This window comes from Miniopterus natalensis, chromosome 8 (genome assembly GCF_054644295.1).
Source record: "Miniopterus natalensis isolate mMinNat1 chromosome 8, mMinNat1.hap1, whole genome shotgun sequence".
NCBI classification, from domain to species: domain Eukaryota; kingdom Metazoa; phylum Chordata; class Mammalia; order Chiroptera; family Miniopteridae; genus Miniopterus; species Miniopterus natalensis.
Window position 1 is genome coordinate 39,592,490 of NC_142088.1, and position 144,179 is coordinate 39,736,668.

Sequence of the window (144,179 nt, forward strand, 5' to 3'; positions counted from 1 at the left end):
TATAGGATTATAGATATTCCTTTCCCATTTACCTTACCATCATATTACTAAAGATCTATTTACAGCAATTCCTTATACCCAGCACATCATGCCCCGCTACCAAGAAAAAAATTACAAGATATACTAAAGGGCAAAAAATCACAGGTGGAAGAGATGGAGCAAGCCTCAAAACCAGACTCAGATATGGCAGGGATGTTGGAATGATCAGACCATGAATTAAAAACAACTATCATTAATATGCTAAGGGCTTTACTGGTTAAAATAGACAGCATTCAAGAACAGATGGGCAATATAAACAGAGAGATGGAAACTCTAAGAAAGAGCCAAAAAGAAATGCTAGCGATAAGACTGTAACAGAAATGAAGAAAGCCTTTGATGGACTTATTAGTACAAAAGACACAGATAAAAAAACATCTCTGAGCTTGAGGATATCCCAATATAAACCTCCCAAACTGAAAAGTCAAGAGAAAAAAAGACTGATAAAAACAGAACAGAATATCCAAGAATGGTGGAACAATTATAATATGTAACATATACATAATGGGAATGCCAGAAGGAGAAGAAAGAAAAAATGAACAGGAGAAATATTTGAAATAATGACTAGGAATTTCTCCAAATTAATGTAAGACACCAAACTGCAGATCCAGGAAGCTCAGAAAACACCAAGCAGGGTCTGACCCAGGCAGTCTGGCTTTGGAGTCTGTGCATATATCTGCCACTTCAGGGCCAAGATTGGGAGGAGTCAGATTCAGGAAAGAGATGTGAGCACAGAAATCAGTGAACTCCAGGTTGGCTTTAGTGGCACACTTGCTCTCTCAAATCTGGCCACAAAATCTCCAGATTTCCCTCTTACTCCATCAATTTGCTAACTTCAGCATATTGGTTCATTGTCTCCTCTAACAGGTATCTTCCCCAATCAGATCAGCTTGTCCAATGATAACTCTGACAACTGACTGCATGCTGTATTCACTTTTCTGCTACCATGAACCTTCCTCATCCTCAAGGCACACAAAGACAGAACTTGTGTCCCCTCCCCCCAAATCAAGCATCTTTATTTTTATAAATAAAGCCTTATCGAGTACTGACTATGTGCAGGGCAGTAAGGTAAATGCTAGGGACCAAAAATAGGGGTTTTTAATCTAGATGGGAAGATATACACTAAGGGCAATTATGCTTTTATAGTATGGCATTAATTTAGTTTGTGAATAATCTGGTTTGTTGGTGTTCCTATGAAAATATGTGTGGTAGGCTGAATGGTGGCCTCTACAATCCATGCCCTAAACCACAGAACCTATTAACATGTATCTTACATGACAAAAGGGGCTGGGAAAAAGTACACAAAGCAAATGTGACTAAGTGAAGACCCAATCTAATCATATGAGTCTTTAAAAGTGGAGGATCTTTCCAAACTGTGGTCAGAGGGAGATGAAACATTGCTGGTTCTGAATATGGTAGAAGGGAGTCACAAGCCAAGGAATGTGGGTAACCTCTAGAACCTGGAAAAGGCAAGGGCACAGGTTCTTCCCTAGATCCTCCAGAAGGAACCAGCCTGCTGATGCCTTGACTTTAAGCAAGTAAAGATTTTGGACTTCTGATCTCCAGAACTGTAAGATAGTAAGTCTGTGTTGTTTTAAGCCACTAAGTGTATGATAATGTGTTATAGCAATAATAGGAAACTAATACAACATGCATATTATGGTGTAGGACGCAAATAGTGCAGGACCCAAAACGCCTACCAAGGGTTCACTGATTCTGAATTGTACATAAAAGGTTATGGTAAGGCCAGGTTCCTCTCAGGAGGAACATCACCCAGGGAGTCTCAGTGAATGCCTGTCTACCAGAGTTGGGAAAGTGCTGGGGGGGCAGAAGGTCTACTCATGTTAAGCCTCACTTTGGTCATGGGTACATGCTGGTTCCTGGCATAGGGAGAGCTACTAAGGATATCCCTCATGGTGCCACTCCTAAGTGATCTAGTTTGCATGCCCAGGATAGAGCTGTAAACTCTAAGTGACTTTGGAATACCTTGTGAGGCTTATAGAGAAACTAACTCAGGGGTGGGTGGAGTTGTGGTAATAGCTCACCTGGGACTGTAAAGAAAATGGAAGAGAGCTTCAGGTCTATAATTCTTGAAGCTAGGCTGCTGCAGGGACTTTGGTGACAGATAAGATCTATATGTGGCCTGAGAGCTCCCCAGGCACAAACCCTGCTTCCATTTTAGAATGCTAACCAATGGGGGCATTATATCGCACAGATGAGAGTCCATAGGCAATGATTGTAGGAGAAAAGGGGATTTGTGGGGCATCTAAGATGGCAAGGCCTCAGATTTTGGGGTTATCTAGGGTGGAAAGAATTTATAAGTGGCAGAAATGAAAGAATGCCAGGCTGTGCCTTTTTACTGAGAAGGCAGACTTGCAGGAAAGAACGGAAAGTAATGAGAAAGGAAAGGGCCAGCCAAGGCAGCTAAACTGACCTTACCAGTTCTGACTCACATCCGGAGGCCCATCCTATCCAAGACTAATCTACAGTGACAGCAGTAACCTTATAGTAGACAGCAGGGAAAGCTATTACCGGTGAGGGCCAGAATCATCCCTTGAGCCCACTCAACTATCAGATTTACTTGGTGGGAGGAAAATAGGTCTTTCCACAAAGGGTGGAGCTATTCATGAAGCCCAGGATAGCCTAACAGAAATCATACCTTTGAAAATAGATTATTTTATGTTGACAGAAATACATCCTTTGCTGGGACGATGGTCAATTGGACCATTTGAGCATATGGAGAGCATCCTTAAGGTTTGGCTTTGCAAGTGCAAGTAATTGCACCCTACCAGTTAACAGCTGGAAAGTTATGGCTGGGAACTTATTCTCATCAGCTTGAGGTGGTATTAGGATCCTACATGGAGGCCCTATGATTCTGATTAGACAGACTAGAGTGCACAAGTGAGCCAAGTCAACACACATAGGCAAAGCTGAGTGTCAGACTCAAACCTCAAGACAGGCAGAAGACAGTAGATAATAGACATTCATAAAGCAGTACAGCTGGAGCCCAGTTCCGTAGTTGAGCCAAGGACCTAAGGAAGTAGGTAGGTATGGGAGGCCAGAGCAGGGGTTCAGAGATGGGACACCTAGGAATTTTATCAAAAGATTACTTTCTTTGAGGTGGTTGGTTTTTTATTAGACTTGACATGGAGCTGTAAAATGACTTTTATTCAAGGGCATCTTAAAGGTCCTGCTAGACATTTGACAAACATATGATAAGTATCTCTCTCCTAGACATTTGACAGGCATGCGCTAAGCATACCAACAGCATGATTACCAGTCATTAGTCCACAAGTCCTGCACTTGCTCACTCTTTCCAAGGCTTAAGGCCTTACTGCTTCAGTATCTCTAGGGGAAATATACATTCACTTTAAGATAATTTATATTTCCATTAGCTGATACTGCTCTGCTATCTTCTTTGACATTTCATAGATTTTTACCTCTTCATATAGTCTTATTTTACTTTATTCTGCATTGAGAATTTTTTATTTAGACTTGGTAGCAGGAGCTACAGAAGTATTCTCCGTGTTGGACAGGAACTTTCTACACTTTGAATCTAGAGTGGGGCTCTAATAACATACAAGAATTTGAAAAATGGTGCAAAGAATAACAATGTTAAAAGACATTTAACTTTTAGAAAAAAGTATGGGTGAATATCATTATGACCTTGATGCAGAAGATGATTTTTTTTAAAAGACACCAAATGCATAAACTATAAAGGAAAAGATTAATAAAAAATCATTTCTTAGGAAATAATATCTCTGAAGAAAGAGGAACTTGATTGTTTCTCAAAAGCTGAAGCTTTAAGAGATGGTGAAATGAGTGCACTGGGGTTTGCTACATAATCCACAATACAGTAACTGTACTGGCTTAGTTGTTGAATGTGTAAGAAAATTACTTCATCCAGCTTCACCCATAACATGAACTTTCTGACTGTGATTTGATAATGGCACTAGAGTGAAGACATGGTATTCATATATATATGAAATAAATAGAGTGATCAGCTTTGTTTTAGTTTGGTTTTCTCCATAAAGGGAAAACCAAAAAGAAACAGGTTTCACATGAGGAAGGCTGTCCTGATAGGAAAACAGCTATTGAAATGGATTTCTGAAGGAAGTTGCCGGACTCAGTGTGCCCTTTTTCCTATAATGAGAAGACATTTCTCTCCACAGAACACCGAGACTCTAGAAAAATGAAAAAATGTTCTACCTTCCTCTAAGGCAATATTCCTGCCTGCCCTTGAAACAGATGTATAATTTCTGGTTTATTCCCTAGAGCAGCTCTTACCTGGGAATTTGCATTAAAATTATCTACAGAATCTGGGGGGGAAAAATACAATCCCAGTGATGTTGATTTAGTAATTCTGACTTGGACCCTGATGTCTGTATTTTTAAAAATTATATTCTCGCCCTAGCCTGTTTGGCTGAGTGCTTAGAGGGTCAGCCCGCAGAATGATGGGTCAAGGGTTCGATTCCAGTCAAGGGCACGTACCTTGGTTGCAGGCTCGATCCCAGGCCCCGGTCGGGGCATGTGCAGGAGGCAACCAATAGATGTGTCTCTCTCTCACATCGGTGTCTCTCTCTCTCTCTCCCCTCCCTTCCACTCTCTCTAAGAAATCAATGGAAAAATATCCTCGGATGGGGATTAACAAAATAATAATAATAATAATAATAATAATAATATTCTTCAAGAACAACCATGTCAAAACCTAGTGTCCAGGCCTCTTTCTGACTTGGTCTGACAAATGCTCTTGTACTTCCCAATTCTTAAGTTCTCTTTCGTGTTTCAACTTTTTGGAATGGTTCAGGGAAAGCTTGCATGGAAGTTAGGGTAACAGGAAAGTCTAAATAACTTTTAGAATTTTAGGAGCATTTAAATATTTGTGGAATTAATTATTGGGACACTATTTATCATATTTAGTCTATGTCACAACCAATGATGATTCCTCCATGATTTACTCTGTTTCAGCCTTTGTCAGTCACAAAAATCAATCTGATTTTTCTGCTGCCATATAGACTAGCATTCTGATACTTCCTGGTCAGTTATATTTGTTATTTGAAGACGCAGACTAAAAAAAGAGCAGGTGTTTCCATTTTAAGTGATTCTTTAAATATAGAAACTTCACAAACTTGTTTAGCTGGCATTCCAAGAATTAGTAGGTCAACAAATATTTATGAAGTGACTACTATGTGCCAAGCACTGTTCCAGGTACTAAAGATACTATGGAAATTGATATAGTGCCTGCCCCTTCAAGGAGGGAAGGAGATTGGAACTTCTGAAATATATCCTCTACTGGAAGAATGCTTCTGAGGTCTGTGGTTGATTGTTATGCAGAGGATGTAATAGCTTATTTTGAGCTAGCTATTTACTCAAAAGTTCCACCCATGTGTTGTTGTTTTTCCACCCGTGTTTTAACTAGAATCAGCTAAAATCTTACTCCAAAGTCAAAATTAAATCTGGGGCTTTCTCCACTTCCTCTTTATAGTTTACAAAGTTGGCTAGTTTTACAGTTTCTCTTCTTAGAGATTGTTCAAATTACAAAATTCTCCACATTTAGAAGATTCTTTGTTTAAAGATTTCCTATTACATAAACTTGTGTCTGAACACATTTTTAAGTAAACAAACTAGTAGCAAAAATGGGAGTATTTTGTTTGTTTTTCGTGTTCCTGTTGTCTACATTTAAAAAAAAAAAAAATGTGGCCAAAATGAAACCACAAGTAGTAAGAAGCTATATCCATCCTGAAACAAACTGGATGGGCCACCAAAGTCATCATGCTTCTATTCTGTTGTTTCTGCAAGCTATCTTATCAAAGTCATTGATTTAACTTTCAGTTTCATAATCTAATTCTGGCTTCATTGTTTTTCTGCTTAACATCTTCATTTTTTCACTTTAAATAATTTTTTCTTTTTTTTAAAAATATATCTTTATTGATTTCAGAGAGAGGAAAGAAGAGGGAGAGAGAGAGATAGAAATATCAATGATGAGAGAGTCATTGATCGAGCCCACAACCCGGGCATGTGCCCTGACCAGGAATCGAACCCTGATCGCCTGGATCCTAGGTCCACGCTCAACCGCTGAGCCACGCCCGGCCGGGCTAAATAATTTTATTTTTCAATTACACTTGACATACAATATTATATTAGTTTCAGGTGTATAACTCAGTGGCTAAACATTATATAACTTGCTAAGTGATCATCCCAATAAATCTAGTACCATCTGACAATAGTTATTACAATATTGTTGACTATATTCCCTATGCTGTACTTTATATCAAAATAATCATTCTGTAACTACCAATTTGTACTTCTTAATCCCCTCACCTTTTTCAGCCAGTTCCCCAACTCCTCCTCCCACCTGGCAACTGTCAAAATGTTTTCTGTATCTATGAATCTGTTTTTGTTCTGTATGTTCATTTATTTTTTTTTTTTCGATTCCACATATAACTTCACATATGGCATTTGTTGTCCTCTGTCTGATTTTTTTCGCTCAGCACAATACCCTCTAGGTCCATCCATGGTGCTGAAGGTAACTAGATTTTATTCTTTTATAGCTGAGTCATATCCCATTGTATATATGCATTTCTTCTTTATCCACTCATCTATTGATGGACACTTAGGTTGCTTCCATGTTGGCTATTGTAAATAATGCAATTAACATATATGGATTATATGTCTTTTCCATTTAGTGTTTTGGGTTTCTTCAAATACCCAGAAGTGGTTTTGCTGGGTCCTTCTTTGCCTTTTGTTATATAGCCTTTATTATGAAGTCTGTTTTGTCTTGTATATATATTGCTATCCCAGCTTTTTTTGTTGTTGTTTCCATTTTCATAAAATATCTTTTTCCATCCCTTTACTTTCAGTCTGTGTGTGTCTTTCGATCTGAAGTGAGTCTCTTGTACAGAGCATGTTTTGTTACCCATTCATCATCTATATGTCTTTTGATAAGAGCATTTAATCTATTTGCATTTAAAGTAACTGTTGATAGACATGTATTTATTGCCATTTTATTATTCATACTTTTGCTCATTTTTTCTTCTTTTTCTTAAAGAAGATCCTTTAATATTTCTTGTAATACTGGTTTGGTGGTGATGAACTCCTTTAGACTTTTCTTATCTGGCAATCTCTTTTCTGTTCTGTGATTCTAAATGAAAGCTTTGCTGGGTAGACTGATCTTGGTTGTAGGTCCTTGCTTTTCATCACTTTGAATATTTCATGCCAATCCCTTCTGGCCTGCAAAGTTTCTGTTGAGAAATCAGCTGACAGTCTTATGGCAGCTCCCTTGCAGATAACTGCTTTTCTCTTGCTGCTTTTAAGATTCTCTCTTTGTCTTTAACCTTTGGCATTTTAATTATAATTCTGCTTAACTTCTTAAGTGCTGGCACAGACAAAAGCCTCTACCTATTTAACCACATCTGAGTCTTACCTGAGGTTAATAAGATCAGTAACAAGGTGATATGTTTAGGTTCTACTTTCCCTCATTGCTTTTGTAAGGAAAAAAATGTGTGTGTATATACATTTACATTTACATTTATTATAAAAATGTATAGATGAACATCCAGATGGAAGAGTTGCATAGGTCAAGATATGTGGGAAGGGGCACAGAGCTTCCATGCCCTCTGAAGAAGCACCACTCTCCCAGCACCTACACATGTTAACCAACCTGGAAGCTTCATAAGAATATTTTTTAAAATATATTTTTATTGATTTCAGAGAGAGAAAGGGAGAGGAAAAGAGAGAAAAAAACATCAGTGTGAGAGAGAAACATCCATCAGTTACCTCCCACACCCACCCCAACTGGGGATCGAACCCCCAACCTGGGTATATGCTCTGACCAGGAATCAAACCAACTACCTTTCAGTGCATGGGACAATGCTCAACCAACTGAGCCACACCAGCCAGGGCCATAAGAATATTTTAATAGCAAATTGAAAGGGGGTTGAGGGGAAACTGGTATATATTTACAAAAACACACATGTACATACATTGTATATATTAAATGAAAAGATAATTTCAGAGTTTTATCTTGACAGATAAGAAATTAACTTATTTAATTATAGCATTTAAAAATAACAAAAAGAAGCCACAATTTGGGAGAATATTTAAATAAGGCTATAAACCTGGGCCAAGTGAAAATTTGGAAAAAATAAGAAATCAAGTACTGTAAAAGAACTATACCACAGTTGTTTGTATCAAATAGCTCACATTGAATAGAAGTACACTTTAACATCCTGGACAGCTGGTAAACAATTATGTTTTATTGAATAATTCACAAACCATTTATGGAACACCTAATGTATATATCAGGAAACACACTACTTTAAGTGCTAGGAATACAAAGATGAACAAAAACAAGGCCTTAGTCTGTTACAGGTTCATATATTACACTATTACAGTGCTCTTAAATTGTTTTATTTTATGGGTAAATGTTGTATTCCTACCTGGTTTAATACCTGATAGTGGCTTTTAAATTTGTTTTAGAAAAATATTTACTATTAAGTATTGTTCACCATTTCTATATAGCTAAAATATACACTTTAAGACTTGTTTCAGACTTTTTCCTGATAAAATTAATACACATTTTTTGGTAGAAATTTTGAGAACTTTTCTACACAGAAAAAAAATCATGTGTATTTTTTCTACTCAGAGATAATTACTGTAGGCATTTTCTTTTAAAATTTTTTTCTATTAACTTGATTTCAAGTCACAGAACACCCAACTCAAACTTGTTTAAACAGCCCTGGCTGTTGTGACTCATTGGCTGAGCATCATCCTGTGCACCAAAAGGTTGCTGATTCGATTCCTGGTCAGGACACATGCCCAGGGTTGCAGGTTTGAATCCCAGGGGCTGTGGTCTCAATACCCAGTAAGGGGCATACAGGAGGAAGTTTTTCTCTCACTCCGTCCCCCTTCCAGTCTCTCTCTAAAATCAACAAAAACATATTTTTTTTAAAAAAACTTGTTTAAACAATAGTGAGAATTGATTGGCTCAATTAAACCTTAAAGTTACAGTTCCCAATTGTACAACTAGCAGGAATCAAATTAACAATGACATTTGAGTGCTTTCAATGGGAAGTAGATGGGCCATAATAAAATAATGATGATGATGATGATGATGATGATGATAATACCACCAGTAATGGCAAATCCATCTCATGATTAAACTGTAAAAACCAAAGAGGTGTATGGTGTGTCCTCACATTTTAAGTAAATGTTATGCTAGATGCAAAATACATAAAAGTGAGATGGCAAAATTTGGATCATGATAGCTTGCAGGTTAGAAATTATCTAGAGTGTTTTTTCTTAATGAAGGCCCATAAGTCCTGATTGCCTCTCACTTATCTACCTTTCCCTTTTAAGAAAAATTTGGCCTTGACTTCCATCCAAGGTTACAATCGTGCCCATTCCCAATGCTCCACCATTTCATCAAGACAAAGACTGACACTAAGACTTCCAAAGGATGAGCCTTCCTAGCAACATGGGACCACATTTGCCAACCAAGAAGTTGGTCATCAATGCATCTGAAGATGAACAAAAGGGGAAACTTGTGGAGAGTGGCTGAACCTGGAAGCTGGCTGGGACTCAGGCAGAAGCAAGACTGTGCCCTAAAGACCTTGTCCAGGGCAGAGGCAAAGCTGTGCCTGGATACAGGTTCCTCCTGTCCATTGTGTAGGCTGACATGCTGGCTTGAGCAAAGCTATGCTTGCATGTAACACATCTTGCCAAAGGCTAGGATATGTAATCAGCCAAACGGTCAGGTGCCAGCTTCCGTGTATAGTGGGTGCAGTGTATACCAACAGAAAACTCCCAAGAAGTTCTGGGCTCAGCAAAACAGTATGTTCTGAGAAAGCTTGCCAAGGGATTGTTTTTGACCTTTTCAGCCATCCGCAGCTTCCTTGAAGAAATGTTACCTTGATGTATATTATAAAGATGCTGACCTTGCTTGGGGTCACTGTCTCTCCATCTGAGGGCAGTGTCCCACCTGACCCCAGCTTTAACTGTCTTATATATTTCTGTGTATTTCTTAATCTCCCGTCGCTCCCTCTCAGGATCCCCCACTTCCCTGCGCAGGTCGTGGCAGAAACTGTGCACATGGAAAAGGGACCACACTAAACCTAACAAGCTCAGGCAAGGCCTGCATGGCAGGCCTTACAAACTCAGAGACTAAAAGTAACCACATAGGATAGTCAGAACATAAAAATTCCAAACTAAAATCAAGTCATGGTGTTAGTCAAGTCCTAGGGCTGCAGCTTCCTTAACAAAAATCAATCTTGACCTTAACTGAGACTGTCTATTGTCTTTTGGCATCTAACACAACATATCTTTGAAATATCAGAGTAATCTCTTATTCCAGACCTCTCAAGGCACAACCATAGCACCATAACACAGAACCCTTCATTATTATCTTGTTTCTTACATACCATCTATATGTTGTAAATGTTAACTATCCTATACCCACCAATGTAAAAGAAGTCGGTGTCTCTCCAGTTGACTTTTTATCTAATCACAGATTCCCCTCCCCCTTTGCTTCCTGCCACCTCTTTAATCTACCACCAGTGGATTTCAGGTAACCCTCCTTAGTCTCTTCCTTTTATTCTAATGTATAAAATAAGTTGTAAAAAGCTCTGGAGCATTTTCTCAATCTGTTGAGATTTTGCTTCTCAGCAATTGTTGTCAGTTTGACTCATATAAACTCATAAAAGTTTTTTAAAAAATTGGCTCACATGAATGAGAAGTCCACAGGCAGACTGGATTCAGGTGAGGCTTGATTCTACAACTCAATTTGTCATCCAGGATCCATTTATTTCCTTCTCTCTGCCATGCCTTTCTAGGTGTCTGCATCATTCTAAGACTGGTTACTCTCATGGTCCCAGGATGGCGCCCAGCATCTTCCTCTTGCCCAAAAGGAAAGAGAATCTCAGCATTCTCAGCAAAAGTCCTAAGAGTCATTGTATCAAACTGCCTTAGAGCTTATGCCCACCCTGACTCAGTCTTTGAGTCCAAAGGGATGGAATGTACTGACTGGCTACCTAGGTTATATCACATCTGAAGGCAGAGTGAAGTCAACTTCTCTAAATGTATACGGTTTCCTAAAGAGAAATTGGTTCTGTTGGGAAGGGGATGGGAGTTTAAAGAAACTAAGTAACTTAAAGAAATTTGAAATTATATTAGACCTATTCAATTTAAGTATATATATGCTGCCAAAGCAAGCCTTAGACATAGTCAAATAAAAAATTTTAAATTAATCACTTTTACTACTTTATCTTCCTCTTATTTACTCATCTTTTATTAGACTTTATGAATGGCTTAGAGTTCCTACTTTTTCAAAGAAGGTTATCCTCAAATTTCAATAGAGAATACTTGATAGGTACTAAAAATTATGATATAGACCTATATTTATAGATAAAAGTTAATTATATATTAATGAAAAAATGTTGCTAAAAATCATGTCTATTTATGATGCTATTTTTCTTAGTCTATATATACACAGAAAAAATGATACATATAGTAAAACATTATCAGTAAGTGTTGATTTTCACTTTCTTCATTCCTCTCTGTATTATCTGAATATAGGGTGGAGCAAAATAGGTTTACAGTTGTATGTCAAACACAGAGTTTATTCTTGTATTATTATTTAACTTTTGTATTATTTTTCATACATTTATAAACCTACTTTTGCCCCTTCCTGTATTTTATAATTATTTATTACATTCACAATAGTTAAAAAAATTAGAAACTGAAACTGCAATTATGGTATTAGCCCTAGTTTAGTGATGTGGCCTAGCATAAATGACTCCATTTTGGGCCTGTGATTTTCTTTTTAATAATTGAGAACAAAGCTGAAATGAGAACCGGAGCAGGATGCATGACTTTTCTATAGTTTCCGTTTCTTACCATTTTTCTCTTGCCTAATTTTCAGATCCTTTTATGGTAGGCAGTTAGACAGACATGAGCACAGCAAGGATAGCAGGCCAGGTACAGAAGGTCACCAGGGCAGACAGCCCTGGGTGCCTATAAAAGGACAACTGTATTGTGGGAACTCGTCCCCAGGGTGACCTTCCCTTCCCTAGCATATCGCTGGTCATGTGGTTTGGACCCCCTGACCTTTCCTCCTTATAGGTAAGTCTAGGCCTCAGTTGTATTTCAGTTCCAAGCCCAGAAAAGCAGCAAAGCAAGACAGACAATGCCATGGCTGACCTCAGGACCAACTGCACTGAATAATGACCCCCTGACCTGGTGCTGGCCAAGCAATAGAGACCATAATCCTGAAAGAACACACCTGGAAACTGCTGAATATTCTATCGAAATCTTTCCCTGGGACCTTCCCTAAAAACTTCACCCTTAAAACCCTTAGGATGGAGGACCCAGTTGCTCTCCCTCCCCAGGAACACCCCTATGCCTTTCCCTTCCCTCTCCCCCTTACCCCAGGTGCTTTACCACTACCCTCCTCACTCCCAAGCTCCAAGGGCCCGTCTCTTGCCGCTATAACTTGTTCACTAGGCCTGTTTCTTCTACAAATTACTTCTTCTACCTCTGTGATTTTATAGATAAATGTTCTCTCATAGTTGGAGTCTTGGCTCTGGAATTCTTTCCTAGCCAGAACTCAAGTACTGAGGCTGCTGAACCCAGGTTTGGTCTGACCCCACCAGTCTAACACCTGGGGCCATTCCCGCTGCCCACGACACTTTAATCAACCCTTAGTTTACTGTGATTTGTCAAGTTATATTCTTGTATCTTTACACTAAAACCACCAAGATGATAGGAAGACACTGAAGTTGCGAGACAAGAAAGTTAAAAATGCAAAGCAAACTAGAGGCTTCACAAAGGACAGATGGAGGTAGGTATTAAGTGGGATCAGGTTATAAATATTTTTAAGTTTGAAATAATTTTAATTCCAGAAGACTAATTTAAATACAGGATTCCTTCTGATTTCAACACGGAGCTCTATACAGTAAGTCCTCACAACAGTCTAGATAGGTTCTTGGAAACTGCAAGGAGACATGTAACAAGAACAATTTCACCACAGACAAATTAATATAAGCAAGAGTTTAATTCTTAGCCTTTCATCAAGGCTATAACACACTACGTGAAAGAAAAGGCATTATTGAAGGACCTGCACTATATGGGGGCCCTTCATTTCAAGCAGCTCTGGAAATTTCCCACCCATACCACCAGTGTCCTCTTGGTAGGCCCAGGGGATATGCGTGTCGTTTCCCCCACAACATCAACACAAACAGTCAGGGCCTGGGAGCTTATTCTACATCAAGCACAGTGCTAAAGCTTCACGGACATTGCAGTCTCTGGTTTAGGAAAGTCAAGGTCACATTGCCTTCGGAATGTGGAAGGCGGGATTCTGACTCAGGTCTGACTCTTAAATCCTTGCGTTTAAACTCTGTGCTATAAACAGGACCAGGTTAACTAAGAGAGGAACTGGCGGACCGCACGAAGCTGGGGTTAAGCGGAAAGACCAAAGGCCAGTGCAGCCGAGTGTAGGAAAAAGGAGACTAGAATTACCGACTGCAGCCGCCATCTTGCAGGAGCCAACCAGCCCGCAGTCCCGCCGCCCGAGTCCCGAGCCTGGGCCTGGGCCTGGGCCGGGGGCGGGGCCTGGGCCGGGGGCGGGGCCGGGGCCGGGTTCCCAGCGCCCCGGCGTCCCGGCGGCGGGGGCGGGGCCTGAGGGCGGGCGCGGAGGCTGTGCGGCTGGGAGGCTCGGGGCGCGGGGCGGGGCCTGAGGCGGGGCGGGGCCTGAGGCGGGGCGGGGCCTGAGGGCGGGCCCGGAGGCTGTGCGGCTGGGAGGCTCGGGGCGCCGGGCGGGGCCTGAGAGCGGGGCCGGGCCCCGGGGCGGGCGCTGGGCGGAGCTGACCCCGCCACGGCTTTTCTCTGTATCTCACTTTCGTGGAACGTGACTGAGCTCCTGCAGTTGGCAGCTGGCAGCTGGCCGCTCTCTGCGAGAGGCGCCGTGGGTGGGAGATGACGGTGATTTCCTCTCTGCTTGGCCCACTGCGAGCATCGACTCCCTTCTTCTCGCGGCCCCGGGGCTGCAGACGTAGCAGGTGAGATGCGCCCCCGCTGCCCCCGCCCCCCGGACCTGAGTAGGTGGGCAGCGCCCAGCCCTTGGCTCCTAGGCCCGCAGCCCACCGCCTGCGCCTGCCCGCCTCTGCCCCGCAGTGCCCACCCTTAGGACGTGTAGGGCCACCCGGGAAGGCTTTGGTAGGGGAGGGGGCGGTTTGCTTGTCCCCTCCGGAGACAGAATTGCCATTCCCTAGTTTGAGGAGCACTTCATTCCACTCTGTCATTCTCAGGCTCTTCCCTTTATCCCAAGGGTGCCCCCAGTATCTGCCCTCCTGAGAGCTTCTGCCCATGTACTTGGAGAGTTGCCCCCAATTTTCCCCCTTACCCCTTTTTAGAGCATGTCAGGCACTATGAGGTTGTGACTCGCATGCCCCGGGGAAGCTGAAGGACCAACTTTTTATCCCAGCCACAGACCCAAGCTGCCTTTCCACTTCCACTGCTGCCTGCCTAGGCACTGGGTGGTAGCTGTGCTCTGGGCGGCCTATATGGTTAGCGACACCCCACACCCTTCTCTCCGAGGGCCAAAGTCTACCACCCCTGACGATAAGGGAAGAGCAGTGCTCAGTGCTCCCCGCGCTGGGTTTCTAGGGAGGACATTTGGTCCCCTACAAGTAGGTGGGAGTGGGTGGGTGGTGTGACTGTTGATGAAGAGTGCTTTCATAGTACCGCACTGTGTTACGCTTTTCCCATGGGTAAAGGATTTGGGGTGTTTGAGAAATAGACAGCCTAAGAGTTTAAAGTGTGCTCTTTGAAGTTAATCAGAACCCTCTTCTCCGTTTTTACTTAATAATATCAATGACAATTTTCAGTGGCTTTCTGATGTTATCTAAACAAAATATGAAGTATCCTGAAGTGGTTTGTATATAGCATTTGGTCACTCCCTGCCCCGGTGAGCGGTTAGTGTGTTCTTTTACTGACAGATCAGCTTGTTTGTTCGTAACAAGCTTTGTTTCAGTGAGATGAAAAGACTGGATGTAACTTTTTAAAAAACTTCCATTATTGCAGTTCCGGTTTATTTTAAAAGAATGTTTTAGAAAACATATTTTCCTCCCATGAGCCAGGGGTGGGGGAGGAGATTAAGATAAGATAAAGCCTTATAAGTCCTTTTTGGTTATTTTCACTTTCCCTAAACTAGTAGGTATTCCTTTTATAATGTTGAGGAACATTAAAAGAAACCTCATGGAGAGGGGCAAATTACTTTTCAGTTTTTCTCTTTAATTTTCAACTAACTGAAAGTTAAACCTGGGCATTACTACAACTATTTGACCATCACCTTGAGAAAAATGACGAGCTCTCCCTTCCCTACTAACAACTATTTAAGATCAAACTAAATTAAATTGAATTCCTTTTCATTGTTTGGTATAAATAAAAACAGATAAACTTATGACCCATCCTGTCCCTCTATTTTAGGTGAAAGATCTTCAATACCAAATATTGTTTGAAGAACTGGCATAGGACAATGAATTATATTTAATTTGTCATTCTTTTTATTATTAGGGCTAAAACTCCTAATAGCAATTGCTACCTTTTTTTTTTTAATTTATTATTGACACTATTACAGATGTCCTCCATTTTCCCCACCTTTGCCCACCTCCGTCCAGCCCCTGCACCCCCTTCCCTGGCCTTCACGCTATTGTCTGTGTCCATGGACTATGCATATATGTTCTTTGGCTAATCTCTTCACCTTCTTTCATTCAGCCCCCCTATCCCTCTTTCCTCTGACCTCTGACCTCTGACCTCTGTCAGTCTGTTCCATGTATCCATGCCTCTGGTTCTATTTTGTTCATCAGTTTATTTTGCTCATTAGATTCCGCATATAAGTGAGATCATATGGTATTTGTCTTTCTCTATCTGGCTTATTTCACTTATAATAATCTCCAGGTCCACCTATGCTGTCACAAAAGGTAAGAAGAGTTCCTTTTTTTTTTTTTATAGCTCCGTAGTATTCCATTGTGTAAATGTCCCACAGCTTTTGTATCCACTCCTCTACTGATGGACACTTGGGCTGTTTTCAAATATTTGCTATTGTAAATAACACTGCTATGAGCATAGGGGTGCATATATTCTTTCTGATTGGTGTTTCAGGAATCTTAAAATATATTCCCACAAGTGGGATCACTGGGTCAAAGCTACCATTTCTTGACATCCTACTTTGTGATAAACTACTGTGATAAGCTTAGTATAAAATTTCCAGTCACAATATTCTAAGGAGATTTTTACTCTTAATTTTATAGTTGAGGAAGGTAGGGGTCTGAGAGGCTAGGTAATTTGCCCAAAAAGTTGATAAGAGATAAGGCCCAAAATTGGGTTCAGGTCTTTTTGACTCTTTTCACTGAACAACCATTAGAGTAGTTAAAACTCGTGATTTAAAAAATATTGGAATACATTGGTAATGCGAATCTGGTACAAATAAGGGGTAATGAGCAGTATCAGTTATTAATACTCCAGGCAAAGAAATATGTATAGGGAACTTTGGAAAAAATAACAGAAGACTGGGCTAGTTTATCACCTTATTCTTTAGCACTGACTTTTAAGGGCTCTAAAAGTTCAACACCTTTGTTTGTTTGACAGCTCTTACTTCAACTATGGGTACCTGTACCAACCAGTAATTTTCCCAGGATATAATTTGACGCTTACTTACTAAACTTCAGGTATGTAAATATTGTAGATTTTGTGTATATTGACCACTCCTGTCTAATCCTAGTAGAAAAGTACTTGTTCTGATCTAGATTAAATGTAAGTTTTTAAATAGTTCCATTTATACCAGGGTAGCACAAAGAAAATTATCTCGCTCACACCCCTGAGTATCAATTGTTGCTGGTCTCTGGCCTGCCACCTGAGTCTTTTTAATGTGATCTGGACATTTGAGGACTAAGACTTAACCTGGGCATTGTAAGTTTCAGGAATGAGCTTTTTACTTTCTTCGTTATATAAGGTCACTTTAGATGATTAACTCAGAATAATTACTTATAAATTGGCAGTTGTTGCCATGTTAATTTCAAGTTACTAGTAAGAGCTGATGAGCTGCAGTTGTCTAAACTTCATGTTCATGTGTCCCTGGCAGCAAGAGGGGAGTCTAGTAAGTATTGTAATATTAACATAAAGAACTTTTCCTTGCTTTAGCATTTTCTGAACATCTTTAGAACATTTTGTAACACATATTGTGTTCTTTAACATTTTATGAACAGCTTTAGAACATTTTAGAACATTGTGTGGTCTTGGGCCTGTTGCTGTAGTGAAAAACTTAGAATACTTTATTATTCAAAAAAAAGAGAGAGAGAGATTTCTGTCCATAAACTAGATAGTTCCTAAAAGAGAACATTGATTCACTAAAAGGTGATATAAATATTCACATATGGAGCCTCCTGTGTGCCTGTGCACTGTTTAGGTGTTAGGGACACAACAGTAAGCAAAAACATGCACAGACTGTTTCTGTGGCACTTAAAGTCTAGTAAAGGAGATACACATAAAACAAATAGCCACTCCAATGCATAATATAATTACAAAATGAGAAAAGTGGCCTAAAGGTAAGGAACATGATTCTGAGAAAGACTCCTGGCCTGGCTGTGGGGTCAGAGAAGCCTTACCTTATAAAAGCGATCCTGCAAAGGGGAACATTTGTAATACTTTCAACAATAAAGATAAATTATTTAAATTTTAAAAAGTGATCCTGAACTATATAATGTGGAGGATGAGTAGGTGTTATTATGTAGGGAGTGGTGGGTGAGTAGAGAAGAAAACATTTTAGAGTTAACTGCATGTGCAAAGTCCGTGTAGCACAAAGGGAGTGGGACATTCAATAAGGACAATATGTATGGCTGGTGTAAAAGGAACTAAAAGTAAGTTGGTGGGATGCCATCATTTTTTGTTTCATTCTCTCTCTTAATATGCTTCCAAAATTATATTTAACTTTTGTTTAGGTTTGCCAATGTATCCTTTCAACTAGATTTTTCCTACTAATTGTCACACTGAATCTTTCTTCCTCCTTTCCAGAGATCTGGTTGGAGTTGGAGGGTGAAAGAAAATGAACTTTTTTCCTGATTTACCTGCCAAGAACTTAACCATTGCAGTCAATATGACCAAGAATTTGTCCTCAACAGTTATGCATGGATTTAATTCCACTGATGACCTACCTTCAATGTCAATAACAAGGCTTTTTCCAGCCTTACTAGAATGCTTTGGCATAGTCTTTTGTGGCTATATAGCAGGAAGGGCCAATGTCATAACATCAACACAGGCCAAAGGACTGGGAAATTTTGTCTCCAGATTTGCACTTCCAGCTTTATTATTCAAAAACATGGTTGTACTTAATTTTTCCAATGTGGATTGGTCTTTCCTATATAGCATCTTAATTGCCAAAGCTTCTGTATTTTTCACTGTATGTGTATTAACCTTATTAGTTGCCAATCCTGATAGTCGGTTTAGCAAAGCTGGACTTTTCCCTATTTTTGCTACACAAAGTAATGACTTTGCATTGGGATATCCTATAGGTAAGTTATTTTTTATTTTTCAAGTTTTTGAAAAATTCAAGTGTTTTACAGGGTACCAAAATTTAAGCCTTTAAATTTATCTAGGCATCTGTTAGTGATACTTACTCTTATGTCTCAAGAAATCTTTCATACTTTTTTTCTTAAATATGTCTTAAATTAGGATGAATTATATTTTTCCTTAACTTCAGAGTTTGAGGCTCCTTGAAAGGTATATCTAAAACAAATGGTTATGTCGAAATAAATTTTGTGATTTTTCTTTCTAATCGTATTGTTTTTCTTCTCAATAATCACATATGAAAGAAATTTAATTTCCAGAAGAGGTCAGATTCTGATTTAAATTATGTAAAAAATAGGCATATGTCTGTATAAAAAGTCATTATTAAATGTTAGCAGTGGACCCCTAGCTGGTGTTGCTCAGTGGTTAGAGCGTCAACCATGGACTGAAGGGTCCTGGGTTTGATTCCAGCCAGGGAGGCAACTAATCGATGTGTCTCTCTCATATCGATGTTTTTTTCTCTCTCTGTCTCTCTCTTTCCCTCCATCCCACTCTCTCTGAAAAGCGATAGAAAAAATATCTTCAGATGAAGATTAAAAAAATAAAAGTTAGCAGTGGAATTTTATGAGTGACTATTTTTCATCCCTTATTTTTCTTACCATACAGAATATATGTTACTTTACATTAAAGCTCATTTTTGAGTTTATTGTTCAAGATGTCAATGTACTTAAGTTGAAGTTAATTTCTTGTTTAAAAACAGAAATGGTGAGGGCTTTTTCACCTTTCCACCTCTTTAAGCAGCCTAATTTTATGTTTCTATGAGCATATGTTTTCCTGATGAAACAGTAAACATACCAGTTTGGGATGTTGAGACATCTTGAAACATCATTTTTCTCCAAAACATTCTGCCACTAAGAAAATATACATTTAGTAACTACTTGTTTATATTTTTATTTTTAATTTAAAGTTTATATTGTGCTTTGATCATGTCTCATAAAGTAAGGACCTGAATATTACAGACCTAGTCATTCATTTGTTCGTTCATTCATAGGGACTTGTTATGTACCAGTGACTGTGCTAGTTCCTGGGAATACGCCTATGAACAACATTCTTGTACATATTGAATTTTCATTTGAAATTAAAGTTAAAATAATATCAAGTAATATCAAGGGCCATAAAAATAAGTAAAGCAATATAGAGGGAAAAGAATGAGAAGGTGCTACTTGAGATAGGGGGTCAGTAAAGGCCTTTCTGATGATATATCCTCTGAGTAGAGACTGAAAAAAACTTAATAAAGTGGACAATTGAAATCTACCATTAACTTTCAGATTTCTTATCCAGTGGTGTTAACACCCTTTCCCTAGATTATCTTACCACTGGCACCGAAAGGATTTTGGTGGACTATACTTTTCTTCTTTCTCCTCCTTGGGCCCTCCTCCAGCTCTTTCATCAGAAACAGATATATACCTTAAAAATCAAATAACTGTAAGTAAAGCAGGAGGTTTTTGAGAGGAGAAACTAGGCTCTTAGATAACTGAGCTATAAATAGTCAGAAAATAGATAGGTTTTCCTTTAAGGTTATTGAATTCTAAAATTAAGAATGAGCCAAGCATTTAAATAAAGACTTTGGAAATAGCCCGGCCGGGCATGGCTCAGTGGTTGAGCATCGACCTAGGATCCAGGAGATCAGGGTTCGATTCCCGGTCAGGGCACATGCCGGCGTTGCCGGCTAGATCTCCAATGACTCTCTCATCATTCATGTTTCTCTCTCTCTCTCTCTCCTTCTCCTTTCCTCTCTCTGAAATCAATAAAGATATATTTTAAATAAATAAATAAAGACTTTGGAAATAAAAGCAAGGAGTTAATGTGTTTATCCATGTCTTCAGAGCTGCATTAATAATGTAAATTCATCAAGGTATTTATGGTATAAGGACCTAAGAAGTGGCTCAGTACCATAGTATTATTAAATATTGCTGTATCTTAATTTAGACATAAACTATTAAGTATATAGTTTCATGCTTTTATAGACTAGTAAGCCCATAACTAAATAGAACATTTGTAACTTTATAGTTTACAGAATTCTTTCTTATTTACTTTACCTCATTTGAGGTGGGGCAGATATTACTATCCTCATTTTTAAATAAGGAGACAGGTTTACAGAGATTTAATTGCCTTTTCCCAGGTTAGATAGCTTACAGGTGCCTGAGACCCAAGCCTAGGTCGTCTGGTTCCAAATCCTGGGCATTCTCTTATACCACACAGTTACATAACATGCCCATTTAATCTTCAAAAGACCCAACTAGCCCTTGTAATACATTCCTTTCACAGAGAATCAACATTTTATTATCTTTACATTAATCTAAAAATTTTTCATAAAATGAGTAGTAGTGGAAAAAGACCTATTAAATGAGTTTACCATTTTTCATATTGAGGCAGAATCTCCAACTAAAAAACATAGTCAGCCGTATTCATCACTGCTTTTCTTATTTCCCACATTAAATCAATGAATCTGGTAATAATCATGTTCCCAGCATGAACATGCTTATAGATTTTGAGTTGTTACATTTGTGTGTGTTTTAAATTTTTAAATCACAAATAATATGAGCTTTTGTAACATTAGATTATAGACAGTAACTGTACCAGAATCCAGTAGTATAGACAGAAGTGCTTTTTCATATACCTGTAGATTGGCGGGTGTGATAGAGCTGCTGGGCCAGGTATTGCTCCAGTGAGGTGATTTACTGTTGCTGTCCATGCCCATCTGCCTTCTGGCCTCGTTCAGTGTGAACAGAGAAGACTGTGTCTCTAGAGAGAAGACCCTTGCAGTTTGTTACATGGCCCTTCCCAGGAATTCCCACTCTCTTGTTCACAAATATCATAGCTTATAAGAAATGTCCTTTTGAAGACTGCATTTGTTTCACAACATCATTTTACAGGTGACTCAGAAGGCAGATAACGAATAAAGAAAAAGGACAGTCATGATTCCTTTTTCTCTGTACTGTGACAATTATAACAGTCTGTGAAACTACATTAAAATTATGTATCTATTTTCAAGTGACAGAAAACTACAGTGCCTTATTACAGGCTGAAAAAGAAACTGTTTTCTAAGAACAATTCTTTTTTCCCTTTTGATTTTAGAGGAAGGGAAAGAGACAGAGAGAGAGAGAGAAACATCAATGTGAGAGAGAAACATGGATCTGGAACCTGCAACCTAGGTTGCCCTGACCGGGAATCAAATCCACCACCTTTTGGTGTCCAGGACGATGCTCCAACAGAGCCCCACACCAGCCAGGGCTTAAAGAACACTTCTTTTCAAAAGTACTTAAAGCAATCTGAGTATGAGAAGAAACTAAGGTGAAATGCTGATTTCAGCACATCAGAATGATTCCCTGCGTAGGTCATTAAAAGATACTAATAGAGCATAGTTAAATCCTATAATTTACTCCTGAAACAATGCTGATAGCATAAGTGCCCTGACTAATCATAATTATGCCCTAGTGCTTGAGCTGTAAACAAAAGGAAATGAAGCATTTAACTATATGCCATTAAATAATAGAATGATCTTGTCTCGATCTTTGTTATTTGTTAGGGATTGAAAACCTGCCAGAATTAAAATAGGAGCCACAGTGGGTGGCTAATTTTGTCTCTTAGTTCTTCAAAGCTATATAATAATTCCTCATAGTGGGATTTTCCCCACCCCCCTAAGAGCCTTATTTCTAGGTATTGGTTAATTAGAACTTAATAGTTGATATAATGATTATAAATCTAATTTGTTAGTATGGGTCATTGCTTTCATATACATTTTTTTTCAGATTTGAAAAACCATCTTCAGATTGGTAACAAAAGAATAGCACTACCAATTTATAAAGACATAATTTTAAATAATTATGTAAACGAATGGCACAAATGAACTGAAATTTCCATGTTTAACCATAGTCTTCTAGTAACTTAACAAGTATTTATTTATTCCTGATTTTTTGATGTCCCACTAGACTATATATTTTTTGCTTTCAAATACCTGTTCAACTGACTTAAAATACCCCAATAATAACCTGCTTTATAAATATTCAGAATATGAAAAAAAAATTTGGATATAAAAACAAAATGGGTTAACGAACAACAATTAGATATAAATCACTGTGTGTTACAAAATACATTTTTACTCTGTCTGAAACTATGGATATTCATTGATGTATTAATTCCATTTAGCAACTATTTTCAGATTTGCTCAGTGCTGTGCTGGGGTCTAGGGGTTATAAAATGACGCCTCCAAGGAATTTAGTATTAATTGAGGTGGCACTAATATGAAACAAGTTACCAAAGCCATCCAGAGAAGAAGCTATCCATGATATAGGTTGACCACTTGGTGGAAGACGCAGTACCTCAGGCAGGCCTAAAACAGTAGGCAAGAGTTAGATAAGAAAGGAGAGATTTCCAGAAGTTGGGGATTGATGGTCAGTATGTAGAATTAGTTATGAACCTGGTATTTGTCTGGTGTAACTATGATGTTAAACTGGCTGATGGAGGCTTTGCACTAAGGAATAACTGAGTATTCCCAGAGAGGTGAGCTGGGTAAATAGGGGCCAGTTCTGGAGACTGGACTGTGAATGTCAAAAGAAAGGTTTTATAGCTGTTCTTGTAGGCAATGAGAGCTATGGGAAAATCTTAGTTTTTGAAAGTCAAGATTTAGATGATATTGTCAGCAGTGAGTAAAATGGATGAAGGGGGTGGCCAAGAAAAACTGAAAGGATATTGGTTGGAAACAAATTAAGTTTTGAAATTTTTGATCAGTGGTAGTAGTAGGAATCAAGAGGAGTATAAAATACAAAACCTGAAAAAGGAGAAATACTTGGTGATTGCCTTGCCATAAATAATAAAACCTGTTGTTCAAATTTGTATTGAGCTTTAAAGCAATCTGAAATCTATTATATGACGGTAACTAAATGCTAGTGTGCCAGGAAAGTAAATTCTGGGAAAAGGCATTAACTTAAAGGACTTTGTGGGCTGTAAATTGTCAGAGTTTATGCATTTTATCTTGGTCACTTGGGAAAACTCTTGTGCTCAGATTGAAAAAACAAGGCTTTTCCAAAAGATTTTTGTATTTTTAAAATTGAGTGGTGGGCAGGTATGGATGCCTTTCTTTTAGAGATACAATCTCTGATCAGAAAAAGTGTAGCTGCCTAGAAATCATTATCAAAAGTGCTGCTTTAAAAAAAAAAAAATCCTCACCCAAAGATGTATGTGTTTTAAAAATTGATTTGAGAGAGAGAGGTAGGGAGAGAGAAAAAGAGAGAAACATCATTGGTTGCCTCCCGTATGTACCTTGACTGGAATTGAACCCGCAACCTTTTGGTGTACCATGCAATGCTCCAACCAACTGAGCAAGGGAGAAAGTGCTGCTTTTTTTACTTAAAAGATAAAACCTTATGAAACGTGAAAGAAAACCACTAAGAGTTGTTGAGCTAGTATATCTGGTTTGGAAATAGGAAAGAATTTGTGAAATTTTATGTAATCAAATGTTTTGTTTAACCACTGCTTCATTTCAGAGATACTATAGACCTCTGTATGTGCTTAACTAAAAGGAAGGGAATTGAATCTTATAAGAGAGTGGTTTTTAGCTAATGAGAACAAGGTAAACTTCTACAGGTTATATAATCTAGTTTCACAACTTTAATGGAACTTGTGCATCACATTAATGGAACTTATGTGTCCTGAGTAAGCAAACAAATATATTTTCCTACCTGTGTCACTTTATCTTAATGTAAATTGAGAAAGCTAATCTTTTACATTTCTTCACATGATTGCCTTTCTCATTGTGAGTGATTGTGGCTGTTCTTTTATCTTTCTTAACCTCAAATCACTTATGCATAAGCCTTTATATATTAAGTTGAATAATATCAGAACTCATTGCCAAAAATGTGCTTAAAGACCAGTTTGCTTACTTCAAGGCTCTAAGCTGACGAACAAGCCATGACCAGGTCACCAGCCCTCACTTCCCTCAAGAAACTGCTAAAAGTCTGATCCAACTCAAGTACCCATTCTAAGGAAACTTAACTTATGTAGTGGTTAGGTTCTAAAGTCGTCATGTACAGTTGAACCCTTGAAAAACCCCTTCAATCACCTACAAAATATAGCACACATACTTTATGTAGATTGTACCATTTCTCCTAAGTCTAACACGGCCTGACTTCTTTCTCTAGCATTGTTGTTCTTCAGTGAATAGCAAGTGAAGTAATTTGTATTGGGGAACTTGCTTTATTGAAAAGAAAACAAGCTTTTGTATTCCTTAGAGAGGGTAGTTGAGTTTGTGTTAGTTAAATGTGCATTACATGGCTCCACTGTACTCCCCTCCCAAACACTGCTCATCCACGTTTCCATCCCGAACCCCTCAGCCTCTTCCCGGGTCCCCCCTACAGCCATGCATCCCGCCCATGCCCCTCACATGGGGGCTGCCCATTTTCTCGGCACGCTCCATGAGCAATGGCAGATGGGACCGGCGTCCTCATAGCCACCTTGTGCTGCTGCGAGATCATTACTATTTGCTCTTTCATGAAAACTGCCTCCTTGAGGTTCATGCTCAGCCTCATTGCTGTCATCTGCTGACCTCTTTCTAGTAATTCCTCCTCGTTGATTGAAGACGTGAATATCTGGGGCACTGTTACCTTCTCTGCTCCCAAGTTTTGCCATTGTCTTGTTTGACTTTAGCATCCATGTGACCTACCCATCACTTTCTCTGGCTTCTTAGTTCCTTAGTTCTCAGTGATGTTTTTCTCTACTCCATTTCTGCCGCCAACTAACATGGCCATCCTAGGCTCTCCTGGACCTACTCATCTGGGAAATATTAAATTCAGTAGATTAATCTCTGACTTACTTTGAACTCCTAAGCTTCCAGCTGCACTTAGATTTTGTAGGAAAGTCGAGTCTCTTTTCTGTCAATCGTCTCCCATCTTCACCTCCCCTGTATAGCTGGGACTCAGTCACTTCAATGTTCATTTTTGAGTTTGCTGTCTCCAACTTGCTCCTCAGTCCCCAGTACCCTGACTTCTGCCTCACTGCTCCAGTGAAACTTCTGTCTCAAGGGAGCCAACAGCCAGCCCCCTTGTTATTACTACTTAAACGTTTTGTTAAAATAATTTTACTTTGAATTATTTCTTTTAAGAATTCTACAATTCTTCATTTTATTGTGACTAGTCTAAGCCTCTACTAAGTAAAATTTAGTATTACTAAAAATAATTTGTAAAAGTTGATTATCATATTATAAGCTAAATATTATTTAACATAGTATATTTTTCTTTTTTCAGCTTTCCTACTAAAATGTTCTTTTAGTAAGCAAAAAACAAGGCTTATATGCTCCTCCTGCACTATTTAGATTTAATTTACAATATGGTGTAATTACACACAGAAAACATTCTATAAATAATCTGTTAACATGTTTCTGTGGTGATCATTTTATAATAGATTTTGATTCTTGTTTTGCAGTTGAAGCTTTGTATCAAACTACATACCCAGAATATCTCCAGTATATTTACTTAGTGGCACCAGTATCCCTTATGATGTTAAACCCTATAGGGTTCATTTTCTGTGAAATCCAGAAGTGGAAAGACAGTCAAAATGCTTCTCAAAGCAAAGCAAAAATTGTGGGACTTGGATTTCTGCGAGTATTACAGAACCCAATAGTATTTATGGTCTTCATTGGCATTGCCTTCAATTTTATTCTGGATCAAAAGGTGCCCGAATATATGGAAAACTTTCTTGATGGACTTGCAAATTCTTTTTCTGGATCAGCTCTATTTTATCTTGGTCTTACAATGGTAGGAAAAATAAAGAAACTGAAGAAGTCAGCATTTGTTGCACTAACTCTTCTCATCACAGCTAAACTGTAAGTTTCACTCATTTAATTTGGGACTTATATTTTGTGAAAGTCTTATTTAGCCAGTTCATTGGGATATGTCTGCAACTATTTTCTCCTTCAAATAGTCTGATAATGATAATCCCTCCTAACCAAATAATTGGGATTTAAAGGAAACTGTGACACTGGTGTATTGTGAAAAGTCATTTCCTTATTCCATGTAGGTTATCCTTTCCATTTTACTGCTAGAGGAAAAAGACTGTTGGTTTTTCTTCAGCTTTTATATAATTTTACTTGATGTCTCCTAATGTCCCAGTTCAATAATATATATATGTATTTTTTGTTGTTGTTCCTGTTGGTTGTTAATCCTCACCTGAGGATATTTTTTCCATTGATTTTCCCAGAGAGAGTGGAGGAGAGAGAGAAAGAGAAGCATGGATGTGGGAGAGACACATAGATTGGTTGCCTCCCACACGTGCCCCAACCAGGGCCGGGGATCGAACCTGCAACCCAGGCATGTGCCCTTGACCAGGAATTGAATCCACGACCCGTCAGTGCATGGGCCAACACTAACCACTGAAACACACTGAGCCAGGGCTCAATAATATTTTTTAAGGAATTTTGCAGGATTTCTGAGTTTTCTAAATTTGCTAAAATCCTAAAGTCAAAACAGCATCTTAGTCATGATAAAAACAATAATTTTTAATATAAACTTTTTATCTTGAATTTGGGGAAAATATTTTGTAATTCTGAGGGTGGTTGAAATTTCTAAATATAAGTAAGTCACTATGAGTGATTACCAATCATCTGATCCTAGCCTGTCAAATAAAAAGTTATCAGCCCCTTAGCTAATAGTTCTTCAGCTTACTTAGCTCCTTAGCCATGGAGTTATACTTCATGGTGCAGGTGACACTGATTTTACTGCAAGATTTTCCCAAGGTATTTGGGGCATTCTTAACTACTGAGTTCAGCTCTTGTATTGACAGTTAAATTTATGAGACCATTGCAATATAAAATAATATCCATATTTTCAAGATAATACAAACAAATATAAATTTTTAATATTATTTATGGTGGTATTATGCTCCTCAAAAATAAAGTATTAATTAGTATTGGCACAGTAATAAACATGAATGTAACAGTAATGGTATCATCAGCTTATAGGTAGAATTTAAATATTCTCATTTTTTAACGTCTTTTTTTTCTGGGTCTTTGATCCCTATTTAATATTTTCATCTATTTTTTTTAATTAAAGAAATACACCAAAGATTAGTTCTTTACTCCATTTTACTCAATCCTGGCGCATCTCTCTAGGTGCTGCTGTGACAATATCATCAACCTGGGTCTTGTTCTTTTTAAAGGAAAGCTCTATTAGCTCAGCGACTGTTGATAATGCTCTTTCTATGGAATTCTGAAGGATTTGTTTAATAATTGACTCTTAACCAGGTCTGGATATTACTAATTTTCTGCTCTATTTAAATTGTTTTCATTCCTTTACTAAACCTTCTTGTCTTTCCAAAGATGAAGAGCTAATTGTAATATACCTATTTTTCTACTGGTTTTGAGAACCTAATTGAGCAGCATTGGTATCATTACCTTAACAATTTGAACCCCTAGTCATAATAAAGATCAGCTTTGTTTTTCAAAAAGGGGTTTAGTAATTTTCTTTGAAAAAGTTTACTCAGATTGTCAATCTTTTTCTTTTAACATTTCAATGATCTAATAAAGGAAACTAAACAGCAGCTATTATTACAACTTTTATAAATTTTTTGCAAGACAATTATTGTAGAACGAAAAAGTCTGATTTTCTTCCTCCTAATTCCTGATGTTTGAAGTATTTTTAGAATATTGTTACACTTAAAATGGCTCTAAGTTGGATTCTTAAAATGTCCACAGGTAGGCATACAGAGCACCCATGCGTGCATGTATTCTGGGAAGAAGAATAGCCTAATGCCAAGTTTACTAGAGCAGTTTACCCTTGGGGGCCAGCATGCTTGGATGTGAAGTTATGATGCATTTCTTGTTTCTTCAGCCTGGTGCTGCCACTTCTGTGCAGAGAGATGGTGGAAGTCTTGGACAAGGGCGACAGTGCAGTAAACCATACAAGTTTATCAAATTATGCATTTTTGTATGGTGTCTTTCCTGTAGCACCAGGAGTGGCTATCTTTGCAACACAGTTCAACATGGAAGTAGAGATTGTATGTATATACTACTTTCTAAGTTTGATTGTTTGTGTGGTTAGTAGAAAATGAATTTTCAAAACACAGAAATCAGCATTTTTTTAATGAGAATTTGATATCTGTAAGTTACTTCACGGTATATAAGGAGGAATCATGTAACATCGTGTAAAAATAGTTATTTAATCTGGGGTCTTTATTCAGCCAGGACATTTTTCATTCACCTTTTTTAATTTCAAGTATTTTATTGCTGTACTTATACTTAAGTCCAAAGGTTATTTATGGAAGGGTAACTTTTGAAATTTTGAAGGGAAAACATTCTGTTTCACTCCATTGATAAATCAACTACCAGATTCAAAACACCACATAATCACCTGCAGTAATTAACTAAAATCAGTTAAGACCAAATTATTATCAGTGTCTAAGCATGTTGTAGATGTGATCTACAGCATTAGAGTAAATGTTTTGGTTTTGGTTTTATCTTCCCCTAAGGATATGTTTTTATTGATTTGAGAAAAAGAGGAAAGGAGAGGGAGAGAGAGAGAAACATCTATCGCTTGCCCCCAGATGCACCCCAACCAGGGATCGAACCAGCAACCCGGGTATGTGCCCCAATTGGGATTCAAACCCCCAACCTTTTGCTGTACGGGATGATGCTCCAACCAACTGAGCCACCCTCCCGGGGCTAGAGTAAATGTTTTTGAAATATAACATGAAGGTACTAAATTGTTTAACAAAGGTCAGTTCCATTCTGAATTGGTAAAAAAATTTGCATAGTAATTTTTCTCTTTTTGAATTGCTTTTTTTCCCCATATATTTTATGAACCAGCATGGAAGGAAACTGGTCATCAGTTTAATTAGATCACTAATATGGTTTACTTCCTAGAACCTAGAAGATAACCATCAGTAGACCTGGGATGGCTACTATTCGTTATGTGCAAATATAAGTTAAGCTTAGATTAGAAATGGAGCTAAGGGAACTTAACTGTTTCGTTTAACAACTCTCAGAAAGGGGGAATATGGTATTAGATAAAATGCTGAATTCTATGATGTCTTTTTACTGACTCTTGCTTTTATTTTAGAATGCCTTACTGTTTATTTAAAGTTTAAGTGGGACTGTCACCCTTTCTTCAATTTGATTTGATTTTTGCAGATAACCTCAGGGATGGTAATAAGCACATTTGTGTCTGCGCCAATCATGTACATTTCTGCCTGGTTACTGACCTTTCCCTCCATGGACCCTAAGCCATTGGCATATGCCATCCAGAATGTTAGTTTTGATATAAGTATTATCAGCCTAGTCTCCTTGGTAAGTATGGTTCAATGTAAAAATGAATGAAAACCACAGAATGAGTTTGCAAATAGCTTGGTAACAGAAAGTTTGGGATTTTAAAATCTAATTTCGTAGGCAATGGAGAATGCTAAAGCCTACCCATAAAATATAATATCAGCCTCCTGAGATTTGTCTTTCTAACTGGAGTTAGAGTTGTATAGCAGACAAGGCTTGAGATTCAGTCAGACCTGGATTTGACTCTGGCCCTATCACAAACTAGCTGTACGTCTCTGTGGAGTTACCTTCAGTTCTCTAAGCTTCAGTTTTCTCAGCTATAAAATAGACATAATAATTTTACTTATGTCCTTGGGTTGAGGATCACATGATACAATATATGGGAAAAGCCTTCTGTACCTGGTGAATCACTACACAAATACTAGTTGTTGTAGAATCATGGGGTTGAGGGATCCTTGGGATCACATCCAACCACCCATTTAATGTTAGTGAAACTTTTTGGATATATCTAGCTCAAGTTAAATACTTAAACATTTGACAACTAGAGTATTTTATAAATCAAGTTGCCTATTGAATTCAAGCAGTATTTTGGCTAAAAAAAAAAAAAAGATAACTTTTATTGTTAAAGAAAAGGAGGTGGAGATGAATATGTATATTGGCAACAAATAAATGTGTAATAAATGTAATTTTTAGGAAATTTCACTTCTGTTACATATTCTTAAAATCTATGCCCATTGGTAAGAGGGCAATTAGGGGAGAGAGACAATATGTTTTTATTGATAATGAAGGGAGCAGAAAGAAGGTATCAACCAGCATACTTGACTGGCCACTGTATAGGTAGAATAGAAACCCAATCCTTTTCAATATCAGGAATGCAAGACGATTAATCTTAAGGTAGGCAATGTGAATTGTTTGAAGTAAGATAGCCTGGAATTTAGATACCATGTGAGTCAATATGGTGGGATCAAAGAGGGAGAGCTTAGTGCATTGTAGCTGCATCTCCCTCTAAAGGTCTTTTCCTGAATAGTTGGAATTTGTGTCCCACCCCAGCCACCAAAGGTAGGGGAAATTAGTGTCTGGTCAAGGCACTAATTCTTAAAGACCCTGTCATTTTTGGACAGTTAATTTATGATAGGATCTCTCCATGCTTTTTATTTTACTTTGGATATAGTAATTTAATACCCTTTGGGGAACTAGACAGATTAAAACAAATAAGATATTGCAATTTCTTTCTGAACCGGGATAAAGTAGATTCTTTAAAGAGGCTAATTAATGCATTCTATAAGTAATTATCGAGATTAAGAAACCTGAATAACTTTTGAACCTTTTGTCTTCAAGATCTGGTCTCTGGCTATTATTCTTTTGAGTAAGAAATATAAACAGCTTCCTCATATGCTTACAACTAATTTACTCATCGCTCAGGTTAGTGAACCTGTAGATATTTAGAACTATTGTTTTCTCATTTTATACAACTATAGAGGAGAAGATTCTCTGTGTCTTTCTACTTATAAAGTCAAAAATGTTTTTTACCAAATGCAATCAATTACAATTTGATTACAATTAATTTATGCCTAATTTATTAAATATTGCAATGGGTCTTGAACTGTATAAAGTTGAGCTTAATAATGTCATTTGATGATAATTTTGCATTTTTAATAGAAGTAATTGAATGATTAAAAATTGAACCCTCACAGTCTTATTTTTCTAGTTAAGTCTTTGAATGTCTCTAATTATAATGGAAAAGTTAGCATTTTTTATGCAAACTATTACTAAATATAAGTTAGTATTTATAATGTTGTCATCTGTTTTCATTGAATATGTACATTGTTAAAGACTCTGTATAAGAAGGATTTTTTTACCATAAAAGGTGAAATTTTAGTATAACTATATGCAATAGTTGATAATTATTCAGCAATAATTTAAACTAAGTAATTATATTTGTTGTGAATAAAACATGAACATGACTCATATGAATATGACTGTTTTTTCATTTTTTTTTTATTCAGTCTATTGTCTGTGCTGGAATGATAATATGGAATTTTGTTAAAGAAAAAAATTTTATTGGACAAATTTTGGTGTTTGTTCTATTGTACAGCTCCCTCTATAGCACCTACCTATGGACAGGTAAGTTGGATCATGAATGGAAATTTAGCTCTGCCCCTCTTTCCGTCACTAGAAGCCCTCAGCTTCTAGTGATCTATCTGAAGTCTCCTAGTACAGGGTTAAGGCATTCTCTCAGGCAGTTACACCTATAATGTAGGCGGTCTGCAAAGCTGAGTTCTGTTTACTGATGGACTCGATTTCTTCCTGGGTTTGGGCAGTTTCCCCTCACATGGGCCTTTTCCTCAGGGTCTTTGGCTCTAGGCCACAGTCGGCACAGCTCTCCTTTGGAGAACCAGGAGGGCAGGCCCTGGAGGCAGGTGGAGAAAGTAGGGAATGAGCAGAGGAATGAGGCATGTAAGTTGCGTCCCAGAGCTCATTATTAAAGTCCAGCTGAACTGAATGAAAAATTCTGGCTCTGATTTAAGCAAAGGACTTCACTTTTGCAGTCTCCATTTCCTCATCTGTAATACTGGGTCATCACATCTTACAGAGTTATTTTGAGAATTAAATGAACTATGGGTATTTATGCCTGGTAAATAAATGATAGGCACGTGACAAATAGAACTATATTATTAAATAGAAGGAAAAACGGTAATATGAGAACAAGAAAAGTAAGCAGTAAGAGGGTATGGAAATAAAAGAGTACCCAGTAAGAAACACTATTTCTCATTTTTACTGGCCCCGAAAAGAATATTCAAAATGGTTTCGCACATTGCCATTTTAAAGTATAATATTTATTTGGGTGCATTCTGGTATGTTTGTGAAACATTCTATCTGACTGTTTTGTATTCATACCACAAATGTGAAGCTATAAAATGGCACATAAAAGGAAATTGTAGAATGGTAGGGCTGGTGAGAGTCACTGTTCGGAGGCAGCTGTCAGGAAGTGGCAATGAGGAACTGGCCTTTGATTTCATGCCTTCAGGATCAAAAGCAGGGCCCAATCTAAGTCAATGGCCTTTTGAAGTGACACAACAATGTGGTGAGGAATTACACAATGAAAAATTCAGTGCGAAGAGAAGGTTTGAGCTTTTTAAAGGCAAGTACATCTTGCATAGCGTAAGAGATTTCATGAGATATCAAGTTAAAATAGCTTAAAGACTTTATTTCCAAATACAGATAAACCAACTTGATCTCTAATACTTGGGTTTATTAAGGCTAAATTTATAATAAGAATAAGAAAGCAGCTAGTAGATCAACGTATCAAAAAGCCACAAGTCTCCCTGAAACACTCTTCAAGCATGCATACCAAAATCTATCCAAAAATGTTCTGAATTCCCTGACCTTGATGAAGGGGCCCTTTAACCTTGAGATTATTCTGATATAATAGAATTTTAGAACTAAAGTGTCATTTTAAATCATACTATTCAGCCATTTTAAGTTTTCCTCATTTGCATATGATCCTCATGATTTTTGCCATATCTACATACCACATGTCCTTGTTTTTTCCTTAAAATTGACTCGCTTTTTTTAACTTTAAAAAATTGAGCCTTATATCAGTAAAATCCCAGTTTTCATATAATAGTTAAAATTTTTTGAAGCACATGTTAAAATAAATACATAACTAGTCAAAAAATTTCACCCTTGTGCCACCTGTTGTCTCTACAGTTTTGGAAACATTGGTCTGGTTTAAATCTTTCATTTTGCAAATGAGGGAAATAAGGCCCAAAAAGTTTAGCTGATTCAGGCAGGAGCTATCAAAGCTTTGTCAGTGAGAGATCCAGGGCTAGATTGGACCTGTTCCTATATCAGTCTCTTCACAAGGAAGAAATCATGAACATCAGGACTTTAAAGAGTGCCCTCGGTACTATAACATAGTTGGCACACTTTTGTGATTGGTTACTCCTGTCCCTGGCCCTTTGAGCCTGAAACTATAGAGTGTACAAATGTATTTAGAGAAGAGCAGTGGTATCATAGTATCTCTGGAACTTGAGTAATGTGTGGTCCCCTGTAAAGAAAAATAATTCTCAAGGATCTTGGTGTTGATTTACATTATTTCTAGCACAGGGTTACTTAATCTGTACAACCTTAAGTGTAGGTATGAATTCCTTATAAACAGATAATATACAACTTTAAAACCAAAGCAAATTCATAGGTGAGATTCAAACAAAACTATAAACTCAATAATTCTAATTACCAACATTTATTGACATGACAAAGGGTCTTGTTTTGCTAATCTGAGTCATAGATGGAAAAGTAAAATGAAAGTCACTTCTCTGGTTAGGGTTTTTTGTTTTTTTTTTAGTTTGGCTTGCCTTTATTTCCACGTGTGGGTTTATGATCGGGTTTTCTCATTGTTTTTCTCTCTTCAAACAACCACAGAGCCTTTGTTTGGACCATGTGTTGTGATATCATTTGGCCTTCACTTGGCTCAAACTGAATATAAAACCAAATGTAAGCCCTAAAATCATAAGACTGTACTTTGGTTATAAGATGGGCATTTAGGTGATTATCATTGAAAATATACTAAAAGGACTTAAAATTTCTCAGAAATGTTCAGATCCTGACAAATATGTTTTAGGAACCATAAGGGTTCTTGGATCTGAGTTTTAGAAACACTGATAAGAGTTGGACTTGCAGCCTGGCCAGGCGTGGCTCAGTGGTTGAGCATCGACCTAGGATCCAGGTGATCGGGGTTCGATTCCCGATTAGGGTATCAACCCGGGCACGATCAATGACTCTCTCATCATTGATGTTTCTATCAATCTCTCCCTCTCCCTTCCTCTCTCATCAATAAAGATATATTTTAAAAAAGGGGAAAAAAAGAAAAAAAGAGTTGGATTTGCAGATCAGACGGCTGGCTTTCCAGTCCTGCTCTGCCCTCTGCTGGCTATGTGGCTTGGGCAAACCCTTGTTTCTGTGTCTGTAAAACGAAGGTGTTAATTTAAAACAGCCGTCCCTTCCAACCCTAAAGTTCTAAGATTCTTTACCTATGTCGAATTTGTTAAATAAGAAATTACTTTGTATAAATAATTGGATATGTGGTATAAGGAGAGCTAAAGAATTTTAAAACATTTGTTTTTGTATTAAGTTCATATTATATTTGTATATAAGATCCAACATTTAGACTTGGGGCATTTTCTAAAAACAAAACCTGTATAAGAATTGCTGGTACTTTCTTAGCATCAATAGAATGGGAGTGTTTTTATTCTTAAAATTGTTCTGTAGCCACTTTTAAAAAGTTCCTTTTTTAAAATATACATAGATTCCAAACACATAGTCAAAAGAATGAGATGATTTGGGGCTTTTGAAAAAAATCCTCATGTATAAAACAAGAAGATTTGAGTAAAGACACAATATAGAAGGGAAAACACAAATGATTTTGAATTAAGAAATCCTGCTTCAAAATATTGGGGGTGGCGTTTACTTAGAAGGAGTAAATTCTAGGACAGACACTGCAGACGGCTGCTGAAAGGAGCTTGGTTACATAAAATTCCATGAAGTCCTATCAACACCAAGAGTAATTATGTATCTTTCCACCTCTATTTCTTTTTCTTAGGCCTTCTAGCAATTTCTTTGTTTCTTCTGAAAAGGAAAGAGGAGGTACAAATTCCTGTTGGAATCATCATAATATGTGGCTGGGGGTAAGTTGGTAGTTTCCTATTTGCTTACATGTTTCTATATATACAGCGTTAAACAATAAGTTTTGACTTCCATGGCTGAAAGTATTTTTAAAAGAAAGGGCTTATCACGCCATTGCTAGCAAAAGGGATTCTAAACTACCAGCTGCCTGGCCAGGTAGGAAAGGCAGCATGTCCATCATCTCGCAGTTTGCAAATGTTTTTATACATTAGGTAAGGGAAAGGGGAAGAAAGATGTAGATGCCGAAACCATTGACGTGAGCTACAGGCAAAGGGGTGGGAGAAGGCGAAGCGAGCCAGCTCTGGGATAGTCGCAGATCCACAAAAAGAAACATGCGCGCTTGTGGATCGGCTGTGAGCAGCAGTCCAGAAAGCCCACGTGTAAGCATTAAAAAGCAGACACTCCTGGAGTCTGATGGGGCCTGGCTGAAAAATAACCTGTGGAAATAGCCACCTGGAAATCCATCCGAAGTTCCAACAGATATACAGGAATGTGAGCAGTCCTTTGTTGGTTGGCCCACTGCCATTAATAGACGAACAGTTCTGTCTTCTCGCTCTCCATCTACTTTGATTTACTTTAGAACATCTCAGAATTTTCTTCTTGTCAGTAGTTACTATTCATTCTCTTTCTCTCTAAACCCTGTTATTCCAGAATTCCTGCTCTCCTTGTTGGTGTTCTTTTGATGACTGGAAAACATAATGGAGATAGCATTGACTCAGCCTTCTTTTATGGAAAAGAGCAGGTGAGAAGAGTTTATTGACAGTTCTGTTCTTGAGAACATCTCTTTTTAGCTTGTTCATGTGTTTTATTATATTTACATTAAAATTAATTTTGAAAATCTATTCCAACTTACCGCATATCACTCTGGTGATCCTGTATCACTTTAAGTCACACCTCAAAATGTGGTAAAGATTTTATGTGTCTAAGTTTGTTTTTAACTGCAGATTTCAAATGTTTGAAACTTATTGAGTCCTCTTAAACACTTATGAATTATGTTTACCCTACTAGAGGAAAGAGTGATTAATTTGAAGTCATTTAATGAGTTAGCAGTAATAATAAAAGCCAAGTTCTTGACTTTCAATCCTACAATAAATATAAATTTCAGAACAAAAAGTATCTGCGAGAAAGTGTGCTTGAAAAGCTATAGAGAAGGAGACCTGTGAGACCTGCTGAATTGGAAATTCTCCACGGGGTAGGGCCCATAGATGGATTTTTATAAAAATCTCCTCAAATGACTTTGATTTCCTATCTTTTTTTGTTTTGTTTTGTAATTTTGAATTTTGTTGGGTTGTTGTGATAATAAGTAAGATTATACATATAAAGGACTCAAACTAGTGCTGCCATATAGTTAATACTCAGTAAATATTAGCTATGATTATTTATTTTGGGTATTATTACCATAACAAAGCCTCTAGTTGAAATGTGCTTAAACTATGTATTAAAACAAGCAAAAACTTTGAAGAGAGGGTGTGTAAGCAATTCTTTAAATCACCTGTGGAAGAAACCAGTGGCATGAATGTAGAGTGAAAGAAGCATCTAGAAATCTTACATGATTACAGCAAACTCTAATTTTCTACAAGTAACTTACATCTCTTCCATACTCTTCCTCTTTTTTAAGAGCCACTGTTCTAGAGCATTTAAGCTATGAAGATATTGCATTTTCCATCAAAAAGTACCCTTAACCTATTCTGCTATGATTATCAAGATGGAATTGTAAAAAGTGACTTATTGTCTTTTTGGCAGATGATCACCACATCAGTCACCCTGTTCTGCAGCATTGTGATAGCCAGCATATCACTCATGTGCATGAACCGCACCACCCAAGGAACCTATGAAGGTTTCAATCAGCCTCAGAACCACAAAGCAGCAGAGCCTGAAAACACTGCTTTTGAGGAGAGTCCAGTGCCAATAAGTGAACCTGAACCTTTTACAAGTTCTATCCCGGAAACAAGTATGATCCTTAAATATAAAGAAACTCTTTATATGCCTGTATAGCATGTGTCCTAAATGTTTTGTTTAAGGGAACTTCCTTGAGCTATCTTGAATATCACAGGTATTTGTCATATGAGGAACTTGAATGATCATCAATAATAGAAAGATTGCAAGTTCATTCATTAGATTGTTTATAAATCTTTTGTGAGGATAATCTTTTGTTAAATCCTAAAACTTCCTCAAACCCAAAAGTATTAGAAAAAAGTAACAACTGAAGGAAGGCCCTTTTAGCAAACTAAGCACCTAAATTTGTTAATTTAACAACTTTTATCAGGCAAGCACTATCAATAGAATGCTAAAGGAGGCGTGACTGAAACACGGTTAATAGTATAAGTCAGGAGTTGGCACATTGCAGTCTACAGGCCAAGTCTGGTCAGTCACCTGTTTTGTATGGCCCAAGAGCTAAGAATAGTTTGTACATTTTTTAAGGATTGAAGAAAAATTTTTTAAAGACAACTATTTTATGACACTTGTAAGTTACATGAAATTTAATTTCAGTGTCCATAATGTTTTATTGAAACATAGCCATGCTCATTCATTTATGTGTCTATGACTGCTTTCATGCTCTTTTGGTAGAGTTTAGTCATTGAACAGAGGGAGACCCAGTGGTCTGCAAAATATTTACCATCTGGCTCCTTTATAAAAAATGTTTAGCAATCCTTGGTATAAGCAAAAATATGATCCTAAGTGACTTTGTTAATAAGTGTTAACGTTTGTTGCGGGGTTCGCTTTAATTCATGAAGGGAACTCAGCAGTGAAGTATACATTTTGGATTCATTGGTGCATGTGGAGATTTCACAGGCAAAGTATTGTGCTAGGAAGTATAAATGATGTTACATTTTTGCTTAGAGAGTTTGTGGAGTCAAAGGATGACTAATCTTTTTTGGTTTTGGTCTGTTCTGTTTGGCATCTTTGAAGTTATCTATTTCTGTTGTGATTGGGCTCTGTCCTTACATGCTATTTTATCCATGTAGGGTGCTGCTCATGCTCCATGGGAAATGGTGAATTATGCTGCTCATCCATAGAGCCAGAAACAAACATAAGCTCCAGTGGACCGGTGACTCCTTCTTTTGAGAAAAGTAAGTACCTCTGGGCTATGAGGATGGACCTAAGGATCAGAAGTTTCCTTATCTTATGCCTTAAAAGAACTGTATTTAGAATTGTTATAAAAACTATACTGTTTAAGAATCTGTGTTCTCCTGTTGGCCAGGTAGCTCAGTTAGTTAGAATGTCATCCTGATATGCCAAGGCTGTGGATTCAATCCCTGATCGGTGCACAAACAAGAATCAACCATTGAATGCATAAATAAGTGGAACAACAAATTGATATTTCTCTCTCTCTAAAATCAATAAATAAAAATAAAATAAGAATATGCGTTCTCAAATAAGATGGAGGAAAGTGCTAATAGTATAATCATGCATAGATAGAATACTCAATTAAAAAAATAAAGTTCTTATAATGTAGTAATAAGTAGTATTAGACACACACTCACATCAGTTTTTCCAATAAGTTCAACCCAAGTGTTAGTTCCGAGAAGTTTAATTTAAGCACCATTAATTTTTTGGCCTTTTTTCTTGCTTTAATAGCTGAGACTTCCCCCTCTCTCCTTCCTCAGGGCCAGACTAATTAATTAGGGCTTAATTACATTTTGAATCCATATACTTAAAATATACCCTTTTTTATAAAAAGAGAAATCTTTAAAAGTAATAACCTTTTGGCATACAGACTAAGACTGAATCACATTTGTGGTCTGGATTTCAAAGTATTTAAAACAATTATTTATAACATACTATGTGAAGTTACAATTTAGTTGGTTATACTAATTTATAATCAAACTTGAAAGGGAAACCGCAAAAAATCTCTATAATGAAGCGTACATCAACTGTTGTTGCCAAAGGCATTATGTTTTTATATAACAAATGTAAGAATTATAAGAAATAATGTATGCAAATCACTTAGCAAAGTGAATGGTATACAAAGTAAATGCTCACTAAACATAATAGTAGCCGTAGTAGTTATTATTCAGGCAGGATTTATATTTGGCTCTCATTTGCTGACTAGAAATGAAAACTATATAGAATGGGAGTCATCATAAATGGGCTTCATCTGCTGACACAATTTAGTATCATTCCTAAGTCTAAAATAAAGTCTAAAGGAAATCAAACCATGGACGAATGAGAAATTTTAGAGTTTAATAATATAATTAATTCCTCATCCCCAAAAGCAGGCACAGCACAAAGGCAAAATAAATATTGCAATGTATAAGAAAGGTACTGAAATTTTTTTATACATTTTTAAAATATTTGTACATATTTTAAGGCCAGGTTATTATTATATATACTGTAGAATTTTTCTACATCAAGACATACACCAATAATTTTTATTAAAACAGGATCATACTACAGAGAAATTCTGCAGAGATAGTTTGGCAGCCTGCTTTCTTTTTACTTAGCAACATTGCAGACTTTCCCCCATGCCATCAGCTATTATGTTAGACCATGTTTAAAGCTCTGGGAACATATGTCTTTTTCTAAAAAGTGTCCTTAGGAAATAAAGTTTTTGTTATCTTGAGTGTAAGAGTCATAAAATTGTGTTTTAGTCATTGACTTTTTGAAACAAGACTGTATGTTAGGCATATATTTTTGTAAAAATGTTTTCCCCTGCTTTTGATGCCATATATAGTGGATCTGAGGTAGGGAAACAGAAGTTGCTTGGGAAAGGCCTCTCACCTCTATTTTAGAGTCATGCCTGTGATTTGATTTGGTTCCATGTGTGAATAAAATGTATGATTTTTTTTATTTGGTTCCTTAAACATCATTCCTGAGGCAAATTTTAAACTCCTCAATGAAAGGCAAGTGGTAGTAGTAAATTTGGTTTACAGTTAGCCAAATAGAGTATTCATGACCAATATGTAGATTTATTTCAGATGAAACTTGAATTCTTGTGTGTGTGTGTGTGTGTGTGTGTGCGTGTGCGTGCGTGTGTGTGTATCCCATTGTTGAACGGTGTAGAAAGGGAGTATTGCATACTACTCATATTTTTTCAGATAAAAACACCCTACAAGTAGAACTCTCTTGAAACAACATAAGGAGCCTTCCTCAGATTTTATCTAAAATAATATACTGATTCTGAGCTGAATGTGCATATGTGGTGTTTTGCTTAGGAAGTCATTATGAATTTAAAATGCATTCAAATAAAAAGCTCTGATTACAGATTGTTGTATTTACTGTTTTATAGATGATTATTGTGAGAGCCGCTGTAACTCCCAGAGCTGCATATTAGTGCAGGAAGAAGAGCAGTATCTACAGAGTGGAGACCAGCAACTGACTCGACATGTGTTGCTGTGTTTACTCCTCATTATCGGACTGTTTGCTGTAAATGTTTCTTCTCATTTTGTTTTGGAACCACTTCTTTAAGTGTTTGGCAAAGGTTTTATTCAGGCATCTGGGAGAAACTTAGTTCCTACTTCCCAGGGGGGTGGCAGCTAGGCCATCTGAATCCTAATGTTGAGCTAAATGTTTTTGGGGAAAGAAGAATGAATAATTCACATTACTCTATTGCTTAAATGCTCCAAGACCTATTTTGCTCAGAATCACTCATTCTATACTCTGAACCTAGAATTTGTAAGACGAGGTATCTCTGTGATGTGTGCAGGCCACTTATTCCTAGTGTGTTCCTTGACGGACCTCAGTGGATAAATGCCTATGTGGTCTCAGAAGATATTCCTCAGATAAATAACTTTAAAAAATAAGTTTAAATTATGAAAATAACTACTTCATATAATAGATACTTACAAAATAGAGAAAAGAAGAAAAATATCTATCATACTACTGTCTTCTATTTTTTAATACATTTTTCATGGTTCTAATCATACATGCAAATTTATATCCTGCTTTGTCACTATGTCAAGCATTTTCATATTGCTCATAACCATTACTTTAAATGGCTCCTCAATAAACCATAGAGGGGATATGTTATAATTAACTCAACCAATTCCTTATGGATCCTTCCTAGTCTTTTAAAATGCTCTGATAAACATCTCCGTGCAGTCTATTTGTTTATGATAGATTCTTAAAGTTGAGAAACCTGGATCGAAGAGTATAAATATTTCTGTGCCTTTGGATGCATTTTATTGTTTTCCAAAGGAGTAGTATAGGTTTGTAAAGTATTCTCACCAACATTGACTATTATAAATTTTTTAATTTGATAATTTTGTAAGAAAAATATAGTAGTTTATTTTTAAATGCTTTTTTTTTTTTTTTTTTTACTACTAAAAGGTTTTTAAATTGCTTTATGTCCTCTTTTGTGAATTGTCAATTATTTTTATATAATTCTCGGAGATGGTTCAAGTGTAACTTGTCTAAACGTAGGAAAATGGACCATATAGCCTATGAGGAAACTCTCTTACCCTTTTTACACTGGGATGCTCATTACACAGAATGATATCAGCCAGCACTGTATAAGAACAAAAATCAAAAGAAATGCTGCCAAGAATTGTTGCTTAGTGATGTGATTGTTTCCATTGTGTAGAACTAATTTTAAAATCAGTCCTGTCTTAGACTAGTCGGCAGTCCTGATATATTATGTAAGCTTCTGTATTATGGCTCATGTCTTCTTGCTTCAAATCTGATCAGAATAGATGCTGTTTGAGTGACATCTGTCAAGAGCAGAGGTTGAAACCTCTTGTTCGAAAGACAAAGCCTCTATATTCTCTTGGTGTTTTTCCCATTAGTCTTTTTCTCTCTAATTATTAAGTTACTGTTACGTATTCTAGATAGAGAGAAATGATTAGCTTTTTTCATTTAAAAATACTATTTTCTCCTTCCTTTACAGAATCTTTCTAGTTGTTTATGGTGGCTGTTCAACCAAGAGCCTGGAAGACTGTATGTTGAGTTACAGTTTTTCTGTGCTGTGTTTAACTTTGGCCAGGTATTTATTTACTGAGAACTTCAAGGGGTTTTTGTTTGCCTGGATGGGTTGATTGGGGGGGGTCGGGGGGGGGGGGCCGGATGTTTTTTTCTTTTAAATCAAAAGGGTTTAGTTTGTTTGCCAGCTGCTGGTATGCATGACAGCTGACAGCTGCTGCCTGTCTCTAGTAGAGATGAATTATTATATTGGTTAAAGTCATCAGAATGCACACTGAGTGTTGTAGTCAGAAATACCAAATCGTTTTTTGCTTTGGTTTTGAGATAAAGAATGGTAATGTAAGCAGCGACAAGATGTTCCAAGCACTTTTTAAACTTTGTTGTGGTCTTAATAAGTTACTTTGGGAAAATGACTTACCTTCTCTAAGCCTTTTGTTTAGCCACTTAAATTGGTTTACGTTATTTCATTTACATTTTGATATTTCTTGGACAATAGGTATTTAAATCTTTTCTAAAAATTATAAATTGGTGTATAAGTAAACTTTGGCCAGGTATCAATAGTAGTTACATGCCTTGAGAGGATACAATGCACTACCCATTGTTAAGCATTTTATATTAACTATCTCATTTAAATATCACAATACCTGCAAAGTAGACATTATCTTCCCTAGTTTAAAAATTAGAAACTAAAATTCTATGAAGAGCTAATAAACTAGTGCTGTTGTCTTAATGCCACTATTAAAATGAATATTTAAGGATAAATGGCATTTTGCTTACTGGAAAAATGTCTTTTATGTGCAAATTTCAAAATTTGATCCTGTATCAATCCCTTACTTTTTAATTAGAGAATATTAGTTCCCAGATTGAGTATTGGGTTGAAAAAAAGTACTGTTTGAAATTATTAGGTTTACCTATTAAATCTAAAATAATTGGCTATGTGAGTTAGTTAACATTTATCAGTAGATGTCCCTGCAAGTTTTTCCCTAACATTAATTTTTCTAAAAAATAATTTCGAGCTTGTTTCACCATTATTGTGGGAACAAAAATGCCATGTCTAGGTAGACAAGTGACCTCAATCAGTTTATTACAACTAGACATGAGCATCCCAAGGGCTACTTGATGCCCACCTCAGTTTGGGATGCCAAGATCAGATTTTGTACGCAAGAACTATAAAATAACTAGGTGGAAAAAATCACAGCCTCACTCAGCATTTTGCCTTTTTAAAGGCAACTCCAAGCTGAGCCATCCCAGGACTGGGGCTGAGAAAGCTTCACATACATACACAAATGCCAGGAATGTTGTTTGAAATGCTGCCCCCACAGCTATGGCTCAAGTGCTGCAAAGGAGGGAGAGAGATACCACAACCTCTCGCCCTCCACACACCCCCTACATCCCATTTTCCTCTTGGGGATGTATTGAGGTGTTGTAGTCAGATCATTGCCTTCTGGTTATTTATAGTTCCGGGGTAAGCACGGCAGGTCCTTCCTGTTGCATTCGCCATCCCACCTCCCGCCCCGCACTAGATTCTAATCCCACTGTGCCTGACAAATGGCAGTTTCCAGCCGCCTGGCTCCCTCGTCGCCCTGATCTATTCAGATACTATGGCACTTCTAAATTCTGTAATTTCTGACGTTTTAACAGAAAAATAATAAGGAAATTCTTAAGCACAATGTGAAATATTTTATTTTATTTTTAAAAAGGGAAAAACAAAGACATGTAGCCCTAAATGTTTTCGTTTTCTTCAGTAAGCTAGCTCGCTGATGCGGTTGCGCAGCGCTGGCTTATATCGCCCATTGTAACTAGCAGCACAGATGACTGGAAAGAGGCAGCCAAGGATCATACTTGCCTCCAGGCACTACATTTTAGAAGGCCTGCCTGTGTGTTCTATTTAAAATGTTGCTTTAATCATACAGGTTTTCTTCCCTAAGCACTAAATTCGGTGGCTTCCATAATTTCTCTGTCTTGAGATTTTATTGTATTCATAAAATCTTTTTTTTCTTCCATAGGGATTTATTTCCTTTGGCATCTTTGGATTAGACAAACATTTAATCATACGACCTTTCAAAAGAAGGTAAATTTATTTGAAAAAAATCTATATCTGTAGATGCCGCTGGTGGGAATGAGGCCTTTTCGTGGAGTCGCAGGGAAAGCACTCCAGGGACGCATGCATGGGGGACAGGTTCAGTGGCAAGGCTTCTTGTAGAAGCAAAATCAAAGGGCGGTCTGGGGCTCAGCGCCACCCTGCTGTTAAAGAAGTCCAGCCTTGTCTTCATCAAACCCAGAGCGAAGACCAGTGTCCAGAAATTCTGCGCCATTGCTTCAGCCCGTGTCCAAGCGACGGCAGTTCAGCCTGTGCCCGTCGCCCCAGCGCAGCTGCCTGGCCCGGCTGCGCTCAGGCGGGCGTCGCGTCGGCAGCCCTGCGGGTGCGCTGGGCCCGGCTGCTGCCAGGGCCACGCGGCTGCCGTGGGGAGGGGCCCACCAGACGAGGGGCCCAGGGACAGACAGACAGACAGGGAGGCAGGGAGAGCTCTCGTTAAGCCGATTGATTATATTACCTTGGGCTTGGGAAGGACTAGGTGCTCTTTTAAGTAACCAATCAACTTCCTACTCTTTCATGGGTCCTGCTTGGTGCCTCTCCCTAACCAATCCATTCCCTAGCTCTTTCAGGGCTCTCCGCCCCTTACCCAATCCGGTCCCTGTCCCAGGCTAGGCTCCGCCCCCTGGGGTGCCATCTTGGCTCCTACTGCGCATGCCTCACAGCACAAGCACCTGCCCCCTGGGCAGGAGCCCAGCAGGGTCATTTCTCCTGCTGTTTGTATTCCTCCTCGAGTAATGACCGCTGACGATGCTTCCTGCCCCTGCCCCTGCCCCTGCCCCTGCCCCTGCCCCTGCCCCTGCCCCTGCCCCTGCCCCTGCCCCTGCCCCTGCCCCTGCCCCTGCCCTGCAGTCGTCGCCTGGGGAGCCTCTGAAGGCTGCAGCTTCCTGGCGAAGCAGGCTCAGCGTCCAGTTCAGCTCCCCAGTTGATTAGGCTTCTTAATATCGGATTCCCTTTGCTCCCTTCCTTTATTAATATCTAGCTACCTACCCTGACATAAAGGTAATGACAAAGCCATTCCATTAAGATACTGATATTTTTAAGTCTTTAGTAACTAACTGCTGGGAGACCACAGGAAGGGTAAACAAACACCACAGAAAGGTTATCTGTTGATTTGCATATTTGTTGTAAATAATTGCAGAGAAGATATTAGAACTGTTATCAATTCAACATTGTAATTTGCATTTTAACCAGAAATGATGGATGCTGGCTTCTCTCTGTGCTATTAACTACATAAAGTAAAATCAAACTTGAAAATACAGTTAGCAATGGGTAATGTGCCCCCAAAGGTTTATATTTGATTACCTTTCTCCTTTGGCAACAGGATTTCTGTATCAAACTGACAATTTATAGAAAACTCAAGTCTTTCTAAATGTTTGAGCTTTCATTAGCTTGGTGAAGAATTGCTTTGAATTCAGATCGGGAATTTATGAAAAATAATGAAGTGGTAATACTCCAACTTGGGGGTGGGAGAAATAGGTGGGGTGGGGGGATTACAAAGCCTTGTACTTCATTTGTCTTCAGTCAGAATTAGTAGAAACTAGAAGTGCTAATGTAATTTCTCCTACTAATAATATAAAAAGTGCCCAGTAATTGGTAACTGTTCCTTCTTATTTCTCCTTCTTTTTCATCATCATTAACATCATCATTATTATTAAGATGTTAAGTTGCTAGGGTCTTAATCCTGTCATGGGGAAGAAAAGCATAATAGAGAAGTCACTGAGCTTAATTACTAGCTTCATAATGTTGATCAATTAAAATAGTCAACAGATTTATTGTTTGGGCTGCAGAAACAGAACTGTTCTGAACTCCAGATCCCATTATGTGCCTGTTGGGTACTGAAACTGGAAAATGATTAAATGAAATAATTAATCTCTGTCAGTTATTTTTGCATTTCAAACAATAGAATGTAGAATAAGAAACTGCATTTATGGTAGAAACTGAAATGGGTCAAACATGTCTGGAGGGTTTTTTATAAAATGCCCAGAACAATTTTATAAAATACCCCTCCACACCCCACCTCACTACCATCCCATTCTGCTTTGAATAGGAAATCATATGCAGCCTAAGTATGTTTCTGCTTCAGACACTAATGATGTCTCTCTCAGTGTTGAGGGTGACAGCTTTGGTAAATGACAGCTGTGGAACAGCCATGTTGATGGGGTAATAAGCAGGATGGTTTCTCTCTCGGTGCTTTTCTTTCCTTAAAAACAGCCTCCTTAAATTTTGGTTTTCAGACTTGAATTTCTATGGAACAATAAAGAAACAACAGAAAACAGGGATTCTCCTGTTCCTGAGGAAATAAAAATGACCTGTCAACAATTTATACATTATCACCGTGACCTCTGTATCCGAAACATAGTCAAAGAAAGAAGGTAAGTATAGGTCCAGATAATCATATTTTAGCTGATAATTTTGGTTTGTAACAGGGTAAGTAATGTGGTTGTGACTACATGATTATTCTTTTTAATATCACATATATATGCAAAAGTTAAAATAGCTATGGGTCAGTTTATAGTTTAAGAAACAGCATATATAAGAGCCATTAACACTTTGATTTTTATAACTTAAAATGTATATAACTTTTGATTTCCATATAAAATCTGAAAACTTAAGAAACAACTAAAATGTAGCCGATTATTAACATTCACTTCATGTTGAGCACTAGTGTCTCACAAAACTTTGAGATACATTGGAATTAGGAATTATTTTGTGTTCCCCATCTCCTAGTGATATGTTATTTCAAATTACTAAAGATATTGTCAAGCAAGTGAAATGAAATTTCTGTCTCTTAATAAATTCTGATTGATATTTACAGTAGCCAAGATACGGAAGCAACCCAAGTGCCCATCAATAAATGAATGGATAAAAAAGTGGTGGTACCTATATATTTATTATTCGGCCATAAAAAAAGAATGAAATTTTAACACTTGCGATAGTCTGGTTGGACCTAGAGGGTGAAATAAGTCAGACAGAGAAAGCCAAATACCATATGATTTTAATTATATTGGAATCTAAAGAACAAAATAAACAAAATAAAGGCAGACTCATAGATGCAGAGAACAGACTGATAGTTGTCAGAGGTGAGGGTGATTGGGGGACTGGGTAAAAAAGGTGAAGGAATTAAGAAATACAAATTGGCAGTTACAAAAAAGTCACAGGGATATAAAGTACAACATAGAGAATATATTCAGTAATATTGTAATAACCATGTATGGTGCCAGGTGGGTATTGAAATATTGGGGCAATCACTTTGTAAAGTATACGATCGTCTAACCACTATGCTGTACACTTGAAACTAATATAATATTGAATATAAACTTTAATTGAAAAATAAAAAGGCTTTCCTTTTTAAAAAGCAGTTTTAGTTTCACAGCAAAACTAAAAGTACAAAGATACCCCCCAAAAAGAATTAGACTAAAAATTTTTCATTCTCATCTAATTTCAGAATTCTCTTTTGCAGAATGTAAAATAATTTTTTAGCATTTGCACCACAGTTTAAGTTAGCATTTGGAGGACAACAAAAACCACTCTTGACCTTGATCTGAGCTTTCCAGTGTAGCCACTAAGCCACTTGTGGCTATTGAGCTCTTGAAACGTGCCTCGTGTGATGGAGTAATTGCATATATCCTTTTAGTGCTTACTTTTAATAAACTTAAACTGATAACGGGGGGGGAAAATGAATTCTGCTGCTTATTTTTTACCTCAAGTACTAACCTTCAGTCTGTGATATAATATGTATTCTTCTAATCCTCAAGATACAGAGTATGCAGCAGGAAATCAAAAAACAAATGTTACCAAGATTTTCAGTTGTCGTAAAAGAGAAAGAAAAAAAAACACCAAACCATAAAGAACCAAATACTTTTATGTCTATAACTGAAAATTTATGAAAATTACCATTTAGGATGATTGACTTCCATGTTATTATGCCACTGTATCTTATAATAACCAGAAGGTAGCCTGGTAAAGCTAGTGGAAAGGGGGCTCACTGGGGAGGACTAATACTAGAACTCAACTCCTGGATATGCCACTTATCAGCTGTGTGACACTGGGCAAGTTCATGTCTCCAAATCTTAGTTTTTCTCTTCTTTAAAATAGATGCTGGGTCTCTGGGTTGTTGAAGTTAGACGACAAAACCCAGATGATGGCCTAGTCCAGTTTCTGGAAATGGTAAACTATGAATAAAAGTTAGTGTCCCACCCTTAAAGGGCCAAATACAATTATATCAAAAAACAGCTTTTTAAAATCACAAAAGGGAACTCCCAGTTAGCTCCATCGGGAAGCACAGCTCTTGCCGTGGGTCCCAGGTGGCTGCGCGGGCCCTGGCTGCGGGTGGCACTGCCCTGCGGCCTGCACAGCGGCACACTGCTGCCTCTCGGGGCAGTCCTGTGAGCTGCGGTTGTAGCTGCCTGGCAGTCAGTCATCAGGAAGCAAATATTATTTAGAGAAGATGTTGTGCTATAAATGAAAAACCAGCAAGCAGGAAGGCTCAGGTTGTAATATTCAGGGTTCTGTTGAAAGTGATGTTTGTAGTTACAAAGCATAAGTTAAGGTATCTTATTAGTAAGTAAAATACTGATGTTAACATATTGTGATTTTATGTACTTGAGAACATTTTTCATCTATATTAACCTCTTTTCTAATTTTTATATGAAAATCTGATGTATATTCATTTGTGGTTAAATGCTTTAAAATTTTTGTCACCTATTTTTCATTTCATCTTGATTTTCACCCACTGTTTCCTACTGTCAAGCACTTTGGGTTTTACAGGTTGACTGATGCTTCTGAACAGATTCATGCTGTCTATTGCATATTTGTATGAAAATGTACAGAATTCATTTGGGGTTTTTTTTCCACTTCTCTTTCCCTTATTTGTTTATACTTGAGGCACCCCACATTTGCATTAGGAAGAAAACTTAAATCATCAAGTAGATTCATAATCAAAGTACATTTTAAATACCTTAGATTTGTAATAAGACAGATCTCACTTATTCTTCCCTCACTTCCTAGTGCAGCAGATTGCTGACGTGTCATCAGTAAGATTGTCTCGGCTGCTAAGGGCAAGAAGAAAGGCTATTCATGGGCACTGTGATAAGCAGAAAACATAAAGTTTGATTTGAGTAGTTTAGTTAAAATTGTCCTTCTTAAGAGCTTGTAAAAAGTATCATTTAATGTTCCTGAGACAGATTACTTATAACTACGAATACAATTTACAAAATATATAATGTTCAGCTGCCTACAGAATGTATCTGATCACAGGAAGCCCTCTACTATAAAAAGAATATTTCTTTGTAGATGAGTTTACATTACGTGAGTGGGATTTTTGGTTTAAGCACTTCTGTTTTCACAGGGGTTATTGGCATAGTTCTTTGTCTCCAGTGGGTCTTTCTAGGGTCAGGTGAGTTAGACCCTTCATATTCACAACAGTTCATTCCTGCCACACTTTTAATTATCATGCTGTCCCTCCCTGTCTCCTATTTTTCCTTGCTTGTCCTCTATCATGCAGTGCTGATACCAGATTTACAGGACATATGGGTGAATCATTCCTTTGACATACAGGTGTGGTGCAAAGACTTCTGCTGGGACCTTCTGTGGCTGTGACCTGGTGAACTGGCTAATTGAAGTTGGCCTCGCCTCCGACCGTGGTGAAGCTGTGATATATGGAGATAGACTGGTGCAGGGGGGAGTCATCCAACATATCACCAATGACTATGAATTTCGGGATGAGTACTTGTTTTACAGATTTCTTCAAAAGAGTCCTGAACAGAGTCCTCCTGCTATTGATACAACCACTCCACAGCAGGAAAGATATAAAGAAATTGAACACTCATCCCTGTCTCCTAAGACCTAAATTATGAAGGACAACCCCACATGAAGTCATATTCTAGCCCCAGATCTGTTACTTAGCTGTGTGACCTTGGGCAAATCACAACCTCTCTGACCCTCAGGTGCTTCTTCTGTAAAATTTGATGTGTTCCCACCCCTTGCTAACATTCTGTGATTTTATGTGTAAGTAAAACACACAGGAAACTGACTTAGGAAAAATAAAATAGTAAGTTAAAGTTCTGAATCAATATAATAATTACTAATTGTTAAATAATTATTTAAAACTAATTATGCCAACATTTTAAAACACTGCTTCCTGCAGTTGTTTGCTGTAATTTCAAAATCAGCATCCAATTTACTATTCCTTTAAATTGCCAAATTTGGCAGATATATTGACGGTAGGAAATGGACCTTAAATTATGACAACTTTGAACTTCTTGATAGCACCTCCTAAAAAAGAATTTTACTTATTTGAATAAGAGGCATTCTTATTCTTTTTCCCCATTTCCTTGACAAATAGTACTCACTGAAAACTGGGAACGCTATTTTTAAGGTTCATCTTTTCTTGCTTTGCTATTGAAAGTACTAATCTGTGCCATTAAGAGGGGAGTAAGAACTTCCATTAATCTTACCATCTACAAAATCCACCAACAGAAGTATAGTTTAATCTTTAACTTTTGTGCTAAAAATAATTTGGGCAGATTCATTTAAATTTTATCAACAAAATTACTGCCATGTGATGTATTACTTCTGGTGTTTGCACAAAGCATCACCATGCAGAAGGATAATCCTATTACCTTACTCCTTGCAGTTAAAAAGAAGAAAAAACTATGTACTTCAAGCCAGGATTTTCAAATTCTAAGCCTAACACCCTACTCTTACATTTAAAATTTAGTCTTCTTTGTGTCCATGTATAAAAATGAATACATTTGAAAATTACTAAATGTTACCCTCAGATAGGCTTTATGTTCTTCAGTAAATTAAAGAGAGATCTATCCCCATGACCTTTGAGCCTCTACTTACTGACAGTTTTGGTTTAACTTATTTAAAACATGTTTTAAATATTTATTTATCTCATACTTTTAGTGTCTCATACAGAAAAGCCATTTAGAGAATAATTTATAGAGTTAAGTCATTTAATATGTAATTTTTTAAAACCTGCATGGAAGCTAATGTATTTAACAAGTACAGGCATACCTTGGAGATACTGTGGGTTTGGTTCCAAACCACTACAATAAAGAAAATACCACAGTAAAGTGAGTCACACAAAATTTTGGTTTCCCTCTGTATATAAAAATTATGTTTACCCTATATTATAGTCTGTTAAGTATGCAATATCATTATGTCTGAAAAACAATGCACATATCTTAATTAAAAAATACTTTATTGCACCCTGGCTGGTGTGGTTCAGTTGGTTGGGTGTCAGGAACCAGCCTGAGAAATGAACAAACCTGAGGTCGAGAGGTGGGAATGAAAGAGACAAAGTTATGGGATCAGGAGGACTGTCCTTGACAAGGCACAGCCCCAAATGGCTTCAATGCCTTTTTTATATAATAAGTGACAATTGATAATGAGGTGAGCCTGATACAAAGTAGTTCCTTCAACACTCTTTCAGAGTAAACATCCTGCTTCCTGCGTGAGCCCAGACCTTGGTATTTCCTTATCTCGGATAGCAAACCCCCTCAAGGGAACTTCAGACCCTCAGGTGATGCGGACCATGTCCAGACACATCACCGGCTCCTAACAGTTGGGCATCATCCTGTGCACTGAAAGGTTGCAGGTTTGATCCCCAGGAGGGGACATGCAGGAGGCAGCCAATCAATGTATCACTTTCACATGGATGTTTCTCTCTCTCTCTCTCTCTCCCCCCCCTTCTCTAAAATCAGTAACATCTTAAAAAAAAAAAAAATTACTGCTATGAAATGCTAACCATTATCTGAGCCTTCAGCCAGTCATAAACTTTTCGCTGGTGGAGGCTCTTACCTTCAATTTGTAAAAAACTCAGTATTTGTGAAGTGCAATAAAGCGATGCTCAGTAAAACAAGGTATGCCTGTAAATTATACTTTAGTGTGTAGTATTAACCTATACCCATTTTAAATTATGATTAGAGAATGGGGATTTTTTTAGAAGAACTGTCTTGCTGCAGAACTTTTTTTTTTTTAATATGACCACAATGTAACTCTCAGAATGCTCAGGAAATAGCATAAAACCTCATTGTTGTGCCAGGAGACTTTTATAGCCACAGCAATAGAGATATTAATTCACATGCATGCAGGCAACTCAAACTCAAGTGGAGAATTTGTTGTGTTTGTGAACAAGTCATACTATACATGTTCTGTTATTTGCACGAAGGGAATCAGCAGCATCTTTTCCATGGGAGACATTGAAAGAAAAAAAAGAAAACGGGGTCAAAATGATCTGCAGTTTCTGAAAATGAAGGCTTTTAAGAGATGTTTTTAGGATTAAGGATATGCTAATTTTATTAAATGAAAATATTTGTAACTTTTACTCTGTCACTGACAAAGCAAGTTTCTCAATAAAATATCTATTTTAACTTGCATTGCCAATGTCTTTTCTTTGAGTAATCTGAATAATGCAGAAGCCATCATCAAGGTCTTTTCTATAAGTTTTTAATGTTTTCTTAAAGGGTCTCCTGAGATTGTTCTATTCTTTGTGACCCGTGGGACCTATACACAGGGCCTTGCTCCGCTGTGCACTCAGTAAACACTTTTTATTTACTCAATTTGAAATTAGGGTCCTTTTCACATATTTCATAATTTTTAATATGCAGGGTCACAGCTGATACAATTTTGATAAAAATCTGCCACTTGTGTACTAATCTTCAGCATGATCATTATTTTCTTTGTTCTCAGTGAGCAGTTCCATGACTAGCTTGTGCTTAAACATCCATGTTTTTAAAATAAGGTAAAGTGTGCTTGGCATTTTCAGAATAGTGATTAATGATTAGTAAGTTTCTAAAAGCAAGAAAAATGTGAAACTATTATTTAGCATGTTTGTTTTCTATGCAGCAGAATATAGCTCTTAGGTTTTGTCCCTTCAAATTTCACATTATGTAAAATACTATATTAATTTAGACACTGGACATAGGTAGGCAAGTGATGAATGGTGGTTGGAAACACAGTTCATGATCAGAAATGTTATCACCAGTCTTCAGGAAAAGATAGAATGATAATTTTCTACAAGTGGTATGACAAAAGCCTGAAGTAATTAATTAAAAAGAGAAAACGTTCACTCTGTAGAACCTGTTTCTGGCAAATTTTTTAAGTAGGCACTAAATTTATGAAATCCTAGCCCTGCATACTTATTTCTAAGGCAAAATTTTTGGTTGAAGATTAATATATAAATTAATGCTTTCATCAAAGATCAAACTAGCTTTCTCTAAGTTACTCAGTTTATTAGATTATTTCCTTGATTTATTACATAATTGTAAATAATAAACATCATTTAAGGGAAGACCCCCCCCAAAAAGCTTAATTTTAGCTACTATATATTTTAAGAAACACATGAAATTTAAGAAAATCTTAAATTTTCTAAAATATACCACAAGGCATTACTTACCCACTTAAGTAACAAAGCCCAAATACCATACTGGATTTACAGAATGAAAGTGTCCTAAGCTGTTTAATAAATTAATTTGCATGTCCTTATAATAATCCTTGCCTTTTGCAGGGGCCTCCTTATTCCTATTCTGAATATGGAAAAAGGCAACAGGTTGACCTGAGGCTTATCAAAGGCTATCAAGTTGTACAGATTGATTGTCTACCTAATTTTCTTAACTTTACAGATGAGGACTGTATGAATTCTTTCCATCAGTACTTGAATGTTCATTTAACAAAATACTTATTGAGCTTGTACAGACACAGTGTTGAACACTGAGCGTGCAACTAAGGGGAAAAATATGGTTCCTGTCTTCATAAAGCTTCTATTCTACTATGAGAGACAGATGTTCAACATATATAGTAACACTTGTGATCAGGATCACGTGGCTCTGAGCATGTGTAATAAGACACTTGACCAGGTGATGTGCAGAAAACTTCCTTGAGGAAGTCATGTTTCAGCAAAACTCTAAGGATAAAAAGAACTACTTATATAAAAAGGAGCAAATAAAATGAACGTGCCAGCAGAGACTGCAGACATGATATAGAAACTGGACACGTTCAGGTAACTGAAAAACAGCATAGCAGAAATTTTCAAAAACACTGGTGGCTTCTGGTGAAGATGGCAGCTTAGGTAAACGTGGTACTAGAACCCTCCCACAACCACGTCAGAATTGCAACTAAACTACAAAACAACCGCCTGAACCGCCTGAAATCTAGCTGAATGGAAGTCCTATAACTAGGGATTTAAAACAGGAGCCACATCAAGACTGGTAGGCAGCCTGGCCAGAGTGGCTCAGTGGGTTGAGCAGCATCCTGTGCACCGAACAGTTGCCAATTCGATTCCAGTCAGGGCACACCTCTGGGTTTCACGTTCATTCCCTGGTTGGGGCATGTACAGAAGGCAACAAATCAATGTTTCTCACATCGATGTTTCTCTCTCTCTCTCTCTCTCTCTCTCACACTGTGTGTGTGTGTCTCCCTTCTTCTAAGCATGTCCTCAGGTGAGGATTGAAAAACAATAAAGACTGGCAGGCAGGCTAGAGATGCTGTATGACTCTAACTATGATATTCTGGAAAAGGCAAAACTGGAGACAATAAAAAGGTCGGTGGTTGCCAGGGGTTAAGGGGAGGGATGAAGAGGTGGAGCACAGAGGGTTTTAGAGCAGTGAAGCTGCTCTGTGTGATACTGTAATTGTGGATACGTGTCATTACACATTTGTCCAAACCCACAGAAAGTACAATGAGTGAACCCTAATGTAAACTATGGCTTTGGGGTGATAATGTGTCAATGTAGGTTCATCAGTTGTAACAATCGTACACTCTGGTGTGGGATGCTGATAGTGGGGTGGTAGGAGGGAATGGGACCGGGGGATACAGGAGCTCTGTACTTTCTGCTTAGTTTTGCTCTAAACATAAAACTGCTCTAAAAATTAAGGTGTTTTTTTTTTTTAAGTTTTAGGAGGGAAATTCATTATTAAATTTACAGTTTTAATAGATCACTCTGGCTGCAGTGATTCATGTGGATGGAAATAAAGAAGAAATAAGGGTGTAGAACAGTTAACTGCAGTTGTCTAGGTGAAAGATGGTGCTAGTTTGGTCTCAGGCGGTGTCGAAAGAGAAAGTGAAAATGAGCTGGCCTTAGAGGAATAAGACTCAAGTATGTGTCCCTGGATAAATCAATGAATTGCTTACCCTTAGTTCCTCATGTATTAAAAAAGAGGGAGGTATATTAAAAGGGGGGAGTTATATGGAGTTTGGCCAACAGTCTTCATGATTTAGGGAGAACCTATTACTGAATCACATGTTAAGACAAACAGAATTAACTGAGAACTTGACACAGCTATCTTTTATTTTTTTAATGGCAGCCCTGTATTAAACAAGAGCAAAATCAGGAAGATTATGGTTTTTATGAGAGAACTTTAAAAAAACAATTTCCTGGGTACTTTTAAAATATATCCACTACTTTAGTAATAATCCTAGTTGCAATGATAGTGACTAATAAATATGATGTAATCAAATACCTAACATGGACATTTCTAGAAACCAATAAATATATATGTTATTTTGAGTTGGATTTTTCTTTTGTTTATATTTGCAACTTTGAGTCTTTCTTGGTAATCTCAATATAATTTAACAAAGTTTTATAAACTTTGAGCAGAAATTATTATTCATTTTTAATGTTCACGATACATTATACATTAAAATGTTCTTAATGTTCATAATACACTAATAATTCTATTTCATTCTTACTATCTCCTTCCTATTCCTGTTTTCACTAAGTGAACAGAAGTAAAAGATGAGAGAAATTTGAGACACAGGAATGGTATCTCCTAAGGTCTTGGTTCCCTATCCCATTTCCTAATTTCCCAGACAAGCTCTTCTAAAAATATTAACATAAAAGCCTACAAAGGGGTATGGCCAAAAAAATGCTAGATAATTAGAGCTAAAGGCCCCACTGGCCATCCAAGTCTTGACATAGAGCATATTTGAGTTTAATAAAAGTACATTTGCAGAATGAATACACTATAATAAGACTTAATATGTAAATCTGAACACTTAGAGCTCGTTAATAGTTGCCTAAAGCACAAAAAAACTCACTATGTGACACAATATTTTTCATTACTAAAGAAATATTTTCTTTCTGGTAATTGAGAGGGCAATATATAATTATAATAAACATAAATCCATGCATTATTTTAGTGTTTCATGCTTTATGCAGAATTAAATATGTGATTTGTAAAAAGTTATTGTAGCTACAAAAAAACAACAACACAGGTCAGTACCTGATGTAACAGCTGGCTATCCCATGATGTATGTGTCTAATTTCAATGTTATTTTCTTTCTCTATATTTCAGCAAGTATATGCAGTTTTAATAGGTAAGCTATCACTTGAATGATACTAAAGAATAATATCTGCTCACACTATGTTTATGTCATTTACTAAGGTGACTGATTCTGACTTTGAGGAAGACTGCTGACCATTTATATAACTGTTATGAACTAATATTTGACTTATAAATTCGAATTTCATCTTTAGTACACTGAGGAAAAAGATTAACAATTTTATCCACATCTAGATGCTTGTTTTGAAGGATTGATTCCATCTCTTTGAATAGTTCTTTCTCCAGTTTCCTCATGTTGTCCAACATTGTTTTGGCTTTTTCCTGAACAATTAAAAATAAAAATAAATAAACACACACACTCACAAGTCTGACCAACCTCTCCAGGCAAGGTTTGTTCATCCTGGTTTCTACTTCTGGTTTGGTTCCCCTCTGCCTATTCTTTAGATATAGAAGGAATAAAATTCTTTCGGAAAAAATCATTGCTCTAAGATTGAGTTAATTTATTAACTCCAAATTGTTAGTTAGTTTTAGTAGAAAAGACAAGGATAATTATGTAAGATTAGTCTATAAGCAAGAAACCTAAAAGACAAATAATAGGACAGTTGAAAATCTGGTATTACTTATATGGGAATGCTGCTAAAAATTGGGGCTGAGTTATTTTTATAAATTTGGATCTTCTATATTTAAAAATAATATTATCAGATTACACAAAGGAAATATAACAATAATATTCAAGGGAAGGAGCAACTAAAAGGAAAGTTACTATAAACTGAGCATAATTTTAAAAATTTGAACCATTATGGGGTAGAATACCACAAAACAAAGATTCTTAACCTTAACACGGACTTCAATATAAAACTGTATGCAATTTTTTTCTGAAGAAATTTCATTTCATATTAGTGAAGAAAAAAATACATTTGCCTATAAATGGTATTAAAATAATTGGTCACCTCTTTGGAAAACAAAGTTAGAATCCCTACTTTATAGCATATGCAAAAATAAATTCCAGATGAATTAAAGAACTAAATATTTTTTTGAAGAATATACAGAAGTTATAATTATCTTCAGGTGAGGCAGGCCTTTTGAAGCCTGAAGTCGAGATACTTTCAAGGAAAAAACTAACAAGTATAATTGACAAAATTTACAATTTTTCACAAAAAAGTCAAACAACAAATAGAGATTAAAATTTTGAAATATAACAAAGACTTACTATTCACATAGTTTGCCTCTTTGACTCAGAAGACAAAAACAACCAAGAATCAATTGAAAAATTAGCTAAGGAAAAGAATAGGCAAGTCTCTTAAGAGGAAATACTAATGGCCGATAAACATAGGAAATTTTCAACTTCATTAGTAATCAAGAAATGTAAATTAAAACTGCAAGTAAGACTGACTCTCCTTAAGACACAAAAGTAGTTATTTTCAGAGCCAGGACTAGAACCCAACACTTTGTCACTTCTACCCTCAAATTCCATTGTGTTTCCACTACTATGTGTTGTCAATCAATATTTCATACCCATGAAATAAAGCCTAAAATAGTAAAAGCTTTTAAAATTTTACTTCAGTATTACTTAGGAAAATGTCAATCAGCAATTTAATTTAGTTTAACAAACATTTAATAAGTCTACCAAACTCACCTCCCAGAAGCAGTATTGAGGGGGAAAGGAAGCTGACAACTCTTGAGAACTAACAAGCAATTTGGGCAGTGGGGAGGCTGCTCAGGGAGGAGGCGTGAGGGGAAATCCCTCCAGAGCAGGCGCTCTTGAAACATATCACTGAGGAACTGGAGCAGAGGCAGGAAAAACCAGAGGCCTCATCATATTTCACAGCACTGTGTTGAATCGAGGATAAACCAAGCCAGTGGGTGATACCTCTGGCCCAGTGGACTGTGGGCTCCCATCAGCACACAGTGGACTCCTAGAACAAAACGCTTGCCTCTCACCACCAGGCTACAAAAAAGTATTTACACTGTAGGTCAGAAGTGAAAACAAACTGCACCCAGGTAAAGCAAGAGTAGTGTCAAGAATTCATAGCAAATAAGAGGTATGGACAGAGCCCTCTGCTTTAAGCATAAGCAAGATGGGGGTGGGAGAAGGCATGGCAACTCTGCAAACATACTACAGACAAAAGTAAATAGTCACCCAGAGGAACAAGCACTTAATTCATTTAATGTAGAGAGAATATAAATGCATCTACTTTGATGAAGTAAAAGGAATTATAGGCAATAAAAATGAGGAGTTGGTAGGAACAGGTGAGAAAATGTATAAAATGGCCAATATTTTCCTTCACTGCAGAGAATCAGTTGATGGTTCTATTAAAACCTTTAGGTAGCCCTTCCATTTCCTTCTATTTTTTTAATCTCCAAGGAAGAGAGAAGAGGGCAGAAGAGGTATAGATATTATAAAATTATTTGTATATCCATCTAGCTGCTCTCCCCCCCCAGTACATCTGCTTATTTCTGGATATAAGATTCTGGGTGATATGTTAATATTCTATAATTTTCTATGATGCTTACATTTTAAAATAATAAGCATTTATCATTTTTTAAAAAAGCTCCAACTCTATTATTATTTTAATCAATGAGGTCCTAAAGCACTTTCAATTAAAATTAATCTGAGGCTGTTTGCTTAAGAACATTATGTAAGAAACTGGTTAACTGCCCTCTAGTGGCATTGTAATTTTGGGTGTGAGATATATACTAGCAAGCTACCTAAACTCTCCAAGTCTTTCATTCCTGATCAGTAAAATGGAGATAATAACAGTACCTACCTCATAAAGAGGTTGTGAAGGTTCAATGAAATACTCCATGTAATAGTACCATGGTGCTTGTTGCATAAGTGCTCAATAACACATAGCTACTGAAACTATGTTTAATATACTACATCTCTCTCAAAGATTCACAACATATTCTTAACCATTATTTTTAACCAAAGATAAAAAATAATAGAGCTCTACCATAGTCCAAGCACCTAAACTATTTTTAAACCTATTTGTATATGAAAAAGGGAAAGAAAACTAAAATTCAAAATATGGATTGATTCACATTTTAAACTACTCTTAATGATAAAACAGAATATAGTCTAATCATACCTCCTTATTATCTATTACTTCCAATGCCTGTTGATGCTCTTGGTAGAGTGGGTGTCTTCTGTCAGGCTTAATCTTAAAATGTGGCTTCTTTTTAACAGGATCTTCAAGTTCAAATGTTGGTGAACTGGTGTCCAATAGTTGTGAAATATTTGGCACAAATATGAAAGGCTTAAAAACAGATCTAGAAGAAAAAGCCTTTTATTAAATTGCCATGTGGAGATATAAAAATATTCAACATTATTCTAAATCTTGTAAGGTTTCCTCTAGTTATAAGTTTCTATTAATTTGTTACATACTAATGTGTTCCCGTCATACTAGTTATAGCCATGCCTGTCTTCCCTGGTATACTGGGATCTCCTTTGGGGCAGCAGACCACGCTTCAGTTAGCCTTGTATTCCCACGAACTTAACAAAAGGCCTGTCATATAAACAGTGTCAAGTGAAATTATCATTCCTTAGAGGTTAAGAATAATTCTCATTGTTACATATTGAGGATTAAGATTTTGGAAGAAAATCAGCAGCAGTATTAATAAGAAGTTCACAGGCTTTTCTTGAAAATACCTTCAATAATATGAAAGACTATAACACTGAAAGATAGTGAATATAAGATCATTTCTAAATGTAATGTGCATTAAGTTTTGTGACAGATACTAATGACTTAAGTCAAGATAGTCTATATAAATCCTAACAAAGTTGAACTATTGATATTTTAAGTTTTACATGGATGTATTTTCTAGATGTGAATGCATAAGCAGCCATCTAAATCTGGCACACGACATCATTTACTCTTTTTATTAATTCTGATTAATCATCCAATATTATAATACTGAAGTCTGCATAAGAAAACCTCTCTACACTCTTTTCTTGACAATGCTAAGTGTGCTTGGGGAAAGAAAATGTAGGAATGACTGCATACAAGAAACTATTAATATTTCTTCCAACAAAAATGAGAATAGTTTTGGCAATTTTGCACATATGAAAATGGTGGACGAAAACCTGAACAGAAAATGCATCCAAAAATTATTTGTGTATTTGTGTAACAGCAGCAACAACAAAAACTGACAAAATCATTAAAAGACTAAAGACTCTACACTACCCCTTAACCCCTTGCTGGTTTATAGTATCTTGTGACTTTACCTCTCAGGATCAGGAGTCCCAGTAAAGAAGTGAATACAAGGAAGGCTGGGGTCTTGAGGTAAAATAGAAACCATGCTTGCAGTGGTCAGGAATTCTCCCTCCATATTAATGCCACTTGGTTTATCTCGGAGAATTTCCATCATTGTTTCAAAAGTTATGTTTCCTAGGGAAATAATTTTTAAAACCATCAAATATGCATAAATTTGCAAGTTGGTATCCTGCAAATATGAACTGCTTTCTCTACTGATAACATATAAAATGAGATATTAGTCTAGGTATAAATTAAGAGATTGACTATAAACAAACTTTGTATCACAACTGTTAGACTCATTCCACTGTTGCAAGAAAGATATTTTTAAAAATATATATAGTCTCAAAACCATTAGAGCAAGTACAAAAATCTATGTAACTGCCTAAGAAGGAATCAATAATGCAAAATTACATTCAATCTCATTGACCTTACAAAAAATTTAAGGTGCATTTAGTTAGCAATGAACTGATGATAACAATGTTATCTGAGTCTATCCATTCTGAAAACCAACTATTAAGAGAATACTGTGCTTAGTTTCCAATACTATTATTCAAGATGGTCTTTACAAAATGACAAATTATTTTTTTCTGTAATAATTTCTGTGCCTAAAATTAATACTCTTATAGGAAAAGTGTGAATTGTAGTCTGAGTAGGAATGGAGGCATGTGAAAGACATTATTGGTTAATGGAATTTGTATGTGCATAATTATACTAGGCTATAAAAGTTTAAATGTCCATTGTATGTGATAAAATAGAGAGTATTATATTCTGTTTTCTGCTCTCATGTAAAGTTTGATATTTTAAGATTTTTTTTTTTTTTTTTAAGAAAAAAATCTATTTTATTTCTTTAGCAAACACAACATGTCCATGGTTACAGAAGAGCCTCAGAAGTCTGTATCTGGAAGGCATTTCCATCAAAAAATTTTAAAAGCCTAGCATGCTTTCAGGCAGCTCTGCTCCTTCCTATACATATCTATAGTCAAAGATGTAGTCTGGGATCTAACTACATCATGATAAAATGAATAATCTTAACCCCACACACTACAGTCCTCCAAAAGTAGCAAAAACATCATCTTCTCACATGTCAGTTCCTCCTGAATCAAATTAAAACTCCTTCAAATGCAAACTTACTACTAAGCTTAACTGAAATGACTCCATCTATAGGCATTCCTTGATCTTTTGTCTACATTGGTCCTCGCTCTGCCATTAGGTTATAAATTCTTTAAATACAAGAGTGGGCTTTTTCTCTGTTTACTTCTCATTAAGTCAACAAATATTTATTGAGCACATTTTTAATGCCAGAAACTGTTCTAGGCAATGAAGAGAAAGACAGATAACAAGACAGAGATACTGATAGATACAGACACAGATTTGTAGATTTGTGAATATAAAGAAGTGAAAGTCTCCTGATCCAATTTCAGCTGAGGTAAGCACAGTTAACAATTCAAAAAGAATTTTTCCTCAAGAGTTTCAGAATACATTTTAAAACTTTCCTTTGAAGATAGCCATTTAAAGCAACACATTTAAAATGAGAATCAAAATTTCATGGCAAATAGTGGAGGAAAAGGATAGTCTTTAAAATGAAACAAAAATATTACAAAAATAAATTTATATAAGCTTATAGTTAACAATACTTAGGTTAAAATTCTACTACGTTAATACATAAAACAAAGAAAGAATCAAGTGCAATTTTCCCAATAAAATGGTAAGAGAATGTTACTTTATTTAACTACTGCAACAGAATCTTAAACATAATGTTTGCAAAAATATTTGAGGACTTTATCTAGTTTCTCAAGTCCTTAATCCATTAATATTCACATCATTTTCTTTTGAAGCACTTGCCATGTTATTGTACTCAGCTTTTTCTTCAATTCTTAATAAGTATACTTCTCTGCCTCATTTTTTGTCAATGGCTTTGTATTTGACTTAGCAGTTATCCAAAATTACTTTCATGGGCTTCTTGAAATCTTCCATATTTTACAAGACTTTCAGTTTACATTCTATTTTGTGTTGTGTATTGTGTTGTTGAGTAATCATTAAGAGACTGAGCAATAAAAATGCTGCCAGTAAAGCAGAAGAAAGGTAGTATTAAGTAGGGAAAGACATTTTAATAAGGACTAATGTCATAAACAGACAGTTCATCAGTGATTATTCTTTATGTTTAAGACTACGTTTTCTTCCCTAGGCAATGCTTGTAACTTTGGGGCATCAGACTGAAAACTCAGAAAAAATGGACATCCCTCCTTTCATTTATCACAGTTTTCTACAATCTTTGCTCCATTAACCAGCTGAAATATGAATAAAATGACTTCAATTTTTAAGAAAGTACATCTCCCCACTTTTCTTGTCTGGCCTAATTTAAGTTTGTACAAAGTTTATATTTCTAAAAGTATAATTCTACTAGAAAATTAAAATGGGACCACTGACATATAATTACCTACCTGAAAAACCCAAAAGAATAGATTTTAAAACTACCACAATAGGATATCAACAAGGTGTTTCATTATGTAAATGAAAACACTGAAGTTTTCTTATAAATCAAAAACAACAAATTAGCAAATTTCATAGAAAAATACCCCATTCACATTACTACACACACACACACACAAAAAAAATCCAGAGAAAAACTTAAAAGCCAATGTGGAAATCAGTAATTTAAGCTTCACCTTAATAAACTAGAAAAAGAGCAAAATAAACCCAAAGCAAGCAGAAGGAAGGAAATAATAAAAATAAAAACACACACCAATGAAATTGAAAGGGCAGGCGCGGCGCAGTGACTGAGCATCGACCTAGGATCCAGCAGATTGCAGTTCGGTCCCAGTCAGGGCACATGCCCGGGTTGTGGGCTCGATCCCCAGTGGGGGCGTGCAGGAGGCAGCCAATCAATGACTCTCTCATCATTCATGTTTCCCTCTCTCCCTCTCCCTTCCTTGCTCTAAAATCAATAAAGACTTTTTTTTTTAAAGAAAGAAATAGAATAGATTGGATAGAATAGATTGGATAGAAATAGAATAGATTGGATAGAAATAGAATAGATTCATTGGAAACAAAAATCTGGTTCTTTGAAGAGATCAATAAAATTGACACACCTCTCACTAGACTGAAATTCTTAGCCAATATCTCTTCAAATATTGTTTTTGCCCCTCCATATTTTCTCTTACCTTTCCTGCTGGGACGTTCAACTACACATATGTGAAACCTTTTCACTGAGACCCATATGCCTCTCACACCCTTATCTGTATTTTCCAAACTTTTATATCTCTGTCTTCATCAGGATCTTTTCTACTGATCTTCCAGTGTACTATTTTTTTTCTTCTGTTAAGTCTAATTTGTTGTTAAACCAACATACTGAGTTCTTAATTTCAGTTATTATAATTTTATAGTTCTATTATTTCCATTTGGTTCTCTTTTACAGAGTTTGGTTCTCTGATAAATTTCTCCACCTGTTTATCTAATTTTCTTGAACATACAAAACATACCAATTTGAAAGTCTGTGTCCATTAAGCTAATGTATGATGTTTGTTTTTTACTGATCTCAGAGAGAGGAAGGGAGGAAGAGAGAAGCATGGATGTGGCAGAGAAACATCTATCTGTTGCCTCCTGCAGGCACCCTGACTGGGGATTGAACCTGCAACCTGGGTATGTGCCCTGACCAGGAATCTAACCTGCCACCTTCTGATGTACAGGACAGTGCTCCAACCAACTGAGCGACACCGGCCAGGGCCAACTGTTTTATGTTAACAGAAAATTTTTAGTTTCCCCATAGTACAGCTATGATTTCAAATTCAAGAAAAATAATTTATAAACAACTTGTTACAGGAGCAATATCTTTCTTTTAAATTTGAAAAAATACAGGAGGGGGAAAAGATACATATGAAAACAAGTCTTAATATTAAAAACTAAACAATAAAGAAAAGCCCACCATTGGCACCTATCACACACATAGCTGCTGCACCTAGTGAGATTTTAAAATGATTCAAATCTAAATTCCTATAAGTGGCAAGTTTTAATGAAAACAGTGTCAGAACCATTACACTGCGGTAATATAGGTATTATGAAAATGTTTTCTGCATTCAAAACCTACAATTCTCAAAATGAAAGGAGGATTTACATGATCACTTGAGTAGGGTAGCTATCAGTAATCCACTAGCAAGCACTGAATAAGTACTGAGACTTCAGTGGCGGGGTTCACTCAAATGAATGCGAAACACGGGGTGCAATTTTATTGCAATTTAAACTAGTTATTTAAAATACATGAGTGAATACAGATACAATTTGGATATTCATGCAGCACAGTTAATAGCTATCAGAGAGGGATAGTTGGTAAGCTCTTCCATCTAGAAAAATCATAGGAAAAAATTAACCATAATGTACTAGTAGACAATTTTCTATAAAAGTACAGGAGAGAGATTTATTCTTTTGGCAAAGCACAGAAAGCTGGATGAACTGTACTTCAAACTTGGGAGGAAAAAATAAGTTTCATGTCAGGTGCACCTATTACTATAATCATATATGCATTTCAAACATATTATTCAGTTTTTTGTAGTTAAATAAAACAGAATCAATTATTATGATGCAGTGACTGAATAATTTGTAATTTTTTTTCTATTTTTTCTTCCTTTTGTTTAATTACCATAAACCTTAGGATTCTTTATTTTTTTTTTTTTAGCTTTTTTTTTCTCACCAGGGGATATTTTTTCCACTGCTTTTCAGAGTGGATGGGAAAGAGAGAGCGAGAGAAAGAGAGAAAGATTGATGAGAGAGCCACATCGACTGGTTGTCCCCCACACAAGCCCCGACCAAGGCAGAGGGATCAAGCCTGCAACCGAGGTATGTACCCCTGGCCAGAATCGAGCCCATGACCCTCAGTCCATAGGCCAATGCTCTAACCACTGAGCAAACTGGCTAGGGCAACCTTAGTTAGGATTCTTGACATTTTCCTCTCCACTTTATGTATTGTTGTTTTTATTTTTATGTTTTAATTTCTCTTTATTGTTGAAAGTATTACAGATGTCCCCTTTTTGTTTCCCCGTTGATCCCCTCCACCCTGCACCGGCCTCCCCCCCCCCCCCCCAGGCCTTCACCACACTATTGTCGGTGTCCATGGGTTATGCATATATGCATATAAATTCTTAGGTTAATCTCTCCCCATCCACCCACCCACATATAAATTATTTTTAAGAGTTAGTAACTGAATATAAAAATGGGAAAATATATATTAATAAACAGGCAATTTATTTAAAAACTACAAAGTTTTAGTAAGTACAAAAATGTCTAATCTTGCTAAAAAGAGAAATATATTTTTAAACAAAAGCATGCCATTTCTTTCTACAAAATTATCAAGGTTAAACAAAAATAATATTCCATATTGATAAGTATATTATAAAATGAACACTTAAATATTGCTGGTGGGAATTTAAATTGACGGAACTTTTCTGGTGGTCATTCTGGCAATGTGTTTTGAAAGCCTTAAAACATGCATGCGTAAGCTCTGACCCCACATTATATTTCTAGAATCTTATTCTAGGATAATAATCATGGATGTGAGGCATTATATGTAAGCTATAAATTTCAATAATGAAAAACTAAAAACAACCTAAACAACAGGAACTCTGTTAACTAAAGTATGGTTTATAAAATCAATCTTTACAATAATGGTTAAAATACAACCATATGGAGATAAGATATCAAAATAATACAACACTATTCATCTGTCTAAAAACTAAGAAAGTTCTGTATTAAAATACAGTAATCTACATTATATATTGCTAAAGAAAAGTTATGTGCATAGACGTGTACAGCATGCTACTGTGTAAAAAAATTGAGAAGGAAAAGAATAGACATACGTATTTGTTTCATTAAGAGTACCTCATCTCTGGAAGAATACTATGGAACTGCCTCTGGGGAAAAGAACTGAGTATCTAGGGACAGGGTAGGTAGGAGAGACTTCATTGTGTACTCTTACGTACCTCTAAATTTTGAATCATGTGAATATATTTTTACAAGTAAAATGATGTCATAGAATATTAAATGACATGGGAAAGAGTTCTGCTTTAATTTGGTTGAGTAAGCTCCTCTCAGAACAATCCTCCCTCAAATGACTATAAACTCAGAATGAAATGCAGAAAACAACTACCTGAAGTCTCTTCAGAGAAAACAAAAGCAGAAAAATTCTAGACAGGAGGTGACATTTGGAAGATGGGAAAATGCACAGGGAAAGTTTCTTTTTCTGTTACAGTGTTAGCCTGTGGGAAGCCCAATGCTGTGCAATGCTGGGCAGGTAGCTGTAAAACACTTAGTCTTTCTGGCCTGAAGAATTAGAGGCCAACCACAGGCATAAGAGGTGAAGGGGGAATACCATAAAGGTGAGAGTTAAAGAATTCTGTGTAGAAAACTCTGCCCAAATCTCCATCTGATTTGTGTTGGGCACATCAGCTAAAGACAAAAGAACTGAACTGAAATTTGAGCTGCTGACCAGGGTACAAAGTTTGCAGGTTGAGTACAAACAATTAAATTGCTAAATCAAGAGTTACTTCTGCCCTGGTTGGTGTCCCTCATTTGGTTGGGTGTCATCCCAGGCACCGAAAGGTTGCAGGTTCGATTCCCAGTCAGGCACATGCCTGGGCTGGGGACTTGATCCCTGGTAGGGGGTGTGCAGGAGGCAACTGATTGATGTTTTGCTCTCACATGGATGTTTCTCTCTCTCTCTCTCCCTCTCCCTTCCTCTCTCTCTAAAAAACAATTTAAAAAATCTTTAAAAAACTACATCTTTACTAAGAATAATTCCTCAAAAACATATTTTATCATACCCATATTATATCTACACAAAATGTAACTTTTCATTTTGATATAATTTAAATGATAAAATTACCTTTGTGTTTATTCAGAAGTTTGTGGCCTTCACAGTATCTGCCTGGTGAAATCGTCATCTTGGTTGTGTCAATGTAAGAGTATGTTGCCGCAAAATCAAACTCCTTTTTACCATCCCACCAACCTTTCTGCTTAGCATAGTTTCTCATGTCTGGGTGCTCCCGATCAATCTTGGTCGTTATAGAAAGCTGATTAGAAATATTACGAACTCCCTCTATTTTCAAAGAAGAAGAGGTGAAGGGAGAAGAAAAGTGATATTTAACATAGTGTAGCTATCTGTACTTTATGATTCTTAATCACTATATAAATGTAGATACAGACTTCTAAATTTTGCACCATATGCATTTACTATATATTCAAAAAGATAAATTACTTTTTAAATTAAACTTTTTATTTTGCAATATAGATTCACATGCAGTTGTAAGAAGTAATAGACAGATCCTGTGTATACTTTACCCAGTTCCCCTCACTGGTAACATCTTGTATAATATCACAACCAAAATACTGGTATTAATACTGTCAAGATATAGAATATTTCATCACCAAAGGGATCACTCAAGTTGCCCTTTTATGGCCACACTTGTCTCCCACCCCTAGCCCCTCGTTAACCCCAGGCAACCACTAATCTGTTATCCATTTCTACAACTGTCATTTAAGAATGTTATATAAATAGAATCATCCGGTATATAACCTTTTGGCTTTTTTCATTCAGTATAATTCTCTAAAGATTCATTCAGGTTATTACATGTATCAACAGTTCATTCCTTCTTATTGCTGAGTAGTATTCTATAGTATGTATGTATGTCAGTTTGTTTAGCCATTCACAAGTTAAAGGACATCTGTTTTGGGCTGTCATGGGAAAAGCTGCTATAAATATTCATGTACAGGTTCTTGTGTGAATATAAGTTTTTACTTCTCTGGGACAAATGCACAATACTGCAATTGCTAGGTTTTATGGTAGTTTCATGTTTAGATTTTTTTTAAAAACTGCCAAACTGTTATGCAGAGCACCTGTACGTTCTTACTAGCAATGTATTAGAGATCCAGTCTCCACATTCTCACTAGCATTTGGTGGTGTCATTTTTAATTCCAGCCATTCTGATAGAGGTATAGTGATACCTCATTGTGATTTAGTTTGCCTTTTCCTAATGGTTAATGATGTTGAACATCATTTCATGTACTTTTTTGACATCTGAATATCCCTTTAGATGAAATGTCTCTTTAGGTCTTTTGCCCATTTTTTTAACTGGGTTGGTCTTTTACTGTTGGGTTTTGGGAATTCTTTATATATTTCAGATATTAGTCTTTTGTATGAATTAGTTTTTTAAAATAGTCATAAATAAGTTTAGAACAGAAATATAAGGCCTTCAAAAATATCATGGCACTAAGTTACAAACAAAATGTTCAACTAAACTATAAAATAGAAGAAACAATAAAAGCCTGTGCTAAAGATATCATAATAAATGAAATATATCATGATAAATGAAAATTGGTAATGTTTTAAGATAGGTTTAGAATGACAGTCTGCCAAGTAGAAATCAATTAATGCAGTCACACTTGAGGTATTCTTACGACAAAAACTAGACAAGTCATGATACAACAAACACAGAAGAGAGGAATCTTCCATCTATAGTTAATTCCCTACAGTTTAACTCTTTAGTTCTTGGGATCATTTAGTAAGGAAGAGAAACCAGTTGGCAAAATTAATCTACAGCTGGATAATTAGACTCTATGATTGTGTTCACATTGGATGGCTAGCTGGGCCTATCTTTTTCAAAAGAATACATTTATTCATTTTTCTCTTGAGAGTGGCATATTTAATAAAATAAAAAGTGTTTAATGGTACAATCAGACTAATTATCACAATAAGAAAAACAGTCTAAATTCAATTATATGTACTTTTTTTTACTGTTGTATAGTAAACATACATGCAAAATATAAAACGTTCATTAGGACAACAACCTTTTGTGACAAATAACATCCAAATCCTCCAAAGCTCAAGGCTACCTTCATGAAGCCTTTTTGAACTCCTCTGGCTCACAATGACTTTTACTTTTTCTAAATGTTTACAACACCTATGTGTCTATATCATTCATGCACCATTTAATATTTTCACATGTGTACCTTATCTCCCTTGTAAAACCATGAGATCCAGGAGGTAAGTACACAAGAAGCATGTGATCATGCTTGAGCACAAGACTGTCTGTACTCTAATGAAAGAACATTGTTTAGAGTCAGGATGGAAAGATTTAAATTCCAAGTCTTTCAGTCACTGCCTTGAGTAATTCACTTCACATACCTGGATTTTCTCACTTGAAAAATGAGAGGAATAAATGATCACAAAGAAACTATGGAAAACAAAGCAAGGCATTCTAAAACAATTGTGTTATTTTACCATAATACCAATTTTTTAATGCTTTACTATTGTATCAACATATTCTTTCCAGCCACTAACCCACAGACATCCATCCCCACCCCTTCCCCACTCTCCTTTTTCACTACCTTACCCATAATGATGAAATTTTGGAGTTCAGCCCAAAGTTAAAGGAGAAAGAAATGGTATGGGGTTATTAAAAAGTGGAAAAGCACTATAAAACAGCCAAGAGCTACTGTATAGAAAATATATACACATTATTTAAAATTTACATTACATACATGAAAAAGAGATAACACTGCCTTTTTCTCCTCTTCAAGAAAGCCCTCTATAGTGCTCGTCCATTGTACTTTAAAGTCTTTTCATTTCCCCTGTAGTTAAACCCTTTATTGCAATGAATTATAAATCTTGAAAGACTATTAAATGCAATGTCTGCAATCAAGGGAGTATTTATTAATATAAAACAAATGATGAAAAGTTGTCCATACCTTGTACTTTTTCTGCTGCCCAGTACTTCCCTGCTGTTTCCAGAATCCAGGCTTCATTCCTATCAGCTATCAGGAAACTGTTGTGATAGCTAAATGCCATACCACCCTCAGAACAATTTCCACCCTGGCCATATTTCTCTAATAAATCAACAATGACATCGAGGGCTTTTTCAGCTGTATCAGCTCTTTCAAGGCCAAGTCTAAAATAAAAATAATATAGTTCTCAGATTAAAATAAATTTCCATTATTTTGCTTAAATAATTTCATGTACATGAGATTTTGTATTTATATTTAAAGTAAAAATTCCTTCAAGTTAACAGATAAACTGAAATCCAACTTTGAAACTATTCCTCCCGAAGTCAGTTTGGAATTAAAAACAAAGATTTTGGAGTGAAATAGATCAATGTTCGAATTCCAACTTCGTAATTTATTGGCAAGTTACTTTAGCTCTGACCCTCAGAAATCTCATCTGTAAAATGAGGATAATAACATATACCCATGAGGTTACTGTAAGAATTAGTTATGGTCTGATAAAATATGTTAGGTACTGCCAATGAATCATGATTATCAACTCTTAGCCTTTCCCAATTAATGATATTTGAGAGTCTTTACACTGCATGCCAGTACTTTAAAGCATTTTTGACACATACTATAAAGTATCAAAGTCCAAAAAAATAAAAAATAAAAATAAAATATGTAAGAGTTACACCAAAATTTAAAACTTAGACAAGTTCTATAGTGCAAAAAAAATAAAACAGAAAAATAACCTGACAAGGTCCATGCCCAGTAGCGCCTCTTCATCACAAACTTCTTCTCTTCCCCAAACAGCTTCATTCCCAATACAAACTCCATGTTCATTGGCTCCCATTTCTGCTCCCCATAACCAAGCTGGGCGACTGAGAACAACAGCATAAGTTTCAGGAACTTGATCAATTTCTATGTAAGTACACTGTAAAGAAAGTCATATTAACAACCATAAAACCAAAAAATAAAAGTTGTCCAAGTCCAGAATCTTAAAAATCAATCAGAAAACATGACCATTATGAAAGAGATAAATGAAGTATAACTAAGTCAAATTTTTCAATAATAAAGGCATTACCCATAAACATATTCAGAAGTGACCCTGAAGCATTTATTCATTCAAATATTTGCTGAGCATCTCCTATTATAAAGCACTCTGCTAAGAGATGAATCAGGTACAAATCTCACTTTCAAGAAACTAAGATTTGTACATTAACTAAGACACAACAACATATAGGGGGCCATGAAGGAAAATGAAGATGAGGGGCTAACAGAAGCACAGGAGAGAGATGGTTTCTAATTGTGAAAACTTAATACATTTTGTAAAGGAAGATATATGTGAGTTGAAGCTTAAGGAAGCAGTTCTCAATCTTAATTCTAGTATTTCTTGGTTAGGGATATAATTCCTATATGGTAGTCCTTATACACAGGGTATTGCCATAGAAGCCCATCCATCTGCAGCAGTGAAAAGAATGGGAACCACCAGTTTACATTCTAAAGAGACAAGAGTGGAAATGGACCCAAGATGATTAAATAGTAACAGCAAACAAAAAACTGGCCTAGTGTACAGAATACATGTAGCATTTAAAATATTTTAGTATTTAGAATATCAATGAAATATAAAAAATATGTTAGCAATTTAAGCACAATGTAAAACTTTAAGTTCTATGCTAAATGGATTTTTAATACAAAATTTTAAAGAATCAATTAATGTGTATTCTACCAAATGACTACATAAAATTCATGTTGATAATGTTATCACTGGTCTCAATAAAAATTTTATTCCCAGATAATAAAACTGTTATTCCGGAATCTGGAATGATTTTTCCTACTCTACACCAATCAGAATCCTTTTTGTCCATCAAATTCCAGCTGAAACTCCAGCTGAAACCCCAACTCCTGGAGAAGCCTTCCTTCATCCCTAGTCTGAATTAATTGTTCCTTCTCCATTGCTGTCACAGCTTGCTGCTCTTAAATTTCACTTTTAGACCATCACACTTTATAGTGGGGTTAGCTGTATATGCACCCGATTCTTCTACTAATTCTAAGCTTGACAGCAGGTTTTAAATCCCTGACCTATTTAACAGCTCACATATAGCAAGCATTGAAACACTTGATCAAAGAATTAACAATTAATATTATTGTTATTTCAGCTTCCTCCATATCACAAAAGATCAGCAAGTCTACTTTTGATTCAAATTCTTTTTCAAATTTAAATTCTTGAATTTTTAACTTCTATAGTACCTGCCAAATAGCTAGCTAATGACAGAAACAACTGTTTATGGTATTTTTAAAGAAACACATTGCTAACAAAATATGTAGTTCACCTACCTTAAGATGTCCTCTCAGGTTATCGTGAACTGCAGCAGGAAAATAAACTACCTCTTGTACTTCATCACAGAGTCTATCTGAATTTTTTCCAAAAATAATCCTATTTTCAATTGCTGCTGGAGGTAATGCCACGAAAGTGTCACAGGAACAAGGTTCCATATTTTTAAACTGAAAATCATATAGAATATTCAAAATAAAAAAGAAAAGCATTTTAAGTATATATAAAACAAAAAGACTTACTTAATCACCAAGAGATATTATTGCCGTATCTAATAAAAGCTGTTTGTTGAAGTTTTAAACTTCATGTACTGTAGTACAAAAACCCGTAAGAAAATGACTTAGGAATGAATCTTGTAGTAGAAGAATCAGTAAAAAAATGGCAATGACAAGTACTTTCTTCTAATCTGTCAAATTTACCCTCTAAGATCTTTTTCTCCTGAAGTCTTCCATGAGTCACCTTTGACTATTTATTTGAGAATCCCTATACCTAGTCCTACTGTTGTAAAGTCCATATTTTACTATATTTATGTACATATATGAGTTTCCTTACTGGACTATGAGATCCTTGAGGGCTGAGAGTACGTCTTATTAATCTTTGTATTCTCATCATGAGAACTTATTGAAAAGTCTCAGTATTGTGTACAGACTATTTCTTCAAAGAAAGGAGGAAGGGGTCTCCTTTGAGCTGGAGAAGGATACACACAGATTATATTGATAAGGCTGATATTTTGAAACATACCCACTGAATCAGACAAATACAAAAAGATGTCCACAAAATTTCAAATTGTTTATATTTCCGGGATGAAGTTCACGCCCATAACTTGTAAACCCCCATTGCGGAATTTAAAATCAAGATTATGTCTTCATTTGTAATTCAGAAAAATCTTAAATCCTAAATTTTAGTAGAACACTTAAGCGTCTCATAGTTTTTACTTTGCTTCCAAAATGAACACATTGTTTTATATTTTCCTTCTTTCCTTTATTGTATAATACCCAAACCTTAAAATGGCTTTATGCAAACATTTTTAAAACAAAATTTAAGTCTAATGTTTCATTAAAAAGAAAATTAAATTATTCAAATATGAAACAACTTCAACCTGAAACTCCTGAGTTTTTCTCTTTTCCTCAGTGATGGAAAGAGAGTGGTCACAATTGCTTCTGTTCTTTTTGGTATGTATTTCAACCTTTATTTCTTGGATCTCCTTCTATTTGTGTTCCAAAGCAGCTTATTTAATCTCTAGCCTCCTGACTCATTGGTAAATATCTCATAGAGCTGTTATGAGAATTTAGTAAGACATTGTGTAAAGTGTTTTGCACAGTGCATATAACGCAGAAGACACTTAAATAAAAGCTGTTATCATCATTTGGCAGACGAGTAAATTTCTCACAAAAGGCATCACACCCACAACCGCAAAAGAAGTTGGCTGGTGGATCCCCTATAACAGTCATGTCCCCTCAAAACCCTGTAGTCCCAGGGCCATCAAGCTGCACTAGGAGATGAGCACTCCAATGGGTTGTACGGGAAGCTAAGGAAGCATGCAGCCTAGTTAGGAAAGCACCTAGCCCATTTCGGAGGAAAGGCCCTGAGAGCCTTACCAACACCCAGTGTGTATTTTATCATTCAACAAATGTCTATTGAACATCTTTCTGCTCTAGGCACCGCACAACTGGTAACAAAGACAGTCCTCACTCCTGTAGAGTTAACGTTCTATTTTATATGCTTTAGTCAGCAACTGCTTTCAGAAACATCCTCACGAGCGTGCTACATATTGAGAGAATTATTACTTTCATAACACAGATGAGAAAATCGGTGCAGAAAAGTTTAGGTAACTCGAGTCCGAGTTCACAGGGTTAAAGGATTTGAACTTCAAACACCTCTAGCGTAAGAGCCGCTGCCCAGCCGCACTCCCACCCCACTGGGGGCGTTGAAACTGCAGCGGGCGCAGCAGCGACCCGCAGCCCCCGCCGTCTGCCTACTTCCTACCTCGACTGCGCACGGCCCTCCCCGGTGCACGCCCCTCACCCGGCCTCCGCGCAACCCAAACTGAACAGGGAAAGGGGCGATCTGTGGTTCTGCAGAGGCCGGAAGCTGTCACCTTTGACCCCGGAAGTCCCCACCGCCACAGGAGGCGCACTTCCGGTTAGGCGGCAGAGTTTGTTTACGAGGTTGCTCTCAGATCTAGCGGCTGCGTTCTCCAACTCATCCTCCAAGATGGGGAAATCCTTCGCCAATTTCATGTGCAAGAAGGACTTTCATCCCGCCTCCAAATCCAATATCAAAAAAGTGAGTAAGGAGAGCCGGGGAGGGTGCTGGCCCGTTCACTGGGTTCCCGCAGGGTGCTGGAAATGAGAGTGGTGGTGTCTCTGAAATCCTTGGGACAGTCGCCTATTCTCCAGGCCTGAAGCCCTGGTGTTCTCGCCCGTTCTTCCCCTCTGGGGAACTCTGAGAAAGATGGCCCGCGACGTTTAGGCGGCCCAGGTCTGCTCTGTCAGCGAGGATGTAAATCCGTAAGATCGAATCCCAGGGATCACGGCTTCGGAGTGCCGCTATTCTCTACAAAGAAACCTTCCTATTTATTTAAGGTAGATCTTAAAACAGAAATAAAGCCACCCCCTTGCGTCCTCTTTTTATCCTACCCGATAATGTAGCATCTCTCTGAGGACCTCGTTCCGTTTTGGCTTGACCGTGTCTACTAGGTGCAGTAAGGAAAAACCGTGCTCGGTAATCCAGCAGTGGAAAGCAGAAGTGAAGTAGGAAGAGGCTGAGCATTGGAATCAGACCTAGATTCTAGTTATTACAGCACAGTCACTTTTAGCCCTGACACCTTGCACAAAATACTTCCCTCATCCCAGTCTCCTAATCTATAAATTCAGAATGATCATATCAATTGCCTTGACTTGTGAAATTGTTATGAGGATTAAATAAGATGGTTTAGAATAATTCTAAACTTTAGATAAAGGCTTTGAAACAAAGTACCACGGAGCACTGTGCCCACCACATAGAGGGAGCTCCGTAAAATGTTAATTGCCCCTACACACAAACTTATTCTTAGCCTGCTCCCAAAATACATGTGTTACCTAGAGTTTCATTCTTGGCCTATGCCTTGCTTACTCCGTATGCTTTCCCAAGCAATCACATCCAAGCAATCACATCCACTTTCATAGTTTTAACTACCCTCGCTTCACTCATGACCCTCAAATCTACAGCCCAGGTCTCTCCCCCTAGCTCAAGGCACCTCAGAACAACTATATACTTCACAATTTCATCTTGAGATCCTATAGGCATCTCAAACTCGACATATCTGAAATAGAATTTATCTTTCATCCAAAATTTGCTCTTCTTTTTATACTTCCTATATCATATGAGTAGGAAATAAAGGTAGTAACACAACCCTTCACGCAGTCACCAATGCCAGAGATTCAAGATTCATCCCTTTCCCAACACCCCTTTATCTAGTCAGCAAGTAAAATTTATTGGTCTTACCTACCAAATATCTTTCTAATCTCTCTCCTCTTTGTCACTACTGCCTGTATCTTAGCTTAGACCCTCATTATCTCTCACCTGGACTTTTATGTTTCCTAAGTGGTTTTTCTGCCTCCAGTCTTGACCCCTTTCAAATCTGTTCTCTTCCTAGTTGTCAGAATAACTATTTTATTTTGCAGCTTTTACTGAGATATAATTTACATACCATAAAGTCACCCATTCAATGCGCACAGTTCAGGGGTCCTTAATTATGAATTTATGCAATCATTACCACAAACAATTTTTAAATATTTCTGTCACCCTCCCCCACAAAACTCATATCTGTTAGCAGTTTCTCTCCATTTCTCCTTAACCTTGCCTCCTTTCCAGCTGTAGGCAACCACTAATCTGCTTTCTGTTTCTGTGGACTTGCCTATTCTGGACATCTCATGTAAATATGAAATATGTGGTCTTTTGCGAAATACTGGCTTTTTTCATTTAGCATGTTTTCAAAGTTTATCCATGTTGTAGAATGTATTAGTATTGCATTCCTTTTTATTCCTGAATATTTGATTGTGTGGATATAGCACATTTTATTTGTCCACTCATCAATCAATAAATGTTTGGGTTGTTTCTCTTTTTTGTTGTTGTTGTTTCTCTTTTTAAAGCAAAAGTCTGATCTCGCCCCACTCCTTATTAAAATGCTACATAATTAAGTCCAAGTAATCTGCCTCCAGTTTATTTTTCCTTCTTCACCCCCTATTGCCATTCTCCCACCTCAGATTTTATATTACAGTAATATCAGACTACTTAATTCCGGTTTTACATCTTTGGGCCTTTGTCTGAGTTGTTGTCTCTGTCAGTAATATCTTACCCTGTTTTTTCCTTGGTAAAATTTTGATCCTGTTTAACATGTATGAAGTTACTTGTGCACAGGGTTGTTTATTGGAACACAGTTTTTAATAGCAAAAGATTGGAAATTTCTTAAATGCCCATTAGTACAGCAAGAGATTGGTTAAATAAATGATGTTATAGCCCCACAATAGAATGATAATCAGCTCTCTGCCCCCCTGCCAAAATACAAGAAGGCTCTTTGTTTACTGATCTTGGAATGATCTCCGTGATAGAGAATTTTATTTTATACATATTCTCTGTATGTATATGAATGTGTGTGTACACAGTGTATGTTACCATTTATGAAAAGAATATGTGTGGCCCTAGCTGGTGTTCTCAGTTGGTTGAGCATTGTCCTGTACACTGAAAGGTTGTGGGTTCAATTCCCAGTCAGGGTACATGCCTAGGTTGTGGGTTCAATTCCTGGTTGGCGTGTATTTGGGAAACAACCAATCAATGTTTCTCTCTCACATTGATGTTTCTCCCTCTCTTTCTCTCTCTCTTCGCCTGTTTCTTAAACCAATAAACATATCTTCAGGTGAGGATTTAAAAAAAGACTATGTATGTATGTTTGTTTTATATACACAGGATGAGGCAAAAGTAGTTTTACAGTTCTTTGTATGGAAAATAATACAATTAATAATGCACGAATAAACTCTTTGTTTTGCATACTCACAACTGTAAACCTACTTTGCCCCACCCTGTGTATTCTTTTATGTATCTGTGCATTAGAACATCTTTGGAAGGACATAGATATACAAGAAATGGATAACATTGTCTACCTGTGAATATAGTTTCTTAATTTTAAAAAATAAATAACTTTTTAAAACCAAAAGTTGCTGTAAAGCATTCCATTATAATGTGCCAGCCTTCCTTCCTGCTCCCTAAAGTTTTCACTATCTTGTTCTATTTCGTTATCTTGTACATATTTCTGTTATCCAAATATCAAACTTTATTCATATAATTCACATGTTTTCTTTTTTATTATGCAGAGCTTAAAATTACAGAAAAGTTAGTATGATTTTCTGTTTGCAGGTTCTGCAGGAATATGCTTTATTACTTTTTATTCCAGTCCATAATGAATACTCAGTATGTATTTAAGCTCTTGAGCAATTAAGACAAGTAAAATAACTGTGAAATCTAAAGCAAATAAATGGTAGTTATTATGTTAGAAGTAATATGTTACTCGTTAGGCTGTTATTAATATGTTATTCTGCCAGGCATTTCTCTGTTGCAACTGTTTGTGTTTTGAGCTACAGTGAAAATTCCAAACATGTGCCTTTTACTGCCTATTCCAAGTGTAGGTTTTTCTTCTACTGTAACATTACATTGGTAAGTTTGAAGTCAGTGGAAGAAACTTTCAGGAACTTACACCAAAAATTTCTGGTATATTCTGTCCTTGAAGGGTTCTCTTTTCATTTCAATTTTTGCTTTTATCTCTATGTTAATCTTTCTAGTTCACATCTCAAGCTGTGTCCCCATAGAACCTTCCTATCTCAGCACCACTAAAATACTAATAACTACCTTTTTTCTTGCTTCTGAAATTGAATAATGGCAATCTTGTCCCACATCCTCCTCCCCACACTCATCTTCCTTCACCCAGTTGATAATTATAGTTTTATCAATGTAAGTTTTTGTTCTTGAATTTACTTTCTTAAAACTTAGCATGTTTGGAGAAAAAGTTTTGACTTGTTGTTTTTGTTGAATGGTTGTCAGACACTTTGTCCTTTATTCTAAAGGTGGTAGGAGAGCATTGGTACCTTTTGGACTTGGAAGTAACATGATTAAATACCCTTGCATAGCCCAACTGGGCGTGGCTCAGCAGTTGAGCATCAACCTAGGATCCGGGAGATCAAGGTTGGATTCCTGGTCAGGGCACATACCCGGTTATGGGCTTGATCCCCAGTCAGGGGCATGCAGGGGGCAGCCAATCAATGACTCTCTCATCATTGACGTTTCTGTCTCTTTCCCTCTCCTTTCCTCTCCCTGAAATCAATAAAGACATATTTTTAAAAAATGCCCTTGCATAAGTTGTGAGGGTTTTTTACCTTCACTGCTTTTGTGGTTTTGAGGATTTCACATAGGGACACATTCAGCTTGTAGTGTTGGTGCCTTTAAAATATCTGATGCGCCTCTCTCTTATCTCTTTGTTTCCTCTCTTGTCTCTCCCCTTTTTTCTACAACTACTTTTCGTTTCATTTCCTTTTTTTTCCTCTTCCTTGTCGTCCATTTCTCCTCTCTTGGTGTGTCGGTGACCCCCATTGGCACCCATGGGCATTGTTTAACCCTACTAGTTGTACCCTGTGTGTTTTCTAGCCTAGACATATTACATGTAGAGAGATGGTTGTTCTCTCTGAAATAACACGGGGACCAAGTACAAAAAGCTATTGAATCACAAGTGCTCAGAGTGATTCTCAAGTTTGACATTTTTGCTTGAAAGAGTAGCTCTTTTGAATGGTTGGACTTAAGGACTTGTACAAAGGCACAGATCAGACCTTGCAGCTGTTATTTTGTGATGGTGTCACTATGACCAAAACAGATTATGTTGTAAACTATATACAATATAGTTTACTATATTGTATTGAAATGCTATGTACAATATAGCATTTCATATTTTATTATTAAAAAAAGCAAACTTCCTATTTAACTTAAATTTTTTACTTTATTTAGGTATGGATGGCAGAACAAAAAATATCATATGATAAGAAGAAACAAGAAGAATTAATGCAACAATATCTTAAAGAACAAGAATCATATGATAATAGGTAAGAAATTCCACTATGCTGGTGATTTAATTTTATTTATTTATTTAATTTTTATTTTATTTTATTATTTTCTTAAATGCTTACCTGAGGATACGTTTTTATTGATTTTTAAAGAGAGAGGAAGGGAGGATGGGGGGGAGAGAAATGTTGATGTGAGAGAGAAACATCATTCAATTTCCCATACACGCCCCAACTGGAGATTGAACCCACAACCTAGGTATGTGCCCTGACCAGGAATCGAACCGACAGCCTTTTGGTGTAAGGGGCAACGCTCCAACCAACTGAGCCACCCAGCCAGGGCTATGCTGGTGATTTTAGAACAGTCAATTGCATAAGAATGATCCCTTACTGAATCTTATATTAAATTTGCCTTTTTAAATTGAATGTCTTAGTGATATGATTCTATTCCCTGAGAACTATCTTTACTGTTACATTTGTAGATGGCCACTTACCCATAATTCATATAAAATATATTGATGTGACTCTATATACAGCCTATGATCAAGTCCCAACTTAGACAAAGGTTAGAAGAACAAAAGTCTACACTCAAACTACTGAGACCTCACAAAAATATTTCTTTAAAATACACTGAAATGAAAAGAGTCACAGGACAGCTTCAAGAGGTAAAGTGTCTCTACTTGACCTGCTTGTCATTTTTCTGTTAATGGCAGGATCCTAGCTAGAGTTCTTCATTGGTTTGTTCTAGTAAAGTACCTGCCCTTTAGCTATTGTCATTTTATATATGTATTAGCAAGTCTGACTCTAAATCTGATTTCTCTTGGTTAATCAAGCAGGCGAATAGTGGTGCTTTAGTTACATGGACCATGCTCTCACTTCTACTCAGTCCTGTTTTTTATCAAAATACAGAGCTTAAGCAAAGTAATGCTAAACTATTACTACTAAATACTCTCTTTAAAATATAGTATATTGAGAGCAAAATTAAAGAAATAAAGCTTTTAGTTCAGTTAAGTACCATTCTCACTATTTTTATTTAATCTGGTTAACTTTTATTAAGTACCTACTTCATGCAAGACAACAAATGGTTTAGGTGCCTATAAACATGTGATAACATAGTTTCTACCCTCAAAAAAACCTGTAAAAGGATGGAGATAGACAGATGGATGTAGAGATGTAGTTTTCAAGGCTGTATATCACAACTGAGATTTTAAAAACACAATGCTTTAAAAATTATAGCATGCTAATGTAGGACACAGTAATGCCATTTGGAATAACAAGGTAAGACTTCAGGAAAGTGGTGACATTTAAGCTGAACTATAAAGAATGATAAGGATTTAGGTGAGTGGTTCTCAACTGAGAGCCATTATTGCCCCCAGGGGACCTGTGGCAGTGTTTGAACACATTTTTAATTGTCACAACTCGGGTTGAGTGCTACCAGCATCTAGTAGGTGGAGACTAGGGATGCTAAAAAACAGCTTACAATGCAGCTTACAACAGCCCCACACAACAAAGAGTTATGTAATCCAAAATGTCTATAGCACCACCTCTGAGAAACCCTGATTTACATGTAGTAAAAGCTGATTAAAGATCAGTACGGTGGGAAAGTAGAGAGGGTATCTAGGAAACAGTCAAAAATTGAGCTAGACTCATTAAGAGATAGTGTAGGTAGAAAAGTAAGTTTGCCGCAGATCATAGTGTGTTTACTCTTTATCTTTAAAGAAGACTTTTTTCCCTTGGTAATTAATAAATATTTGAAGCTATGCAAATATCCTGTTTCTCCTAGAACTTTTTCCCTTAGTTTTAGCACTCATTGGTGCTTGCCTGCATCAATTATTACTGTGGTTTTCTAACGATGATTTTCTATTTCGTTTCTATTCTCTCCTGCTACATTTTTAAATTTGAATTCCTCTGGAAAGAAAAATTTTCTCTTTCTCTCATTTTGGTATTTATTTAGTCATTTATTTCTGTCAGTGTGGACTCATAGATATTTCAGATTTCATCTAATGAGTGGAGTAAAGTTTTGAAACTTTATCTCTAAAAAAATATCTTAATTCCCTTAGGGTTTTTAGAGGTTGGGAGACAGTTATTCTGTAATGTTTTTCTCCTACATAAAATTGTTAACCTTACGTCTTATTTTATTTAGATTGCTTATGGGAGATGAACGGGTAAAGAATGGCCTTAATTTCATGTATGAGGCCCCACCAGGAGCTAAAAAGGGTACTCATCTCATTTCTTTTTTAAGTTTTTGATTTGTTTGCAACTAAAGTTTGAGAACTGTTATGACAGGCTTTTTTGTAAGTTCCTCTTTATCTTTTAAAATTGCTGTTATGCTGTAAAAATAATTTTTGAAAATGCTGGAATCAGTAGAATAAATACTAAAAATATTTGTCTAACCTAGTTATATTTCATGACTTGTCCTTTGGAGAGAAAAAAATCTCAACACCAGCAGAAGTGCATTTATTCTTTTATAATTTATGTATATATTTTTAGTCCTTCTTACTAAATGTACTTGTAAATACAAAGCATAATATTCACTGTCATTGAAAAGTATAAAAGTTTTAACTATTAGGAATTACATGCTTATTAAATATGATCTCTTATTTAATATCATATTTAATCCTTCAGTGATTTGAATTTTATCTTCTGAAAGAAGAAAAATGTCAAACTGATAAATTCTTACATATTACAATTAAATATCATGATATCATAGTATAGTATATGATAGACTTATGAAGTTTTTAACTTGATCTACCTTTTTCCCCCCATATTTTGATATGCAATCAAGAAAATAAAGAGGTAAAGTACTATTTTCTATGTTTGAATTTACTTGCAACAGGTTGTAATTTTATGAAGAAATTGAAAAACTTTTTAATGAATGTTTTTAGAAAGAAGAAACAGAAGGAGAGACCGAATACAAATTTGAATGGCAGAAAGGAGCCCCACGAGAAAAGTAAGAACTGGTTTTCCTTTAAGATGAAGCATCTGTCATTAAACTTATCTGATATCCCATTTTGTGTTGTCTTTTCTTTCACTAAAGAAGGCATCTAATATGAAAAGGTATTTTCAGTGATTTGTCTTATGCAATTAATTTGCCTAATCTGTATTTTTTATTTTTTTACTTCGTAAATTGCAGATCATTAGACTGGACACTTAATAACTAAATGGTGTTTGGAAATACTGAATAGATTTTATAGTTCTATATATTTATTACAGTTATGCATTTTGTAATATACTTAGAACTATAAAACTATTTTTCAAAATAACTGTTTATTAAATTACTCTTAATATTGTGTTTATACATTTTTCTCTCCTCAATAGATATGCCAAAGATGACATGAACATCCGAGATCAGCCCTTTGGTATTCAGGCAAGTAACACATGTTTTACTCTGTAGGAATGATTTTTACTTAATAAATCTTTATATCGTTGCCCAAAAGGTATTTAAGCTGAAAGGGGGCTCTTTGGTGTCTGTCTGTATCAGATAATAGAAGGACTAGGGGGAAAAACATTAAATTTAATAGACTAATGAAAGATAGAAATTAAAGTTGTGTATTGAGGGTTATAAAGATAACGGTCTCTGCAGTTTTCAAGGAATTTGGAGAACTAGCTCAAGGTCCAGAAAAGGTGCAAAACTACTTGTTTTAAACTGGGACAAGCTATCGTCAAAGGGCCAAGTCCTTGTTATAAATAACATTTTTTGGAACGTTGCCATGCTTACTCATTTACGTATTGTCTGTGGCTGCTTTCCTGCTACAATGGCAGAGTTGAATAGTTACAACAGAGACCTCTGGCCCATAAAGCCTAAAATATTTACTATCTGGCTCTTTACAAAAAGTTTGCCAACCCCTGGTGCAGGAAATTGAAACTTTAAAAGATTAACTTTTTTAAATTAGAGAATTTAAGAATAAGCCATGACACAATTATTTTTTGGAATTTTACCATTTCTTTTTGGATGACATTGTTTCATTGCCACAAAATATCAATCAAAAAGAAATAGAATTTACCTTAGCTTTTAGGCAAAATTTGTAGTAAAAGATTTTAATATTTGTATTAAATTACAAAATACAGTTATGAAGTCTCTTTCTTGCAAGATCTTTTAAAAATTAGAATAATTTAACTTAAACTCTACCAAGGAATAGGGAGTTAAACATTGGTTAGATTCTTACTATTTTAACAGCGACAATAATGTTCACTATTTCTCAGGTTCGAAATGTGAGGTGCATTAAATGTCACAAATGGGGTCATGTCAACACAGATCGAGAATGTCCTTTGTTTGGTCTTTCTGGAATCAATGCAAGCTCAGTTCCCACTGATGGCTCAGGTAGGCACTAGACATGATTTATGTGTTTGTTTTAGAATGTATATTGAGGACAAATAAGGAAAAGTAAAATAATAGTTTTCTTTAATCTCTTTGGGTATTGCTTTGTTTTGTTTTGGTTGGGTTGAGTTTTTTGGACTAAGGCACATTCCTAAAATATGATGGTCAGTGGAAAACTCTGATCCTATGTTTTGAAAGGCAGTATATAAGAATTAAATTTAATGTTTCTAGCCAACGGCCCCTATGAAAGACGTATTAAACATAGTTTATTAGGTTAGTAACCTCAAAATAGCAGGAAGAAATAGTTATTTCTCATATTTATGTCCTCCTGAATTGTAAAAGTACAGTGGTCGAGAAACCTCAGCAATCACCTGTTTTTAGTTTAGAGATAAAATCAAAACTGAGTTTAAAAATATGTTAACTATGTTAAAATTGGTTTTTACTTGAAAATTATTTACCTTCCTGCATATTATTGCATACTTACGAAAGATTGGTCTAATTCTTTTTGTGTTATTTGGGTTCTTTTTATAAAAAAATATTACAACTGAGAAGTCTTAAATTTATCAGTGCCTTGTTAGTATATTATTGAGACAGCCACACTAATCCAACCATAACCCCCAATAATTATAATAGAAATAACCTGCTTAACCCTATAACGTTACACAAGTCATTTCACTTTTCAACACTCCATTTTAAAATAAGGATTTGATAGTATAACTCAAGAGATTTTCAGTATTTTTTAAGTAGCTCTAAAACCTTTTTTTTCTTTTTTTTTTCTTAAAAAGATACCTTAGGTGAAACCAAGTATATAGAACATACAAAGACAGAGCTGCTCTATTGAAGCAAATGCTCTGGGCATGAAGCCCCATCCTCAGCTCATCTAGGCCTCTGATACACCTCCTTATACTCCCTGTGGCTTCCACTGCCACCTCTGAGCCCAGGGTTCTCCCTCAGTCAGCTTATGACCTTCAGCCTCTATTCTATAGCTAGAGATCCTGCTTCCTTCCAGTAAGCCAAATGCAGGCTTTAGGATTCAAGATGCCAGTTCTCGTATTAGGAGTTTAGAAATTAGATCCAGTATCAGGTTTGACACTGTTTCTTTAATGGCGTTATGGATGTCAGATGGGTAGAGGAAGTACACAGATAAAATATTATAATTGAGTTTTTAAAAGTCCTTATTGCTCTAAAAAAGATAAAAGCCACATTTTAAGTAAGGGAAAACTGCTCAGTGGTGAGAGAATGTTGATATATATAAAAAATATATTATCTTTTTGCCCATCAAATTTGGTAGATTTAAAAGAACTGTACACCCAGTGTTGGAGCAAGTGTGGTAAAATTAATGTTTTAATCCACTTGATAAATTGGAGCAGCCTTTCAGAAGTCACTTGATGATATGTATCAAAAGCCTTGAAACCATGCAAATCCTTTTATCTAGAAATTCAACTTCCAGGAATTTATAATAAGAAAATGATAAGGTAGATGCCCAAAGTTTTATAGAGGTGAAATATTAGAAACAACCCTAAACGTTCATCAGTAAGGATAAAATAAACTCACCTATTCAGCAATTATTTATGGAGCACTTACTGTGTGCCAGGCATTTTTCTAGGCTGTAGGAATGCAATATCAAGACAGAAAAGGTCCTTGCTTTTACTGTATTGGAAATGACATAAAATAAACTGATAAATAAGAAAATACTAGGTATTTATAAGTTCTATGATAAAATTAAATTGGATACTGTGATAAGAACTGAATGGGGAGTAACTTTTGATTAAGTGGTCAGGAAGGGCCCCTCTGAGGAGGTGATGTTAAACTGCAACCTCTAAATGACAGGATAGATGCAGCTGTGCAGGATCTGGCAGAAAAGCATTCGGCATCTTAGGCAGAAGAAGCAACCTTCCACCCAGAGGAAGCCATAAATTCAGAGAGGCAGTGTACTTAGTGGCTAAGAGCACAGGCTGTGGAGCGATGGAGCTAGTAAATGCCTGATTTGGAAACCCCTGCTCTGCCGCTTAGTAGCCATGTAACTTTAAGCAACCTGCTTATCCGCTCTGGAGGGTGAAAGTGTGCAAACAAGTACTGGTAAATACCTTATCTAAGAATATCTCAAAGCAGTGAACTCTTTGATAAAATTATGATAAAAATAAGTCAGTAACTTTTATCATCTATGATACCACATAAGATGATGTACCACATATTTCTGATGTACCATCAAGGTGGAGAGCCATCAGCTTCAGCTGTATATAAGAACAATTGAATATTTGGGAAATAGTACCTCTGTTTGTTTATTTATTTAAATTATGTTTTACTGATATTACACAGTCATGAATTTATTCTAAAAGAATAATCGTGGATATCTTCAAAGATTTTATTGCAAAATATAGTAAGAGAGAGAACCTAAATAAATACTTAATGAAAAGATATTAAGTGAGTAATTCTGGGCTATTACCAATGGAATACTATACTATGCAGCCATTAAAAATGATTCGAAGACTGCTTAATAATATGGATGTTGTTTATAACATTTAGTCAAAGGAAAACAGCTTATAAAACAAAGTAGTTATACGGATTCCACTCATATTTCTTTTTATATCTTTTTAAAAATATATATTTTATTGATTTCAGAGAGTGGAAGGGAGAAGGAGAGGTAGAAACATCAGTGATGAGAGAGTTATTGATCGGCTGCCTCCTCCTGCACACCCCGTGCTGGGGCTGGAGCCCGCAATTCGGGCATGTGCCCTGACCAGGAGTCAAACCGTGATCTCCTGGATCATAGATAGATGCTCAGTTGCTGAGCCACAGCGGTTTTATATCTTTAGGTAAACATATAGATAGATACGTTTAGAAAAATGCCTGGAAGGAGATAGCCCAAAATATTAATAGTGGTTGTATATTTATCATTTTAAATGAATATTCTTTTAGAAGAATTAAAAATTATACATAGAAATAAATTATTTAAAATTGTATTGCTCCACTAATGCCTTTAAATTTTGACCTGAATTTAGCTGGACCACTTAACTAGCACTAATAGAAACTCTTAAAGGATTCTCAAAAACAAAATCTCTACTATATCAAATAGGAAAGCAAATAATAATGATGTTGTATTCTGAATTTGAATGCAATGGAAAACAAACTGCCCAATTTCCTAATCCACTTGCTGATTCAAGCTAAAAACTCTTTTCATTTAAAAAAATCACCTATTGAAAAATGTCTCACCAGTGAATAGAGATTATTTTTGCAATAAGGCAATTTCAGTGGATGTGGTTATCATGGGATAATCACACCCCTGGGGTATATAGCCTTGTGCCTGTAATCTCCCAGGAGTGTAATTATTTCATGATAACCATACCCCCTGGTGTTGCATTATTTCTATTATGAAATTCTTAGTTTAGTATATAAAGTAACTTACTTTGATCACTGGAAACTGCAAGGTGCTGTTAGAATGTTCCAGCTGTGAGGTTTACAGAGACCAGCTATAAGATTTACTTCTCCTTTACAAAGTTAAATTAGGCAATCAAAATGCTTCTTTTGGCTAAGCTGGTTTACAGTATCTTTTCTACTGATAAGATCATCTTAACTTTTTAAGTTTTCATCCATTCTAGATACATCCAAATTATATGTAAAACTTGCAAGCTTCAGTGGTGACTGAATTTATATTAAACATTTTTATATTACAATATAATTAAATGGCCTGCCCACCTGGCTTTTATCTATACTCTATGACTCTTATTCTTATCATAGACTGTTAGCATTTGTCACTCATGTTTTTAATGTATGTTGAAATGGAACATTTATTAACCTGCAGTGGGGTTTTCAACAAAGCAACTGGGTTTCTTTGGGGAGAGGGGTTGTTTGTGTTTTTGGCTTTCTTCGTAGATTTCATAGTTACATATATGTGTGTGCCTCTACTTAATCTTTTTGTTTGTTTGTTTTAGTCTTATTTGTGTTTTTTCTTAGTAGACTTTTTTTTTTAGAGCAGTTTTAGGTTCACAGCAATATTGAGAAAAAAATACAGAGATTTCCCATATACACCTGCCCCCACAAATGCATAGCTGCCCTCATTATCATCATCTCTGACAAGAGTGGCATCTTGTTACAATTGATGAACCTACACTGACAAATTATTATCACCCAAAGTCCATATAGTCTACCTAAGGACTCACTCTTGGTGTTATGGCTTTGGACAAATGTATGATGACATGTACCCACCATTATAGTACCATACAGGTTTCACTGCCCTAAAAATCCTCTATGCTCTGCCTGTTTATCCCTCCCTCACCTCTAGCTCCTGAAACAATTGATCTTTTTACTGTCTCCACAGTTTTGCCTTTTCCTAAAGGTCATATAGTTGGAATCATGGAGTATGTAGCCTTTTCATATTGGCTTCTTTCACTTAGCAATACACATTTAAATTTCCTCCATGTCTTTTCATGGCTTGATAGCTCATTTCTTCTCAGTGATGGATTTCATTGTCTGGATGTACCACTGCTTATTGAATTATTCATCTACTGAAGAGCATCTTGGTTACTTTCAAGTTTTGGCAGTTATGAATAAAGCTGCTATAAACACCCATATGCAGTTATCGTGTAGATGTAAGTTTTCAGCTCCTTTGGGTTAATACCAGTTAGTGAGATTGCTGGGTAGTGTGTTAAGAGTATGTTTAGTTTTATAAGAAACTGTTAAGGCCATTGGACCATTTTTTAAGTTGGATTGTTTGTTTTCGTATTGTTGAGGTCTAAGAGTTATTTGTGTATTTTGGTTAGCAATCAGATATGTCTTATGCAAATATTTTCCCCCAGTCTGTGACCTGTCTTTTTATTTTCTTGAGCAAGTGTTTCTTTTAAATAGGTGTATTGAGCCCGGCCAGTTTGGCTCGGTAGGTTGAGTGTCATCCCATGCACCAGGAAGTTGCCAGTTCTATTCCCTGTTTGGGGCACATGCCTGGGTTTTGAGCTCGATCTCCAGCAGGGGGCATACAGGAGGCAGCTGATTAATGTTTCTTTCTCTCTCCCTCTCCCTTCCTTTCTCTGGAATCAGTAAAAACACATTTTAAATAAATAAATAGCTTTATTGACTAAAATTTATATACCATACAGTTCACCCACTTAAAGTGTACGATTCAGTGGCTTTGAATTCAATGGCTTTGAATTTGTATATTCATAGAATTGTACATTCATCACCACAGTCAGTTTTAGAACATTTTCATTACCCCAAAGGGGAATTCCACACTCCTCAGCCTTCACTATTCAGCTCCCAGTCTCCCCCAACCCTAGGCAACCACAACTCTGCTTCCTGCTTTTTCTTTTTTAGATTACCCATTCAGGACATTTTATATAAATGGAATCATACAATATGTAGTAAAGAAAGTGGTTTTACTATCTCTTTCTTTGCCTTTAAATTTTATATTTTAACACAATTAAAATTGTATTGCTCCCCCCACCACACCACCAAAATACGCACTTTCCAGCATTCTCTTTCTCCCCATGGAGTCTGGATGTGTCACCCTTCTTGCACATTGATGTGCAACAACAATATGCACAGAGTATTTATTTTTAACCAGGGAATCTCATTCAGGCTGTCCCTTTTATTAGGGTTTAATTATATAGGCAGAAATGATGAAATCATTACTCATGTGGTTGAACTCAGTCCCTAGTCTCTGTCCCTTTGCCAGAGGTCAGGCTGATGTCATGTGGCTCAAGGCCCAACCCTCTAATCACATGGTTGGTCTTTCTGGTATGGCCAGTCCCATTCTTAGTCATCTCCATAGTATACCCTATCTGGGGCTCATCATGAGTTACCTCATTAATATAAACTATTAGATCCCACCATGAATTACAAAGATACTCCTGTCACTCAGGAAATTTTGAGGATTTAGAGGTTCAGGAACTGGGGGCACAGGCCAGCCAAATTTTTTATTACACAGAAGTTGTATTTTCATTTTCACTTAATTTAAAATATTTTAAAATTTCTTTTAAGACTTCTTCAATCCATGTTATTTAGAAGCATGTTGTTTAATCTCCAAATATTTTAGGATTTTTCTGGATATCTATCTGTTATTTCTAATTTAATTCCATTTTTGGTCTGTGACCATTCATTGTGTGATTTCTGTTCTTTTACATTTGTTAAAGTGTGTTTTATATGGCCCAGAATGTGGTCTATCTTGGTGAATATGAGCTTAAGAAGAATGTATTATGCTGTTGCTGGATGAAGTATCCTATAAATGTCAACTAGATCCAGTTGATGAATGGTGCCATTTAGTTAACTATATCCTGTTGATTTTCTGCCTGCTGGATCTGTCCATTTCTGTTAGAGGGGCATTGATGTCTCAGCTATAATAGTGTATTTGTCTGTTTCTAAAAACATTTCTATTACTTTTTGCTTCACATATTTTGATCCACTGTTTTTGTATGCATATACATATGAAATGGTTATATCTTCTTGGAGAATGAATCCCTTTTCATTACGTAATTGGCTCTCTTTACCCTTGATAAAACTTCCTTGGTCTGAAATCTGCTTTGTCTGAAATTATTATAGATACTCCAGTTTTGTTTTATTTCTGTTAGCATGGTTAGATCTGAGTTTCTGATCTATATCGTTTCCCTTTTCACTGAAGAACTTCTGTCAATATTTCTTATAAGACAGGTTTACTGGTGACAGATTCCTCAATTTTTGTTTGTCTGAGGAAGTTTTTATTTCTCCTTCACTTTTGAAGGATAATTTCACTGGATATAAAATTCTGTGTTGGTGGGGGGGGGGGGGTTTCTTTCAACAGTTTAAATATTTCACTTTCCTCTTGCTTGCATGGTTTAAGAGAAGTCTGATGTAATCTTATCCTTGTTCTTCTCTAGGTAATGGATTCCCCCCCTCTGGCATTTTTCAAGATTTTCTCTTCATCTTTGATTTTCTGCAGTTGGAATATGCTATCCCTAGGTGTAGATTTTCTTTCTATTTCCCTGCTTGGTGTTCTCTGAGCTTCCTGGATCTGTGGTGTTTATCATTAGTTTTGAGAAATCTCAGCCATTATTATTTCAAATATTTCTTGTGTTCTTTTCTCCTCCTTCTGGTATTCCTGGTATACATATGTTATACCTTTTATAATTGTCCCACAGTTCTTGGATATTCTGGTTTCCTTACCCCTCCCCCCCCATTTTCTTTCCCTTTGCTTTTCAGTTTGAGAAATTTTCTATTCACATATCTTAAAGCTCACTGATTCTTTTTTCAGCCATGTCCAGTCTACTGATGAGCTCATCAAAGGCATTCTTCATTTCTATTAGTGTTTTTTATTTCTAGCATTCCCTTTAGATTCTTTCTTAGAGTTCTCGTCTCTCTGCTTACATTATCTATCTGTTGTTGCATGTTGTCCACTTTTTTTCATTAAAACCCTTAGCATATTAACCTTAGTTATTTTATTTTATTTTTTTGATCTACTTATACTGCAAGTGACAACGAGTAGTCATTTGTGTCTTAAGATTTTGTTGTTTGTTTGTTTTTAAATTTTATTTTTGTTTAAAATATTACAGATGCCCCTTTTTCTCCCCAGTGACCCGTTCTACCCCGTTCCTTCCCCCTCCCCAGTCCCTCTCCCCACCATTGTCCGTGTCCTTGGGTTGTGTATACATGCATATAAATTCTTTGGTTACTCTCTCCCCCTCCATCCACCCGCCCTCTTCCATCCCTCTGACATTCATCAGTCTCATCTATGCTTCCATGTCATTGAATCTATTCTGTTCATCAGTTTATTAAGTTCTTTAGATTACACGTATAAGCGAGATCATGTGATATTTGTCTTTCACTGCCTGGCTTATTTCACTTAGCATAATATTCTCCAGGTCCATCCATACTGTCCCAAACGGTACGAGATTATTCTTCTTTACAGCTGCATAGTATTCCATGATGTAAATGTCCCACAGCTTTTTTATCCATTCATCTACTGATGGGCACTTGGGCTGTTTCCAGATCTTAGCTATTATAAACTGTGCTGCTATGAACATCGGGGTACATATATCCTTTCTGATGAATGTTTCAGGATTCTTAGGATACATTCCTAGGAGTGGAATCACTGGGTCAAACGGCAGCTCCATTTTTAATTTTTTGAGGAACCTCCATTACTATTTTCCATAGTGGCTGCACCAGTCTGCATTCCCACCAGCAGTATACTAGGGTTCCCCTTTCTCCACACCCTCGCCATCACATGTCGTTTGTTGATTTGTTGATGGCAGCCATTCTGACAGGTGTGAAGTGATACCTCATTGTGGTTTTAATTTGCATCTCTCTGATGATTAGCGACGTCGAGCATTTTCTCATGTGTCTCTTGGCCATCCGTGTGTCCTCTTTGGAGAAGTGTCTATTTAAGTCGTTTGCCCATTTCTTAATTGGGTTGTTTATCTTCCTCTTGCTGAATGCTATGAGTTCTTTGTACACTTTGGAAATTAGCCCTTTATCAGATTCATCCTTGGCAAATATGTTTTCCCAGACCGTGGGGTTCTTTTGTATTTTGAGGCTGTTTTCTTTTGCTGTGCAGAAGCTTTTTAGTTTGATGTAGTCCCATGTTTATTTTTTCTTTTCTTTCTCTTGCCCTAGGAGATGTATCAGTGAAAAGTCCACTATGTGGAATGTCTGTGACTTTACTATCTATGTTTTCTTCCAGGATTTTTATGGTTTCGTGACTTACATTTAAGTCTTTTATCCATTTTGAGTTTATTTTTGTGTATGGTGAAAGTTGGTGGTCGAGTTTCATTCTTTTGCATGTATCTGTCCAATTTTCCCAGCACCACTTATTGAAAAGACTGTCCTTACTCCATTGGATACTCTTGCCTCCTTTGTCAAATATTAACTGACCATAATGGCATGGGTCTATTTCTGGGGTCTCTGTTCTGTTCCATTGATCTATATGCCTGTTGTTGTACCAATACCAGGCTGTTTTGATTACAGTGGCTTTGTAATATAGGTTGAAGTCTGGTAATGTGATCCCTCCCACTCTGTTCTTTTTTCTCAAGATACCTGCAGCTATTCGGGGTCTTTTTTGGTTCCATATAAATTTTCAAAATGTTTGTTCTAGGTCTGTGAAATATGTTGTTGGTATTTTCATAGGAATTGCATTAAATTTATAAATTGCTTTGGGTAGTATAGACATTTTAATGATATTAATTCTTCCAATCCATGAGCATGTTATCTTCTTCCACTTGTTTAAATCTTCTTCTATTTCTTTTTTCAGTGTCACGGAGTTTTCTGAGTACAGGTCTTTTACATCCTTGGTTAAGTTTATTCCTAGGTATCTTATTTTTTTAGTTGCAATGGTAAATGGTACTGCTTTTTTAGTTTCTCTCTCTGAAAGTTCATTGTTGGTGTATAAGAATGCCATTGATTTCCAGATGTTGATTTTGTATCCAGCTACCTTGCCAAATTCGTTTATCAAATCTAGTAGTACTTTGATGGAGTCTTTAGGGTTTTTTATGTACAGTATCATGTCATCTGCAAATAATGACAGTTTTACTTCCTCCTTTCCAATTTGGATACCTTTTATGTTTTCTTCCTGTCTGATGGCTATGGCAAGGACTTCCACTACTATGTTGAATAAGAGTGGTGAAAGTGGACTTCCCTGTCTTGTTCCGGTTTTTAATGGAAATGGTTTTAGTTTTTGCCCATTGAGTATGATGTTGGCTGTAGGTCTGTCGTATATGGCCTTTATTATGTTGAGGTATGATCCCTTTATTCCCACTTTGCTGAGAGTTTTTATCAGAAATGGGTTCTGGATTTTGTCAAATGCTTTTTCTGCGTCTATTGGTATGATCATATGATTTTTGTCCTTCATTTTGTTTATGTGATGTATCACATTTATTGATTTGTGGATGTTGTACCAGCCTTGCATCCCTGGAATAAATCCCACTTGGTCATGATGTATGATCTTTTTAATGTATTGCTGGATCCGGTTTGGTAGTATTTTAGTGAGGATTTTAGTATCTATGTAACCTTAGTTATTTTAAATTCCCGATATGATAATTCAGAATCTCCGTCATGCTATTTGATTCTGATAATTGCTTTGTCTCTCCAGACTGTGGTTTTGCCTTTTAGTATACTTGCAAAATTTTGTTGAAAGCCAGATATGATGTATCAGGTAGACAGAACTGAGATATATCTACCTTTAGTGTGAGATTGTATGTTTATCTGGCCAGGAGTTAGGTTAGGTTTACTGTTTGTTGTAGCTATAGATGTCAGAGGCTAAAATTTCCTCAAGTGTCTTTGTTTTTGTCTTTCCTATAATCTTTTGGGTTTCCCTAGAGACTCCTTCTTTAATAGATTCTGAGCCTTTATTCAGTTGTAATCCCTTGTTATACGGAAGTGCTATTGATGTGGTTGTAAGATATGAAGGGAGGAGAAGCATTCTATAATCCTGTGCCTAGGTCTCTTTTTTTTTTTCCAGTCCTTACCCAAGGATATGCTTTTATTGATTTTGAGAGAAACAGAGAGAGAGAAACATCGATTGGCTGCTTCCTGTACACACCCTGACCAGGGATCACACCCTCAACCTGTGTATGTGCCCTGACCAGGAATAGAACCTACCACATTTCAGTGTATGGAACAACACTCCAACCTACTGAGCCATTACAGCCAGGGCTAGTTCTCACTCTTTTAGTGAGCCTATTCCCCTGAGCTGTAACTGTCATAAGTGCTCCTCAGCTTTTCCCCCCCATTTCTCAGCTTTTTTTCCCATGTAGGTTAGGCTCTAGTAAAATAGCTTCCCCTAAGGGTAAGCATTTGTTCAGGAAACAGAATGCTGTGGGCATATTTCAAAATGGTTACTTTTCCCTTCCCACTGTTGAAAGAGAAGTACAAAGGGATTATTCTTTGATGTTCATAGTGAGAACCAGATGAGGCTCCTGGAAGTAAAACTTACAAAGTTTGGACCCCAGGAGTTTTTATCTCTCAAGCTAATTCTTGCTCAATCTCCACCAATAGTCAGTTATCCTTTAGCTGTCTCCATTGGTGGTTTCTGGTTCTGGTAAACTGATTCCCTGTCGCCTGTCTCCCATTTTGGAAGTGGTAATTCTGTGACCTCAATTCTGTGATAGATCTAAGATTTGTTGATTTTTCAGTATTTTTAGCTTTTTTCTTATCATGAGGATGGAAGGACTTTCAACCACTCTCTGTATTGGACCAAAACCCAGAAATCATAAAAGCAGCATAAAAGTGAATAAACATTGAGTTCAAATTTGTTAACATTAGTTTCACTTTGTACTAATTATTTGACTTTTGGTTTTTCAGGCCTAATTTTCTATATATTTAAAATTACTTTGCTATTTTTTTAAAATTTAGCTATAATTTTTAAAATATTTGGAAATGTCTCAATATGGTAATAGGAAAATTTTCACATTTTTTTGGAAAGTAAATTTCAAATTCTAAATAATGTCACTGAATATTCTTGACATGTACAATATTCTTTCTCTCTCTTTCTTTTTTTCTTTCTTTCATCCTTACCTGAGGATTTTATTTTTATTGATTTTTTAGAGAGAGAGGAAGGGAGAGAGAGAGACATCAGTGTGAAAGAGAAACATTGATCAGTTGCTTCCCCCCCCCCCCCCCCCCCGATATGCACCCTGACCAGGGATCAAACCCACAACCTGAGTATATGTCCTGACTGGGAATAGACCCCACCACCTTTTGGTGCATAGGACAACGCTCCAACTAACTGAGCCACCTGGCCAGGGCAATATGTCTTTTTTCTTTATAATGCCTCATTGTGAGATTCAGCAATACCACAAATGGCTAAAGTGATGATAGGTACTTAATGTTTCAAGTGTCTCTATCCAGTCTTGTTGATACCATAACTTTTAGTGTGTTTAAACAATATGAAAATTAATAAATAGCTTAAATTGAGGAAAGTATTATTTTATACTTGTTGCAAAGATTTGTGAGCATATCAGTGTTCTTTTCTTTGCGTAATTTTTCCTAACTCTTGACTTAATTTTTGTAGAAGAATTTTACACTAAGCTATAGAACTGATAGTATTCTGCAACAGAGCTCCCACATGCTGCTCCTCTGTCTTTTCAGCAGCCTTTCATGTTGAAGGCATTTTTGTTACTTAAGAACATGTTTGGGAAATTTAACAAAATATTTGTCTCATCATAAGCTTTGCTAGCAAGACACATAGGAGCATGCTGGAGGCATTTTCTGTAGAAAGAAAGATGATAAACTCAGTTGCCCTCTGGCACATCCCCCTGAATCTGTTATGAATTTCCCTTATGCAACTCCTTGAAGAAGTTGAATCCTACCAGCAGAACTACTAGAAAGCCCTGCATCTGATGACAGTTTTTTTTAAGTCCTCCAATGTAATTCTACTGCAGAAAAAGTATTTGTGTTACCAGAATCTCATTAAAGCTAAGCTCCTAAAACAAGCAGATATTAAAACTAATAAATAAAGGATTGACTTCACAGCAACAAAGTGAAGTTGGGCACCATTTCTGTCCTTTATAGCATGTAGTTATCAGTCAGGAACCAAATTTTTTTTTTTTTTAATGCTTGAGGAAGCTAATTAACAGAAAAGATTTTGACCTATTAAAGAGATTATTCAGAAAACTTATTAAGTCACAGCGCTTCAAAGGTCAAAATGATGCTCTTGATTAGTACTTTATATTTTGACTATTTTATTTTAAGTGATTACCAATGGTTAAGTCATTTTGAACTATTTATAAGCACTATTATAATTCAGTGATTAAATTTGTTGTTAGAGTGGCTATGCCTTGAAATTCCATTCACATTAGCAATGGAATTAATTGCAATCCTGTTCTATCAGTAAATGACTGCTCTGTGTTGAAGGCATGTGTGGGACTAGTATAGGCTACACCTCCCACAATCTCAAAGGGATATTATGATTCTCAGATCACGTCACAACTCTCTTTTATATGACTTCCTATTAGCATCATTCCATCTACTCAAGGTCTGCAAACTTCAAGTAAAGGAAATTAGCTAGTGATTACCTAGAAAAAGGAGAATGAATGAAATGTAGTCTACCGGGTAAATATTAATTCTACTCAAATCAAACTAATGAAGTTAACATGCACTTAGAGTGCCCTACTTTTTACCTTTTCCTAAATCCTATGACAGTTTGAAAATCAAACTCAGTTTCTAGTTCTTTCCTGGCAAGTATAAGCTTTCCTGAGATAGGGACTGTATCTTTTTTTTTTTTTTGCATCCCCAATGACTTGCACAGTCTACATGCTTAGTAAATAATAGCTTAGTGAGTGACTAAATAGAAAGGCTTTGCTAATAACTATTCTAAACATCACTGTTTATCATCTTTTCTGAATATATCTTATAACACAAATTTACAGTTTATATTTTAACTGTTCTTTCATATAAACTAATTTTCCCCAAAAGATTATAAGCTTAAAGGCAGAAACCAAGTTCTCTATTAACTATCAAGTACCTAGTGAGATACAATAGTAAGCCCTCAGTAATGCATACTGATTTTTAAAATCACTTTCTGTGTTATACACTAGGGATAAATAAGTTAAAATTCCCTATGCAGGGCTCTCTCCATAGGTAGAGATATAATATAGAAATGTAGTGCGACTCTATAGTAACATAGTAATTGTTGATTGGTTTAAAATATCATGTGTAACTTTTTTTTAAAAAAGTAAAACACACTGGTCTTAAATGTAGAGTTTGAGTTTGACAAATGTATGCACCCAATGTAACCAATGTCTCTGACAAGATATGGAGTGTAGAGCATTGCAGTCACCCTAGAACATACCCTCTGGCCCTGTTCAGTGTCGCTCAGTTGGTTGAGCATCCTCCCATGCACTGAAAGGCTGCCAGTTGGATTCTTGGTCAGGGAATGCCCAGGTTGTGGGTTCAGTCCCCAGTTGGGATACGTACAGGAGGCAACTGATCGATGTTTCTCTCTCACATCAGTGTTCCTCCTCCCCTCCCTCCCTCCCTCCCTCCCTCCCTCCCTCCCTCCCTCCCTCCCTCCCTCCCTCCCTCTCCCTTCCGCTGTCTCTAAAAAAAATCAATAAAAACATTTTAAAAATTAATTAAAGTAAAATAAAAAAGGAAAGAAAATATCCTTTGTCCCTTCCCCGTTGGCCCCCTGTACCCACAACCACTATTCTAATTTCTAATCCCATGTATTAGTTTTACCTGTTAATGAACTTCATATAAATGAAAGCATACAGTATCTATTCTTTTGAATCTGGCTTCTGCGACTCAATATAATGTTTTCGAGGTTTGTAGATGCATAACTTTTCCAGAGCACTCATTCTCATAACTTATCTAAAACATAGTGCTAAACATCTAATACTTCATGTTCATCACAACACAAATGATTTTTTTTAATATGTTTTTATTGATTTTAGAGAGAGGAAGAGAGAGGGAGAGATAGAAACATCAATGAGTGAGTCATTGATCAGCTGCCTCCTGCATGCCCCCTACTGGGGATCGAGCTCGAAACCTGGGCACAGGTCCTGACCTCCTGGTTCATGTGTCTACGATCAACCACTGAGCCACACCAGCCAGGCACAGCACAAATGATTTTTGATTAAATTCATTGGGGTGACATCAGTTAATATTATGTAAGTTTCACATGTACAATTCTGTAGTACATCATCTGTATATTGCATTGTGTGCTCACCACCCAAAGTCTAGTGTCCTTCTGTCATATAACAAATGATTTTTCTTAGTCCTCTAGGACTATGAATTCACTTTCTTATAGCTAGATGTATCAGCACTAAAATATTTGCATATAAATGAAGTTGAAATTGTAAATTTGAAGACATAATCAAATATAAATCATGTATCTTTAACTGCATTGATTCTGTAAAGCAAGAAACAGTTTTTTCTATTAGCATACAATAAGGGAAGTTTTATCTTTCCTTACTTTTGTGTATTTTCCAGACATATAGACTAAATGAAATGTTTTTTTCTTTATATTCTGTATTTTAATAGAGATCAAATTAGCTGCCTTCAGTATGAACTTGGGATGAGGGCAATAAGAAACCCTATTGTTTCCAGCCTCCACTAAAATGAACTGGCAGTGTGTCAGGAAAATTCCCAGTATGGAGCAGTTTTATTACAATTCAGTACAGTTGGTTCTTGCATAACCTTTAGAAAATCATACATAAAACATTCTCATCTATATAAATAAAAATCACCCACACACTTTATTAATAGCTTTGTTCACTTTTTCCCTGGGACTTGTGCTGCATGTTCCTACTGTGCCCCCCTTTTCAGTCTTTTTAAAGATAACTTCCTATAAGCTTTCTTTAAAGCAAAAAGGTTAGGTAATATTAGGAATCCAGTATAAGTGTAAGATAATTCTTGCTAATTGCCTCTAGGCACAGATCTCTTGCTTGATCATGTACTAAAACTAGTGTCTCTAAGTGTCCTTTTTACATTTAGAGAAAAGAGTGGCTTTTTCACTAGATATAGTCAGTTTAACTTTAGGGAAGAAGGCTGTACTTTCATAGAAATAAGAATCATAATATATTTTATTTGTGATAATGTTGATGGGTTACTTTTAAAACACACCTATTTTTAAGGTTATACCACTGTTGCTATGACTATAGTAAATACATGGTGAAAGCAGGAACACATCAGGTTGAAGTCTTGGCCTTTTTTCCTTAGTCTGGTTCATTAGCCAGAAATGTGTGTGTTTTTAGGTATCATTTCCTGAATTCAAACATCAGATGGCTTTCCATATATTCCCCCAGAATATGTGGTGTAAAGTACCAAAATGATTTAATAATAAGCCTCTAGATCTAACCACAAATTTACAAGAAATACAAGGGTTAGAAGAAAATATTAAATGATGTCACTTCAGAATGTGGGAAATTCTACGGGACAAATAACTGAGTGAGCTTCTTCAGTAAATGAATAGTAGTAACGGGGGAGAGGTCGCTAAATTTTTTTAATATTAAAAGAGACAAGGTATGTGTCAGTTATACATCAATAAAAAAAGAGAGACTTAAGAGATACATGAAAAAAATACAATATGTGGACCTTGTTTGGGTTCTAATCTGAACAAACAATTATAAAATGATACTTTTGAGACGAGGGAAATCTGAATGTTGACTGGATATTGGATGATATTTTAAAACTTTATCGGAAGTGTAATGAAAGTGTTGGGGTTTTATTTTTAAGAAATAGTCCTTATTTGTTAGTGATTTATATATCTGAGACTTATTTAAAATACTCTATCAAAAAAGAAACAAAGAAAGTTGGAGTTAATAGATAAAACAGGAACGGCAAAATAGTGATAATTGTTGAAGCTGTTCGATGAGTACATAAGGTTCATTACATTACTCTCTCCAGGTTGGAAATTTTCCATAATAGAAAGTTATTACACACACACACACACAATGAAAGAAAACAATTGGTCACCACTATAATAGCAAACAAAACTATATTTATTTTAGGAATAGCCATTTTCAGCAAACAACATCCTGTAAATTAAATTAATGTTTTAAATTTGGGTAAAGGAAGGAAAGGCATTTCTAATACAGTCTTACCTAACCATAACTAGTGCCTTCTCCTCTCTCACTGAATACCATAAAATTGTAGGAAGTAATTCTTTATTTGAAGGGAATGATGAAATTTGAATGGCAGATACATCTGTCCTAGTGCTAGCAGTGAGACATAAAGTGTCTTTGCTTTTAGCATTAGTCTTTTTCCTGTGCCAGTAACCTAGGACTGCTGTCTTCTAATTGTGAAGTCAGCGGTATGGCTTAATGGCCAGAACTTCCCATATTATTCTCTGATAAAATACCTATTTTACTACAGAACATTTTTTTACTTTCCATTGTTTTTGCCTAGTTCTAGAAAAGTGAATGCTCTCAACAAATAGATTAAACCCTTTACAAACATAATTTTGTACAACATAATTCACCTTTTGGAGAATTTTTTTCTCCTGAGACACTGACTTCATGGTATTTTTCTAGTAGAAAATAGTCTGGGTCTAATCAGAACTGAATGCCACAGTCACAGTCAGTACTTGGTTGCTTACCCCTATCACAGCAAAGAAAGTTTGCAAAATTAATGAACGTTGAAAACAGTTTCTTCAGTGGACTTGGTTTTGTAAGTTGAAACATTGGATTACCTAGAATAATTCTTCCATAGCAAATTTAAAACCAAACATTCCTGAGCCCCTACTCTGTAATTTAAAGTATTGAGGTACTATATAAAGTAGTGATTTTGGCCCTGGCCGGTGTGGCTCAGTTGGTTGGGCATCGTCCCGTGTACTGAAAGCTTGCTGGTTCAGTTCCTGGTCAAGACATATGCCCAGGTTTGGGGCTCGATCCCTGGGAGAGTGTGTGCACGAGGCAGCCATTCGATGTTTCTCTCTCTCCGTTTCCCTTCTCTCTCTAAAAATCAATAAAATCTTTTTTTAAAAGAGTAGTGATTTTGCATTTAAACATATTTGTAAAATCTTTTTTCAATATATCTATATAACATATTATATCAACTAAATTTTGAGTTCTCACAGTCATTTCTATCGATTTACCTAGCCTCTGTCACAGTAACATGAAAGTATAAAGACATCTTACTTAATATAGCTTAATTAAATCTGACTTGTCCCATCTTTCAAACCAAACCCAGAAAATTTGACAACAAAAATATATATGTGAATAAGACAGGATTTTGAAAAATGTTACTACTAAAAGTATTTTTAAATTATGAATATATCATAAGATAATCATAAAAGTTTTCTAGCTACTGGCAAAAATAACAGTTACTATTTATTGACTACTATTTATCAGGTATTTCACTAAGCACTGCATTTAGAGTCTTACAGTATGGAAGTGTTTGCTAAGCGTGTGCACTACACTGAGTTCAGTTGAGATTTTGGTAAAATATAAATGCCAGAAGAGGAATGTTTCTCATAATCTGTATACGGTCTGTCAGACTGGGGAAAGATCACTTTCTTGAAGTAATGAAAATATAAAAAGAAAAAAGATTGAAAAAGACAAAAAAGTAAACAAAAAAAGTAAAAAAGCATGTTTTCTAAAACATCTTGTTAAAATCACCCGTCTTTTGATGAAATTAGTAACCTCTAGTCATAATGGTCATGTTCTTTGGCCCTTTACTGGAGTGGCTTCTATCCTAATTCTAAGCATGTTTGCTTTCTGAATTCATTTGACATCTAAAACAGTTGTTGACAATGAAATGTAGTTTTGACATTTCAGAAAAGACATTTTCTGCATTATAAAATTGTGTTTTTACATGTGAAATTTGAGAAGCTACCAAAGTGAACATTATCTGATTAATTTAAAGCTATTAATTATATTAGCACTTTTATGCCATTTGGTGGCAACCAGTATTAATATTTAAAATTCAACTTTTATTTAAGGTTTTATTATCAAATTGAATAATTAATTTAAAGGTTATTAAAGTAATCCATAGGAATTATATCTTGTATAAAAGAAAAAAGAAAAAATTCTATATTGTTTTAAAATAAAATATTAATATTAATGAAATCAGATGCTACTTTATGATGTTTTGTTTTGTTTTGTTTTCAACTAAGGCTTTTTTCCCCAGTAAATTAAAGCATCACATTACTAATAACTCCCCATCCTCCAGTAATAAGCATTTTTTCCACTATTATCTGCCTAATACCTGGAGCCAGCTTTCAGCTGTTCTTGGTAGTATGAATAGAGTAGTAAAAGAACATAGAGTCCAGTAAAAGATACTAACCTACACCTGTACTCTTTGACCAAACTTTTACCAAAGATGCTACTGACAAGTGGGCAGATTTGAATTTTATTGCCTTTTGTTTTCTGTGGTAACATATAGGTGAACATTCAATAAAGCAATAAAAAGAAAGATAGAAGAAGTACGTAGACTAGAGAATCAGTTTCTGAATATTTATCCCCCACCTTCCTTATGACTTTCTTGTTGGCAGGAATTGTCTTATTCTTCCTTGTACTCCAGATACATTGCCCAGTGTAGTTCATTTAAGCCAGTGTAGATGATTTAGGCCAGAAACTTTAGTAGCTCTCATGAACTGTTACTGTTTGCTACCTGCAGGGAAAACAGAATGAAAGAAAGAGGAAAGAAAGAAAGAGGAAAGAGTCTCTCCTGCCTTATGTAAACCTAATGTTTGAGGGAAGGGCTCAGAAGTTTAACAATTTTTGTTTTTGAATTATATCTATCTTTATTCCATATTATTTATTTTTAGTACATATTATGTAACCAAAAAGCAGCTCACTTTTCAGTTTGGTATTTTGCAAAGTGAGAATAGCAGCTTGTGAAAAATATAACACATACAAACCTATAGCCAGCCTAAAATTGCTTGTCACCAACATCACTCTAATACCTAGAAATTTCAAACTCTGGAGGTGTGTATAACACGCATGCACAAAATTAACTGAAGTACTTACAGAAACCATACCTGTAGCGCGTGCGTGCATGTGTGTGTTTTGTTGATAATTAGCAACCACATGGCAGTGTACTCAGTATTCATAGTTGATAAATAAGGGTGAGGAATTATTAATTGGAAACTAGAATAATAAATTGCTCATGTATCTTTAAAAATGTCTTTTAAATTGAATTCTTACTGAGATAATAACTATTAAAAGTTTAATAGTTTTTTTTATCATTTTGCTTTGATTTTATACTAAAAACTGCCAAACAGATAACATCTAAGTGTATCTTTTTCAATATGACAAAGTTACATAAGAAGAGAATCCCCTAGCACGTAAAGAAAAATGCAATTATTTTCTATTCTGAATCTCCAGACTGCTGTTTTAGAAAATCATATCTGATTATTTGCTCAGCAGAAGATTATTGAGTTGATTTAGCTGTGATTTTACTTAACAAAGCTTCAACTGCATTCCTACTGTGGAGTCCGAAAAAGGTAGAGGGATATAAATGATACATTCAAACTGTGATTTTTGTGAACAGGGCCATCGATGCACCCCTCGGAGCTAATAGCGGAGATGAGAAACAGTGGGTTTGCACTGAAACGAAATGTACTGGGGAGAAACTTGACCGCAAATGATCCATCACAGGTAATGATCTTTTTATCAGTAAGCTGAAAATATCTATAAATCTAAATGTGATTGCTTGTGAATTGCTACTTAATGTTTTCCAATATGCATATATCCATAGGAAAGCAAGATAGAGCGAAGAAAATACCTAAATGTATTTTGATTTTTGCTTTATTATTTTAACTTAAATGAGAAATTGTTTTTAAACCTATATTTTAATAAATGAAACTGCTCCTCTGGGTTTATATGGATGAAATATATAAGTTCCTTCCTCCTAACTTACCCCTGAAGTGACATAAATAGAACCAATGGAGAGAAATGTATAAAAGAAAACCTTTGAAAATTATAGAAAATATTTTAAACATTAATTTATTTAACTGTACATAGATCCAGAAAATGGTTGAGTTTAAAGGGTTGTAGATATCCTAATGCAGACCATTTATTTTATTTAATGAGGAAATTGGAGCCCAAAGAAGTTAAGTGATTTCCCTAAGGTCATGCGGCTATTTTGAGACTAAAGCTGAGACTAAAATCCAGAATCCCACTGGCATAAACTTGTGCTGCTCTGAAAAGAGGCACATTACTTTTCAAACATTACTAGGAATTGTTCTTAGGATCTATACAATCATATATTTGTACTGTTTGGTATATTTGGTATGTATTTGCTAATCTTATATTTGGTGATGTACTGTTGAAATTATAAAGGTAAAATTGTGGATGTTTTCCTCTTTTCCAAAAGTTAATGATCTTCTTGTTTAATAGTTCATTAAATTTAAAATAAAACATTTAAACCCTCAGGTATTTACACTCAAACTCAAGAGATAGAAACGTTTTATCTATGTTTCTCTATCATACTGTTTCTGATTAAAGTTTCTTAATGCTGGCAAAGCTGTCATCTTAATCTCTTAGTGTGTAATGATACTCCTTAATTTACCCCCCCTTTCCAATCCAGAATGTCACACTCATCTACAGTATGTCTCCAGTACAAAATGTCTTATTTGTAAATGTTTTCTTTCCTGATAACTAACTTGTCTTACAATTTAGCAATTTAATGGTCTTTGTTGACTCAGGAATATGTTGCAAGTGAGGGTGAAGAAGACCCAGAAGTCGAATTTTTAAAGTCACTAACAACCAAACAAAAACAGAAACTTCTCAGGTAATGAAAAAGAATATTTTTAATGGATTTAATTACATTTTTGTGTGTGTTTCATCTTAGTATCATAGTCAACTCTGATCCTAAGAGCTTATGAAGGTACTGAAACTTAAACCATGTATCATGTTTATTCTTCAGCTCTAGTAATCCAGTTTTATCTTGCTCTCAGTAATATGAAAGTGAATCTAAGATTATACTCGGATTATACCACACAAAAAAACATGGCACTTTTCAGAACATTTAATTTGGAAATAGATTTATTTGTAGGTTTTACTTGTTATAATTGATTTGTATATATCCTTACAGTTTATTCTTAGGAAATATTTTGGGCCATGTAGTGCTCTTTTTATACTTCGGAAAATTTCATGAGAGATGCTGAAAAACGCTTAAGTTTAAGGTAAATATGAATCTTGTTAAACATACTACCTCTGGATTAAAGAAGCCAAGAAATGTCTGCTGAGTCCAATAGAGGGAGCTCATGACGTTTCGGTATGTGGAGTTTTGAGAATGGCTGGACAGACCCCATGAAAGGCATTTTGTATTTCATAGTAGCTCAAACATATAAACAGGTTACTCTGAGAATGCAAAGTGCTCTCTAGAAATTCAGAATGCCTTAATTCTAATTATTATAAATCTAAACAATTGTTGAAAACCAGTAGTGATCATTTTATTTTATATAACCAAAAAACAGTATAAAATATGTAAAGTGTATTCTTATTCACAATTTCTGGAGACTATGCACTTTAATTTTGATAATGTAATATTGATTAATATTTCCAGAGTTTAAAATAGTACATACATAAAAAATTAATTTTTCATCTGATTATAGTTATATATTTGTGTTATAAACCTTCTTTAGGTCAGGATGACCATTAAATTGCTATATCATTTCAAATTCTGATTCAGTAAGAATTTTTTTTTAATAGTCGTTACTATTGAGCAAAGTACAGTGAAAGAATTGGCTTAATGCACTTAATTTTTTATTTAAACTTAATGTGTATGTGACTTGGATAATTTAAGAGGAAGAAAATGATTTATCATTTAATAAAGTATGTGTTTATATTTGAATACCACCTTCAATAGGTTCTAAGAAAATATATTGTCTACTCAAAATTTTGTCAGTAAAAGGACTATTTTTAGTCTGTTACTGTTTTTCCCAATAACAGGAAATTGGATCGACTTGAGAAGGAAAAAAAGAAAAAGAAAAAAGGTAGAAAAAAGAAAAAGCTTCAGAAGAGCAGAAGTAAACACAAAAAACATAAAAATAAATCTTCCTCCTCTTCCTCCTCCTCCTCCTCCTCCTCTTCCTCCTCAAGTGAGACTTCAGAAAGCAGCAGTGAGAGTGACAACAAAGAAAAAAAAATACAAAAGAAGAAAAGAAAGAAAAACAAATGTTCAAGGAATAAGAACAGTGATATAGAAGAAAAGGACAAGTCTAAGAAGAGAAAACTTTATGAAGAACTTTCTAGCAATCACTGTAACAAGGAAAAAGCCAAGGAAGAGCCTGGATTTTTAAAACAAGAGAGTTCTAGAGGGACTAGCAAATGGAGTCATTGTGATTTTGACAGCAAGTTCAGAAGCCATAACCACAGCCCAGAGAAGAGAGGATCTGAAAGAAATGAGAGGAGCAGCAGGAGCCGGAGCAGAGAGGAGAGGAGCAGGAGGAGCCGGAGCAGAGAGGACAGGAGCAGGAGGAGCCGGAGCAGAGAGGACAGGAGCAGGAGGAGCCGGAGCAGAGGGGACAGGAGCAGGAGGAGCCGGAGCAGAGAGGACAGGAGCAGGAGAAGCCGGAGCAGAGGGGACAGGAGCAGGAGAAGCCGGAGCAGAAGTCACAGTAGTTATAAACAAAGGGAAATAAGAAAACTGCCACAGCGAAGTCCCAGTGAAGAACGGAATAAAAGAAGTGACACCAGAAGCCATGGCACAGATATATACAGAGGAAGAAAACTACACAGAGAGAACTCAGGAGATAGGAATACTAGAGTGACGCAGAGAATGAAGGAGGAGAGAGAATAGAGACTGCATGTGACAATTAGCTGGGAATAAAAATATCCTCACTTGCTTATCAAATCCTTTTAGCAAGGGCTAATATGTACTATTGTCTTTCTAATAAAAAAGCTGTATTTTAATTTTCCATCTCTCTAAACTGTCATATCAAGTACAAAACTACATGAATCTCATAAGAATGAACTTTGCAAATATTTGTAAGAAATCTATGTTAGAGCTGTAAAAATATTTTTTGTTGATAAGTGTTTCTTGCGCCCTCTATACCAGATGAAAAAACTCATGTAACTCCGTGACATTTTCTTTGTTCTGAAACATCATTAAAAAAATACAGTACAATTGAATGGGTATAATTTAATTTTTTAATTTAAATCTAGAAGCAAAGTGTAAACATTATTGAAATTTGCTAGTATGAATTAAATAATGGGTTGATCAGTATTTCTTTAAAACTTTTAAACTCCCTTCAGGTGCTTTGTTACCCAGAGTAAGCTATTTATATTTGGATGATACATTAATTTTCTACGCTGCCAGAGCAAATTACCTCAAAGTTAAAACCACAGCAAAAATATTCTACAGTTTTGAAGATCAGAAGTCTGAAATTGGTCTCACTGGGGTAACATAAAGGTGTCAGCAGGGTTGGTTCTTTCTGGAGGCCCTAATGGAAAAACCTGTTTGCTCACCTATTCCAGCTTCCAGAGGCTGCCTGCATTCCTCGGCTCCTGGCCCCTTCTTCCACCTTCAGAGGTAACAGGCAAGGCAAGCCCCATGTCTAATCAATCACTTGACACTTTGACATTCTGCATCCCTCTTCTACTTTTTTTTCCCTTAATCCTCACCGGAGGATATTCTTTCCCTTTGATTTTTAGAAACAGTGGCAGGGAGGGGGAGAGAGAGAGAGAGAAACATCCATGTGAGATAGACACATCGATTGGTTCCCTCCTGCACATGCCCCAACGGGAGCCTAGGATCAAACCTGCAACCCAGGTGCGTGCCCTTGACAGGGAATTGAACCCATAACCCTTCCGTTTGCGGGCTCATGCTCTAACCACAGAGCTGCACAGACCAGGGCCCCTCTTCTCATTTTTTTTTAAAATATGTTTTTACTGATTTCAGAGAGAGAGGAAAGTAAAGGGAAAGAGAGAAAAACATCTATGATGAGAGAGTAATATTGATCAGCTGCCTCCTACCTGCCCCCTGCTGGGGATCGAACCCACAACCTGGGCATGTGCCCTGACCAGGAATCAACCGCAATCTCTTGGATCCTAGGTTGATGCTCAACTGCTGAACCATGCCAGCTGGGCCCCTGTTCTACTTTTAAGGACCGTTGTGATTATAATGAGCCAACCAGGAGAATCATCCTGTTTTAAAATCACCTAATTTGCAACCTTTAATTCCCCTTTGCCATGTAACTTAACATATTCGCAGTTTTGAGGGATTAGGATGTGTTTATCTTTAAGGGACCATTATTCTACCTAGCACAGATGGTCTTTCTACTACTGGCATACAGCTATTAAAGAACTGACTTCTAAAGGTTAAGTATTTATGTAATGTCACAAATGGACCAATGTAAACTATTCAGATATGTTTTATGAGTACTGGTATATAAGGCGTATTTAAACTTAGCTGCAAAATTTACTGTGTTTCAAAGGATCTGGTAAAGGGAAACTATAGGAAAAATCTAGTACAAGTTACAAGTAACATGCAGTTTTAAAAAATATATAAACATCATTGGCACAAGTATTTTTATCAGGGTTCCACATTTTTAAAAAAATCTGTTGTGTAATATAATGCAAATACTGAGTAGACGGTTTTGAGGGTTAGCCGTCATAATTTTGTAAATTCTATAAGTAAATAAGTTTAAAAGAAGAGATAGATAAAACCACTCCATGTAGTCTGATACACATGTTCTTTGTCTTGTATAAGAACACACAAATGTCCTCTGATTTAGAAGCAACTAACTAAAGGTGTAAGCAACCCTTTGTTTTTTTAGATTTTTTGGAGTTAGTGGGGAAAACTTGAACTCCATCTACAGTATTCTTTAATAACTTACAGTGCTCCTAAAAGATCTCTTTCCTTCATTTAAAAAAAGAAAGCATGCATTTGAAAATGATAAAGACTGCTGATTTACATCTTGAGTTCATTAGTGTTGCACTAATTATTTTCTCATGCCTTTTTAGACTTTATAATTTTTATAATGTCAAAACCTATGCAGTATCTACTTCCTTAAAGGCTTTCTGAACAAATTCAGTGTTCATGAAGAGAAATGTTGAAATGCATCATGTAATTTAAAATGAATTGAAGAAATACATTATTTTTTACACTTTTTTGATTTGACTTTCACAAAAGTGTGGTTGGTCCTCTTTTAATTTTATGTGGCCATAGGAATTTTTAAAAAATCTACAGTGCTATCAACTTACCCATCCAAGGGTAAGAAAATTCCCATGTATTTATGGAAGATACTGATTTGCTGTTTGGCTTTTAGCCTTGGTCACCCAAGGGTGCTAGACAGCCCCAAGGGGTTAGCATATCAACCTTTCAAACTGAAAAACTGAAGGAAGGCATTTTCACATATCATGATAAGATCTTTAAAGAGGCTCACCTTATTCTGCATACTGTAATGATATGGGTTAAAGGAATTGAAAGTGATTTTTAAAATAAAAATGTTGGACATCTCAATTCTACTTTTGCTTTTGAAATACAAGGTAGAAACCGGGTAGAAACTTCATAATAAAAGGGATGTCTAGTTGTATGTGTAGGGAGCCTAATACTAAAAGCCAAAAAGGAATCCTTCAAGTATAATATTCAAGAACAAAAGTCCTCAACGGTGACATTTTTTAGAAAAACCACAGGAAAAGTATGATGTTTGTCATTCTTAGCCTCAATAGGGAAATTCTTTTAAAGAAATCTGGGTGTGCCTAGTGACGTTTATTTGTCCTGGGCCCTGGAAACACACTGGCAGACTTAGACATTTTGGGGGCACTCCCCTTTACCCTGGCCTAATATTTAACATAATTTAATACTAGCAAATTAATTCCTGTAGGAGGTGCTGTTGATTTACAAATGGCCAAGATGGATCAGGTTACAGGATTAGGACTTGTTTGCTTATCTGAATGTTATGTGGTTAGTCATAATTTCATTTAATAAATGTGCCAAAGTAAGAGTTTGCTGCAGCAAAGCAGCAGGTCTGCTTACCTTGCGATGTGAAATAGAGATCCTGTTTTGTATCATACAGTTTTAATCTGTAAAAAGCTTTTTCTCTGACAGGCTTGGAGAGACCTATCTTGCTGTTCTTCCCTGAGACCCCTAGCTGATAGTGAATCAGATCAGTAGACTCTGCTGGGAGCACAGCGTTTTCCAGTTTTAATCACCAAGCATTTAATATACTTTAGCATTGAAGCTCAAAGATTTCCAAAATCCACCTGAGCCATTTCACTCACCTTACCTAATGACCACTGACTGGGCCAAGAAGCTGGTGGAAGCGGCTTCCTCCATACCCTGCGCTTAAAGATCAGGAAGAAAGCTACATTTTAACTTGAGTAGCTGAAGGATATTTAGAAACCTTATTTAGGTTTTCTGAAAAGGAAACTTTGGTAGTTACCACTTCTTGAAAAGAGAGAAAGGCATGCAATAGCTGCAGGCCTTGGGACTGTTTATTGGATCAAAAAGGAGAAATCCTTTAAAGAGTTGTGAGGAACAAAAACGACCGGGAACTCTAAGGTTTGGGAAATCCGATGACAGCTGAGAGCTCTCCAGATGAGGTCCCTAAGCCCGGGTCCTGCTGACGGAGAGGAAACAGATCCCATCCCCTTCCCCCTCTCTCCCTTCACGCCACACTTACCACCACCCTCAGAGTGTACCAGTAATGATGAAGCCAGCTGCGGGGTGAAACGCGGGAGCTGCCGGCACTGTAATGGGAAGGCGCGCACGCTCCGGCCCCTACGGCCGGTGAGCCAGTGTCTTCGACTCGAGGGCCGTCCCGAGGGGGTGGGCAGAAGCAGAGGTGCCGGGGCTCCGTCGCTGGCGGAATCGGGGCTCCCAAGGACCTCTCCCTAAACCCAAAGGAAGCCAGAAAGGGGCTGGTGTAGGTGCTAGAGGGATCCCATCCCCAGAGGCGACGCTAGCCCTGCGTACTACAGTACTTGACTTCTAGAGCAGCTGCTGGGAATCTTAGGAACCCAAATCCAAATGGGAAGGCTGAGAATTAGGGGGCGCATCCCCCAGGAGGATGTGCCTCATGCGCAAGGCGGCCGCTTGACTCCCCACCCGCAAAGTGTAAAGGGAAAGGGTCGGTTTAGCTCTCAGCAACGGTTCCCCCACGCCCCACGCCGGTGGCCTCCCCAGAAGAAATTCCCCGGCCACCCCGCCAGGCTGCGGGCCACCGGAGCTGCGCCCAGGGCAGCGGGGCACCGCGGCGGCCGCACGCCCCGGCCCCCAGTTCCCGCCTGAGCTCGCTGGGCCTCGGCGCGTTGCCCCTGCGCGGGTCGGAGGGCGGACTCGCCTTCGGTCGTCGGGAAAGCGAGCGAATTTCTCTCGTCGCTCGGGCTCCACAGGTGAAGAGGGAGCCTCAGGACGCCGCTGCTAATCACGCTCCTGGAGCAAAAAGGAAAATGTCAACTCTCTCCAGCAATCTGCAAGCAGAAAAGGGACTGGGGGAGGCACCCTATCACTTCGCACTTCTTTTAGATATGAATTACCCCGAAAGAGACGTTTGCAAAACAATGCAAAATCCCTCGTATGAATTTCCAAAGAACGAGAGTGCGAGGGTGTTGGAAAATCTAAAAACTTAGGTCCTTAATTTCCCGGATCCCTGAGAACAGGCGCTGGAAGAATGTGTCCCCACGGACATCCTGAAGCCTGACCCTTAACAGGAGTTGCAAACACACTGGATACATTTATATCCGTAATACAGCGGGTAGGCAGTCTGTATGCGTGTACCTCGTTCATATTTCTATAAACTCTTGCGTCTGGAAAGGGTGGGGGGTAAATAACACTGAACGGTTAAAATTATGGAGAAGGGATAATAACTGATTACTAATTTGAAAGTAAATAAACAGGTGACTTTTTCAGATCAAATTCCTCCTTGGATCGTTACAATAAATATCTCTGAAGGAAGCTCTCTATTTATGTTGTCATTGATTAATTCTTCACTACCTCATTTGATTTCGATTTAGAACGATTTGATTCTAATTTAATTAGCATGTAATTTGGATGTACATAATTACTGTAATTATGACATTCAGGTAAGGCAGCTTTAGGCTGAAAGGCAATTTCAAATTTTCTAGCAACCTACTTTGTGCCGGGAAATGGACAAGGACTTTGCGCCCTGCTATCCAAGTAGTAATTAGCACATCTTGGAAACAGGCAGTGCGGCGGGGTTTGTATTAAAACAGCAACTACAAATCCAGCCGAGGCGTCCGCTGTAAAGGTGGCTGAGCCCCGGGCGTGAGACCCGAGCCGGGCGCTCCGGCTGCTGCGGTCCACGGCGCCTCCGCGGCCTCGGGCGCGGGACCTGGAGGTGCAGCTTTTCCGAGCAAAATACAATAAACGCGCGGGGTGGTGGGGGACCGGAAAGGGGAAGAGAAAGCCGCAGCGTGAAGTCTGAAGGTGGGGGTGGGCTGGGGGGCCAGGAAGAGCGGGGGAAGGGGTGGCGGGGGGAGGGCGATGCTCCCAAAGGAGAGAAAATTGGTCGACGCCCCCAACGGTGACCCGATTTTAGATTTGAGTTTCAAAGAGAAAAGGTGGGACAAAGGGGGTCAGTGTGCACCAGCAGGAAGTGAGGACCCTTCCCGAGGGGCTGGGGCGAGGGGTTTCGGGGGCTTCTGGCTCTGCGCGCTCTGCGCGCCCTGCGCGCCCCTCGGGGCCCGGGAATGCCCAGCAGCCCCCCGCACTCGACTCAGGTGGAACAGCCGCCGGGAGGACGCCCCCGGGCAGGGCTGCTCCGGCCGGCCCGCCCCAGGTGCAGGTCCCTCGCTCCCCTCCAAAGGGGAACCTGGGGTGTCGGACGGTCTGGTTGCCCGGTTTAATCAACTTGGGTCCGGTCGGCCCGGATACTGCCCCCGGGCCCTGCGGACCCGGAGCCCTCGGGTCTGGGGTCATTGGGCGAAGAGCGCGAAGGGCTGCGCCCACCCTGGTGCCCAGCCCGGGGTCCAGGTCGCCGCCGACAGCACCCAGCGCGCTCACCTCGGAGTCGGAAGACCCTGAAGTTGCCTCGAGAGGAATATTAAACGCAACAATTCCAAGACTAGGGCCAAGCAGGGCGTTATTTTGTTTACTTTGTTTGGATTTTCAGTTAGCACGTTTCAGAAAATACCTCCTTCTCTTGGAGCTGTGAACTGGACATTGCTAAGCCGTGCCCCCCAGTAGCGGGGCTCTCCCCTTTCCCCACTCTCATCCCACCTCATCCCCCAGCACGAAAACTCGCTTTTCTTTTCTTGCTTTGCTGGGTTGCGGCTGGCGGCGAACGCCGGCCTCCGGGCGCCGGCGGCGGCGGGCGAGGCGGGCCGCGCGGCCTGCAGCGCCCGGGCCCCTAGATGGCGCCCGCGAGCCGCACTCGCCGCGCTCCTCTGCGGGGAATCAAGAACGACTGTCAAACATAAAAGCAAATCAGAGTTTTCAGTTTTTTTAATGTGTTAAGAATGTTATTCCTTAAGAAAATTTGTAGCTAAATTATTCTCACTTAAAATAAACACTTAGTGTACCAATTACACAAATGGGCGGGATTTATGTGAGATTTACTTCATCTGCATTTTTGTAGTGGGAGAGAGCCGTGGTGAATACAGATAATAGATGTAAATAAGATTAGAGTTAAAATAAATAAAGTTTCCATCTGAATAAAAAGAAATTCAATTTTACGCGACTTGTAACGATTTGACGGAATGTCCAGACAGGCCGTTCAGGTGCACAATCTAATCTCATCAAAATAATGTTGCTTTTCCTCCTTGAGGAAAGAAAATCTTTCTTTTCTTTTTTTTCCCTTTCCTCATCAGGTGGGACCCAATTCATTCCAAAGGAGGAAAAGTAAGGCCAGAAAAGAAAAGAAAAGAAAAATAACCCGCCGGGGGAGGGTATAGACTGGGCCTAGGGTAGGCGCAGGGCGGGGGAAAACTTGGTCTTCATTCCTCTACTGCGCAGGGAGCTGCAGAGCTGGAAAGGCTGGGAGAAACCCGCTGAAACGAAATCGCACACCCCCTCCCCCGGGCCTGAGTGGGACCCAGGGTCGGGGCTGCGCCCCCGCCCCACACCGCCTCCAGGAGCAGCCCCGTCGGAGCCCCGACCCTCGGCCGCGGCCTCCCGCTCCTCCCGGCCCGGAGCCCGAGCGCCCAGGCCGCTGGAGCCCGAGGTGGCCCTGGGAAGACTTGCCCCTCCTCAGGTGGAGACCTAAGTCGTCTCTCGTGGGCCCTCTCCTCCCACTCACGCTCTCAACAAGTCGCTCGGCCTCTGCGGGTGTCCACCCGCCCAGGTGAAAGTCCCCCAACGCCCCCACGGGGCCCCCAGCGCTGGGGGGCTTCGGTAGGAGGGCTGGGGTCTGTTTTCACTTGTTGGGTTCGGCCGGGGGGCAAGAACTCCACTCCCACCAGGTTCAGGTCCCCTGCGCGCGGGTCTCCCGGCCGGACGCGCGGGCCCCGCCGCCGCCCGAGGCCCCCGGAGCCGCGGTGATGGACGTCCTCTGACCCGCGGGGCAGGCAGCGCGCAGAGGCCTTGATCACTGGGCTGCGGAGCGAGGCGCGCGGCCGGCGGGACCTGCGCCGCCAGGCCCTTTGATCTGCCGTTATTATCCACGAGAAACAAAGCTGCCGAGGACAGACGCCCGGGCGCCCTAGCCCCTCAGGAAAACCCGCCGCACCCTCACCGCTGCGCCGCTGGCCCGCACCCCAAACGTGCCGGGCACCCTCTGGGCGTCCAGAGCTTCGGCCCAAAGCCCCCGAGCAAACGCACCCCTGCCAGTCCCTCCAGAAGACGAGACCTCAACCAAAAGGCGCGCGGGGAGTGGGGGGTGGGATGGGAGGTCCCAGTTACGAACTGTTTGATCTGGGAGAGAAAATAGCCAAAGCAAAGAAAAAACCTCGAGGAAGAAGAGCAGGGCACCCGAGGCTGCGCGGACCGCAAGGCGCAGCGGGAGGAAGCCACCGAACCTCACGCTGCAAACGCCCCTCTGAGGACCTTTGATCTGTTTTATCGCTACTTTGTTACTTGGCTTTTCAGAGCAGTTTCCGAGAAAACATTTTGTTGCTTGTTAATAACAATAATTTATTTTTTCTTTCCTAAAAATCAAAAACCTCATTCAAGTTCCCAAGATGGACAGGAATCAAATTTTCTTTTCCACTGAGGCTGACTTTGCTTGTATTGCCTATTGTGTGGGGAGCCTTTTAGAAATATTTTATTCTGTAAATACGCATTTTTATTTTCTAAATTAACATTTTTTTCGAATTGTGAAATTATCTCATTTACTAATTTTCTTTTCGTCTCTCCCTCTCTTCTCCCTCTCTTTTAAACTGGGGCTGTTAAGTTGGTGGTCAGAAGACAAAGAGAGTGAAAATAATTTTCATTTCAATAATTGCCTTCTGGTCAATTTAACTGTGCCTTATTTTGAAAGAGACTGTCTAAATGAGATTCCTGTCCCAAATGTGTTCCCAGGCCTGATCCCAGCCTTTAATTATTCCTGAGGTTTTTTTCTTCAGAATAAGACGCCGCACTGAGTAATCACAAAGAAGTCAGAGAGCATCCTTGAACCTTTTCAGAGGCAGCGCCACTGATATTCAAATAACCTGCGAGGGCCATTTGACGGCGCGGGGACCTAGGCATTTCCAATTCACTATTTGCATAGATCAGCCGTCTTTGAAAAGGAAAGGAGCAGTTGTCTTCCATAACATTAAAAAGACTAGTTATCGAATCAAGTGCTTAGTTTGGGGGCTTTTAAAACGTTTACATTTTATCTCAGGTTGCCCTTTACCGTTTGACATGCAAATTTGGTGCAGTTAATTTAGACAATTAAAAAGATCTTCAAGGGAGCTTTGTCACGGAGAATATTTGGAGTTTTCCCCGTGGACCAGCTGAGATAAAGTTGGCCAGAACAAATGATGTCTAGGAGATTAATTAGATATTTGATAAGACATGAATCCCTAATAAGGGAATACAAGGCACAGGGGGCTGCTGTGTGCTCTAAGTCAAAATTAATAACATTTAACAAGATTTTCATTTAGGCATGAAATGTCTTTTCCGGAGTATTGACTCCAGCGATTTATTCCCTTGAGTCGCCTCCCAACGTAGAGAGCCTTGGGAAAGAAGACTTCTTTTAAAAAGCTTTCCCCTTTCAGATTGTTTATAAATTGCTTTTAAAAAACAAACAAAATCCATTGGAGTTTTTTCTGACCCCCTCCGGGAGGTGTAAGCACCTTCCCAGTTAAAACTGCCAAAGACTTTTGCTTTTTTTTGGTGCTCCAGAGTTTTAAAATGTCACCTTTTGAGAACTCTCCCATTAAGTAATACAACTACACGTTCTTATAACCCAATTTAATTTACGCTGTTAATATACAAATAAATAATTTTGACTCCTCAAAAACATATGTTTATGGCTTTTATAACTTACATGAACCTTACATTACCTAAAACTAACATTAAGGGAATTTTTTTTCCCAACCGAAAAAGTCAACCCACATAAAGGTTATTGAGGAACAGGGTTTTAAAAATGAAGTGTATTGTTCAGAGTCCTTTAATACCAAAATGAAAATATGATGTCAAGATTTTCTTCATACAGATAAACGCATTTAATTTCTTTAAATGACCTTAACTTACGTGTTTGTGAGTGAAATGATAACTCAACATTTTAAATATCTTTTACATATATACTGACTTTCACAAAGTGCATCAGAAAATTAAAGAAAAAACTCCCTGAATTTCAGGAATTCACCAAAAAAACAAAAACAAAAACAAAAACCCTCTATTCGAATGAACATTTACAAGAAAATAAGAGAGAACACAATCTTTTGACCCCTATTTATACAGATGTTATGAAATACAGAGCTGTCACTAGACTTCCAGTTTAATTTCTCACCTTAAGCCTTTTATGATGCTTCCTTTTTTAGGGAAAAAAGTCTCATTGTAAGTAGATATCAAGCAGGACTTGGAGCATTTTATATATAATATAATCCACACAAAGGGTCTTTTTTTTTTTTTTATAGGTCCCGTTTGTTTTCAAATGTTCTGACAGTCCTTTGCAGGGTGGTGGCTTGTTTTTGGAGAAAGGAAAGAGAAGGGCGGCGGAGGGGGTGGGCGGTGGAGGAGAGGGCGTTTCTGTGTATTGCTCTTCGCTCGAGAAGTTTTTGCGCGTGGTGTGTGTGTGCGCGAGTGTGCGCGCTTTTGGTCGTAGGTCTCCGGTGTGTGTGTGTATGTACGTGTGTGCAGTTTTTAAATGATGTTGGTATCAGAGGATGGTTCGCTTTTGTTCCTGGACCACGCGTTCAATTCCCAGGTGGGCTCGGACAGCAAAGGGGCGCTCCCGGCACGGCCGGGGACCCGGTGGGCTCCACCTCGCGCTGGCCCCGAGCGTCAGCCGAGCCCCTGCCGTCCGTCCCTCGCTCGCTCGCCCTCTGAACCTCTCACTTGCTCCCGGCGTCTCTGCTCGCTCGCTGGCGCCTCTCGCCAGACCTCTAAGAGTCGCCGGGGCCAGACGCGGCTTCCTTGCCTCCCGCCGAGGCCGCTGCCACCGCTGCGGCCGCCGCCGCTGCCCGGGCGGCACTGACGCCGGAGTCGTGCAGGATGAGGTCGGGGGACTCCGAGCGGGGCGTCTCCAGGTTGCTGGCGTCCGTGTCACTGTCGCTGCCCTTTTTGCCCCCGCCGCCCCCGTTGTGCGTCTTAATGTGTTTGCTCAGGTGGTCGCTGCGCATGAAGCGCTTGTTGCACACGGGACAGGCGAAGCGCTTCTCGCCCGTGTGAGTCCGCAGGTGCCGCTGCAGCTCGTCCGAGCGCGTGAAGCGCTTGCCGCAGAAGAGCCAGTTGCACACGAAGGGCCGCTCGCCCGTGTGCCAGCGCAGGTGCGCCTTCAGGTGCGACGTCTTGCCGTACACCTTGCCGCAGCCCGGGATGTGGCAGCTGTGCAGGCCCTTGCGCCGCAGGCTCGCCCCCGCCGGGCCCAGCCGCTCGGCCTCCTGGCAGTTGGGGCAGTCGCAGGTGGCGCGGCCCGAGTAGCGGCGGGCGGAGCGCGCCGAGCTCCCCCCGGCGGCTGCAGCCGCGGCCCCCGAGATCATGGCGCTGGCGGCGGCGGCTGCCACCGCGGCGCTGGAGTCCGAGTAGGAAGGAAGCACCGGCTTGAAGCCGTCCTGCGCCAGCAGGTGCTGGCTGGTGGAGAGCAAGTGCGAGGCGGCGGCGGCCGAGGAGCCGAGGCCGGTGGAGCTGAAGGCCGAGTGCGTGAGCGAGCTGAAGTCGGGGTTGTAGGTGCCGAGCTGCGAGTGCAGCGAGGCCTGGGGGGCGCCCGAGTGCAGCGAGCTCTGGAGCCCCCCAGCGGGGTTCTGCACCTCCAGCCACGAGCCCGGGCTGCTGTGCACGTCCCACCACGACGACGCCGCGCCGTTGGTCACCTCGCCCGCCGCCAGTGTCGAGTGGAAGCCCGACTTGTACCACGACTCGTAGGGGTGAGCCATGCCCACGCGCGGGTACAGGCCGTCGGCCGCCGTGGTGTGCACCTTGGAGATGAAGGCCGACTGGCCTCCTGCCTCCTGCGGGGACACCCCGGCCGCCGCCGCCGCCGCCGCCGCCGAGTTGGAAAAGAGGCCGCCGTAGTCGCTGCTGAAGGCGGACGACGTGGGGGACGTGGAGGCCAGGCAGAAGGCGCTGTTGGCGGCGCCCGAGCCGCCCGCCAGGCCGCCCGAGCCGCGGCCGCCGGTGGCCACGGCGAAGCCCGAGAGGCTGGACCCGAGGTTGCAGCTGGACCCGGAGCGCTTCCAGGGGTGGAAGCCGCCTTTGGCGAAGGCACTCGACTCCGGCAGCGTCGTCAGCGGGCTCGTGTTGCCGATCTTGTTGCAGGTCGCCGCCAGCATGGCCAAGGGGGTCGTTCCGAAGCGAGGCTCTTCCTAAAGCGGGGGTTGAGGGGAGGGAGCAAGGAGGAGGAGGGCAGGAAGAAGTGGGAGGGAGACACAAAGTGCACCCGTGAGCAGCCTAATCGCCCCGCGGCGGTCCCGGGGGGTCGTGGCTCCCCGGCTCGTGCCTCCTCCCCTCGCGCTCACCGAGGACGCGCCGCGGCCCGCGCGGGGCACCGGCGACCACAGGGGGCGACGGGCCCGGAGCTGGAAAGTTGTTTTTCGTTGGGGCTACAAATGAAAGATGTCTCGGTTCTCCCCGCCTTAGTCGCTGCAACCCCGGCCCAGAATCAGACTCTGGTTGCTCGCCTCCGGCTCGCCGCAAGCCCGTTCCTTCACGGACGCCCCCCGACCGCCCTCGGGGGTGAAGCAGGGAGGTAAACACAACCGCAGCAAACTCCGGGCGAGGGCGAAGGGCCGACACGGAGGCCCGGGGGCGGGGAGCTCGGGCACTGCACCGAGGGCAGCTGCTACTTGGCTTTTCTTTTTTAGTAGAAAATGTTGTGTTCAATGTTTATTCACCCCAAAACCCGATTATGAAAACAAAAATTCATGGAGAAGTAACCCAGCGATGGATTTGAGTCCCAAGCGAACTGGAGAGCCACAGACGTGTAAATGTTTGTTAACGTGACTACAGGAACTGCAAACCTATCAAGGCTGTTTTCTGGAAACACCACTGTCGCATAATTGCAACAATCCCGAAGCGCGGGGGGGGGGGGGGGGGGGGGGATGGGGTATAAATCACCGAGGGAAGAAAAGAAACCTCTAGGTTTTCTTAAAAGCCAAATTTAAAAGGACTTGCTTAACAAATCACTCTCTTACCAAGGCACCCCCTAGGTGCCAATAACTCGGAAAGAATCAGTCCCTAAGATGTGGAAAGTGCTGAAAGAAGTTGAAGCTACAGTCCGGCAGCAACAGTTATCCGGAGAAGCCATAACGAAAAATTACTCCAGTTTAAACAAGCGAATGCGTTGCCGCACTGCCGACTTACCCCGAGTATAGACGTGGCCATAGCAGGTCCCTGGGCTGCGCGGCGGGGCCGGGAGCGGGGCTGAGCCTGGCGGCTGCTGGGCAGAACTGCTCGGGTCCCGCGCAGCTCCCGCGTCCCCGTGCTCGCGCCGAGCGGACTCCGGGATCCCGCCGGCTAAACTCAGCCTAAGTGCGAGGAGCACCCGCTTTGAAGTGCCGCTGGCTGCGCCTCTCGCCCAATGAGGGCGCAGGCAGAGCAGACGGGAGCTGCCCCGCAGCCAATCAGACGCGCAGACCGGCCCGAGCCCGGGCTCCCGGCGCGTGCCAGTCAAGGCGGCTGGCGGGGAGGGGGGTCGCGGGCTGGGGACTGAAGAGATTACAGGGCAATTAAAAATTTACACGCGCGCAACAAGCCGGGTTTAAGGACCGTTGAGGCCGAGCCACAAGCCCCCCGAAGCACCCCGAGACGATGCGAGTTAGAACTGGCAGTCCGACTCCACTCCCCGCTGTGGGAAAGGAAGCGGGAGGGGAGGAGGCGCCGAGGCGGAGGCCGCACCAGCGAGGCCCGAGCGGAGACGCAAATGTCAGCGCTCGCTGTGTGTGTTCCGGCTTCGCCCTCGGAGCACAACTTCAGCTGGGATCCATCGCTCACTATCGCTCGTGACTTTAACATTGTCGTTTGTCTCCTGCCCAGTTCCGTATTCCCACTGGATTCAGTTTTACTGAGTCCACTGAGGAGAGGACGCGAGGGGACAGTTCCTCCGAGGGGAGAGGAGGCCTCTCGGTCCAAGTCTACACCCGCAGGCTTGGGAGGCCCGGAGCCTGCGGCATCCCGCCTTTTCCCCCAGCGGTCTAAGTGACTTCCTAATTGTCGCTCTGGCCTTTGACCCGGGGAGTAATGCAAGTGCCACTCACACCAGAAGCTTCTGGTGGTAATTGAGGGCACCCTTTGTAGCGCTTCGCCAAGCGCCTAGATACCAGGCTAACCCAGTTGTCAAATGGGACTGAACAGTGGGACGTGCCTGATGACCCGCCGGGCTTCGCTGGGGGCTGCGCGCGGGTGGGAGGCCTCACTCAGCTCATACAACACGCTGCACCGAGCTGCTGATTTTCACGTTTTAACAACTTTGGAAAGAGGCCGGCGCGAGCCGCGTCCGCCCCCCACCGCCGCCCCCGCCGAAGCCGCAGTTTGCTCGGCTGTTTGTTTAACCCGGTGAAGATGCGCGTGTCACGTTTCAGCCTAGAGTCGAGTTTTCTCGTCCTAGCTCCAACCCACTCCCACTGCACACGTCCTGGGCCTAGATGCTCCTCTGCGGGGAAGGGGCGCCCTGCGGAGAGGGGGTGCCACCCCACATCCCGCTCCAGCGCCTTGCTTTGGTGGACGTGCTTTTAAGGAGCCCCTCTCAGGGACCTCCACCCGCGAATGCGGGGGACGAGGCCGGACGTGGGCGCCTCCGCATTTCGCAGGCTTGGGAGCACCCTGAAGTCCTCTCCGGATTTCGTCCATGTAAGAAGAGGTGTCCTCAAACCGCGCGTCCCCATGGGGTCCCCCGGCCGCCGCTGAGCCGCGCGCCTGTCTCCTTCCAGGGTCTTCCTTTCTTCCCCTTGTTCGGGGCCACCAGCAGCTGCCTTTGAACCAAAATACCAGCGCCCTCGGACAGACCTGGGTACTGGTTTTAAGGCGCCGCATTCGCCTCCAAACCCACATCCTGCCATTGAAAAGACACTTCAAACCGCCAGCCTCAAGGGGTTGGGTGCGAGAGGCGAGCTGCTGAGGAGCAGCCGGCGAGCGGGACGCGGGGCTGCGCGTCCTCCCCTCTCCGCAGCGTCTCCCGGCCCGAAACGCAGCCGCCTGGCTCTTCCCTCGGCCCAAGATGGAGCCTGCGTGCGCCCCGGTGCGCTCCGTGGGTGGGGAGGGCGGTGGGGGCTGTTTTCTTCGCTTTTCTTTAGAATCCCTTCGCTCGGAATGCATTCTCCTCCCCTTTGGTTTAAGGTGGAGAAAGAACCGAGGAAAGGATGACAGAAAAAGAGAAAGGAGAGTCCCGAGGGCGAGAAGACTCTCGCGGCTGTAGCGAAGCGCTATGCGCTGGGGGATTGGGGTGTAAATCCGCGGGGGGGCGGGGGCAGGTGTGAAAAGCCTAGGGGGGGAGGACACTCGGGGGGTGGAGGGTTGAGGGGGAGTCCGGGCAGCCTGGAAGAGCCAGAAAGCCCGGCAGGAGGACCCGGGAGCCGTTCCCAACAGGTGACTTCTGCCCTGGAAGGGGAGACGGTGCCCGGCTCCCTGCAGAGCCTCCGCGTGGATTTTCTAATAGAGGGGTTGCTAAGTGGCGGCGAGGCGTTCCCGACTCACCCAGCGCCGTCCCGGGAGGAAAAGCGCCGAGGTGTCCTCCTTCCCTCCCCCCCCCCCCCATACACCCTCTCCGTACGGAAACCTGACGAAGTAAGAAGACAATCCGAAAAGCCACTTAGCGCTGGAGACATCCTCTAATCAACCGTTTAAAGCCGTCCACGCTGGCACCTCGGGCTCCGGGCGCCCCGCTCGCCGCCCCTCCCCCTCGCCGCCCCTCCCCCTCCCCTCCCCTCCCCTCCCCGTCCCGCGGTTTTCACTGCAGCTCCAGCTGTCAGGCGCCCTCCGTGGGCCCTGGGATGTTCCTTTAGTTACAGGCGTCGGGACCTCAGAAGTTAGGGAAACCTTCCAAACCCATGCGGGCAAACACCCCAGCCACTGCGCATCTAAGGTGGGCCCCCGCGGAAATCCTCCTGAAGAAGTCCAGTTTTTTTGTGTGTGTGTGACAGATTTTTTCTATCCTCTAAAAATCTAGTATTTAAACAAAGATCAATGTGTTATGCTAAAGTGTTGAGCTGACTGTTAAAACATTTGGGGAAATAATGACAATGTAACAAAGGCCTGGTTTGGAGTGAATCATCACCCTTTTTAAAAGTTAAAGCAATTTTCAGGAGAATAGCTTTCAGCAAACGCTTTACATTATTCAAAACGGCCAAATAATGCTCTATTATAGCGCCTGAATGCTGCCAGTCAGCCCCTAAGTGCAATTTGTGCAAAGGCCCCGGTGCCTTATCTCCACTTCTTTATAAAGAGGTGAATATAAAACAATTTCTTCCAAACCCAGACAGAGAGCACGAAAATTGCTTCCCTTTCTGCAATCAGGGCAATTTAACTGGAGTGCAATTAGCACTATTAAATGTCGATTCTGCATAAACAAATCTGACTGAGCAGCGAAAGTGGGGTGAGAACCTCATATACACTGAAACTGATTTTAAAAAATTATGTATCCGGGTCCTTTACGATTGATCCGTGACGTTTTCATCTTGGAATATATTTACATCATAAATACACTATGGTTAAATCAACATAATTTTTTTTTTTTTGCAAAAACAAAAAATTTCAATGGGAATCCTAATAAAGAAGAATAGGGTAATTAAAGGGAAGAGTTCACTTCCTTTGAACAAATATTGTTTCCCCCATCTTTTCTCTACCGAGAGCTTTGGTCTAGAGCAACTGCTCAAGTTGCTGCGTCTAGGAGGCAACGCCGGGGAAACAGCTCGGTGCTTAGCGCTGATCCCAACGACTGGAGCTCCTACGCCACGGGGGGGGGGGGGGGGGGGGAAGGGGGGCTCCTCGCGGATGCACAGGTAGCGGGGTGCGGTCTGGGAGGACCAGTTATCTCCTGAAAAACTTGAACTATTAGGTGGCCGCCCAGTCTCCCCGAGGCTTTGGCCAGTAGCAGAGCTGGCGGCGGATATACAGCATGGGGGCGGGGTGAGGTAGAGTTGGGGCGACTTGAGCGCGTGAGCCGGAGGGGGGGCGTCGGGGAAGGAGGAACCGAAGGTTCTCGCCTGGGCTCTCCTATCAGGTGCCCAAGCCGGCCATCAGTGCCAGGATGCTCGGGGGCAGAAAGAGGGGAGAGGCAAGGGAGAGGAACCTGTAGAAAGCTTATATCTGACCTGTTCTCCTGCTTGTCTGTATTTATTTATTTGCTAACTCACAGGGCTCCCTTTTTGAATCATTTGTGCCATTAATTATGCTTTTCATTCGCATGACCTACGCTAGAGCAACGATTATCAGGTTAGCACGGTGTGGGAGTTGGGGGGATACAGTAATAACTTGAGCTGAAGGAGAGGAAGAAGAGGAAGGGAAGCTGCCCTGTGTACCATAGTCACCTGCCATGAAGGGGGGCGCAGGAAGAGGTCCAGACCAGAGTGCCTGTTGAGTACCTGCGAGTCCTTCCCACAGTTGGAGTTTGCCCGTTGTGGGTGCAAATGAAATGCAGCTTTTGATTAGAAGGGAATCTTTTATAGTTAACACATACTCGATTTTAAAAAGCACCAGCCTTGAGATCAAATAGATGGAGAAAATTAATTGAAAATTGAGGAACTCCCACAACTTCCATGGAGCTTTCATTTAATATTTCTTCTAGAACACCCTCATTCCAGCCCAACCCTTGCAAATAAAAGAGCCAGAAAGGCTCAATAGGCCAATGGAACTTTCATCTTCTCTCCATCTCAGAAGTACTAAAGCTATTTAGAGGTGGCAGAAGATGCAACTCCATCTTGTCTGTAAGGTCTCCTGGAGAAATGGAAAACCCCTAGTCTATTAAGTACACTCCAGACATTTGCTACAGAACTAATTTTCTTCGGTTAGATGTATCTAGGCCATATATTTTAAGCCTGCCTTGATCTGTTTATCTGAGCCAAAAATGCATTGACAATTAAAGGGAAGACTCTGGTGTGTCAAAGGAAGGAAGGTGACTGTAGATTGTGTGATGATTTTAATGACTGCAATTATTGGAAGATTATTCAACAAGCATCATAGATTTGTTTACTGCATTACTTGGAAACTATGGGGGGCCTATTCAGCTTGGGGTTTTACCTCCCTCCCTCCCTCCCTCATCAACTACCACACAAGGGTCTTAGACCTAAGCAAATGTGACATTCAGTGTTGGCTTTCTTCTTTTTTAGAGCATTTCAACCCAGATGAGGCACATTTGTTGTCTAAGCCAACTCTAGTGGAACCATCTTTGGAGACATTAAAGCACTCTTTTCACATAGACCCTGAGCCAATATATTTAAAAAGAAACACACACACACACACACACACACACACACACACACACAACTCCACAGCCAAAGGCCAGAGGATTCAGTCACTAGCCAGCTTCTCCCAGCCAGGGTACCAGTTCCCTCAGTTTTACCCTTTCACAGGCAGCCACTGAGGAGACTTCCAACTCTTCCTGCTCCATCCAGGCTTGGAGGAGGCACAGTAACTGCAAGATGTTACATATAAGCTTAAGCCTATCTCCAGGACTCCATATTGGAGAAAGTTTGTTTAATTCCTTCCTTTTAACATGCCCCCCCCCCATATTATTTCCTATCACAACTCCTGATGTTGCCGTGTTAGAAATCAGTAAATAAATAGAGAAAGTATTCCTGGGAGCATACTGGTTTGTAGCTAAGGGAGGTTTTCCCGTACATACAGACACAGGGGGTACAAATAGGAAAGATTTCTTCTCTGACATAAATGAAATCAGCCTCAGTCTACAATAACAAATAAATCACAGCCTGGGCTTTGCTCATTAATGAATTACTGATTTGGAAGTGAGATTTAAAAAGAGAAAAAGAATAGCAAATATCCCCAATAAGCCCCCTTTCCTCCCTCTCCTGAGGCATTGAGACCACAGCGACCTGGCCATGGTGGTCTCTCCTGGGTCTGTAATCATCCAGTCTCAAGATTAAGGTGGACTTTGCTGGAATCGAGAACCTTCCCCGTTCAAACAGGAGGCTGCAGAACTCTGCAAGTGGCAATTAGGAGCCTATTACAAGCCATTAGATTGATCAATGTACCTTAAACAATGCGAATGATTTATATGACTGATTTACAGCGGGGAGAAAAAGAAGAGTGGAGGGAGGGCGCCTCGCTATCCTTTACCTCCATCGCACTGCTTCGGAGGAGACCTGGGCCCAGCCCCTGCTCGTCGCTGCTTAGAGCCACCAGAGCGGTTTATTTAGGAAACTTTTCAAGCAAGGACACAGGCTCGCCTGGCTCGTCCGGTGGGTGGCGAGATGCACATTCTTTGCCCCTTTCTCTTTTTGCAAAGGAAGAGCTTGGGAAGACCGAGGCCCGAGGAGCCGCGGGGGAGGGGAGGGGAAGGGAGGGGAGGGGTGGGGTGGGGGTGGGGCGAGGTCGCAGCGACGCCCCTCCCCTAGGGGAGGACACCTCTCGCTGGGGTCCCAGCTGTCTTCCTTCCCCCGGTCCGTCGCGGGAGAGGGGGAGGATGACTTCCACATTTGTTTAACGGAGTGTTGGAGGGCTGTGTGGCCTCCTAATTATGGAAGGAACGCAGAGCCATTAGCCCTTTACATTTCCGGCGCGCCTCGGGGAGGAGCCGCGGCCCAGCGCCCCGCGCGCACGAGACCCGAGGGGAGGGTCGGCGGTGGGCGGAGAGGGAGGGGACTCCGCCGCACGGAACTCCTCGCTGGGGCTATTTCAGCTAATCTATCTGGCGAAGACGAAATTACAACAGAGCTGAAGCGAGCGATCAAAGCCGGCCCCGCCACCGCCTCCTCCCGCCCTCCTTCCCCGCGCGAAGTCTGTTTGTAGTTGTCTCCGCGGCAGACACCCGTCGGTCCTCTCACGACAGGGAAATTCCTGCCAGTTTTTCCGGAGCCTGCAAGGACAGGACAGACGCACTTCACACTTCCCAGCGAGGGAGAACGCCCTTTGTCTTACCTCCCGCTCCCCCAGTCTGCCCTCGGCTCCGAGAGGGGGCGGGCTGCGGGCCTGAGGACCCCGGGAACCGAGGGGGCGGGGGTCGTAAAGGCCCCACGCGTCCAACTCCGCCCCTGCGGGTTCTTCCCCTTCCTCCGCCGGCTCCTTTCCCAGCCTTCTCCCCCCCCCCCCCTCCGGGCCTCTAGACCCTCTTACCACGCAAGCCTCCCGGGCTCCCGCGCCCCGGGCCTGGGCAGGCGCAGCTTGTTCCTGGCCTCGGTGCTTTGGCGGGAAAGAGCTTCGCCCTAGCTTGCTCTGGGCGCCCGGGACAAGTCCTTTTGTTTGTGTCTACAGTGGAGCGGGAAGCATTCCGCGTCGGTGCCGAGGCAAGGGACGAGCGGGAAAGCCCAGAGCCACATGCACTGGGAGAGCTGCTCCCTGTGTCTTTCCAGCCAGGAGGCACTGGGGCCCCAGGGCTTGGAAACTCAGGTGGATCGTGATTTCACACACACCTCTCCTACCATCAGCAGCTGCTCTCATTGATCCATTTATGTTTCTTTTTTTTACCCCGTATCTTATTCTCCTAAGTTTTTTTCTGAGTTAGTTCCTTTCAGTCCCTTCCTTCCTAGGACTTCATCGCAGGGCCCTGCAGTTCAGTGAGAGACTGAGAAAGGAAATCGGTTATAAGATTTACTCCAAGGACCCCAGGCGCCCCTGTGACATCCCTGGGAGCAGGCCTGTCCTGGGTCGACACTGCCTCGCTTTCTGGATGTCGGCCACTCTGGAGCCCAGCCCTGCTCGGGCTAGCCTCTGGTCACGCTCGCCCTCACCTCGAGGCCAGGCTGACGCCACCACCCTGACTCGCTTCTGGAAGTTTGGAGAGCTGGGTGTACACAAGGGCAGCGGGAGGCTCGGCGCGCCTTAGACACGTGCGCCTCTCCCCCCCCCCCGCTGCCGCCCGCAGAACGCGCGCCGATGACACGGACACACCCACTCGTGTTCGCGCCAAGGGTCCGTCCTCCTTCCCGGCCAGGCAGCAGCACGCAAGAGGCCTTAAGGCAGGTGACAGCGCCGCGGGGAGGCGGACTCGGCGCTGCAGATGCCACCCTGGGAGCGGGATGTGCGCGTCCCCCCCCCCCCCCCCCCAGGCAGCTGCGCGCCTCCCGGGCCCGGTGGCCCGCTGCCCTCCCTCCGCCCCTGCGGCTCCCAGGCACCGCCTCGGGCTCGGCGCCCCTCTCGGCACCTCCGCGGGCGCAGCCCCGGCCGCCAGTCTCGGAGAAGCCTGCTGCCGGCCCACCTTCCACAGGCTGGGCTCCATCTGGGATGCATTGCCCCTTAATTGTCAATCCCATTATGGTGATCAAGTGAACGTTGCTAATCTCTGCATTTATTGTTTAGGTAAATAGAGGCTGCGTTTAATCAATACGCAGGGTCCCAGCCCTCGCAGTGCCAAGTAACTTAAGTCAACGGTGAAGATTTCAGCGTGTGCGTAATTACAGAGCACGCGGGATATTCACTCCACCCTAATCCCACATCTCTTCTCGGACCCGGGGGAGCAGGAGGAGGGAACGAGAGGAATCTCCACCCTCCAAGGGACCGAGGGCCGGTTCCCTCCGGGAAGAAAAGGACTTGGCGGCTGTGACACCGAGCGCCTGGCAAGGGAGCCCGAGGCTGGACTGGGGACTCCCTGCCCCCCAAGCGGTTGGGTACCGCGCCGGGCGCCTCCCCTCCAAATCTGCCTCTGGAAAGGCTGCGGCTCGCGACTGGGCAGGCCCTGGAGCGGGAAGAGGGCCGAGGGCGGGCCCGGGGGCGGGCTGCTGCGCTGCGGGCGCCCAGGCTGGCGCACGCGGGCTCCCTCTTTTTTTTCCTGGCTGCTGGGAGTTGCGGGTTTCCTGGTCCCGCGGGAACTCCGGAGAAAGCCACGGCTTGGGCGCCCAGAGAACGGGCTATTTGCGCTTCTTCTGAAGCCGCTATTTCTAAAAGAGAACCTTAGCCCAACCGGAGGGAGAGGATGGGGATTCGCAGGCCAGGGGAGGGGTCAGTCCGCTCTGGCAAGGGGGGTGTCGGCTCCTTCCAACAGCTGGGCGGCTGCTGTGACCTCGCAGTAAGGGCCTCTGGGCCTCGGCAGGGGCCGGGTCTGTTGGGGTTCTTCCCGGAGGCTGCTAAAATAACTCGGTCCCTCCCGACACGCCCTGAAGTGAGGCCCAAGGAGCTGACCCTCCAACGCGAGGCACTAACACTTTCTCCTTGGGCACTTGGTGTCTAGGAGTTTCCCTTTCTCTGCTCCACTCCCGAGAATGTTCGTTATAAACAACCAATAACTCCAGTTGTAATCAGATACCCGCCTTGCGTGGAATTGTCCCAATTTAAATAAACTGGATTCTAAAGTCAACTCATCATTTGCAAGTTTAGGGTGTCGGTGCAACCACCGAAGGAAACTACAGCTGGTGCTTGCATTAGGTCCCGCAGTATTGAATGGCAGCTGGCTGTTTTTAATTTTTGGAATTGAACAGTTCTGGTATAAGGTATCTCTGCTTTCTCCACTTAAAAGTTGAATAGCATTTTGAACAAGAGGAAAATTAAACACAAATGTCAATGCAACCCCGAAAACCTTTTTCTTTCTATTACTCCTTCCTGAGTCTCTCCTCTGCTACCACCCGAGCCTGTGACTCTCCTTATCGGCTATAATACAGATCTTTACCACCCTGCTGCAAACTATCCTGCCAGTCAGTCCAAAGGACAGATAAATGTGGTTTCAGGCATTTGATTGAGGATGTCAACTTAACTTTCTCTGGGTTGTGTTTTTTTTTAAGCTAGGACAAGGGAAAGAAAGGCAAGGGGGCTGAAGGCCAGGGCTCCTGGGTGGGCTCAAACCCTTTGGGGGTTCAGGAGCTGAGAGTGAGTTAGGGTTCACCGGTTAATGCTGTGATATTGGGTGGGCCAGGAAACTTCTAAGTTTCTTCCTCTCTAATATGAAGCTAATAACTTCAACTTTGAAGGATTGTTATAAAGATTAAATAAAACTATATAAGGAAATTCATAGTAATGTGCTCAAAACTTAATAGATGAACTATTAAAAAGTTCTTGCCTTTCGTTTACCACTGAAATAGCATCCCTGCCTAAAACTTACATGGAACTAAAGACAAAAATCAGCTATTACAAGACAGAATTTTAGTGTGTAAGTGTAAAGCACAGGGCCGAGTACAAAATTAGGTTGGATAAGATAAATGTCATGACAGCTGCCTCTTTGGGGAGGGGTAAGGTTATCTGCTCCAGTCAGCAACAGGTTTCATGGTCTGGTTTTCAATGACCTACCCACGGTAAAGAAGAGGTGTTTTCTCTAACAGGAATAGCTAAAATTTACTGAGCACTTAGTATACGGCAGGCCAAGTGCTTTACACACATCTCATTTAATCCACCCAATTACCTTATCAGGTGAATATTACTGCTATCTCTCTTTTTAAACTTTTGTTATGGTAAATCTCAATTATATATTTTAAAATGGAGACTACTATAACGAACTCCTCTACATTCATCACCCATCATCACTAACGGTCAATGCAACGCATAGCCAAACTTGTTTAATCTCTACCCCACCCATATCCTCCTCCCTCATTTTGAAGCAGATCTTGGACATTATAGCATTTTCCTTGTGAATATTCCAGTAAGTATCAAAATGTCAAAAGACAATAACTCTTTTAAAAAACCCAAACCACAATAGCATGTTATAATCATACCTAAACTCATTTGAAATAACTTCTTAGTATCACCAAACATCTCTCCCCACTTATCTCATAAATGATTTTTGACAATTGCTCCCCCCCATCAGCTCTAAGCAATATTCACATATTTAGTCTCTCAAGTCTCTTTTAATCTATAGGCCCCTGTCCCTCTTTTTCTTTCCTTGCAGTTTATTTGTTAAAGTAACCAAGTCATTTGTGCTAATATCCTTTTGGTAATGAAGAAGCAGGCGCAGAGATGTTAAAGGAATTTAGTAAGAGATAGAAAAGGAATTCGGCCCTGGCTCTGTCTGACTACAGCCCTAGCTGTGTCTGACTACAGAATCCAAGTGCTTAATGGCTTTGTTATACTCCCTTTAAGTCAAGTGATGAAAAGCAAGACACAGGAAAAACACAATCACTCATAAAAGATCTCAGAACATGCATGACTCCCCTCAGTAACTAGTTCCTTTACCAAGTGCCTGCAGAAAGCCATTCACTTAAGATGCAGGCAGGGTTTGAAATGTGGGAAGAGAAATTGAAAACAGGATAACCCAGGATCCTCCTTATGTTTTGAATCTGACTAAATTTTTGCATGCAAATGTATCTATAACTGGTGAAGGGGTTTTTATTTCCAACAAATATTTAGCAAAGCAAAAACATTTCTTAAACGAATCTACCAGTTTCATTTTCTCTTGTCTTCCTTGATTTTCCTACTCTTTCCCCCCCTCCCTCTGTCCTCTATCACTAGATAAAAGTGAAAACATCTCTTTTACATAGTTATTTTAAAATACCAGTCAAATGAACAATTTAGTAGTTTGATATGTGATATCTGGCTTTTGTTATGGTAGTTTTGAAACCACAGTTACCTTAGCAACTGAATACATTTTTTCTTTAAAATTTTTTTTAGCTGTCTGGAAGAAGGGGGAAAAAAAAAAGAAAACGAAAACTTCTTGCCAGAATTTTCCCATAATAGCTTCCATTAACTGCAGTGACTTCTATTGGAGAGGCCAGCACTGCTGTCTCCTGCTGTCACCAGTCATTCACTGATCTAGCAGATGTTTTGTTTGATAAGGCCAATTTGAGCTTTATAAAACATTTATTTTTTCACCTCCAAGGAGCAAATACTAGTAAGGTTGGGATTCAGTGTCTATCACTGGATACCGTGCAAGGGCCTTAACCTGCCAGTGGAGCTTATAGGTAAGAAGATACACTAAAACAAGCCTACAGGCTTCATTTATTGAAAAACAAGGGGGGGGGAGGGCAAAGACCATTAGCTCAGGCCCTAAGGACAGCAAGAGGAAAAAAATGAGTAGAAGAGCCAGTAGTCTACAATGGAATCTTTCTGGGAACACCTGATAGATGTGCAGTTGCCAAGGATGGCAATGATGCTAGTTAGTGAGATAAGGGAATAAGGGGGTGATGTACACCGAGCTGAGTTTTATACATTTGATAAATCACTTGTTAGTATTTCAAGGAAGTGAAGTGGAGAAGAATCAGCAAGGGAAAAAGTGCATTATGGTTTTTTTGAGCAACTAGACTCTGAACATTTGTGAGAATATTCACTTGCGTCTAAATAAAATTTCTTTCACAATCATGCTTTTTATGCACCTAGTTCTAAACACACACACACACACACACACACACACACACACACACACACCCCAAAACCCAAAACCTGATTTTGCAAAATTACAAATATCCAAATCGTTTCTCTTGAATAGAAGGAGGGTTGGTTTCAAGATCTGGGACTATGGTGTAGGTAAATCAAAAGGTAGTAAAGGAAGTACTGGGCGGTTCTGCTTCTATTGGTAAGGTGCCTCCTTTTATGAGTCTCCTGGGGGATTATTTTGTTATTCTGTAGAAGACCAAACAAACAAACAGACAGACAAACAAAAAACAAACAGGAATTCTGCTACAGGAATTCCTCCTTTGCAATATATTGGCTCAACAAAAGGAAGGTCCCAGTCCTTCAATTTTGTTTTAGATTGTCCTACCTAGATAAAAAATTTCTTGACTTCAAATAATTTTTTATTTTCCAATTACAGTTGACATACAATATTATATTAGTTTTAGGTGCACAGCCCAATGATTAGACATAACTTACTAAGTGATCACCCTGATAAATCTAGCACCTATCTGACACCATACATAGTTATACAATATTGTTGACTATATCTCCTAGGCTGTGCTTTACATCCCCATGACTATTCTGTACCTAACACTTTGTACTTCTTAATCCCTTCATGTTTTTCACCCATCCTCCCACCATTCCTCCCCTCTGGGAACCATCAAAATGTTCTCTGTATCTATGAGTCTGTTTCTGTTCTGCTTGTTTGTTTATTTTGTTTTTTAGATTCTACGTATAAGTGAAATCATATGGCATTTGTCTTCCTCTGTCTGACTTATTTCACTCAGCACAATACCCTCTATGTCCATCCAAGTTGTTGCAGATGACAAGATTTCATTCTCTTATGGCTGAGTATTGGTCCATTGTATATATGCACTGCTTCTTTATTCATTAATCTGTTGATGGACACTTAGGTTGTTTCCATATCTTGGCTATTGTAAATAATGTTGCAATGAACATATGGATGCATATGTCTTTTCAATTTAGCGGTTTTTCAGATAAATACCCAGAAGTGGAATTGCTGGGTCCTTCTTTGTCTCATGTTATATAGCCTTTGTTTTAAAGTCTATTTTGTATGGTATAAAAATTGCTACCCCAGCTTTTGTTTGTTTGTTTCCATTTTCATGAAATATCTTTTTCCATCCCTTTGCTTTCAGTCTGTGTGTGTCTTTTGACCTGAAGTCTCTCAAAGGCAGCATATGTAAGGGTCTTATTTGTTATCCATTCAGCCTGCACACGTCTTTTGATTTGGTCACTTAATTCATTTTCATTTAAAGTAATTGTTGATAGATATGTATCTACTGCCATCTTATTATTCATATTTTTGACCTCTTTTTTTCTTCTTCTTTAAAGAAGACCCTTTACTGTTTCTTGTAATATTGGTTTGGTGGTGATGAACTCTTTTAGCTTTTTCTTGTCTGGGAAGCCCTTCATTTGTCCTTCAATTCTAAATAATAGCTTTGATGGGTAGACTAATCTTGGTTGTAGGTCCTTGCTTTTCATCACTTTGAATATTTCTCGTCAGCCTTATGGGAGCTCCCCTGTGGATAGCTAACTGCGTTTCCCTTGTTGTTTTTAAAATTTTCTTTTTGTCTTTAGCATTTGGTATTTTAAATGATGTGTCTTGGTGTAGGCCTCTTTGGGTTCATCTTGCTTGGGACTCTCTGGACTTCCTAGACTTGTAGGTCTATTTCTTTCACCAGGTTAGGAAAAGTTTGTCATTATTTTTTCGCAGAGGTTTTCAATTCCTTGCTTTCTCTCTTCTCCTTTCATCACCCCTATGATGCAAATGTTGGTGTAATTGAAGTTGTTCCAGAGGCTCCATAAACTATCTTCATTTTCTTGGATTCTTTCTTCTTTTTGCTGTTCTGATTTTGCTTTCTTATTTTCCAAATCTCTGATTTGACCCTCTGCTTCAATCTACTCCACTGATGATTCCCTTTAATGTACTCTTCATTTCAGTTAATGTATTATTCATTTCTAACTTGTTCGTCATGTTTTTTATATCTGTTTTCATGTTTCCTATTTCTTTGTTAAAGTTCTCACTAAGTTCATCTACTCTTCTCCTAAATTCATTGAGCATCCTTACAACCAGTGTTTTGAACTCTGCATTTGGTAGATTGCTTGTCTCTATTTTGTCTAGTTCTTTTTTTGAATTTTGTTCTGTTCCTCCATTTGGTACTTGTTTCTTTGTCTCATCATTTTGGCTGCCTCTCTATGTTTGTTTCTACCTATTAGGTAGAGCTGCTATGTGTCAGAGCTGGATAGAGTGGCCTTATGTAGTAGGTGTCCTGAAGGATCCAGTGACACAGTCTCCCTGATCACTTGAGCTGTGCACTGCAGTTGTGCCCCCCCCCACATGGGCTATGTGCATCCTCCTGTTGTAGTTGAGCCTTGATTGCTGTTGGGACCTCAGTGGGAGGGATTTGCACCCAGGCTAATAGACTGAGAGAACTGGCTGCTCCCACCATGGAGGATCAGTTATGGAGGGGCAGACCTCAAGGAACAGGACTTACTTCTGCAGGGCTCTGGTGTCTGCTGAGCTGCCCCTTCAGTGTGTCACTTGTGGAGGTGGTTGGGTGGTGTTTTAAAGCTGTCCACTGGGTGTGCTGGCTCTGGGACCTCCTGGGAGGTATAGGCCAAGGTCAGCCACGACCTGTGTCCTGCCCTGGGCTGGGACCTCTCGGTCCTCATGGGAGACCTCCACAACCCAGCTATCCCACCTGATTTTTTACTGCTACATATGGGTGTGGGACCAACCTGTTGCTCATCTCTGCCCCTCCTACCAGTCTGGATGTGGCTGCTTCTTTATATCCTTAGTTATAGGACTTCTGTTCAGCTAAATTTCAGGTGGTTCTGAATGATGATTATTCTGTAATTTAATTGTAATTTTGATGTGGTTGTGGGAGGATTCAAGTACTGCATTTACCTGCACTGCCATCTTAACTGGAACTCATTCCTAGGTAAAATATTTTGTCTGGAGAAATTAGACTTTGAGCCAGGGTGAGAACTAGAAAAAGAGAGAAAGAGAGAATGTCAATTCTATTTGCAGAAAATGTTATTACTGTATGGTAAGCTAACTTTGAGCAACAAAAAATTTTTAACAATATATACACATTGTCAAAAGGGAACAAAGGGGGTACGGAGAACAAGACTAGCAATATCAGTTAGGGCTTTGCCTTAACTACTTAAACCTTTAAAGGTATCTACTGCTTCTTTTTTTCCTAGCTTTTGTGAGATATTTGACATGTAACATTGTGTAAATGTAAGATATATATGTTGATTTGAACATACCTCCACAATAAGTTTAGTTAACACATCCATCCCCTCATATAATTACCATTTTTGTTGTGGTGGTAAGAACATTTAAAATGTACTCTTTTAGCAACCTTCAAGTATACAATACAGTACTGTTTATAGTCACTATGCTGTACCCCAGTTAGATCCCCAGAACTTATTCATCTTATGACTGGAAGTTTGTACCTTTTTTTTTTTTTTTAATTTATCTTTATTGATTCCAGAGAGAGGAAAGGAGAGGGAGAGAGAGAGAGATAGAAACATTAATGATGAGAGAGTCATTGATCAGCTGCAGCCCGCAACCCGGTCATGTGCCCTGATCGCCTGGATCCTAGGTCGACGCTTAACCGCTGAGCCACGCCTGGACAGGCTGTACCTTTTTTTAAAATCCTCACCTGAGGATATGTTTTTATTGGTTTAGAGAGAAGAAGGCAGAGAGACAAACATCAATGTGAGAGAGAAACATTGATCAGTTGCCTCCTGTACATGCCCTGACCAGGGATCAAACCTGCAACCTAGATATGTGCCCTGACCAGAATTTAACCCACAGCATTTTAGTGTACAGGATGACACTCCAATCAGCTGAGCCACTCAGTCAGTGCTGGAAGTTTGTACCTTTTGACCAACATCTCCTCATTTCTCCCCCACCCAGCCCATCAGGAATTCTGATAGAGTACTGTGAGTAAGGATGACTTCTCTCTGATCCACCATATATGAAACCTCAGCTGAAAAGACTCAGGGACTGGAGGTGACTCAGTTATTGGGGGCTGGAATCATCTGGATGAGTCTTGGCAGTTGATACTGGCCATCAGGTAGGGCATCTTTATGTGGTCTTTCCAAGTGGTAACTCTGTAAGGGCTAGTTTGGACTTCCTCACAGCATGCAAGTGAGTTCCTAGAGCGAGTATCAGAAAAGAGCAAGATGAAACACATGGCATTTTTGTGATTTAGCCTCAAAATTCACATAGCATCATTTTATATTTCTTTCTAGGTTGGAGCAGTCATAAATGTTTGCCCATACTGGAAGGGAAAGAAGATAAAGGCTGCCTCTCCATGAGAGGAGTGTTAAGGTCACATTGTAAACAGAGCACTTGATATATGGGAGACTACTTCAGCTCCCTTCGGAAAATACTGTCTGCAATAATATACACGTATACATGTGAAGGGAGCTTCCTAACAGAATGCAGAGAGTTGACATCTGAGAGCTAATTTTTACTGTCTGTTGCAGTTAAAAATTAGTTTTTCCTCAAAGACTGGGATTTAAAGCAGGATTTTACATATCCCCTATGCTTTTATTATTCAAAATTATTTTCCACTATTTCCTTGGAAGTGTAAAATTTGCAGTGTTTTGATTAGCATTTTGCTCTTACATGTACAATTTAGCAAGTGCATTACAATTCTTAAACTTCTCACCAGCAGATGAACAGCAGCAAGTCCAGAATGTCAATACCTATAGTAGTTTCCATTTTGGCTCAAAATGCTGCAGTGAGGGCATTGATCTAGTAACTTGATCCCTCACATCTTTTTAAAATAAAATTTGGTAGACTGCTTTAATAGAGAATTACTGATACTAGAATAAATGATTCTCAGTCTCTCAGTTGTGTTTTCTGTTTTATTAGCTTCTATTTGATTACACAATACAAAAGTTTGGAATATTAGAAATCAGCCTGCATCTTTGAAAGAAACATTAGTATTTTTCTTTTTTACTTTCTTTTTTTTTAATTTTTAATATGAAAAGAGACTGAGAAAATGTCCTAATGTTTGGTTAACAAATTAAAAACCCATGTTTAAATGCTTTAGTACCTTGGTCTTATTTCACTATGTCATCAGGGGTTGATTTACCAGTTGTTAAATTACATAAGAAATCTTTTAAATGTAGAACTGTTGACAATATTTGAACTTCTGTATATATACTGTGATCTTCTGATAAGGGCTACATCAACAGTGACAGCTCACTGTGGTTCACCAGACTAGCTCTGAAATCAGTGATGCATTTTCTGAGATCTGAGACAGGTCACGGGCTCTCTTGATTTCAGTATCCAAAGCTTGTTACACATTCAAAAGTTCAGGCTTTTCCCACCATTCTCCAAATCTTTTTTGCAAACTTTATGAACAAAATGCCTCTTTTAAGAACCAAACAGTTGGTACATTTGGGGAGCTTATCAATTAAGAAAGCAGAAAAGATATTGATTAAACAATAGGGACAGACCTAAGGGAAAGGAGTTTTGAAAATTTACAATTTGTCACTTTTAAAACATTAAATTGCCCTAGCTGACTAGCTCAGTTGGATAGAGCGTCATCCTGATACACAAAGTTGTGGGTTCAATCCTGGTCAGGGCACATACAAGAATCAACCAATGAATGCATAAATAAGTGAAACAACAAATCTCTCTCTCTCATCAATAAAATAAAACAAATTTCTAAAAAAGGAATTAAAGCACTATTTTAAAAAAATTAAGTTAATGGAATACATCTCAGTTAATAGTTATATTAAATTATTAGCTAACCCCTTTTTTCTGTGTGCCTAGCTTCACTATAATTGAGGGATGGTGGAAGAAGTATAGAGAAATGTGTATAACTTAAGATTCATTTGGCTGCATGTATCAAAACAACCAGAAACTGAGATAAATAACATTGACTTAAAGTTTAGAAAATAGAAGCTTAATCCTAGACTGATATGGTGGGTCCATAATCATCGTGGATCTGACTCTTTCTCTTGTGATGTCTCACCTGCTTTCCTTAGTTCACAACATCATGGGTCAAGATGCTTAAGTTCTAGCTACTGATTCTACATACTAGTCAGCGGATTGAAGGAAAGGCAAAGAAAACATACCCTCACCCCTTAAGAACACTTCCCAGGAGCTAAACTCAACATTTGACATCTCAAATAGTAGAATTTACTCATATGGTCACACCCAGATGCAAGAAAGCCTAGGACATAACAGTCTTTATTCTTTGTGGCCATGTTTCTAGCTAAAAATTCTATAAATAAGGAAAAAGGGGGGATGAGACATTGTAGGCAAAAAGTATATCCTATCTAATAGGGTCAACATTTTGATAATTTTAAATTTTGGGTTATGGGTAGATGGGATTTACCATACTATTATTTTTTGGTATGTTTGAAACATTTTATAATATATTTTTTTAATCATTAGGATCAAAATTTCTAAATCCTAAGTGACAACATGAGTTCCTTGTAGTCTTGGCCAAGTCACTTAGTATTTTTGAGTTTCAGTTTCTTCATATGTAAAATGCAGATAACAATTTGTCCTAACCAGTTAACAGCATTGCAGTGAAAGTCAAACGTAAAAATGCCTGCGACAGTGTTTCAGAACCTATAATGCAGTATGGCATCAGTTATTGCTAATAATGTGCTTGCCATCATTTCTGTTATTATTATTAATGTGAGGGCAAAGATCGTGTCTCAATAGTCACTGCTGTATCTTCAGTGACTTGTAAAATGCCTGGCAAGTAATGGACATGAAACAAGTGTTTAATGAGTGAGAACAAAATTTCTTAAGAGAAACATTTGTATGCGAAACTGACATAGGATAGAAGAGATCTGAGAAATCATCCAATAGCTTCATATGACATAGGAGGAAACAGAGAAATTAAATAACTAGCTTAGAACGACACAGGGTGGCAGAGTTTCAGTACAGCAGACAGGCAGACAGAGTCATCCTCAAAGTCACCAGCATTCTACTGGGTAAGCAAGTAACAGGGCCAGTAGAGATACAAAGGTAGGGGAACAGACCCCACCCCTAGATGGGAGAAATTGCAAAGTCAAGTCCTAAGAGGCAGGGATGCTGGGAAGAGAAGAATTGGGGCCATTTTTGTAATCTGTCTGCTGCAATAAGGATGAGACTTTTCGAGGGACACCTTAGTGAGGTTTCCCCTCAGAGCACCCCCAACAAACCAAACATCTAGCCTTCAAAGTACTTTACCTCTTGAGTTTGGAGAAAAGGAGAACTTGGTTGCATCAAAGATAATAATGGAGTAACATCCCTTGTCAGATTTAATGCAAGCAAAAAAACAACAGTGAAGCAACATCTTTAAAGTACTGAAAATAAAAAAGCTGTCATAAATATATTATACTAAAAGTCTCTTTTAAATGAAGGCAAAATAAAGACCTTTGCTGACATTAAAAAGCTGAGAGAGTTCACCATCAGCATATCCACATTAAAAAAATGTTAAAGGAAATCTTTTAAGCAGAAGAAAATATTCTCAGTTGGAAATGTGGACCTACCAACAGGAATAAGAAGCGTTGAAAAGGGCAACTATGTAGGTAAATGTGCAAGATTTTTTTCTTACTACTTCAATTTTTAAAAAGCTAATTGATGGTTTGAACAACAATAACAAAAATAATGTAACTTCTACGTAATAAACATATGTAGAAGTGAAATGTGTGCCCACAGGGGCACGCAGGCTGGTTTGCTTGGAGGGCAGGCTAAGGGGGGTTGTCCAGGAGCTCTGTCTGCCACTGAATAATATGTTACGCTCAGTAGAAGTAAGGTATTAGAAAACCTGTCTGGCGCAGAGGCTGTGTCAAGCTCTCCAATTTGGTAAGTATAAGCCAGTACTTTCTCTCCTAAAGAAAAGAAAAGGAATGAAGGTAGAGACTGATTCGTGCAAGCGCTCAGTATGGGTTTTATAAGAAATGATGTAAGCCACTGATTCTCCTTTTGAACATCCCCCCCAAGGGGTCCCCAAGACCCCACTACAGCAGGCTTTGTGGGTAGGTGTGACTTCAGGTAGTTTGGGATTGGGGAACAGGCATTCAGGAAGGTTCCCTTTTAGGGTACATGGCAGGGAACAGACTGGCAGGCTGGCCTTCTTCCCCAAGCCAGAAGGTCATGGCTACTACAGCGCTCAGATGGCAGAGCCCAATCTGGCTGAGTGGTGCTGCTGCCCCAAGTGAAGCTGACTGGCAGATAGCCACCTTCTACAAAAGGCCTGGGAAGTCCTTTTAATTGTCCCCCAATACGAGAACCCAGAAAAAAATGGTAAATGCCTTTATAATCACAGGGAGGCGAAGATATTTCTAAATACAAGACCAAAGCCATAAATAAGGAATGTGCCTCATCTACCAGTCATTGGGACTCACTTTATGCCAACATTGCATCAGACAACTTATTTGCCTAATATTTTCATTGATGTGACCAATCATTTTGACCCTGTGTAGATACAGAACTTGAAATAATTTCTTCAAAAATTGAGGCTGCAGTGTTTAACCCTTAAATATGTCAGTCAAGCCTAGCCTGGCTGGAGTGGCTCAGTGGTTGAGCATTGACCAATGATCCAGGAGACCTTGGTTTGCTTCCCGGTCAGGGTGCATGCCCGGGTTGCAGGCTCAACCCCCAGTACCGGGTGTGCAGGAGGCAGCCGACCAATGACTCTCTCATCATTGATGTTTCTATCTCTCTCTCCCTCTCACTTCCTTTCTCTGAAATCAATAAAGACATATATTTTTTAAAACCGTCAAGCCTAGAAATGGTAAGAATTAGGTTCCCAAGATAAAATACAACTGATAAGAGTCTTAATTTGACTGAGTAAAATGAAAATCTTTTTAATGAACTTGAGAAGCTGGATATATTATACTTTACAACCTGTTATCAACCTTCCAAATAAGTGAAAAAGTTGTAAGTAGAAAATTAAGATGAATATCAATTACATTTCTTTGTGAGACATGCTTTTATCTAAGATATTTGGACTCCAACACTTCATCTGGAACACGTATATTGCATAGTTGATAAACACTATTAGTGGATAACTACAGTGCTAATTTGTGTGGTTATTTTATGAAAGAGCTTTTGCTTGTTTATGTTGCAATAAGAACCATGCACAATCTCAATGGCTTACAACAACCAAGCTTTATTTCTCACTTGTGGGACATGTTAACTGTGGCTCTGCTCAATGTGTGTTCATTTCAATATCCAGGCTGAAGGAGCAACACCTGTTTAAGACACTGATTATTGTGACTCAGGGAAGAGTGTAATGGCTGAACCAGGCAATGGCTCTCAAGCTTCTGTAGAGATGGTACATGTGGGCCATCCCTCACATTTCATTGGCTAAAGCAAATCACACGATTAAACCTAATGTTAATGTAATGGGGAGGTGTGCACTTCTATAGGAAGGGACCCCAAGTCACATGGAAATGTGTAGGATACATAATTTTCCTCTAGGAAGTAAAAGTGAATAATTAAAAATAACAATATAATCTTCCACAACTATTAAATGAGATACAGCTAAGGAAGAAATAATTCAAAAGACTGTTGTGCTCTGGTCCTTCAAATTAGACCAACCCGATGGTTTATATAATATCCTTGCAAATTTTATCACTTTGCTTCCAACTTAAGAATCATGAAACTCCTAGTGAAACACAAACCATTGCTGCTCAGTGCTGTTGTGTTTTTGGGGTGGAAAGAGGGGGGTGGGGAAGTCTCCTGAACAGGACCAATCACTAACTAGTTATGCCAAAGCTAGTGACTATTCTAACAGCAGTGCTCCAAAGCATTTCTTACCACATATGGCTCACATGTTCTTTCAAAATGTATGGCAGCCACCACCATTCATAGTCCTTATTACTGTTTGTAACTCTGTCCTTTAAAATTCCTCCTCTACTCAAAATCTTTTCTTGCTAAGAGCTGTTATTGATTTTCTTCAACATTCCATTGAGATGCCACATTGTTTAAAGCTGGATGTCAGTACATGTCCTCCCAGCAATTCTTCTGGCTGTAATCATCCCACACCTCCACTTTGGCTCCTCATATGTAGAGGAGCTAGCTGGTTACCCTGATGTCACGCACATGTCCAGGGCAGGGTGCTGTTTTTGGAGAGCTCTGCTACCTTATAGATTTTGTTAAGTCTTCATTTGTGATTCAAGAATTTTGATATGATGTCTGACTATATTTTTTTGGAAAGAGATTGAGCTCCAGCACAATGTCAAAGACCTTAGGTTTTGTCCGTTGCTTAATGCCACCCTATTTTCCAGTTTCCATTATGATATGATGGTCTTCCTGATATTGCCAAATTTTCTTCATCAGTATATGTGATAAAGTTACCCTCTTGCCACACTCCGCTGCCTTTAGAGAGAAAATTGTCATTATTATTAAATGAGATGAGTCATTCAAGAGATTCTGGGTAATGCGCAGACCTAACAGAGTAGATAAAGGTGAGATCATTGTGTTTAGAACTTGCCTTTCATCTTTGCCAGCCACATTGAGGTTTCCAAATGACAAAAACCAGCAACTGAGTGGAAGATCCAGCATAGAGGCATAACTTTTGAACTTGAAGAGATGGAAATTCTGCTTGTCCCTGGTGGAATGCTGACATAAGATGGAACACATGCTATGAGCAGTAAGATGAATGGAATTGCTAAAAAAGCAAATGTTCCTTAAAAGCCTCCACAATTCAGCAGCAAAAGGACTTTAAAAGTCCCAAAAGGAACCATCATGCACTGCTGTGGGAATATAAATTGGTGCAGCCACTATGAAAAACAATATGAAGATTCCTCAAAAAATTAAGAAATATCATATCATCTAGCAATTCCATTTCTGGATATTTATCCCAAGAAAATGAAAACACTAAAAAAGATATATGCACCCCCATGTTCAATGCAGCATTATTTACAATAGCCAGGGTACGGAAACAGCTTAAGTGTCCATAGACAGATGATTAGAGATATATATGTATATATCTCCATGTAGTAGTCCATATATATAAAATCATGGAATACTACTCAGCCATAAAAAATACATGAAATACTGCCATTTAGGACAAGCATGGATGAATCTTGAGAGTATTACGCTAAGTGAAATAAGTAAAAGAACAAAAACTATATGGTTTTATTCATCTGTGGGATATAAGACAAAAGAGAAACAAACAAATGAACAAACAAACTCAGAAACAGGCCACAAACTGATGGGTGCCAGAGGGGGTGACAGGAGGGCAAAAGGAGTAAAGGGGGTCAAATATATGGTGAAGGAAGGAACTAGACTTTCGGTAGTGAGCATACTGTAGTGTGTACAATATCGAATTATGTTGTGCGGGTGAAACCTACA

At 39.0% G+C, this 144,179-nt stretch overlaps 4 protein-coding genes across 7 annotated transcripts; 2 read left to right on the forward strand and 2 right to left on the reverse strand.

Annotated features, from left to right (window-relative positions):
- The first annotated feature begins 13,884 nt into the window (after positions 1 to 13,884).
- GPR155 (G protein-coupled receptor 155) lies at positions 13,885 to 52,924 on the forward strand. Of its 2 annotated transcripts, none has more exons than XM_016206209.2 (17): positions 13,885 to 14,087; positions 16,678 to 16,757; positions 18,100 to 18,596; positions 26,071 to 26,470; positions 28,473 to 28,638; positions 29,771 to 29,926; positions 31,244 to 31,327; positions 31,912 to 32,029; positions 35,508 to 35,592; positions 36,242 to 36,332; positions 37,334 to 37,541; positions 38,557 to 38,661; positions 40,821 to 40,957; positions 42,417 to 42,512; positions 44,455 to 44,519; positions 46,781 to 46,918; positions 50,103 to 52,924. In XM_016206209.2, exons 3-17 carry the CDS (start codon positions 18,131 to 18,133, stop codon positions 50,392 to 50,394), a joined length of 2,607 nt encoding a protein of 868 aa, XP_016061695.1. In that variant the 5' UTR covers positions 13,885 to 14,087; positions 16,678 to 16,757; positions 18,100 to 18,130; the 3' UTR covers positions 50,395 to 52,924. The 2 variants fall into 2 exon arrangements, with proteins under 2 accessions (XP_016061695.1, XP_016061770.1); XM_016206284.2 differs by having other exon boundaries at positions 13,886 to 14,087; positions 50,050 to 50,107.
- Positions 52,925 to 54,937: 2,013 nt separating this feature from the next.
- On the reverse strand, positions 54,938 to 75,236 carry SCRN3 (secernin 3). Of its 3 annotated transcripts, XM_016206093.2 has the most exons (8): positions 75,158 to 75,236; positions 73,174 to 73,341; positions 71,589 to 71,770; positions 70,822 to 71,021; positions 67,961 to 68,173; positions 61,059 to 61,221; positions 59,923 to 60,103; positions 54,938 to 57,154 (listed from the first exon to the last, which is right to left on the reverse strand). In XM_016206093.2, exons 2-8 carry the CDS (start codon positions 73,330 to 73,332, stop codon positions 56,984 to 56,986), a joined length of 1,269 nt encoding a protein of 422 aa, XP_016061579.1. In that variant the 5' UTR covers positions 73,333 to 73,341; positions 75,158 to 75,236; the 3' UTR covers positions 54,938 to 56,983. The 3 variants fall into 3 exon arrangements, with proteins under 3 accessions (XP_016061579.1, XP_087675890.1, XP_087675891.1); XM_087819764.1 differs by lacking the exon at positions 75,158 to 75,236 and having other exon boundaries at positions 73,174 to 73,388; XM_087819765.1 differs by lacking the exon at positions 75,158 to 75,236 and having other exon boundaries at positions 71,589 to 71,717; positions 73,174 to 73,264.
- Positions 75,237 to 75,287: 51 nt separating this feature from the next.
- Positions 75,288 to 108,046, forward strand: CIRSR (corepressor of RBPJ and splicing regulator). The gene is given in 10 exon segments (XM_016205900.2): positions 75,288 to 75,457; positions 80,201 to 80,295; positions 82,397 to 82,470; positions 83,039 to 83,049; positions 83,139 to 83,203; positions 83,572 to 83,620; positions 84,457 to 84,574; positions 104,465 to 104,571; positions 105,621 to 105,706; positions 106,870 to 108,046. Coding segments are annotated over 10 exon segments (1,557 nt in total). The 5' UTR covers positions 75,288 to 75,385; the 3' UTR covers positions 107,750 to 108,046.
- Positions 108,047 to 118,353: 10,307 nt separating this feature from the next.
- SP9 (Sp9 transcription factor) lies at positions 118,354 to 120,843 on the reverse strand. The gene is made up of 2 exons (XM_087819412.1): positions 120,770 to 120,843; positions 118,354 to 119,772 (listed from the first exon to the last, which is right to left on the reverse strand). Exons 1-2 carry the CDS (start codon positions 120,788 to 120,790, stop codon positions 118,354 to 118,356), a joined length of 1,440 nt encoding a protein of 479 aa, XP_087675538.1. The 5' UTR covers positions 120,791 to 120,843.
- Positions 120,844 to 144,179: the final 23,336 nt, after the last annotated feature.

Coding starts and splice junctions, on each gene's coding strand:
- GPR155 (XM_016206209.2), top strand. CDS start 18,131: ATGAACTTTTTTCCTGATTTACCTGCCAAGAACTTAACCATTGCAGTC. Junction 18,597..26,070: donor TGCATTGGGATATCCTATAG/GTAAGTTATTTT, acceptor CTTGTTTTGCAG/TTGAAGCTTTGTATCAAACT. Junction 38,662..40,820: donor GACTCCTTCTTTTGAGAAAA/GTAAGTACCTCT, acceptor ACTGTTTTATAG/ATGATTATTGTGAGAGCCGC.
- SCRN3 (XM_087819764.1), bottom strand. CDS start 73,383: ATGCTTTTCTTTTTTATTTTGAATATTCTATATGATTTTCAGTTTAAA. Junction 61,222..67,960: donor ACTTCTGAATAAACACAAAG/GTAATTTTATCA, acceptor TTATTTCCCTAG/GAAACATAACTTTTGAAACA. Junction 60,104..61,058: donor GGGACTCCTGATCCTGAGAG/GTAAAGTCACAA, acceptor TTTTTCTTCTAG/ATCTGTTTTTAAGCCTTTCA.
- SP9 (XM_087819412.1), bottom strand. CDS start 120,790: ATGGCCACGTCTATACTCGGG. Junction 119,773..120,769: donor TGGCCACGTCTATACTCGGG/GTAAGTCGGCAG, acceptor CCCCCGCTTTAG/GAAGAGCCTCGCTTCGGAAC.